The 140,040-nt window shown below is 36.5% G+C and overlaps 11 protein-coding genes across 15 annotated transcripts; 5 read left to right on the top strand and 6 right to left on the bottom strand.

Moving 5' to 3' along the window:
* Positions 1–12,881: 12,881 nt before the first annotated feature.
* Positions 12,882–18,024, top strand: synprb (synaptoporin b). The gene is made up of 5 exons (XM_058779370.1): positions 12,882–13,016; positions 14,535–14,653; positions 15,500–15,698; positions 15,825–16,016; positions 16,842–18,024. The coding sequence occupies exons 1-5, from the start codon at positions 12,993–12,995 to the stop codon at positions 17,157–17,159; spliced, it is 852 nt and encodes a 283-aa protein (XP_058635353.1). The 5' UTR covers positions 12,882–12,992; the 3' UTR covers positions 17,160–18,024.
* Positions 18,025–24,462: 6,438 nt separating this feature from the next.
* On the bottom strand, positions 24,463–26,391 carry LOC131542565 (green-sensitive opsin-4). 2 transcript variants are annotated; one of them, XM_058779377.1, is made up of 5 exons: positions 25,855–26,391; positions 25,544–25,712; positions 25,073–25,238; positions 24,740–24,979; positions 24,463–24,621 (listed from the first exon to the last, which is right to left on the bottom strand). In XM_058779377.1, the coding sequence occupies exons 1-5, from the start codon at positions 26,213–26,215 to the stop codon at positions 24,508–24,510; spliced, it is 1,050 nt and encodes a 349-aa protein (XP_058635360.1). In that variant the 5' UTR covers positions 26,216–26,391; the 3' UTR covers positions 24,463–24,507. The 2 variants fall into 2 exon arrangements, with proteins under 2 accessions (XP_058635360.1, XP_058635359.1); XM_058779376.1 differs by having other exon boundaries at positions 24,463–24,979.
* A 23,298-nt stretch (positions 26,392–49,689) lies between these two features.
* opn1mw3 (opsin 1 (cone pigments), medium-wave-sensitive, 3) lies at positions 49,690–51,832 on the bottom strand. Its single transcript, XM_058777767.1, has 5 exons — positions 50,869–51,832; positions 50,593–50,761; positions 50,254–50,419; positions 49,929–50,168; positions 49,690–49,803 (listed from the first exon to the last, which is right to left on the bottom strand). Exons 1-5 carry the CDS (start codon positions 51,227–51,229, stop codon positions 49,690–49,692), a joined length of 1,050 nt encoding a protein of 349 aa, XP_058633750.1. The 5' UTR covers positions 51,230–51,832.
* Positions 51,833–51,962: 130 nt separating this feature from the next.
* On the bottom strand, positions 51,963–64,497 carry LOC131541816 (green-sensitive opsin-1-like). Of its 2 annotated transcripts, XM_058777766.1 has the most exons (4): positions 64,332–64,497; positions 53,120–53,155; positions 52,877–53,030; positions 51,963–52,724 (listed from the first exon to the last, which is right to left on the bottom strand). In XM_058777766.1, the coding sequence occupies exons 1-4, from the start codon at positions 64,351–64,353 to the stop codon at positions 52,637–52,639; spliced, it is 300 nt and encodes a 99-aa protein (XP_058633749.1). In that variant the 5' UTR covers positions 64,354–64,497; the 3' UTR covers positions 51,963–52,636. The 2 variants fall into 2 exon arrangements, with proteins under 2 accessions (XP_058633749.1, XP_058633748.1); XM_058777765.1 differs by lacking the exon at positions 64,332–64,497 and having other exon boundaries at positions 53,120–53,726.
* A 4,928-nt stretch (positions 64,498–69,425) lies between these two features.
* Positions 69,426–77,570, bottom strand: slc6a22.2 (solute carrier family 6 member 22, tandem duplicate 2). Its single transcript, XM_058777758.1, has 15 exons — positions 77,364–77,570; positions 76,410–76,603; positions 74,547–74,681; positions 73,906–74,046; positions 73,745–73,826; positions 73,455–73,587; positions 73,158–73,292; positions 72,967–73,070; positions 72,737–72,861; positions 72,359–72,471; positions 72,128–72,265; positions 71,905–72,007; positions 71,569–71,669; positions 71,080–71,250; positions 69,426–70,901 (listed from the first exon to the last, which is right to left on the bottom strand). Exons 2-15 carry the CDS (start codon positions 76,597–76,599, stop codon positions 70,746–70,748), a joined length of 1,827 nt encoding a protein of 608 aa, XP_058633741.1. The 5' UTR covers positions 76,600–76,603; positions 77,364–77,570; the 3' UTR covers positions 69,426–70,745.
* Positions 77,571–80,250: 2,680 nt separating this feature from the next.
* On the top strand, positions 80,251–93,631 carry slc6a22.1 (solute carrier family 6 member 22, tandem duplicate 1). Its single transcript, XM_058777760.1, has 16 exons — positions 80,251–80,432; positions 80,566–80,663; positions 83,091–83,290; positions 83,454–83,588; positions 86,942–87,082; positions 87,175–87,262; positions 88,583–88,715; positions 88,903–89,037; positions 89,608–89,711; positions 89,910–90,034; positions 90,120–90,232; positions 90,457–90,594; positions 90,756–90,858; positions 91,310–91,410; positions 91,565–91,735; positions 91,823–93,631. Exons 2-16 carry the CDS (start codon positions 80,641–80,643, stop codon positions 91,877–91,879), a joined length of 1,767 nt encoding a protein of 588 aa, XP_058633743.1. The 5' UTR covers positions 80,251–80,432; positions 80,566–80,640; the 3' UTR covers positions 91,880–93,631.
* Positions 93,632–94,835: 1,204 nt separating this feature from the next.
* fkbp5 (FKBP prolyl isomerase 5) lies at positions 94,836–105,566 on the bottom strand. The gene is made up of 11 exons (XM_058777761.1): positions 105,350–105,566; positions 102,327–102,459; positions 101,559–101,703; positions 99,977–100,119; positions 99,559–99,673; positions 99,295–99,451; positions 98,970–99,060; positions 97,763–97,846; positions 97,246–97,431; positions 96,918–97,157; positions 94,836–95,988 (listed from the first exon to the last, which is right to left on the bottom strand). The coding sequence occupies exons 1-11, from the start codon at positions 105,391–105,393 to the stop codon at positions 95,893–95,895; spliced, it is 1,434 nt and encodes a 477-aa protein (XP_058633744.1). The 5' UTR covers positions 105,394–105,566; the 3' UTR covers positions 94,836–95,892.
* Positions 105,567–108,828: 3,262 nt separating this feature from the next.
* srsf3a (serine and arginine rich splicing factor 3a) lies at positions 108,829–115,838 on the top strand. 3 transcript variants are annotated; one of them, XM_058777762.1, is made up of 7 exons: positions 108,829–109,063; positions 112,350–112,395; positions 112,530–112,740; positions 113,332–113,466; positions 114,626–114,664; positions 114,845–114,931; positions 115,015–115,838. In XM_058777762.1, exons 1-7 carry the CDS (start codon positions 109,025–109,027, stop codon positions 115,040–115,042), a joined length of 585 nt encoding a protein of 194 aa, XP_058633745.1. In that variant the 5' UTR covers positions 108,829–109,024; the 3' UTR covers positions 115,043–115,838. The 3 variants fall into 3 exon arrangements, with proteins under 3 accessions (XP_058633745.1, XP_058633747.1, XP_058633746.1); XM_058777764.1 differs by lacking the exon at positions 108,829–109,063 and adding an exon at positions 111,334–111,893 and having other exon boundaries at positions 115,015–115,836; XM_058777763.1 differs by lacking the exon at positions 108,829–109,063 and adding an exon at positions 111,335–111,878 and having other exon boundaries at positions 115,015–115,835.
* A 528-nt stretch (positions 115,839–116,366) lies between these two features.
* Positions 116,367–124,336, top strand: LOC131543061 (uncharacterized). Its single transcript, XM_058780277.1, has 2 exons — positions 116,367–116,778; positions 117,777–124,336. Exon 2 carries the CDS (start codon positions 117,779–117,781, stop codon positions 124,334–124,336), a length of 6,558 nt encoding a protein of 2,185 aa, XP_058636260.1. The 5' UTR covers positions 116,367–116,778; positions 117,777–117,778.
* A 3-nt stretch (positions 124,337–124,339) lies between these two features.
* On the top strand, positions 124,340–130,781 carry rab44 (RAB44, member RAS oncogene family). Its single transcript, XM_058779581.1, has 9 exons — positions 124,340–128,141; positions 128,244–128,314; positions 128,396–128,505; positions 128,593–128,715; positions 129,380–129,461; positions 129,543–129,657; positions 129,755–129,853; positions 129,946–130,022; positions 130,123–130,781. The coding sequence occupies exons 1-9, from the start codon at positions 124,755–124,757 to the stop codon at positions 130,205–130,207; spliced, it is 4,149 nt and encodes a 1,382-aa protein (XP_058635564.1). The 5' UTR covers positions 124,340–124,754; the 3' UTR covers positions 130,208–130,781.
* On the bottom strand, positions 130,682–139,806 carry entpd8 (ectonucleoside triphosphate diphosphohydrolase 8). Its single transcript, XM_058779582.1, has 10 exons — positions 139,455–139,806; positions 139,041–139,175; positions 136,039–136,156; positions 135,553–135,703; positions 135,222–135,381; positions 134,096–134,326; positions 133,663–133,929; positions 132,717–132,827; positions 131,689–131,823; positions 130,682–131,333 (listed from the first exon to the last, which is right to left on the bottom strand). Exons 2-10 carry the CDS (start codon positions 139,164–139,166, stop codon positions 131,139–131,141), a joined length of 1,494 nt encoding a protein of 497 aa, XP_058635565.1. The 5' UTR covers positions 139,167–139,175; positions 139,455–139,806; the 3' UTR covers positions 130,682–131,138.
* Positions 139,807–140,040: the final 234 nt, after the last annotated feature.

Here is a 140,040-nt window from a genome sequence, read left to right as displayed (position 1 = left end):
ATTTATGTAGGCAAATTAGTAGGCTATCCCCAGTGTTGGGGAGTAACTAGTTACATGTAAGTAAATTATGTATGGTGAATTCAGGTAAAGTGGGCCACTTTTGTAAAACGTAGATATTTTTTATTTTATTTTATTTTTTACTTTTGTTAACTTTAAGGTCCAGCTACAATATTTCAATTTGAATACAGTTCATATAAAATGTTACTTGCAAGATATATATCAATAAACATTCTGAGGTCATGTACTTCAGACAAATTTATTTTTTGCTCTGGTACAGTGGGCCATCCCTTATTTATTAACAATTATTCTGCATTTTAATTAAAAACACATGACATATTAACACATATTATCAGACAAACATATTTGACAACATATTTACCAAATCCAAAAATATATAAACCATAGGTTATGAGTAAAATAAATCATGTGTAAATCCTCGTCTCAAATCATGTGTGAAATTCCAAACAATTGAAAGAACATGTTGTGTTGACACTAAATTTGATTACATCAGAATATTCAGAAATCCAAATATTGGTCAAATGAACTCCACAGTGTGTTAAAAATATGACTATAACATAAGCACCAACAAATAGTCCAAAAAATTAATAAGAGTAACATTTGAAATGGTAAACATATGTAAAAATATTTTTCTGTCTATGTTCTCTAAACACTTTAAATTAACTTTAATTGTGTCCATATTTTAAAGCGTTATATTCTCCATCTACATTTTGCTCCTCTCATCCTTTCTTCACTCCACAGACTTTCTTTCGATTTTCTCTTTCCTTTCTTCCATATCTGATTGAATTTCTAAAAAAGTAAATTATACACGTCATCTATAAAATAACCAGTGAATGTCAATTTATTTAATGAATTCGAGTATAATTACTGAAGGTTAAATTTCAGCCCACTTTACCTGGATCCCACTGGCCCACTTTATCTAACACATTCAGCCAAAGTGGGCCAGCAATATTTAAACACCTCACAAGAAAACTAACACATTTTTAAACATTTTATTCCCTGTTAACTGTGGAAACAAAACAGCAGGAACAGTCCCAATAATGTTTGTTTCAAAATAAATTAAATTACAAAATAAATGTAATTTTAATCAGTTGCACTTACTGAGAAAAAAAAAGTGAAATTAAATTACAGTTACTTATGAAAATGGTTACATCTGAATTTTTTTTTACACACTCACATACAGATTTAATTGTCTTCTTTCATAAATTGCAGTGACTGCTCTAAAATATGAAACACCAATGTTTCAGGAGTTTAGTGCACATAATAGTGTGTATATGCTCATGTAGCATATGCTCATTTGATAAGATTTTTTAAGATTAATTGTTTTTTTCCCCCAAGGCATTGTTAGATGCCAGTGTTTCCTGTCATAACTATGCAAAGATTTGATTTGACAAAAAAAGTATCATAGCTATTAAACTATTTCTTGTTGTGATTTTAAATCTGTAAGTGAAAAGAGGAGTTAAAGTCTGAGAATCCACCAGTATCCCTGAATTAAACCTGACTTTTTAAAGACTGGAATAGTAATTTCTTGCAAAACATACTCTAATGATCAGTTTTCAGACACAAAACATAAACAATTTATGAACTATTTAATTAGTATGCTGTCCCTACACACCATAAAATCAAAATCACACTGAAAGTATAAACATGGTATATGTACTAATTTGGTATTATTTTTTTTAAATCTTGTGGTTACTATTATTATTATTTTTTAATTCATTGGCTGTATTCTAGTCAAAATATGATCAATTGATGTGACTGAATCAATTTGAATATGTTACACCAGTGAAGGTGATTTTAAAGGTCAAAATGAATGAATGAATTAATTTATTTATTATTATTTATTAAGTAGCCGTGACATTCTCCAGTAGTTGTGCACTGTTGGCTAAATATAGATAGGCCTAAATCTTTTACTTTTTACACCTCAGAGAGACATACAGTCCTCACAAGCTTTGCCATTTAGCAGAAGCTTTTCTATCCAATGCAACTTCCCTTACTATGGCAACAGTCCCTCTGGAGCAACCTGGGGTTAAGTGTTTGACTCAAGGGCACATTGATGGTAGGGGGTTTTGTTTATAGTTTTTTTTTTTTTTTTTTTTTTCCCTACTTAGAGCAACATGTCTTAAGGTCGTTTTGGGGGCTTTTCTGAAGGAGCAGCAAGTCATAGAGCAACACAATCACAACATAAGGTGTTTCCAATTGTATCCACAAGGGACAAAATCAATAAACAGCAGACACAAAGAAAGAAAATCAGATCAATTATGGTGGCAGCTGATAAAAGGATTTATGATGAGCCCCACCCTTATGTGAGACCTGCTCTTTCTCAACTATGGCACGTTAAACAACATTCACGGTAAAAGATTTAGTATCTGTTGCCTTCAAAAACAAATACATATTTCAGTTAGTTTTTGACAGCACTGAATTTTTTACATTATTGGCTTACATTCTTGCCATCTTGTGACTCTGACAAATTTTATCATCACACACAGCCCGTAGCAAGAATTAATCCTTGACTATGTACAGTCATAGCCATATATCCAAAGGCTTATGTGAATTTTCCTGATGGATGGGGAAATGTACTCCAATCGTGTTGACTGCATTTTGATCATTTATTAGCATTATTCACCCACTATGAAATCAAAAGTAAAGCTATAGTGCAGATAGACAGTGTAACATGACAATTATACAGAGAGACTTCTGGACTGGACTTTGGACAGATATTTTAATAAAAGAAATAATATTGATCAGTGTTAATTTATATATGTGACCCTGGACCACAAAACCAGTCTTAAGTCGCAGGGGTATATTTGTAGCAATAGCCAAAAATACATTGTATGGGTCAAAATTATCGATTTTTCTTTTATGCCAAAAATCATTAGCATATTAAGTGAAGATCATGTTCCATGAAGTAACTTTGTAAATTTCTTACCATAAATGTATCAAAACTTAATTTTTGATTAGTAATATGCACTGCTAAGAACTTCATTTGGACAACTTTAAAGGTGATTTTCTCAGTGTTTCGATTTTTCCAGATTCCAGATATTCAAATAATTGTATCTCAGCCAAATATTGTCCTATCCTAACAAACCATACACCAATGGGAAGCTTATTTATTCAGCTTTCAGATGATGTATAAATCTCAATTTCAAAAAATTGACACTTAAGACTGGTTTTGTCGTCCAGGGTCACATATATGGGTGTGTGTAATTTACATTTTAGAACAAAGCATTCAATTTACCACAAACCTTGTTTTGCTCATATAATTCAAAAATTCCATTATAAAAACCCATAGGAAGAAGTCTTCCAGGTTTTAACATCACAGCTGCAGCACATTATTTTATAACATTATTGTATAATGATGTACAACAAAAAGGTTTCAAGCATGACAAAGTTATAATCATAAAAACATTGTTTTTGAAACTGCTCAATATTGACAGGAATAATCTCTTACTGTGTTCACCTATATGTTTTTCTTTCAATGGATTGCTAACAAATACACCGAAACAACACTCTGATCATTTAGTGAAAATATGATTTTGAAACCGTAACACATTCATTATATTCTTTATGTATAATAAATGTCATCATCACACACAGCCCTGTGGCAAGACTTAGTCCCTGGCTATGTGTAGTCATATATTGAACGGCTTTTTTTTTTTTCGAAGGGAATTTTCCTGATGGATGGGGAAATGTACTCCAATCGTGCTGACTGCATTTTGATCATTTATCAAGACTATTCACCCACTGTGAAATCAAAGTAAAGCAACAGATAGACAGCATTTGACAAAGACTTCTGGACTCCTCATTCTAAGAAAAAGGATAGTAAAAAAGAAAAAAAATATCCTTCATAAAAATTGGCAAACAGAAATACCCTTCAACTGTAACATGCACTTTGTTCTACGGGGCTTGCCAGAGAATTAGCAGTTAAGACTATAAATATAAAGTCCCAATGGTTCAGACTATCACACCAGATGTTCAGTAAAAGCGATGCTCTCCAAAAACACGTCTACATGTTCACACATTTGCTAAATATAGCTAAGTGTTTGGTTTATTTCAGAATAATCACACTCCTCGAATGTGTCGATGAACCTAACTGATATGAAAAGATGTCCTGCTGCAACAAAAGCAATTATACAATACACACAACAACCCACTTTTTTAATGTAAGGATATCCTAAACAAATACTCACTCACTCACTCACTGAGTGCTATACATTTAGTAATACTTAAAAAAATAAATAAAAAAAAACTGTTCTCAAACCAAATGACTGCATTGTGTCTGGTTCAGTCAGGAGACTGGATCATCAGATTATACAGGCCATGACAAGATTCTCTTTGGAGGTCTGCTTTCATGTACTGTAGCACAGATGTTCAGCGTTCCAGACCACAGGAACCACCCCTGGTGTTTCCAGAACAGTGCTGCTATGCTAGCACTTCCTGTTCAGGCTTTCTCCAGTGGATGTTGGCACAAATGGTTCTCCAGATCCCTCGTCACCCCCCACCCCCCCACCCCCCACCCTTGCTCCATCTGCAGCAGCACTCTCTCTGCATCTTAACCATCAATAATTGATTGAGTTTCTCTCTGCCCTGCTTTACTTCAGCTTCAATGTATGTTTCGCCATCTCTCTGTTGGAGGAACTTGTATGGCAGTGTTTTTGGCTTGGAGAACAAATACATTTCTGGTGATGTTTTAGATTCATTTGTTTTTACAGCATTTATATTATTCCTAAAGTTAGCTCATGCTACTCCATTATATTGTCTAATGCATTAAACATTTTGAAGACCACACCCTGTATATGTACAGTAATAGGCTATAAATAATATAAAGTCATAGAGCTTGCTTTGTGTGTTTTTTTTTATTATTCATTTGGTGTTTGTGTGGATGTGTTGCATGTTTTCAAATTAGATTTCAAAATCTGACAATATGTCAGTGATTTAATTCAAGATAGAGGCAGAAGCAGTTAATTTTATTCTCTCCATATCTTCTCCTGTGGAAAAAGACAAAATGGGTTATTAATAGAATGATTTGAGCTGGCCTTGACCCTGCCATTTTCACATCTTTGCTCTGTTCCTTTTTTCCTCAGTCTACTTTGACTTTAATACCTTAGCCATGACAGTTCCATAATTGCTGTATTTCAGGATTCTTACCAGCCCTCTTCTCTCTCTCTCTCTCTCTCTCTCTCTCTCTCTCTGTATATAAAATAATGCTGAACACTCAGAAATGTCAAGCCAAATCAAACCGAGGAGGCACATGACCCATCAGATAGATAGATAGATAGATAGATAGATAGATCAAGTGTAAAAATAAAACAATATATTTATAAAAACAGCAATATAATAAAATAAAAAGGAAAGTTGTTCCCTGAACTATTTAGTATTGACTACAATTAATAACATTTCTCGTTGTGTTCATCTATGTTTTCCTGTCAGTCAATTGCTACTGAAATATCACTCTAAATATGACTTAGAACTGTAACAAATATGAATGATTAATTACATTCTTTATGTATGCAGTCCTATATTTTAATAAGAGTCTGATATATATAGGCCACATTCCCTCTCTCTGCCTGTACAACCATAAACAACTTCTCAAAATGCATGCACATCTGTGTACTAGATTCAGACATGCTAGACACGTTCATTCTACAAACATCTCCTTATAAACATTGTTTCTTTGCTCTGTGTAAGGCAATTAGACTGATCTGAAATGAAACAACACTGAGGGGATGGAGTGTGGGGAGAGGTGCACTGTTCTGGTAATCAATCAATTGAACAAGCATCATTTGCATATTCATCAAGTCATCCCTCCACCCCAAAAGCACCTCCCTCAGATGATGGATTTTAAACAGTGAACATATGCACATGTATTGACAAATAGATTGTCAAGGGGGGTTCAGTTCAGTCTCTTAAACAAACCAGTTTTAACTCTTCCATGAAAACTGAAAGATACTGATGATATCATTTTGCATTTGGGGGTGTTTTTCATATTTTTGTCCAATAAAATGCTCTGTAAAAAAAAATTTATATCACTCATTACTGTAGAAAAAACTATTTTTCTTTGATATATCTTCCAGTTTCAATAGGAAATACATCAGCACAGGAAAGAAAACAGCACTCGTCAAGCCATTTCATGGTTTCTTTAACTCATAATGTCATGGAGTAAAGAAATTCTTAAAAAGCTCAGCCTTTCTTCTTGACCGTGTGACATTGTTAAACAATGTGTGTGTGTGTGTGTGTGTGTGTGCATTCAGGGTGTGAGATACAAGGCAGAATCATGGGAAAATGAATGGATGTGTGAATATCAGTGGGTCAATGGCAAAGGCAGAGTCTGAGTGTTTACAGATGTGGTTGAAAAGTTCTCTATACTATTAAAACACTTCTGTCTTTCTGTCTTTTTCTCCCTCAGTCTCTCTTTTCTTTCTATGTTCGTACAAAACTGATGAAACAGGACAATGATTTACAAGTATGATGAATGCACCTAATATTCACATGTACGTCTGTGCAGACTTTTAGATCTATATTCATCAGACCTACAGTATATCCAAGTCCTCAGGTCTTATTGGTCAGAATTAGACATACTCTAAGTGGAACAACTCACAACAGTCATACTTCAGTCATTTTTCAGATGCATATGGTTCATCAAAGATGACAAAGATGATTTGATGAGGCCAGCTTTACATGCATCCTCCCAGGCATCTGTCTTTCACCTCTCTGTACCCTTTTCTAGAAAAGAGCCAAGTTTGAGAGGACCATTATTTCTAAATATAGAGCTCTTTAATGCACTGGTCCTTGATCTGGTACAACACCAGGCAGAACAGCAGTGACACCAAAGGCTACGTATGCACTAAGTTTTCTCGTTCTAAAGTGAGTCTCATCTTAGCACTCACCTCTTTCCATCTCCATAATTACAGCAAAAGAAGAATGATGATTAGATCACATGATGAATGATCTGTGATTCTCAACCAGATGTTCTTATAAGGTTAACCCAAAAGTAGATATTAAAAAAAAAAAAAAAAATATATATATATATATATATATATATATATATATATATATATATATATATATATATATATATTGTCCATACAGTGAAAAGTAATAAGATAAAAATAAACACTGGACCCAGCAGACTTTCATTGTATAGAAATTATGACAGTATTTCCATTTTTGAATGAACTAGCAGGTTCCAGCGAGGAGTCCAGCTACTTGGATTTTGCCTTATTAAACCAAGTGGAAATAATGATGAAGAAAAGAGTAAAATAAAATGTTTAAGATTTAAGTTAGGCAATGGCCACATTAAAAACTTAACGGCGAGTAAAAATACAGTCAATTACAACAGAAATTCTCACAATCAGAAATTTTGTATGTGTGCGGAAAAAGTTCCCCATGAAGATTTCACTTATGTTCAAATCGGTTATTATGCGAATTCGCTGTGTTGAAGGTAACTTCAATAGACAGTTGCCTGTATTTTGCCCGCGAAATTTAGATAATGTGACGCTTGCCAGTCTTGTATTGCCAGTTACATTCACGTCCCGTTCCGTTAATTATTTCAAATTACAGAGCTGCACATGTAAACTGTGCATCATCCAGATCCAGCCTCTTACTTTAACTGGAGCATTCGAGTTCAAAAACTCAATACAAATGCATTCAAAGCAGCTGTTAACGAACCCGCGGACTTGGTTATAGCTGTCGCTGTGGTTACAGGTGATGCTGCAATCCTGAGAGTAAAAAGGATTGACATTGATTAGCCTATTGGACACGAGAGTAATGTATTAAGTTGTCAAACACGTTTATTTTTTCAAACTGCTTCAATTTAAAAAAAAAAAAAAAACTTTGTGAGTCTGTTTTTCACCCAGTATTTTTAGTTAAAGTAAGTTAAATTACCTTACATGCAGTGTGTAATACAGCTCTAAGTGAATGAAAACATCCTGCAAAGTTTTAAATCTGAAAGTGCACCATGTATAAAGTTAGTCTCTCAAAAGAAAGAGTCAGACTCTAAATCATTGACTGCGTTTACATGCGCACGAATATTGCGATTATTTCCAATAATCAGAGTAAGGACTTAATCGCATTTTGATGTTTACATGTCAAGAGCAAAGCTCTTACTCCCGTTTACATGCAATTTCCATTATTCTTATTATTCGCTAAGAATTGTGGTTAATTTTTTCACTGCCATTATTCACATACCCCACTGGACAGCACAAATGATGGACTCAGAAAGAGCAGTATTACTGGTCGCTGTTTTAATCTATTTACGTCTAATGCATAATGATTTTGTATCGCTGTATTCCACGCTTTTTCGGCGCCATGATAGAAATATGATGGAATTTGTTTGCCTATACGCTGCCGTCGCGTTCTGTTCATCCTTTCTGGATGAGGGTAAGGAACAGAGCAACCTGATCTCACAGAATTCCGTGTAATGTTCACGGACTTAATTAACCCCGAATCTGTGGTGGCATCACGGAATCGCCGAAAATTCCGTGATGGGCTCACAGAAGGCATCAGCCATGGTCCACGCACGGATTCACTGGTTTCCGTGCGTGGAGCACGGCTGATGCCTGTCACTGATTTACATTGGTATCACTTCTGTGAGCCAATCACGGAATTTTTTCTGCATATTGCCTGCCCACTTCTTGGTCTTTTCACGTTGGTCTGAATGAAAATGCAAATTCATTCTTTGCCACGAGGTGCCACTTTGGTAAAAAATAGCTGTTTCCCATGTAAGGCTGTACACAAAGCAGCACTGCACTCACAAATGCTGCTTTATTAGGATTTACAGGCAAGAAATTAAATGAAATGAAAATGAGAACAATCGGACCAATGACCGTGTTACGGGGCGAACAAGATGTGAGAAGTGCTGATCCATCTGCAAAGCTTTATTCAAAGGCGTGGTCATACAACAGGTGAGGTTCTGACAATGGCAAACAGGTATATTGAGGGCAAGACAAAAGAGGAATCCAAAAGGGCCTTGAGTCAGTCGACAGCGAACGATCGCCAGAGGGCTTGACAAGAGGGGTAATCCAAAAACACAAGCAATAGTCCAGGCGAGGTGCAAACACAGTCCAAAACGGCAAGGCAAAGAGTTAATCCAAGATACATGGACAAGAATCAAGTAACAGGCAATTACAAGACAAAACTAGACTAATGAAACTAGAACAGGCTCCGTAGAGTAGCAATCTATTTTAAGAGTAGCAGTTTGAGACGGATCTGAGTGGGTGTAATATAGTGTGTGTGTGATTGGTTACAGCTGTGTATAATCAGTGCAATGGATGATGGGGAATGCAGTCTAGAGTGACGTGTAACAGTCTGTGTGGTGTGAGTCAATATGATGGAGGGGCGACTTCTGGTGGCAATTGGACGGAAGTCCACGAACCGGATTCGTGACATAATGCGCAGATTAGGGACGGGTTTGGAAAAATGAATCGTTCAGCTAATCGTTTGGGAGTCTTTGAGCAAGTAAGGTAAAACTAAATGCATATTATAAGACAATGAAAGTGTTTTTTGACCTTGCATACATGTCAGCTTGTTGTTGGGTTCAAACCAAAATATGAACCTGTCATTACCACTGATCTGTATATAATGTTCTCTATTATAGAGCAGTGGTCATTACCCATAATAGGGGCACTTTAAATGAGTCATTCATTTCAATCATATTGATAATAATGTTAAATAACTATAAAAAAAAACAACAACTCAGTTTGGTTTGGTGTTGAAAGGGCTATACTGATGGTGCAAAGTCAAAATTTTTAAAAACACTGTTTAGATCACAGTTTAATTACACCGAAGCATGCATTTTGTTTGTCTGCTATTTAACAGCATGTAATCAGTCTTTTTCTTTCTTCTCCCTCTTGTACCTAGGCTAGACAGGAACAGGAGAGAAGAAAAAGCCAGAAAAAGAGTCATTAAATATGCAGTGAAGAGCAGCAGCACTTCAGGCGTAGTGAAAAACTCACTGCTGTCAGAGCTTCAGACCTGCCATCCACCGGGAAACACTAACTCCTTCCTTATTCCGAGAGACATAAACTGGGATATACGCAAGTATTTGAACACAGGGTGTTTAGATGAACATACATGGATGAGTAGGAAGCTATTATGGTTTTTCTGTCAATTATAAACACAATGCAATTTATCAGTCTTTACCCATTACTCAATCATGGAGTATCACCTCATAAAAGATTAATACAGCTGACATGCCTAAAGACACCAAGTGCTTTGATTCGCTGAACAGTGCAGCATTGTATACATGTGATAAAACAAACCTGCAAAATTACATGCAATTTTCTCCTTTCAGCAGCACAATAAAATCCTATTGTTGGCTGCATATAATGACACCTCTAATTAGGCACTCTGAAATTCTTTTTGTATTATCAATTTATTCATTTTTCTTCTCTGATATTCAGTACAAGCATAATTAATTACATTTAGCCCTACCACATTATCATTTCATAGGAATATTAAAGGTTAAGTCTCTGTCTGTGTTTTAGAATTGCTTGCTTGTAAGCTGTTTCTGCTGAATCTCTTTTACTGTAACTATGCAGACCATAATTTAGTTTTGTATCTCCCCAGTGTAGGTAAGGGGTTTTCTTGCCAAAGGTTGCCTGCATCATTGGCTCCATTCTGGGACATACTGTATATTTGTTGCCTACCTTAATGCAAAAATCCCACTGTATGTGAGCAAAGAGCTGATAGGAAGCCAGAATTAAATTAGCTTTGAGTGGATCCTGGCATTTGAGAGATCTAAAGCAATGAGCCAAAGAGAGACAGACATTGGGTGGGGGAAAAGAAGATGGAGAACAAGACAGCTGTGAAATAATGTCATAATTGGAGCCATTTACTACTATGTTTATGACACACGTTTTCATGTCAACATGTTTCATTAAAAATTAACATCGGGGAGTTAATCCTGTAGCCTTTAGCAGAGAAAGCTGACCACAGAAACAGGAAAAATGAGGAAGCCACAGTTCAGGACTTCACATTACTTATTCACTCTTAACAAATAATCATGAAAGTGAAATGTCTAGTTTTCGTGCCACTAGTGCCCGCATAATGACTGTTAACAGAACTCTGAAGAAAAACAGCAATTTTTATGTTTCTCTTTTCCTCTCTACATTGTGTATCATCAACTATTAAAAACAGCAAAAAGGAACCATAAGAAACCAAACTTAGAACTATTATTAGAACTTAGTGTCCCATCAGAATAATTTTGAAACTGATATTTCAATGTAAAAAAGCTTCCATACATTTGCTTCAAATCTTTGCTTTAAAGGCATTTCAAACACAACAGCCCTCCTAGTGGACAATTAAAGTAAGAGCACCTTATAATTCAAGAGGCACACACATTCACACAGTATGAAAAAGAAAGCACAGAGAAGTCACAGGAGTGATAGTCTAGTATTTAGTAAGCCCCTGATTGTAAGAATGTTTGACACTCTTATAAGAATCATGAGTAAAATATGTATACATTTAAAATAGCAACTATGAATTCTGAATGTTTGAATGAGTAGCTTCGAACAGCAGATGGCAGCATTGTATAACAACATAACAACTCAATGAGTATGCATTTGTAAGCACTTGACCAGCTTGCTTTCTTTCTTTCTTTCTTTCTTTCTTTCTTTCTTTCTTTCTTTCTTTCTTTCTACTGCAAATGTGTATTAATGTTTCATGATTTTTTAATTATCTCATGGCTCTGAAAATGCACATTTTACTGATCAAAGGAACTATTTGGCTCAGATCTTATGAAGCCACCAATACCAGCTTTGTTTGATACATTCAGGGCACTGTTTTTTATTCATGACTTGCATTTATAATAGGACATATAAAAGGACACAAGGTGGCTACAGGAAAGAAACATGAGACAAACAGTCCACATGTCAGTAATGACACCTATGTGTTGTGTTCATTATAATACTTTTATTGTGTCCTTAAAGCTGGCTGGGATGGAGTGGGATACAGATATTTCCTACTAAAATAAATAAAACAAAAATAATAATTTTTAATTAAATTTAAGTTAGTTTTGATTACAAATCTTGCCAGTGTGATTAAATAGCTTATTGCACTGTGACAAGTCTCCTGCTTGAATCATTCACATTCACAGACCAGATAATTAGTCATCAAGTTGTCAAAAATGTGCAGGTAAAAATTAATTTACCAACAGTCTAGATTCCACTTTAATCATTTGCAATAATAAATGAAAATAGAGGGCCTTTACTGTGGCAGATTTATTGTTTATAATCATAATTATTTACTCAATACATCTGTAAAGGATTACGTAATGTGAAGGTGATCTAGATTATTACATTCTTAATTGCATATCTTTCAGTCTGAGTGTATGTATGTGGATATTTACACATGTGCAACAGGTCTACATTTATATGATCTGCCAAGGTTCTATGTGTACTATTATGTGTGCCCCTTATTATGTGCATCTCTGTGTGTGTGTGTGTGTGTGTGTGTGTGTGTGTGTGTGTGTGTGTGTGCGTGTTTTTGTGACTTATGAGGTCACAAATTTGTATAATGACATGGGTATGACATAGATATTACAAGGAGAAGGTGATTTATGAGGACATTTTCAGTGTCCCCATAATTCAAAAGGCTTATGAATCATACAGAATGAGTTTTTTTGAGAAAGTAAAAATGCAGAAAGTTTCCTGTAAGGGGTAGGTTTAGGTGTATAGCTGGTGTAGGCAGGGCGATAGAAAATAACGGTTTGTACAGTAAAAACCATTACGCCTATGGAATGTCCCCATTTAGATAGCAAAGTCAACCTGTGTGTGTGTGTGTGTGTGTGTGTGTGTGTGTGTGTGTGTGTGTGTGTACATGTGTGACACACAGAGCAGACACACACAGTGCCAGTTTCCCCTGTAGAAGCATCTCCATGGTGTTCACTCACTCAGTATCTCTAGGTTTGGCTGGCAGAGGAGCTCAACACTCCTTCATAGACAGACTCACAGGCTGATGCTTAATCCGTTTCATCAATGTGTATGGTCATATTTGCTCCGGTAAGACCTCTCTTTTTCTAAAACCTTCAAGTATTAGGAATTGACCAAAATTTATTGGCACAATAATACCACTGCTTAAAGCTAAAATAAAATATTTATTGTATTTATTTGATTTTTTTTTTTTCATTTATTTGTATCTTTTTTTTTCTATTCAATATTAACCGACTAGAAATGTAATATGATTCGAAAGTGTGTCAGTAAGTATTAGCTCATAATTTGACAGTCGCAAGATAAAGTGTCTAATGAAAGTAAAGTTCGGACAGTATTTTGTGCAGTTTCTCATGGTCGCATTCTCAAAATAGTGTTTAAATGCATGCAAATATGTCTATCAGGAATCAGATTTAATTATTAGCTGCTCTTTGGGGTCGCAGCGTCGGCTCCCTGTTTGTAGTCTCTCTTGCTTGAATAATTCATCTGCTCTTGTTGAAATGTGCAAAAGATCGATGCCATCCAGCTCTTTGACAGACTTTAATGATAAATCTGAGCTGAGCTAAATGCAGCATGATTGCATGTTTGTATTTGCACATACTATATATGCATGCATATTTATGTAAATATGAGGTAATTAGTGTGTGTGTGTGTGTGTGTGTGTGTGTGTGTGTGTGTGTGTGTATATATGATTGTGTGTGTGTTTCTGGGTGTGCTGGCAACCCCTGGGTAACCTTTGCATAATTCACTGGGTCTCATCAGAAACTCATCAAAGAAGCTACCTATTTTGCTTCATCTGTTCTGTGTATGCATAGTTAATATGTTATACGGGATGTCTGTACATGTGATATTAATTAAATATTCACACATTTCCAAAGCAATTTTCATATAGTCTGAGTTAAGAAATAGCATAATACATTTTTAAAAACTCTCCATCCTTCTGTGTCTCTATGTCTTCCTTTGACACACACAGACCCACACACTCATAGCATAAGTATTCCAGACTGTATTTAATTAATATACACAGTGAAGGCATTAAATCTTAATTGAAATGGCCTGTTTCTTTTCACCTGCTGTATCATATTATCAGAAACAGAAAGAGAGGAAGGGACTGGGGGAGAGAATAGCGGGAGACTTGGACACATTTCTTATCAAACACCTGTGTCCACAGAGAATAAAGCCCTGGCACTTGTCCAGTAAACCTCCAGCCTTTTCATTCATTATGCCAAACGCAAAACTGAATGAGTGAAAAAATATTCAAATTGTGTCAGACAAACGTGTTAGTGCCTGGCATCCAGGTCTACAGTATCTGTAAGGGTTAGTGCACTTAAAAAGCATCTGTGTCTAATTTTGCATGATTAATTGTGCAGCAGTTGGATGAAAGGTCATTTAAATTGACCTTAAATCATAAAACAGGAGGATAATTAAAACAGAATGTTTTAATGTTCTGTGAGGTTAATTTGGCTTGACTTTGTGTGATGAAGTAAAGCTACAGATGGAGAGTCAAGAGAACTGATCTTTGTCCTCTCCACATATAGGCTTATATCTTCAGGGCTTTTCACTAATAATTTGCCTTTTTTTCTCCTACAGCTTTTTGCTGTTTTAGCATTTGCAACATGTGGGGGATATTCTGGCCAGATAACGGTTAAAGTAGAATGTCTGGACAAAACCCAAAGCAACATCAGCATCAGTTTCAACTACCCATTCCGGTAAGTGTTCTTAATTACCACAACACGTATCATACAGCATGTTGTACTGTAAATATGTATTATCAGTTTATGTAAAAAGACTTGACTTGATATTTTTGGCTTAGTTTAGTTTTAAAAATAAATTCAAAGAAATTGACAAAATTATAACCTACACAATTAAATTATTGTGTAATTGTGCAATCAGTCATTTCTTTCCTCATTAATTTTTTTAAATATAAATAAATCGTTTTAATAAAAGTGGTTTAATTTGTGTTATTTTAGTGTTTATATGCTATTATGTATTTATTAATATTTCGAAATAGTCTTTATTTTATGTTTTCATTTTAATTTTGGTTTAAGCTTTTGTTTATTTTATTAGTTTTGGTGTTTTTGACTTTCTATTTCTATTATTATTTTAGTTGTAGTTTTTAGTACTGCAACTTATTTAATTTCTAAGGCAACATTTCTAATTTTTGTTATGTTTTTCATCTAATAGGCTAATTATGTATATATATATTTTTTTTATTTCAGAAAAAAATAAATTTTTAATTAATAACAACACCAAAGCTGGTCATCTCATGAAGGCCGCCATTTTGAATTCATATGACCAGCCAAATATTATTCCCTTTATCTCAGTAACACCCAGTTATTGACTTCACTTGTAGAATAAATGAATCATAGCTAAGAACCAAATATGTAAAATGCCATCAGTAATTGTAATTAAAACGAGTGACTATTTTCAGAAGATATTTGACATATTAGTGGCATCCCACTGTCATAGTCTCGACTTTTAAAGATTACAAAAAGAAACTGTGCTCGAAACGAAAAGAAGATAAAGGAGCAAATTCCAATGTTTCCTCTTCCCAGACTCCAACAGGTACACTTCAGTGCTCCTCTATGTGAAGGAACCAGGAAAGAGACTCTCTTTCTTGAAGGGGATTTTGCTTCATCTGTACAGTTCTTCGTCACTGTGTCGGTCCTGGCTTTTCTCTATTCCCTTTTGGCCACAGTTGTTTACATCTTCTACCAGAACAAATACAGAGAGAAGAATAGAGGTCCAGTAGTTGTGAGTGCATTCTTTAAGAAAAGGAAAAGTCTGAGAGCACATACTGTGCTGAAAAGCTCAATATAACTCAACTGAATCATCAAGAACTCTTTCTGTTGATACTCTTCTTCTTTTCAATCCCCGTAGGATTTCTTGGTGACTTTAGCGTTCTCTAGCCTGTGGCTGGTAAGCTCAATTGCCTGGGCTAAAACTCTGTCTGGGGTGAAGACAGCCACTGATGTGCATCAAATCCTGCTGTTAATGTCTGCTTGCAGAGCCCAGGAGAACTTATGTGAGGTCTTGCAGGAGCCCATCTGGACGAATCTCAACATGTCTGTGGTGAGTAGATTATTTTTACACAGTATTGATATGGGGAAGAAAAAAATCACATCAATTCATTAGCAATTGACATTTAAAAATATGGGGTCAGTAACTCTTTTGCAAAGATGCACTAAATTTATCAAAAAAGACATTCATGATGTTACAAAATGTTTTTATTTCAAATAAATGCTGTTCTTATGAACTCTCTATTCATCAAAGTATCCTGAAAAAAGTATGGATTGCACAAAAATAAAAATATGAAAAAAAAAAATCATTGAGAATAATCAGAAATATTTTCATTTTCATCAGCATGTTAGAATGATTTCTGAAGCCTCATGTGACACTAAAGACTGCTGAAAACTCAGCTTAGCCGTCATAGGAATACATTACATTTTACAATATATTAAAATAGCAAACAGTTATTTTAAATTGTATTAACATTTCACAGAATTATTATTTTAACTGGATTTTTAAAGGAATCTATTTTTGTACAATACATGCAGCATTGGTGAACTTGAGAGACTGTTTTTACACAAACATGAAGCTTCTTTTGAACCCCAAACATTTGAACAATAGTGTACATTTTTATATGCATAATTATGCGGGCTTCACATAATTTGCCACCAACAAGAACTCCACAAAAGCTTAGCAACCACCCAACACCCTCCTATCAATAACATAGAAACCATCCACAACAGCCTAGCAATTGCTCTCATACTTTTTTATGTTTTTACAAATGTTTTAAACCTTCAGGCAAGACTTAGTCAAGCCAGTATGTCTTAACAAATTTCTTACCAATTTACAAATATTCCATAATTCAAATTCCTCCTTGTGTGCTTACAGGCCTTTGGTTTTTTGAACTTCTTCCTTTGGGCTGGTAATATTTGGTTTGCCTACAAAGAGACAGGTTTGCATAAGTCTTTTCAGCGCCATCCCTCCAGAACTCCCTCTGAGAAACGCGGCAGCTTCAGGCAGTACAGTCAAACCAGTTTTGATCAATCTGGAGCTGGTTTTGGCCAGAGGCTCTACAATGAAGGGAGTTTTGATTTATCAAGCGGAGGCTTCAGCCTACCCCAAACCAATCTAGGACAGCCGATGCTTTACCGACAGGTGGGGAGTCCCACATCCAGAGGCCCTCTCATATTTGTTAATGAGATGTGAGCGAGAGTATGAGTGTGGAGCAGAGAAAAAAAAGAGAAGTGAAACACTGTTGTTTAGACAGATAATTTGCCGTTGTGAATGTGATGTAGAAATTGTGACATTTTTGTAGATATCAGTCTGCATACTGTTATTTATTTGTTTACTGTATAATTAAGTGCCACTGAATTGAAAGCTCTACCTTGATATAGTATATTTACTTTTTTTGCATATTTATAAATATATATACACACAAATATATATAGACATATACACATATGCATATGAACAAATGCATTTACCATGTCAGATATGGCTCTGTGATATTTCTGGTGGCATTTAGCATAGTCCATATGCCTATATTCTAATAGTCTATGTTTTGTGTTAAAATATTTTCTTTTCAAAAAGTGCAGTGACAGTATACCATGGTAAACACATTGGATCGCAATACTATGGTACTTTGATATAGCCTATATATATTTAGAAGTGCCATTTATTTGTAGCTTTCCCAAGGTATTTTAAAGAATAACATGGTATCAAATAGTGTCAGACCAGATATGGTGTTCTTTTTGTTATGTTCTCTATGTTTTTTATGTTCTGCTATGAATAATGATTAATTACCTGTAGACACCTGAGAAAACCAAATGGCTTGAGTCAGAGAATGGCATGGAAACCCTGTGGACCGAGGATGATGTCCAGTCGGAGATCTTTTTAATGAATCATTTTGTCTAACCATACACAGTGTTCAGAGAAATGCATGCAAAAAGATGAGATAAAATCCAATGCAATAAAGTCAGTCTGTTGTTCCATTTTATTGTAGCATTCAAAATTGTATAAATGTTACTATGTTATACCGATTGCGACATAATATTAAGTAATAAAATAATGCTTATTCCTCTAAATGGTTTTGGTTTTTATGTATTTCATCATGACAAATGCTGCCATTACCAATTCAGATCGTTCTTGGAAAAACAATGAATGTTAAATGAACAATCTTAGTGGAAATTAAAACAAGAAACACAGAAACAGCCCCATTTGGGGACTTAAAATGAATTATCTTTTATTCTATCAGTGCTTGTGCAGTTTCTTTGTTTGTGGCGTCTTTTACAAAAGAGACAACCTCCATGGCTGAAGCTACTTGTTTTCCCCATTAAGCCTTTTAATGAAGGGGTGTAAGGGAGCAATTAGGATCTTTTGGCTTGTCAGAGTCCTATCAGAGCCATGTGGTTAACATCTCTATATCTGCAGAGTATATGCAGCACCGCAGTGAAGCTAACTGCTTGCAGCTGCCTAGGATCCAAATTGCAGCTTTTAGGTGATCATGAGATTTTAGCCACTGGCATGTTGCTTGTGCCAAATTAAAGGTTACCACTGAGAATCTCTACAGCTGTTCAATTACAGGCCTTGAACTAAAAGAGTGCAATGAGCATGATTTAAAGAGCTTGGTAGAACACAGAGAGACATAACAATGGAAAGGCAGTAATGCATATATAATTTTGATTAACAGGTGACAAACAAGATGTACATTGTAAATATTGCCTGTATTTTTTACAGTATGTAACAGAATTTTTAAATCTGTAAATACTGTGAATACTACATTACAGTGTAATGCTAGTTATAGGAATAGTTCATCCAAATAGTTAAAAATTTGATTTAGCATTACATCAGCTGCTCACCAATGGATCCTCTGCAGTGAATGGGTGCCGTCAGAATGAGAGTTCAAATAGCTGATAAAAACATCACAATAATACACAAGTAATCCACACAAATCCAAATGAACATTTGTGAAGCGATAAACTGCATGTTTGTTGCTTCTGAGAAAAATACCATAATTAATAGTAACTCTTCCTCCAATGAAAAAGTTCATCCTCTGTTGTACTCTACATAAAAATCCAACAACATTTGTTTAGAACTGTGTTTAGATTCTTGTCTAGAATCCGTGATTCGGATGAGACAACTTTTTCACTAGAGAAATTATTATGGATAGAGGACTCACATTTTAGCTTGAAGCAATGGTTTGAAGTTTAAGATGTCATTATGATCAACGTTTATTACGAAATATGCAGCTTTTCGCTTCACAAGTTGTTACTGTGATGTTTTTATCAGCTGTTTGGACTCTCATTCTGGCGGCACCCATTCACTGCAACTGATGTAATGCTACATTTTTCCAAATCTGTTTTGATGAAGAAACAAACACATCTACATCTTAGATGACCTAAGGGTGAGTATTTCTTTCTTTTTTACTTATTTATTTATTTATTTTTGTGAAGTATTCCTTTCAAGAGCACTTACAGTACATAGTCAGTTAATTACATAATGGCAGAATTAACATCTTACATGGTGACACCATGATGATGTCGCAGTGGCAATTATGTTTTACTCAAGGGGACGCAGTCTAAGCTAATCATAGACGCAGCCGAGCAAATAAAAAGAAGTCATGGTGTTTGATATTAGGAGGTACAAGTGTACGTGACAAGGAGGCTGGACTGACCCTCGCTGTTCCTCTACTGCAATCCAGTTTTTGTCATTCTGTTCATCCATCTGTCACTTCTGGCTCTTTGACAGGGTCATGATCATAGGCATACAGTACATGAGTTTAATTGCAGCCACCACCATCTATACCTAAAACCACAAATAAATGCTTGCCTGGATTTATAGAAGTAATTATTCCAGTAATTACCATAGTACACAGTGTAGAACTGTATGCAGTTAACTTTAAAGCAATATCTAAACATTACATAATTGTAGGAATATCTGTAAATAATTTTCTAAGAAGAAAAAGTGTTATCATATCAGGGAAGTGATATCATTTATTATTATTATTATTGTGACTGTCAGGATTAAGAGGCCAGGCTTTTTACAGCCTCAAACACAGGTCAGTATTGACTCATCTATATTTTATTTTATAGTCATATTTCATATTCAATTATGATATTTTCCCTTATAGCAGCCAGATCAAATACAAACTCACTACTCACATACTCACTTTGACCCAAAAACTACATATAAAATAAAAAACACATGTAAAACATGAAGAAACTATCAAATACATGCAAATGCTGTGCATAGCATAGCAGGATGCTGGCATAAATGTGCATCTTTCACAGAAGGGGATGAGATATGATAAAAGCTTTTTTCACTTTCCAGTTCCTGCTGCTCTGCTATCACCATGTTTCTTGTCCTTCACACAAATCCTCTTACAAGGTTCGTATGCATCCCATACCTTTTGCCTCTTTGTGTTTTGCTGTTTAAATGTTGCTGACAAGACTTAAATCTTAATGCTTCTCTAAACAGTGTCAAACGTGGAGTTTAAAACTGTTTATCTAAGTCTTCACATCACAAAAATTCTGTTATTATATACAGAGCTCATCTCCATGACTTTTTAAACCTGTATTTCTTACCTCTTTTCCAAGGGTCAGGTTAGGGTTTTAGACTTGACCTTAGACTGAAGGTTGTGTTCATAGAAAATGGTCTGGATGCATTTTGCCTGTGTGAAAAAATGGGAAAGAAGACAGCTACACTCTTAAAAATGAAGGTTCTTTATTGCCATCAATGGTTCCACAAAGAACCTTTACCATCCATGGAACCTTTTCAATCGACAAAAGGTTTTTACAGTGGAAAAAGGTTCTTCAGATTATTAAAAAAGTTCTTCACACTAAGAAAAAAAAAACAAATATTTTAAGAACTGATCACTGAAATGTTCTTTGGGGAACCAAAAATGGTTCTTCTATGGCATCGCTGTGAAAAACCCCTTTTGGAACCTTTATTTGTAAGAGTGTATATTAGGCACAATCAATTATATATATATATATATATATATATATATATATAGTAGGCTATTTATATACTATAATAAATTGTATAGAATCCACTGTCATTTCAACCTGCCACCTAGAGGTGTCGCCAAAGCAATGCTAGGAATGTGAATGTCTGAATGTTACAACTCTATCCTTTAAAAATTGGCATGCAGCTAATACAATCTGTGTCAGAAACAGAAAAGCGGTCTTGCCGCTCAGTCAGTCAACAGGGTAAAAAACAAAATCAACAAAGCAACTAACAGAAATAACATTACCTCTGTTGGTGTATAGGAAAACACATCTCACATGTAGCGTGAGACGTTTTACTGATAACATTAATGAACACCCCTCAAGTAGCCAATGTCACTTTTGTGGAATGATTTTGGGCCTTCGTTGGATTCACATTACACATTTCATATTACTATATTAGCTACTTGACAGGTAAGCTGTCAGTTTTGTGAACGCTACAGATGTAGCAAATGTTGCTTACTTGTAAATCTAAACTTTGGTAACGTCACCTTGAACTGGTTCCTTAAAAATGTATTTAGCTGCTAAATAGTCTAAGACTAAGTGACTTCATAAAACCTTTATGAAATTATCAAAATCGTTGCTGAAAAACGAATTGAACAAATTCAAACTTTAGGCATTACCAAACATTTAATAATTATTCTGCAGTGCCATTTATGAATGTATGTATCTCCTTCAACCACTATCTCTATCAGATGCTATTTTATACTTTTCAACCAACTGCCAAAATGTATGAACACGATTGTGGGATATTATACAGTAAAGGATCTAAAGCTGGTTTAAAATAGATATTTGAGTAGACATTATATTAAATTAAATTTGGACGTGCTGACCTTTTTGTTATTTCCCTATAAATAGCCTAACTGATCTATACATACAGTTTAGAAATTAACTTGACTGCTTTATCAGTAAATGACCATTCTTGGCAACGTTCAGCCTCAAATGTTCTACTACTACAATCACCCCATTCTGTTTTTGCTTCCAATAGTATATTTAAGAGCACGGTATTTAGTGTGATTCTTGTCAATCCCAACAGTGGGACATGTTTTCCATCTGCATCCCTGACCATTAACGCACGTAAAACCAGCAACATCACCATAATTACAGTCATTTTATTAATTTCAAGTAATTACTTTGTTTCCACCATACCACATCACCGGAGAATTGTTTTATATTAGCTGCAATGATTCCTGCGCATGAATATCCAGAGAAATGTAGCTGATATGTGATTTTGGGAATGGATAATATATACAGATCTGAAGCCCTGACAATTGAAGGCACTATGGGAGAAATAAGATTTTCAAATAAGATTTTTACTCCAAGCAAGTGTCCCCTCCAAGGCTGCTAATTGTTTATCTAGCTATTTAATTATGTACATAATATATACAGAATTTTTTATCTTGAACAGGACTGCATGTAAATGTACTCCATGCTTCTCAACATGAGGGAGAAACCAATTAGTTTAAACCCATAATTCCTTTAGCCAGAGCAGCCAGGGTACTGTTCAGAACCACAGTTGGGTGAGCACCTTGCAAATTGGCTTAAGCAGATCTTTGTCTTATCTTTATCTTGTTGAGTCGTGCACTGAGAAGTCAATGCTGTTCCTACTACCAGAGCCTGATCTCATAATCCTAGAGTTAGTTGATGAGTGACACTTACACGACACGACTGCAATGTGCAATGAGGACACCAAGGTGCCATGAGGACAAGTTATAAATAGAAACAGACAGTGAAAAGGAAAAAATGCATTAACATTATTAACACAAATATTTTGACAGTACTGTAAAACCAAGTATGGGATAGTACATGACGTAGACAAAATCCTGTTTTTTGCTTGTTGACAGTTGAGGATTTAATATCTCCAAGAGGATTCTTGCGGCATTCAGTCTGACAAATACGATTAGAATGCTACAATAAAGCAAAGAGTAAATGACTTCATGAAATGCTTACAAATGATACTTAGTGAGTCAAATGTTAGAAATAAACAAGCATCTAGTGCATACTGTACCTGTTTGTTGAGCAGCATGATATGGATGATATGGTTGAATAGGCAGCACTGGCCATGAACTGAAAGTGAAAATGATAGCCAGAACAAACATGCACTGTGAGAGTGAATTGTTGATATTGGAGACCATTTGTCATTTTAACAAAGGCAGCAGTTGGCTGAAGAGATTAAATAAAGGTATTGTAATCATTTTCACCTTTCTCATTTTAAAGCATTTATATAGTGTAAATGTAACCTTGCTGGCAGTTTGCTGCCCCGTCAAGCTGCTTTAAGCAACGCTTGCTGTTATACTCTCATAAATGTCACAGCCTTTCTCAGAATCAGGATTAGTGACGTACTGCCGTGATTACTGACATCATTTTCTGGTTAAGTAGGAGAACAGACACCACTGAAAATATAAGACAATTATTGTTTAAAATTCTCTGTGAAGACCAGAAAGAAAATGAGACATGCCAAATTAAAATACATTTCTAAATTAGAAATGTCCATTACGCGAGGTTTGATGAATTTAATATGAAAAATTCTTAGCATTATTAACCCACTTGAATGCTTGCTGTATATTTTCTCTAGTTTGAATGCTTGAAATATCTTTTCTGGATTTAACATTTTCTCCAATCATGTGAAGTCAAAATTGCAACCTGTATGAACATATTCTTATTAGTATACTAAACTGAACAAGCAAACAACTACTAGCCATTATTTATATATGTAGACTTGAAAAATATATTATTCATATACTACTTTTGTGGATATTGTGTCATTTATGACACGGATCTAAGGTGTTGGTGGTTCTTGTTTATATTTGAGAAAACAAATTCCTGGAATTAGCTGTTAATGTCTGCTCAATAGCATTGGGTGTTAGCATCATGGAGGTCACATCAGGATCTTTTGGCAGGATCAGAATGGTATGAGAAATTGGTGCTGATGTTCACCCTGTTTATTTAATTAAAATAGATCACCCTGCTTCAGTCCACAGTCTAGCACAATTCAGAATAGCTAAATTTACATGGTTTTCATAGGGGTTTCATACTGGATTTTAATGCGTACATTATAGACCAAATAGTATACTAGTACTATCTGATTAGTCTCTCTCAATTGAAAAAATATGGTGTGTACTATATTATTGCTTGTAGTGCAGTTAAATTATCACTTTCAATATCTTATATACAGTATATGGGAGCAAATAGAATATTCTGTCAGTTCATAAATAATGGAAACACAAACAGTATTTAATGCCAGTGTTTATTTCTATGTATTTCTTTTTCGTTATTTACAAAATAAATATGTACATTTTAGGCAAAAGATACAAATGCTAGCCTCCCGGCGCATAAAAATAAAACCACAATTTCAATGTTCACTGATCACCCAATAAATACTTTTAAAGTTTTCACTCATCAAATATAGGTGTCTTCTGCGTTCACCGAGTTCATTGTGATAGTGAACACAATCAAAAACTAATTCAGCTGTCTTTTTGTTTTCCTTTTTTCAGATGCCCAAATTGGTCAATGACTAAAAGAACATAATCTGTGAGAGGTCCAAAAGTCTATGCTGGAGATACAGAGGACACCTCCGTCTTGCTGGTGGACACAGTTGAGGACTCATCATCGCCAAGAGGATTCTTTCCACAGAAAAGAGTGGTCAGCATGCAGTTCCGGAACTGTAAAGAACAATGTTTTGTTTAGCATGTTTTTAATAGAGATAATACAGAGAGAAGGAGGAGTAGAAATGGAAAGGGATGTCTGGGATATGTAAGGCAAGCCTGATAAATGTTTAACCTGTTTGTTTAGCAGCACATAGATGACAGGGTTATATAAGGCTGAGCTTTTTGAGAAGAAGGCAGGAATAGCCATGAACTGGGCACTGAAAGCTGCTCCCTTATTAAAGAAGATCCAGGCAGCAACAGTGGCATAAGGGGTCCAAGCCACCAGGAAACCCAACACCATCAGGATGACCATTCTTGTCACTTCCCTCTCAGCTTTCTGGGTAGATGCTGAGTCCTGCTGTTGAGCTGCAGCCTAAGAGAGTAAAATAACCAAGGATGATATCATTTTAACATAGTATTCCAGTAACTGGGAATTTACAGGAATGTTTAAATTGACATTTCATACCGCCTTGACTGTGCACACAAGCCGTCCATAGGTGAAGAAGATTACGGTGACTGGCAATATAAAATGGCAGACGAACATGTAGATGACATATGATTCATTGTTGAAGTCAGGATTCAGGGTGTAGTAGTCTGGTCCACATGAGCACTGCATTCCCTCTGGGATATATCTGTTAAAGAAATACACCTGATGTTAGGACATTTCAGTGAGAGTAATCATAAAGTTTGCTCTCTTTTGTATTTAGGCATGTAAAATCAAGTACATTTAGTAAAAAACAAATTCAGTTAAAAAGCAGAAAAGTTCAGTGTGATAGTTTTCAGTGTGATATTTGCTGCTTTAAATGAAAAGTAAACCAATATTGTATTTCTACGTATTTGTAAACCTGACGTGTTGCTTTTACATAAAGACTTGAAAATACCTCATGTTCAACTGAAATGTTTGGATAGCAAATTAATAATGTCTTATTAGACCAACCTGGACCAGCCAACCAAAGGGGGAGCCGCACATGCCATGGCCATTACCCATGTAAATGCAATTCCTGCAAAAGCATGGCTGGAAGAGAATTTGAAACTACCCATTGGTTTGCAGACCACAATGTATCTTTCAATGGCCAGCACCACAAGTGACCAAAGGGCAACTTCACCTGTGTAGCAAATAAAATATAAAATGCATGAACACCTTACAAGGTAAGTTTTACCAAATTGCAGTCCACTATACTTTAACATTTACCTCAAGAATTCCTCACAGCAGTCAAAATAAAACAAAAAGATCACAATTTCCCTCACCTCCAAGTGTGGCCATGAAGCCCTCAATCGCACAGCCAGTTGGTCCAAGAGCAAAGTAGCCATTAATTGCTGTGTAGAAAGTGACCGTGAATCCAAAACAAATCATGATGGTTCCAGCCACAGCCAGGTTGACCAAAATAAAGTTGAGAGGTTGCCGAAGCTTTTTATGTTGAGCTGTAACCACCAATGTAAGGCCATTGATGGGTAGACCCAAGCACATGAGGAAGAATATGTAGATAGCAAGCACCTTAAACTGCCACGGTTCAGCTAGATAATACTGCGGATACTCGTAAGGACTCCTCACTAGCCCTGTCCTGTTGGACAAGGGGACGTAGAAGTTATTTCCCTCAGTGCCGTTCATCTTTGTCCACTAGCGATCCAGAAGGATAAAGGGTGAAATCTGCTGCTATGATACAGCTGAGTGGCTGCTCTTCACCTGCTCTTTACTTGCAATGATGCATCGGGAGTGTTTATATATCCCTCTGAGGTTCCTTATAAGGGATAAATCCAGGAGCGTAAGATAGGGAGGGTGTTACAATGTGGGATTTGAATGATAAGAGCAGACATAATCACTTTTGGGTTAATCACCTGGTAAAGCTGTGGATCTTCGGAAGTTCTTTTAAGTTTTTAGGATCATAAAATTAGGCCACAATATTGGGTGTCAGCACGAAGTGAGTATAAGCAAAGCTGTATTTTTTTCAAGGATAAAATGTAATTGAAATGTTATCGTTTTCTGATGTAGTCCAGTCATTGTCATATTAAAATAACACAAAAAGTCACCGCTGATGTGCATTTTATTTCGATATTAAACTTTTGCATCTGTCACAGCTGTGGATGTGTATGGGACTTGGTGGACAGAACCTACACCTGCATAGAATTCTATAATGTTTTAAATTTTCACTCTCACTATCATTTACAATAAAAAATAACCAGCATATAAAATTGTTTATGCAATTTAAAATTATTTGAAAGGGAATAGGTTAACGTTGATGAAAAATTAATTTATTGTCGGTCTGCTCCTTATAAGTTACGATATGACTTCAGAAGATAATTTTTTATTATACATTTTATTAGGCTACTTATTTATCTATTTTAATTGTTAAATAGTTTCTGTCTTTGTTAGATAGTAGGTGGATAGAATGAAACGAAGTAGTAGAGAGAAAGACAAAGAGAAAGTGCACCACAAGGCTTTGAACATTGCGTTGTGTCGGAGCGATGACCCTGAGGCTATCGGACACTCGTTATAAAAGGCTATGTCTACACTTTATGGATAGTTTGTGGATAAATTGCTGTTTATAAGGTTTTATCAGTAACGCATTTTATTATTGATCTTATACTTATTCTGTGTTTTGCACATTTTAAATTGAAAGTTTTCAAAGTTATAAAATAACATCTGGAAGTATCAGAATTATGTAGCATTTACCATAAACTCTTTGTCATCTCTGCACACTTCGGACATTTTCCCAACTTACTAATTTTTAAGTTCTCATTATGGAGCACGTAATCTTTGTCTGTTTTCATTTTATGAGAGATGCAAAACTGAAATAGCAGAGGGCAGTAGATGTAGCTATGAGTTAGCTTAGAAAGAAAAATGTATGAACGTCATTTTGGGGCTATGCTGTATGTAAAGTTGTGTGGTGTTGACAGGGTCTGTGCAGCTTGGATGTGTAGGGGGGAGACCTGGTATGGTTGTAACACTTTTAGTTTCAGTATTTGTAACTCACTAGATTTTTGAGCTGGAGTGCTCAAACCTTTTTACAAAGCACCCACATTTGTTCACTACAAAAGGCACCAATTCAAACCTCTGCAAGAATATCACAGCCCTTACAAGTTGATGTCAAATGCATGGAGTGCCTTTGTTACAATCTGTTACAAAGGTTGTAACACATACTGGGGTAAGTTGAAACAGTTAGACAAAAGAAGCAAAAACAGCAGCCATCTCATAAAGTTTGCTTCAAAAACAGGTTTATTGAAACAATCTAAAAGAATACAAACCTTCTATGAATGACCACATCTCCAGTCCACTTTCTGTTTGATGCAGGAGTGTGTGCGTATGTGTAAATTAGACTACTAGAACAAACCTCCTTAACAGTATTTATGTTTACTGAACACTCAACTCCAGTGTACCGAGGTAAAGAACATGTAGATCTAACAAAAACTGTGTAAATTTGTGTGTGAGATTGTGTCTATGTATGAATTTTCTCAATCAGATTCACAATGGTATCAAACCAATGTTTTTAACCCTAGAATGCAGCTTGGTGGTTCCAAAAACTGCATAGGGCACATTTTACCCACACTTCCATTGGCTTTGAGCTGCCAAAAAATTTCCATATAGACAACATGAAAGTTCTATGTAAGAGAATGCTAAATTGTGTTACAACTTACCCCACCCCTGTCCTCCAATGTTTAGTTGTATTAGCATAACGGTTTGAAATTAGCAGTTTAAAAATGCATCACATTTTGCCTGAGAATCTACAATTTATTCTAATGTAAGTTATATGATTTAATCTGTAATGGTTTAAGTACTAAGCAAAATATAGTTTTGGTAAAAAAAAAAAAATCAGATTCTTTCACCAAAATCAGTTTTTTGCATATATCTATTTACAGCCTTGACAACCATTCATATATGATCCGATATAGGTTATTCCCTAACGAAACTATTCTGGATCTGCACTGGCTGTGGCACATTGGTGCAAATACTTAATGTGTTCAGCACTTGACAGTCAAATCTTTCAGACCTTTATTTGTGAACCTGATAACCGATGCACTGATATAATCTGAAAGTGAAAATATCAAAATGCAAACTATATCCATAAAAACAGCAAAACATTTTATTTTTATTTTGGGGTGAATAGGAGCTGGACATAGGCTACAGGTAGGCATGTAGCCACTATACAATTTATATAGCGCTTTTCTAGGGCTCAAAGTGCTTTACAGGCAACAGTAAACATAGGATCAAAACAATAAGATCACCATGTATATCAAACATCACACAAATCCAGAGAAATCGGAGTCAAACGCACAGGTCCGACTGAGAACATGGAGCAGTCGTTTCGACCCAAAATCCAAACGAAATTAGCCGTAAAGATGATCGTAGTCTATTCCGTTGTAAAGTGAGGGCATCCTTGTCACCCCTGGTCTCCCATTCTACAAAGCCAAGACGAGCAGGACTATAAACGGCAAACGGAACCACAGGACGACGTAGACAACTACCACACTAATATGAAATCCGCCCGTCAAAGATGCAGCCGCACCGTCCAAAGCAACTGCGCTGCAAACACCGTCAGGCAAGCAGGTGTCCGGTGGCCAGAGGAAACACCGCGGCGGGCAGGCGGACAAAGCAGTCCGCGAACACAAACGACAGTCTGTTGAGGTCCAAGAATGTCATTTTTATGAGTGTGCAAAATCAAAGTAAAACAACGAGACAAAATACAAACATACAGCTCCGAGGTGGAAGCCAGACGCGCGCAGTATAATCACCGGAAGTTGTAATCACACCACACGTTGAGCTGTACAGTTTTGACTGACATCCAAAATAAAGCCTTTAAAGTTTTAGCCTATGTTCTGAAGTCTAACAGCAAATTGTCCAAAATTGTTAAAGTTGTTGTAACGTTGATGCATGAGAGATTATGAAAGAATATTGTGATGAATGGGTAAATTTATTTACTTAGCCTATTGGATTCCACAAGGTAATTCTAACAATAACATTATTAGACCACTTGGCAAGGTGCTGTTGACCTGTTACCTGTGTTTGCTCTGACTGAGAGAGAAGTGCTGGAGTTGCATCTGGGTCATTCCGTGTCAAATCAACCAAATTTCAGAAACTTCCCTGGCTCAAATTTTAGATTTTGCTAATATTTTTTTCTGAAGAAAAATAAGCATTTATAATGATGAAAGCCAAAATATTAAATGTCATGGATGAATATTTACTGAGTAATCCGCTTTTTTTGTAGAGGGGGTCAAAATGGCAATTTTCACCTGAGATTCACAGCCAATTTACAGGGGGTTAAAAATGACTTCAGAAAGATGTTACTTTTAGACAGAGATTGGTAAGTCTGTTAGTAAGATCTGTTGACTTTAGCAATCTTTGTTGCATTATGTGCCAATGGTGACTGTTCAAAAATGGGGAAAGAGCACTTTTCAAGTTTTTTCTCCAAAGTTAGGAGGCCTGTAACTCAAGAAGTATTAAAAATATCTTAATGCCTTTTTAGATTTTGGGTCTTAACAAACTTTTCTTTTGGCATCATCATTTTAAGGCCCTATATGCAGGGGCGGTTCTAGGATTTCATCTTTAGGGGGGCTTAGTCCTCAGAGAGTTCATTAGATACAACAATACAAATGACCTAAATAAACAGTATTTTACTGTGCTTATGAAAACTGTATTACTGTATGAAGTAACCTAGTAATTAGACACAATTACCTATTAAAGTTACAGAAGTTACTTGGTGAGTGATTCTCATGTTTTACTTTTGTTGTTTGATTAACATTATTAGCCTAATATAAGAAATGCATGGATCCCTTATACTGACACACATCCAATATTTTCTAAACTGTTTATGTTTAAGACGTAACAGACTGCGTTTACTTGGATACTCGTCAAGACAGCCATTTTGACATAATATTTTGTGTATTTGCTTATTTGCTCGAGAAGACGCAAAAGTGAATGACCTGATCTCATGAAAGTGCGTTTCAATGGCACGATTTTCTGTTTCTACTTGGTGTGCTATTTATACACAGAAACTGACTTTGGCGTGCATATGAAATGCAATGGTTAGGTTTAGGGGTGTGGGGAAGGTGCGTATCATAAGCACACCAAATAGAAACAGAAAATTGTGCCACTGAAACGCATTTTCATGAGACCATGCTGGCGTGCTGTCCGTGTAGTGCTTCTCAGTGCTTGCGCGCTTCATTCAAATGTGAGCGCGCACATTAACGATCCATCACAGCGCGTGAGTACCACACTGAGATCGATAAACGAGCAAGAATGATAAACTTTAAGGAAGCAGCACTGGCCTGATCGTTCAGATAGCTGATTATAGTTTTAGGGGGGCTGAGACGATAAATAGTGGGGCTGAAGCCCACCTAAAAAGGGTCTAGAACCGCCCCTGCCTATATGGCTTGGTTCCAGAGATATTGGGATCTCAATATGGCTCCTGGGGTAAATCACTGTACACATTCTCAGTGGTCAAAAACCAAATGTGGGTAAATTTTCAAAAATATAATTTTTTCTTTTAAAGAGGAATGTCTGAAGAACAAATTATGTTGAAACTAGAGATGCATCTCCTTTCCTTTTGTCAAAACAACTGCATTGAACATAACTGTCCGAGTGCCATAAATGTTCTTTTTCCCAAGTGTGACTATAAATCAAGAAGTATTAAAGGCCCTACATCATTCAGTCCCAAAGATAGGGGGTCTCAATGAGGCTTCATATTGTTGAATATTACCCATTTTCAGAGCTTGAAAACCAAATGTTGGTCACTTTGTATACAGCTGATACTTATTAGGTAACATGCTATTCATGTACAACCCGAATTCTAAAAATATTGGGACGTTTTTTAAATTTGAATAAAATGAAAACTAAAAGACTTTCAAATCACATGAGCCAATATTTTATTCACAATAGAACATCGATAACAAGTGTTTAAACTGAGAAATTTTAAAATTTTATGCACAAAATGAGCTCATTTCAAATTTGATGCCTGCTACAGGTCTCAAAATAGTTGGGACGGGGGCATGTTTACCATGGTGTTGCATCTCCTCGTCTTTTCAAAACAGTTTGAAGACATCTGGGCATCGAGGTTATGAGTTTCGGTGTTGGAATTTGGTCCCATTCTTGCCTGATATAGGTTTCCAGCTGCTGAGGAGTTCGTGGTCGTCCTTGACATTTTTTGTTTAATGATGTTCTCTATAGGTGAAAGATCTGGACTGCAGGCAGGCCAATTCAGCACTCTTCTACTACGAAGCCATGCGGTTGTAATAGCTGCAGTATGTGGTTTTTCATTGTCCTACTGAAATACACAAGGCCTTCCCTGAAATAGACGTCATCTAGTGGGGAGCATATGTTGCTCTAAATCCTTTATATACACACAAACACACACCTTTCAGCATTCATAGTGCCTTCCAAGCTGCCCATACAGTATGCACTTATGCACCCCCATACCATCAGAGATGCTGGCTTTTGAACTGAATGCTGATGACACGCTGGAAGGTCTCCCTCTTTAGCCCGGAGTACATGGCATCCGTGATTTCCAACAAGAAAGTCAAATTTGGACTCGTCTGACCATAGAACACTTTGAAACGGTCCATTTTAAATGAGCCTTGGCCCACAGGACACGACGGTGCTTCTGGACCATGTTCACATATGGCTTCCTTTTTGCATGATAGAGCTTTAGTTGGCATCTGCAGATGACACGGTGGATTGTGTTTACCGACAGTGGTTTCTGGGAGTATTCCTGGGTCCAATTAGCAATGTCAATGACAGAATCATGCCGATGAGTGATGCAGTGTCGTCTGAGGGCCCGAAGACCACAGGCGTCCAACAAAGGTCTTCGGCCTTGTCCTTTACGCACAGAGATTTCTCCAGTTTCTCTGAATCTTTTGATGATATTATACACTGTATATAATGAGATTTGCAAAGCCTTTGCAATTTGACGTTGAGGAACGTTGTTTTTAAAGTATTCCACAATCTTTTTACACACTCTTTCACAGATTGGAGAGCCTCTGCCCATCTTCACTTCTGAGAGACTCTGCCTCTCTAAGACATCCCTTTTATAGCTAATCATGTTACAGACCTGATGTCAATTAACTTAATTAGTAGCTAGATGTTCTCCCAGCTGAATCTTTTCAAAATCTCTTACTTTTTCAGTCCTTTGTTGCCCCCGTGCCAACTTTTTTGAGACCTGTAGCAAGCATCAAATTTGAAATGAGCTCATTTAGTGGATAAAAGTGTCAAATTTCTCTGTTTAAACATTTGTTATGTTCTCTATGTTCTATTGTGAATAAAATATTGGCTCGTGATTTGAAAGTCTTTTAGTTTTCATTTTATTCAAATTTAAAAAACGTCCCAACATTTCCGGAAATAACATATATGTTCCGTATATCTGTGTGTGTGTAATAAACAACATGCTAATCATGTTAGAAACATGATTAACAACATGCTAACTTCATGCTAATTATGCTAGTTACATGCTAATCATGCTAAAAACATGATTGGGAAAAATGCTAACTGCATGCTAATTATGCTAGCAACATGCTAATGTTCTAATTTATCTAAATTTTCAAACTTCAAGCTTTTACAGCTGCTTTAAACTTTCAGGCTAGACTTTCTCAAGCCAACCTAAAGTTTGTCTTGACAAACTTTTTTATCTAGTTGTACTTAAAGCAGAATATCTGAAGAATTCGTGGGATTATGAATGACTAGGATTAATTGTTAACTCTAGGTATAGTATGAACAGTGTGAAATGTAAAATATGATTACTTAGGATCCCATTTACCTGGGGTTTAGAATTACCCAGTGTTAATTATTCCAAGTGTGAGAGATCTTAAATGTTTGAGGTACTGTCAGTGATTCTGCCAAATATGCCCTTTAGCAGTACATACTACTTAATCTGATGAAGCTTCATATTATATAACAATAAAAAAGAAAAAGTTTAATCTTGGTTTATTGATGTGAATGCACTGTGGTAAAAGCAGCCACTTTTCCCTAGGAGGCATGGAATTGGTTTCAAACATGTTACAATACTGCATATCTGAACTCTTGGTAGCTTCAGAAGCTGTTAAAATGAACAAAGTCCCATCTTCAAGATATCCCTGAAACTGATACAAATGTAGAATCTTATGACTAGGCTACGGAAAGAAAGGTAATGTGCCTCAGCTTGTCCATTTCAGTGTATTTTAAGCACTCCGATATGGTATGTTTATAAATATTGTTTTGATAGAGGTAAACAATATACAATTCTAATTTCAACATTATTCTTCAGACATTGTTCTTTAAATTAAATAATATAGACTGTACAAAGTGACCAACATTTGGTTTTTGACCACTGAAAATGGGTAATATTCAACAATCTGGAGCCTCATTGAGACCCCCCTATCTTTGGGACTGAATGATGTAAGGTCTTGAAAAATAAGATTCCAAAAGAAAAGTTTGTTAAGAACTAGAATCTAAAATCATATTGCGATATCTTTAAGACTTCTTGAGTTATAGGCACACAAACTTTGGAAAAAGAATGTTTATGGCACTAGGACAGTTATGTTCAATACAGTTGTTTTGACCGAAGGAAACAAGATGCATTTCTAGTTTCAACATTATTTGTTCTTCAGACATTCCTCTTTAAAAAAAAAAAAAAAAAAAAGTAGTATCATATTTTTGCAAATTGACCCACATTTGGTTTTTGACCACTAAAACATGTACAATTTAACGATTTACTCCTGAAGCCATATTGGAATTCCAATATCTCTGGAACTGAACAATACAGGGCCTTAAAAATGAAGACGTCAAAAGAAAAGTTTGTCAAGACCCAAAATCTAAAAGGGCATTAAGATATCTTTTATTCGTTTTGAGTTACAGGCCTGCAAACTTTGGAGTTGAACAAGTTGAACAACTGAAGCCTGAACAAGAAGAGTGTTTGGTTCACATTTTGAATAGAGGTGATGTTGTGGCCCTACTCCCGACAGGTTTTGGGAAAACTGTTACCGATCGTCAGTGAGAAACTGGGGAGGTCAAAGTCCGGCAAGGCGATAATTGTGGATGCGTAGATTTACTTCACATAATCTGCAAAAGTCGTTCACAGCCATCTTCACTCCGGTATTTCGCTCGATGGTTTTGTTTTCGCCGCATACCTGTATTTACAGCGGAAGTTCGAGGCGGCTGAGCAGGCGCTTTACATACATCATAACCAAACGTTATGTGATTAGCTTATGGGTACACCAATGATTTTAAACTTCAGACAAGCGCCCGCCCACGAGAAAGTAAACGCTTGTCAATTATGCCCTTCCAGACTCTGTCTACGAAGCAAAGCGAAGTAGCGGAGTTTGGTATTACCAGGCTAACAAAGATTGCTAAAGTCAACAGATTTTACTAATAAACCTAGCAAGCTCTGTGTAAAAGTAACATCATGATGCTGCCATCTTTCTGAAGTCATTTTTACCCCCCTGTAATTTGGCTTCTACAGAAAAGTGGATTACTCAGTAAATATTCATCCATGACATTTAATATTTTGGCTTTCATCACTAAACATGTTTATCTTTCTTCAGAAATCAAAAATTTGAGCCGGGACCTCTGGTTGAGTTGACACGGAATGACCCATCTGTTTATCTCTGCTCCTGTGTCTGGCCAATAGTGCTTTGTCTGAGCATCATAAATGTCACATTAAGACCTATAGGCAGAGTCAGAATGATAAGAGAAATGCTAATGTTCAGCCTCTTATTAAAATAGATCATTGTTGAAGAAAAATTCATTTATATACATTTTTGAATGATTCTATATGCTTATGAAACATTATGTAGTGCATGCTTTACTTAGAACTGTTATGAAGTAAGAATGAGATATGGTTTGGGGCCTAAATATAGGGGGACCGAGCTTTAGAAGTATGATATAGTAGAGTGTTTTTTTTCTTTCTTACCATGTGTGGAAAAGCACAGCTGTTAAGAGTTTGTAACCTTGAGTAGGGAAGAGATATAAGGTGGAGGAGCACCCTCCCTCTTTATCGCACTCTGCATAAACCTGTGTGTCTGTAAGACTGTTGACCTTCTTTGCAAAGAATAAAACCTTTAAAAGGCAACTGAGAGTAAGTTTGTCTCATATGCTGGTGAGAGTTTTATTTAAAATTGCCACGACAATTTGGTGTCAGAAGTTGGGATTCCTTGGATGTACCTTTTGGACCCTGTGACCGGACGGTAACTGATCATCCTAGACTCAAAGAAGTCACAGCCCTATCCCGAATAGTTTGAGAGACGAGGGACCGACCGCTGGGGCCCGGAGGGGACAATAAACGAAGACAAATCAAAATCTTCTAAAGAATTTGGGTTTTGAAATTAGAATTGGAATTAAGATAAGGGGATAAAACCATATTGGTGGGTCTGACTCTGTGGTAGTGCGTGATTAAGAAGTCTCTGGGAGAAATTTAAACTATAGAGGCACAGTGCGATCAAGAGGTTTTGAAAAATAAATTGATATCACGCGCGGGACAGTCAAGAAGTTTCACAGTTAAGACGTTTTCTAGAAAGAAATTGAAACTGGGCAACGAGGCGTGATCGGGAAATTGAGCAAGAAATTGAGATCACGTGAGATTGGGAGATTTAGAAGCAAGAAATTGAGATCACGCGCAACGCAGTTAACATATTTCTAAGAGGGGAAATTGAAACTGTGTGGGTATTAATCGGAGTTGTTGGTGCGCTCTGTCTGTCCGGTTTTGGGATAAAGATCTGTTGGAGACATCCGACAGATTATTTAGGCGCCTAAAGGAAAATCCACACAGAAAGAAACAGCCAATATGGGGAAGTCCAAGAGCAAGCTCGCTAGATTCACCGGTTTTTTGTCAAATGAAAAAATGATATGGCCAGAAATGCATGCAAGATATGGGGAAATTAATTAAGTATCATGATTTTCAAGTATCTCTGATGTCTCTGTCTCTAAACATGCACCACCGCCCTATCATCACTATCCCGTGGCGGAGCTGCAAGCCCTGAAAATGGACCCTGATCTCGACTGCTCTCCACCAAAAAGACCAACAGCACCGTGGACAGAACCGGAATGGAGACAAGAAATAGAAAGAAAAAGACCCCAAAATAATTCCTGAAACCCCCCTGGAAGAAGCTGAAGAGGAAATAGCAAGCAGAGCACCCCCGACAAAGAAAAGAAAAACTAGACAAAAGGTGAAAGAAGAAAATGTGAGTATAACAGCACCGATGATCGAAGTTTCAGGACCTGATGGACCAATGATGGTTTTTAGACCATGGACTGTGACTGATATGAAAGAAGCAATAGCTCATTTGCTAAGCCCTGACGAAGCAGGTGACAAATTTTCTGTTGAACTGGTCACGTTCTGCCAGGAGTTCAGCCCCACCGTGCACGAACTGAGAAGGCTGATGGCAGTGAAACTGGGGGCTTCGAGCTGGCACAAAGTGAGTGGAAAGCTGCAAAAGGACGATTGTCGGAGAGAACACTGTGAATGGGAGCACAGATTCAACGCAGGCTACCGCAAAGCTGTGGAGGAGCTGGCTGGAGCTATAAAAGTAGCATTTCCAGCGCGTGTGGACACGGCAAAGATTGGCAACTGCTGCCAGAGCAGAGAAGAGTCTGTTCAAGACTATTATCATCGTCTTCATGAGATATTCAACAAACACAGCGGCTTAGAAGAGCCAGACGACCGAGGAAATCAAACACATGGGAATGTCATTTGCGGAGCTGGTTTCTAAATGGACTGAGACCTGAGATTGCGCAAGCAGTAAAAACCAGCTACATTGAATGGAAAAGTGGACGATTGTCTGCTGTTTTAGCACATGCTTTGCACGCAGGGGAACTGCAAACAGCGAAGAAGGAAAGGGTTAAAGCCAAGACTGACAGAGAATTACAGCTGGCACTAGTGCAAGCTGCATCGAGGAGGGGAGACTCTTCAGTGCAGCGAAATCAGCAGAGAGAAGGGGGAAGAGGAAAAAGACGAGGTAGAAAATACCAGAAAGGGGCTGAAGGAAATTCTGAGAAATGGGACTGCTGGATCTGCGAAACTGATGATCATGTGACCTACAAGTGCACCAAATGCAGACTGTGCAAGAAATATGGTCATTGGGCTGAGAAATGCCCAGAAAATCAGCGAGGTCAAGAAGCCGACTGAAGCGAGGACAGTGGAGAGCAGGGAGGAGGGGCCAAGGGCAAGCAGCCGAGAGCTACAGAACAGGGAAGTGAACATTTTTTAACCACACACATACACTGATGTACATACTGCTCTCTGCAATGAAGAAAAAGCTTGCGTTTCTTTGTGTAATTCTGATTTGAATGATGAAAATTCTGATAAATGTTTAATGATGTACAAAAGTGAAGCATTTAAGAAAATGCCTAAATACCCCATGCTGGTGGAGGGGGTAATGATTGAGTTTTTAGCCGATTCTGGGGCTTCAAGGTCATCTATACGACCATGTGACTTGCCATGTCAAGCATCATTAACAGACAAAACAAATGAGTCTATTTCTGCATCAGGGCATACAATTTTTTGAAAGATTCACAGTGCCTCTAAATTGTGAAACAGACGGGGGGCAGAGTGCTGAAATATGCATTCATTTATTCACCAAAATGCCCTGTGCCCATTTTGGGTCGAGATCTTAGCAAACTAAATTTGATGCTAGTTGCGGACTCCTCGGGTGTCAGAGTAACAGAAGAGGGGGAGCAATGGTGTTGTTTGCAAGCAGAGCCTCAGCGGGCATATGAACGGCACATCAAAAATCATGATTGGGCTGAATGTGTGAACAAGCAAAAATGTGCACGTCACATGTCGTAATGGAACGGGACAACCAGTATGAAAAAGACTGGTTTGAGGGAAAAAAGGAGAAACATGAGAAGATATTTTGGACAGAAAATATATGTGTTATATTAAAATATATATTTTCCTAATGCCAGAGTCTGTGCCTCACTTATCACTCTCCAAAGCCAAAGAGCAGACATGGGCTGAGATGGGGGGGTTTGTGAAAAACTAAGCGCTGGTGTGAAACACAGCAAGAGTCTAGGAGCATTCATGTCAGAGTGCAAGCATGAAATTGAGGTAGAGAGAGTTGTGGTACCCACTGACAAAAGCACAAAGGGAAATCACTGCATGGCAGACATTTGCACTTCAGAAATTCATCCAGCTTTAGCGGATGTGCCATCCGAGCTGTGGGCAAAGTATAAGTATGATGTGGGATTGATTAAGAGATGTGAACCGGTTGTAATCACCCCAAAATCTGATTACAGGCCGTGTCAACGTCAATATCCCCTGAAACCAGAGTCAATACTGGGAATAAAGCCAGTATTTGAGTCACTTTTGAAGAAGGGTGTGATAGCTGCATGCAATGATTCCCCAGTGCGTACCCCAATTTTTCCTGTGAAAAAGATAAGAGAAAAAGGTCAACCCACAGAGTGGCATTTTTTACAGGATTTACAGGCAGTAAATGCAGCTGTCAGACAAAGGGTTTCATCAGTTCCAAATCCATATATGATTTTGTCACAAATACCACAAGATGCAACATTCTTTTCAGTGGTAGATTTGGCTAATGCATTTTTTAGCGTGCCAGTGGATAAAGACAGTCAATTCTGGTTTGCATTTGAATTTGATGGCAAAGGCTATAAATTTATGAGAATGGGTCAGGAGTACTGCGACAGTCCAACACTGTACAACAAAGCACTTCAAAGGAGTCTGGAACCTTTGACCCTGACAGCTGGAACTGCTTTGCTACAATACGTGGATGGCATGTGTCTGTGTGCACGTGATGAAGCCACGTGTGTGGCTGACACTGTGACTCTCCTGAAGCATCTGGCTCAGGAGGGCCACAAGGTCAGCTAGTCGAAATCACAGTTTGTAAAACAACAAGTTACATTTTTGGGTCGTGTCATAACACCAAACAGTAAATCCCTGTCTGAAAAAAAAAAGAGTTCAAGGCATTAAAGATGTACCGAAACCAATCACAATGAAACAAATGCTGTAATTTTTGGGAATGTGTTCATATTGTCAAACATTTATTCGAAATTATGCAATTCTTGAGCAGCCTCTGAGAGCCCTAACAATAGGGAAGGGGTTGAAGTCATGTGACAAAATTGAATGGACAGGGGAGGCAGAGGAGGCATTTGTGAACATGAAAGTTCAGCTGTCTCTGGTGCCAACTTTGGGCCTACCAACTAAGTACCAACTAAGCCTTTTGTTCAGATGGTGGATGAGAAAAATGGGTTTATGACTTCTGTGTTGTTGCAGCATCATGGAGATAAATTGCAACCTGTGGCTTATTTTTCAAGCAAACTAGATCCAGTTGCAGCAGGCATGCCACACTGTCTGAGGGTGGTGGCTGCTGCTGAACAGGCTGTAATGGCGTCTAGAGAATTTGTAGGTTACTCTGACCTGACACTGATGGCTCCACACGCTGTGTCCATGATTCTGTAAGAACAAAAAACATTGTATTTATCAACGGCTCGTTGGTTACGATACCACACTATCTTGCTCGATATGCCGAATATCACTGTCAGACGATGCACAACCTTGAATGCTGCTACTCTCCTTCCGACGCAGCAGGATGGGGAAGAGCATCATTGTTGTTTAACCACACTAGGACAAGTGTGTTCACCGCGTCCAGATGTTTCTGACGTACCACTTGAAAATTGCGAAAATATCCTCTTTGTGGATGGCTCAGCTTTCAAAGATCCAGAAACAGGCCAGAATAAAGTTGGCTATGCTATAACAACTGAATTTGTGAAGTTGAAGTTGTGGCTTCTGGTAAATTGCCATCAAATTATTCAGCACAAGCAACGGAGCTTGTGGCCTTAACAGAGGTGTGTAAACTCATGACAGGCAAATGTGTTACAATTTATACTGATTCGCGTTATGCATTTGGCATTACGCATGACTTTGGAGGACTGTGGAAACACAGGAAATTTTTAAAGTCAGATGGGCGCCCAATACTAAATGCTCCTCTTGTGGCAGCTTTACTAGAGGCCATTTTTCTGCCAGACAAAATAGCCATCTGTAAGTGTGCATTTTTTTACAACTTTTGCTGAAAAATTTTATAAAAGATGTGTCATTTGCAACACCCACAATGTGGCAAAAGGGATAAAAATGTCTCAAGTATCCCAGCCGGCACCAACAGGCCCTTTTGAATATCTACAGATGGACTTTATCGAATTATCCCCATGTGAATGGAAGAAATATTGTTTGGTGCTGGTTGATATGTGGTCCAAATGGGTGGAGGTTTTCCCAACATCAAAACAGGACGCAGCAGCGGTAGTAAAGGCTCTGCTGACCGAGATAGTCCCGAGATGGGGAATTCCACGAAAAAATAGTTCAGACAATTGAACACATTTTGTCAATGAGACAATAAAACAAGTGGGTCAGTTTTTGGGAATTGACATGAGGACACATTGCAGTTACCACGCAGCCTCGGGTGGAGCCGTGGAACGCCAGAATGGTAAAAAACAAGTTGGCTAAATGTTGTGAGGAAACTGGACTCACATGGGTTAAAGTGCTCCCAATCGTTCTCATGTACACTGTAAAAAAATTGTTTTCATTTAACGTAAAAACCGGCAGCTGTGGTTGCCAGAATTCTACCGTAAAATATACAGTGGCAACGTTTTAGGCTTTACGGTTTTAACTTAAATTTACAGTTAAATAACAGTTTTTCACTGTATATATTAGGGGAACTTACTGTTAACCATTTAACAGGTTTTTACCGTAGCTTTTTCACAGTTTTTTACCGTTAAAATCACGGTCATTTTTTACAGTGTACATAAGGATGAGAAAGCGATCTAGGGTAAACCTGAACCCATTCGAAATTCTCTTTGGTAAACCACCATTTATGGGAACAGAGGGAGGTAAACAACAGCTGCCATCAACAGAGTTGTGTGAGCATAACATGTTGAGTTACTGCAAAGAAATGTCTTCTCTGTTGTCTAATGTCTGTGTGCATGTAAAATCTGCCCAGGGGAAAGTTGCTGAAACCCCCTTGCATGACATCAAACCTGGTGATTTCGTGGTGGTACAAGATCTGAGGAGGAAGAGCTGGAAAGCGAAAAGGTGGCTGGGACTGTTCCAGGTACTTCTGACTACCCACACGGCTGTGAAGGTAGCTGAGAGGGCAACGTGGGTTCATGCCAGCCACTGCAGAAAAGTTCCATCTGCACCTCAGGAGGAGGAGCGGAGGGAGTAAAGGCTGATGTGCGTCCGCAAGTTCACTTAGGTGCGTGCGCCAAATATGATGTCATCGTGTTGTTGGCAGAAGTTCGCTTTGAGTGCGCGCCACGTCGTTTCGCGTGGCGGTGTGCTAGAGCCCTGCATGGGCCTCAAATTTAGGCCCTAGCCCGGCCCTGGCCCGAGACGCTCAGGACCTAGCCCGGCCCGTGTCCGACAGCTTATCAGAATTACCGGCCCGAGTCCGACCTGAGCCCGTCTTTCCCCCCTTTTTTTAATTACTTTTGCTGGGGCTTTACGGCAAGCTTTATTGCGTGCATTTGAACGCAGAGCTCTTCAGCTGCGCTGACAGCACTCGCTACTGCGGGACACTAAACACCGTCGAGCCACTCTCAGTCGTGGCACGGTCTCCTGTTGTTTCCACTAGCGTGGCTATTTTTTTCATCATTAATTGATGGATATCTAAAATATAAAAATAAGGAGAAGCCTAAAACAGGCCCGAGGCCCGGTCTGAACTATGACGTGGAAATTGGCCCGAAGCCCGGCCCTAGGAATGTAAAAAAGTCGAAATGCAGGACATTTTTTTTAACTTTCCGCGCAGCTCCGCTTCCAAAGATACACGAGTTCAAAGCAACTCTAGTCGAACAGGACTCAAACTCCACCAGGTGCAACATTTAACGCTTTGAGGGAAATAAATGCAGAGTTTGTTTTTTTGCATAGTTTGTCCAAGGCTTTTTAATTGAAGTAGCCTACTTTTTATTTTATTGTATAAAAATAGAAAGAGAATTCATTTAGATACTATTTATACACTATTTGCTTAAAGCTGTCTTGTATTTGATGCGCTTTGTCGCGTTCGCCGTTGTACTATTCTTTGAAACGACAGGGGGCGACGAGGAATAATTTTCCTCTAAAACCATCGGGAATCACCGGTGAGAAGAAGTCATTTGCCGGTACAAGACTTCTCGTGTGATGAATGAGTTGATGAATTAATAATTTCTTTATGAACTGGTTAAAATAATCTTAAGATTTTGGGTTATTTCGCATATTTAAATAACATTACCTTGGACGTTCCCTGGTCTTTAGAGACAAAAAAAAAAATCCCATATATGTGACCCTGGACCACAAAAAGCACGGGTATGTTTGCAGCAATAGCCAACAATACATTGTCAGAATTATCCATTTTTTCTTTTATGCCAAAAATCATTAGGATATTACTGTAAGTAAAAATCATCCATGAAGATATTTAATAAATCTCCAACCGTAAATATATCAAAACTTAATTTTTGATTAGTAATAGCCTATATATTGCTAAGAACTTCATTTGGACAATTCTAAAGGCGATTTTCTCAATATTTAGTTTTTTTTGCTCCCTCAGATTCCAGATTTTCACATTTTCAAATTTGTATCTCGGCCTAAATTGTCCTATCATAACAAACCATACATCAACGGAAAGCTTATTTATTCACGTCCTCCCTGCGCTGTCGAGTCGGTCGTGAACTCTTTAACCGCGCTGTTTTGTCCCACTTTTGGATTGTTTGGCTTCCCATAGCGGAGGCTCGCGAAGCGGAGCCAGGCGAAAGTTTAAATCCCGCTGAAGAGATCTGAGACGAGTGTCAACAAGTGCCAGGATCCTGTATAAACACCGAGTGCCTTTACCAACATCATCACCCATATATGACCCTGGACCACAAAACCAGTCTTAAGTGTAAATTTTTCGAAATTGAGATTTATACATAATCTGAAAGCTGAATAAATAAGCTTTCCATTGATGTATGGCTTGTTCGGGTCAGACAACATTTGGCCGAGATACAACTAGGCTATTTGAAAATCTGGAATCTGAGGGTGCAAAAAAAATCTAAATATTAAGAAAATCGCCTTTAATGAAGTCCAAATGTCCAAATTAAGTTCTTAGCAATGCATATATTACTAATCAAAGTTTTGATATTTACGGTAAGAAATTTACAAAATATCTTTGTGGAACATGATCTTTACTTAATATCCTAATGATTTTTGGCATAAAAGAAAAATCGATAATTTTGACCCATACAATGTATTTTTGGCTATTGCTAAAAATATACCCCAGCGACTTAAGACTGGTTTTGTGGTCCAGGGTCACATAGGCTATGAGAATGGCCGTAAAAGAGCCTGAATGAGTAAATAGTCTATCGCTTGAATGATTAACAAATCTGTGGGGAGGATGGGGATACTGGTTGTTTAATACCAAACTGTGGCAGCATTATTACTGTTGCTATTGTGCTTACCTTGCATTTTTCAGTTCGTATGCAGCTCAGTACAGAGACTGGTGAAGTCTATCACATCAAATGAATTAAAAAGACAATACTGGGTATTTGAAACGTGGGGTGTTAGGTCAGTGTTTAGCCCATCCATGGCTATATTGTGTTGCTTGCTGAAATTATGGTCTGTCCCAACACAAAAAGCCTTAGCATGTTTTTTCTGACGACTTTCATGAATTTAAGAGAGTGATTATTTATACGAAAATCAGAGATGAAGAGTATAAATGTGATGTAATAGCTTAAATTTGCTTTATTTTTGAGTTTATTACATATAATCTTGGTAAAGTACTAAAGAGTTTTAGACTTAGAAATGAATTTTTGTTTTAATTAGTTATCAATGGATAATAAAAAGGGGGAATTGTTGAAGAAAAATTCATTTATAGATTTTTGTATGATTCTATATGCTTATGAAACATTATATAGTGCATGCTTTACTTAGAACTGTTATGAGGCAAGAATGAGATATGGTTTGGGGCCTAAATATAGGGGGACCAAGCTTTAGAAGCAGGCACGTGCACACATAGACATAAAAGGGGGCTTGAGCACCTGCTCTTTTTCGTCCTCGAGAGAAAGTGCCCTTTTTCTGGGGAGTTTTTTTTTTTTTTTTAATAAATGAATATGTGCGTGTCACAGGTCGGGGCGCATAAACGACCGGCCGTCACCCCTGACTTGCACACCACCGTGAGGAGCTGCACCACAGGACACAACAGGCGAGACAAAGGAAAGTATAAAAATCTCTTTATTCACTTTAAAACATTTCTTTAAAACGATTACTGTAGTGGCTTCAACGTTCTCTTCTTTCTGGAGGAAAGAAGTGCCCATGCTGCACAGCTTAAGCAGACTTCACCGAACTCTCACAGCTTTAGCAGGCCCTTCACTGGACTCAGACAGAGAGAAGGGTACATCTACCTCACAGCTTTAACTGGCTCTTCACTGGACTCACAGCTTTAGCAGGCTCTTCACTGGACTCAGACAGAGAGAAGGGTACATCTACCTCACAGCTTTAGCCGGCTCTTCACTGGACTGAGACAGAGAGAAGGGTACATCTACCTCACAGCTTTAGCAGGCTCTTCACTGGACTCAGACAGAGAGAAGGGTACATCTACCTCACAGCTTTAGCAGGCTCTTCACTGGACTCAGACAGAGAGAAGGTACATCTACCTCACAGCTTTAGCTGGTTCTTCACTGGACTCTCACAGTTTAAGCCGGCTCTTCACTGGACTCAGACAGAGAGAAGGGTACATCTACCTCACAGCTTTAGCCGGCTCTTCACTGGACTCTCACAGCTTTAGTAGGCTCTTCACTGGACTCAGACAGAGAGAAGGGTACATCTACCTCACAGCTTTAGCAGGCTCTTCACTGGACTCAGACAGAGAGAAGGGTACATCTACCTCACAGCTTTAGCAGGCTCTTCACTGGACTCAGACAGAGAGAAGGGTACATCTACCTCACAGCTTTAACTGGCTCTTCACTGGACTCACAGCTTTAGCTGGTTCTTCACTGGACTCTCACAGCTTTAGCCGGCTCTTCACTGGACTCAGACAGAGAGAAGGGTACATCTACCTCACAGCTTTAGCTGGCTCTTCACTGGACTCTCACAGCTTTAGTAGGCTCTTCACTGGACTCAGACAGAGAGAAGGGTACATCTACCTCACAGCTTTAGCTGGCTCTTCACTGGACTCTCACAGCTTTAGTAGGCTCTTCACTGGACTCAGACAGAGAGAAGGGTACATCTACCTCACAGCTTTAGCAGGCTCTTCACTGGACTCAGACAGAGAGAAGGGTACATCTACCTCACAGCTTTAGCAGGCTCTTCACTGGACTCAGACAGAGAGAAGGGTACATCTACCTCACAGCTTTAGCTGGTTCTTCACTGGACTCTCACAGTTTAAGCCGGCTCTTCACTGGACTCAGACAGAGAGAAGGGTACATCTACCTCACAGATTTAGCTGGCTCTTCACTGGACTCTCACAGCTTTAGTAGGCTCTTCACTGGACTCAGACAGAGAGAAGGGTACATCTACCTCACAGCTTTAGCCGGCTCTTCACTGGACTCAGACAGAGAGAAGGGTACATCTACCTCACAGCTTTAGCAGGCTCTTCACTGGACTCAGACAGAGAGAAGGGTACATCTACCTCACAGCTTTAGCTGGCTCTTCACTGAACTCTCACAGCTTTAGCCGGCTCTTCACTGGACTCAGACAGAGAGAAGGGTACATCTACCTCACAGCTTTAGCTGGCTCTTCACTGGACTCTCACAGCTTTAGCCGGCTCTTCACTGGACTCTCACAGCTTTAGCCGGCTCTTCACTGGACTCAGACAGAGAGAAGGGTACATCTACCTCACAACTTTAGCAGGCCCTTCACTGCTTTTAGCATTTTCTGCAACTGGATTCAAACAGAGAGAAAGGGGAGTATTTTCAACCGCATCAGCGGGCTTTCACAGCTTTTAGCGGCTTCGGTTACTGAATGTAAACAAAGAAAAAGAGGAGTGCGTTCGCTAGAACCACCACTGCCTTCCGCAATTCGATCCCACACTCGTGTTTCACTTCAACCCACACGTGAATATAAAGCACTGCAAATCTCACAACTCAGAGAAGGCGCAGGCATGGGGTCTCGTCCCCCACTCGCTGATGTGAAGCTAGATGGAAAGCAGCTGTGAAGCACAAGTCACTCAATGCAGTTATAAATCCTCCGCGAAAGTTCCAATCATCATACGATTCCATGCGATTCACAAGGACATCCATTGTTCCATAATCCGACTAGAGTTCGACACAGTCTATCTCACCCCAGATGCTGACCTCACTTCAGTTCCTCACTTTCTCCTTCGGCCCATCCTTCTCCTTGCCCGGATCCAAATCTCTCTCTTTTTCTCCCACCCGAATACTCAACCACCTCTGAACCCTCTCTCCCTGCACTCTCCTTGAACTCAATCGCAATGCCCTCTTATACTCTCCTACTGCAGCACGCGCCCCAATCACCACTCTAATCCTCTCGCTCCCGCACCTGATCGCAATTCCAGTCGTTAATTCCATCATTTGCCCATACACCCGGAACCGGCAGCCTCCTCGGTCCCCCACTGAAAGTGTCCCCTGTGGAAACTCGAGCTCCATTTCCAGCTCCTGCCTGTACGCGATTCGTCACCCGTGACATGTGCATGTGTGTTTCTGTTTGCGCACAGCTTTCCCTGTCAAACAAATAAAAAATCTAAATATCAGGTCGGGTCAGGAAATGAGATTGTCGCGTTCCGATGCCTTTCTTCCCTCCACGTCTCGGCGCAGCACAGCAGTGTAGCACACATTATTGATCGACACATGCACATCACAGACAGGCAGAACCGCAGACCGCAGAAGTGAAGCCCTCCCTCCCTCTCCAGTTGTGTTTGTCTTGGTGTGGAGGTGAGTGGTGATAAACAAAAGACTAAGCTACCTGTGCCTCGAATTTACAGCTAATTATCCAAAAGGCAAATATATTAATTTGTCTTGCTAACACCCATGACTCATGAGAGAGCTACCATGTAAATTAGCAGAAGTTTAGCTGAGGCAATAGAAAGTCTAGTAGGTTAGACCAGCGTGCATTCTTTCACTGCATGCTTAAGTTTATTAAAATGCATTTAGATTAAGAATGATCACAAAACTCAAGATATGGGGGCAGAAATGTATATACTTATACAATTTCATATAGTCAATCAGTAGCACGCGAAGGCTGACGTTTTGTTTTTCCACCAAAAAGCAACATGATTACAAATGTGATATTGATTTTATACAGCAGTTCAATAAACAAGAATTTAATATTAACACTTACGTTTTAAGCACAATATTAACTGTTTTTGCTCTATTTTGCTAACAAATATAATTTCAATTTGCCTCTGAGCAACAGCTGTTTTGTTCCTGAATGAATCAACCGTTTACTTTAAATGATTCGGTTCAGTCGCAATGACTCACTTTTTAACAGTGACTTGCTGTCACCTACTGGCAGTTTTAATTTCACATTTAAAGTAACTTTTTTTTAAATCTTTTTTTAAATCTTTTTTTTTTTTTTAATTCAAATATCAGTGTTCAACGTTTTATGTTTAAAATATCGAAACAGTATTAATGCATTTGTAACTGCAGGTTAAATGCATTCATGTCCTGCATTAAACAGTGTGTAAATGCATCTAAATGCCACTTCTAATGCAGCTTCTGTGTTTTCTCTGCAGTGCAAAGATTAATTTTGTCAATACTGATTTCATTTGCTTGGTAACAGCTTAAATGACTTATTCTAATTGACTGATTCAATTGAAGAATTTGACTGAAAATATGATGCACACTCATGCAGGGCTTTATAAAGGTAAAAATGCCCATAAAAGGTAAAAAATCTATTTAAACTTATTGGAAAAGATTCATTTCTATCACTGCTGTCAACTGATCACCACAGAATATGCAGAATATCAAAAACTTTAGGAGTCAGCTGTCCACAGTAGTCCTTAAGATATCAGCACAATAACACACTCAGCAAAATATTGTCTATCGTTATTGATAAAATCCCAGAAAATATTGATATATTTTTTGCCAATATCACACACCCCTAATATATTTAACATTTTGTTTAGAAAAAAAAATTAAATAAATATGAGAAGTGCCCTTTTTTCCACTTGAGCCCCTGCCCATCAAAATGTCTGTGCACGTCCCTGTTTAGAAGTGTGATATAGTAGAGTGTTTTTTTCCTTTCTTACCATGGGTGGAAAAGTACAGCTGTTAAGAGTTTGTAATTGCCATGACAATCACATTGCTACAAAATTGAATATTCTGGATTCAGTAGCCTACAAGTTATATGTTTAACCAACAGCATTTGTGGCATAAGACTGATTACCACAAAAATTATTTCTGCTTATTCAGTTATTCTGAAATAATGACATTAGGCATTGCATTAACCAAAACTTGTTTTAATGTCACAATAGCAAAATGTGCTTTTACTATTTCATACTTGGTCTACCATTCAAAACACAATATGATCAAGGAACTGTAGATTTGTACATTTTCTACAGTTTGTAAACTTTATTGAAACTAAAGATTTAATTAAAAAAAACAATTAGCCAATGAATGGTTATTGGGGCATTGGTACTTTAACTGGAATATGTAAAAGCTCAGTGTTACCAATATTGCAAACAGCAGTTGTCCTTGTTGCAAGTTTTACTGAGAGAGTTGTTACAAATTTAATGTAGGGTGGATTTGTTTGTATTCTATTACATGGATTGTGTCTTGAAATAAAAATAGAATGTGCACAACCTATGCTAATGCGTAACAAAGGTAAACTCTTATCAGTTTCAGTATTTTGTGTGTGTGTGAGAGAGAGTGTGAACAAACTGGAGATTAAATCATAAATAATGAAACCAAAGACACTGTTAATGCCATTATTTATTTCTATCCATATATTCTTTTTCATTATGTACAAAATATATACACATTTTAGACCAAAGATATAAATGCTAGCCTGCCAGTTCATAAAAAAAGTTCACTGATAACCCATTAAACCCAAAAAGCCTTTTGCTTATTTAACAAATATTTGTGAGTTCACCAGTTTAATAGTCATAGTGAACACAACATTATGAGATGCATCAACTAATTATTTTTTTCTTCTTTTTTTTAAGATGCCCAGATTGGTCAGTGACTAAAAGAACATAATCAGTGAGGAGTTTGAAAGTCTATGCTGGAGATACAGAGGACACCTCTGTCTTGCTGGTGGACACAGTTGAGGACTCATCATCGCCAAGAGGGTTCTTTCCACAGAAAAGAGTGGTCAGCATGCAGTTCCGGAACTGTGAAGAACAATGTTTCATTTAGTACATTTCTGAAGACTTGCCACTTTTTTAATAATTGGGGGGAGTAGAGGAAATGGAATGTGTAGGACTTTTCATTCGTGCAATTCTGATATGTGATTTACCTGCTTGTTTAGCAGCACATAAATGATAGGATTAAATATGGATGAGCTCTTTGAGAAAAAGGCAGGAACAGCCATGAACTGTGCACTGAAAGCAGCTCCCCTATTAAAGAAGATCCAGGCAGCAACAGTGGCATAAGGGGTCCAAGCCACCAGGAAACCCAACACCATCAGGATGACCATTTTTGTCACTTCCCTCTCAGCTTTCTGGGTAGATGCTGAGTCCTGCTGTTGAGCTGCAGCCTAAGAGAGTAAAATAACCAAGGCATTGTCATTTTAACATAGTATTCCAGTAACTGGAATTTATATTTAATTTGAAATTTCATACCGCCTTGACTGTGCAAACAAGCCGTCCATAGGTGAAGAAAATTATGGTGACTGGAAATATAAAATGGCAGACGAACATGTAGATGACATATGATTCATTGTTGTATTCAGGATTCAGGGTGTAGTAGTCTGGGCCACATGAGCACTGCATTCCCTCAGGGATGTATCTGTTAAAGAAATGCACCTGATGTTAGGAAATTTAGTTTGAGCTTCCCTCATTTAAAAACAACTATATTTAGAAAATTGTGTAATTTCTAAATTTTTTATTTTATTTCATTTATTTATTTATTCATTTAAAATCTAGCAAAATTACTAAGAATGAAAAAGCACTAAAACCGACCTTGACCACCCAACCAAAGGAGGAGCTGCACATGCCATGGCCATTATCCACGTAAATCCGATTCCTGCCAAAGCGTGGTTGGTTGAGAATTTAAAACTACCCATAGGCTTGCAGACCACAATGTATCTCTCAATGGCCAGCACCACAAGTGACCAAAGGGCAATTTGTCCTGTGAAGCAAATAAAATAGTGAGATCAGTTGCATCCAAATTATAGGACAGCTAAACATAAGTGATCAAACCAGTCCAAAAACATACAGTATTATAATTTCCCTCACCTCCAAGTGTGGCCATGAAGCCTTCAATTGCGCAGGCAGTTGGTCCAAGAGCAAAGTAGCCATTAATTGCTGTGTAGAAAGTGACTGTGAATCCAAAACAAACCATGATGGTTCCAGCCACAGCCAGGTTGACTAAAATGAAGTTGAGAGGTTGCCTTAGCTTTTTATGTTGAGCTGTAACCACCAATGTAAGGCCATTGATGGGAAATCCAAAACACATGAGGAAGAACATGTAGACTGCAAGCACCTTAAACTGCCACGGTTCAGCTAGATAATACTGCGGATACTCGAAAGGGCTCCTCACTAGCCCTGTCCTGTTGGACATGGGGATGTAGAAGTTGTTTCCCTCAGTGCCGTTCATCTTTGCCCACTACCGATCCAGACCAGGGAGAGGATGCAATCTGCTGCGGTGGACCTGCTATTTATTTGCAAAGGTGGTGTTATATATCTGTCTAAGGTTCCTTATAAGGGATAAATCCAGGAGCATAAGGTGGGAGGGTGTTGCAAAGTGGGATTTGAATGATAAGAACAAACATAATCAGTTTTGAGTTAATCAGGTGAAGCTTTGGATCTTGACTTTTGGATCTTTTGACATTTGAGATTCTTATATTAAGAAACTATATCACTTGTTGGTTCAGAATGAGTACACAGCACTGTATTTCAATAAAAAATGTGATTGTGGTCTGATGTACTGTTTTCAGTGCTAAATACTTGTTTCAGTGTGACAAGAACACTTAAGGGGGATTCCCTGGCAGATTAAGACTTGTAAACTGTTGTCCCATAACTTTGTTAATTGGTTGTGAAGGTTAGATTCTGGTCTAATAGTACTTGTTCAAATACTTATTCTGTGGCATCTTGTATTACAAAGTTTACAACAATGAGGTTGATGGAAGAGTAATTAGAAACTTAACTAGATTAATTACAATTAGAAATCACTCCAGTGAGATGTATGGGTCAGTGTGCCATCAGTGTGCAAAATGTAGTCTGGTCAAATTGCTTGTATGATATATATATATATATATATATATATATTTTCAATTGTAATGTTTATCAAAACGTTATAAGATGATTATATGAGAATTATATGAGAATAACTCAAAATCCAAAGCACAAACATTTCCAATGAAGAAAGACATTAAGGATGTAAGAATTATTAGAAGGGTAGATAGTCAAATAAGATAGCGAGGGTTTACAAACAATGATGAATGTAGTACTATATTTATGTGTATGTATTTATTCATCCATTTTATTTTATATTTATTTTATCATTTTTTCTATATTTATTAAATTACAGTTTTCCATGAATGCACATAACTTCAAGGTATAGCTTATCATAAGCATTGCAATTTTGTAGTCTCATAATTTAGGAAATGCATTTCTTATTACTTTATATAAAATCTAAAACCTAGAATTAAATGTCATGTTTAAAGGTTTAATTTATACGGAAAAGCTGACAAAGCAGCTAAAAACAATAATATTAATAGAATCAGGCATGATGTCGTTGACTTAAAAAAGTCATTACTATTATGTTTCTCACTGAACCCTTGGGTGGGTTTAAACAGTTCTGGTCATGTGATGATGTCTACAAAAGAGGCTTATGTTTAGATTTAGTGGTGAGCTATACCTTGTTTTGAAGCATAGGTGGAGAGACATGAGATAAACCATATGTTGAGCATTTGCAAAAACTAATCTACCCATGCTCTATTTATTTAAAGAGTACAGAGCCCAAATGTGATGTATACCTATAGTCTGCATTAACAAAAAATTATCAGGTCAGGTCTTCTTTAAAGTAAAATGTTCCAAGGCATGGAGAGAAGATTGATCCATGTGAACTTATGCTTGTTGAAGACAGTTGACTGAAAAGCATTAAAAGAATAGAGAAAACACAGTTGGCAAATAAGGACTCCTCAACTAGAAGCCAAAAACCATCAGAATTAAGAATTTAAATGAATATTTAAGCCTCTCTTTTCCTCTAATTCAAAGTGTGTAATTAGCATGAGCGACTTACCTGGACCAGCCTAAAAATGGAGGCACTGAACAGCTACAGGTCATGAACGGCGTGAAAATTATTCCTGCTATTGCATGGTTTGAAGAGAATTTGAAGCTCCATAATGGCTTACATATCACAATAAGCACAACCAAAGACCAAAGAGAAACCTGGCCTGTAGACAAAAATTAAAAAGAATCACAACATGGAATCCTAAACAACAAAACATTACAACAAAAATGTAATTATGCTGAAATCTTTTACCTCCAATTGTAGCAAAGAAGCCTTCATTGGCACAACCTGTGTGACCCAGAGCCATATAACCAGCAAGAGAGTAGTAGAATGTAACCACGATTCCAGAAAGAAATCCAGGTTTACCAAAATGAGATTTAGAGGTGTTGACCATCAGCATAAGCACACTGATTGGTAGCAAATTAGGAAAAAACATGTGACCCTGGACCGCAAAACCAGTCATAAAGGTCAATTTTTGAAATTTAGATTTATACATCATCTGAAAGCTGAATAAATAAGCTTTTGTTAGGATAGAACAATATTTGGCTGAGATACAAATTTGAAATTTGAAATCTGGAATCTGAGGGTTTCTCATATTGAGAAAATTGCTTTAAAATTGTCCAAATGAAGTTCTTAGCCATGCACATTACAAACCAAAAATTAAGTTTTGATATATTTACGCTAGTAAATTTACAAAATATCTTCATGGAACATGATCTTTACTTAATATCCTAATGATTTTTGTGGTCCAGGGTCACATATAAAAAGCAAGTGCCTTATGTTGCCATGCATCTGCTAGGTAATACTGCATATTCAGGTGCATCTCAATAAATTAGAATGTCGTGGGAAAGTTCATTTATTTCAGTAATTCAACTCAAATTGTGAAACTCATGTATTAAATAAATTCAATGCACACAGACTGAAGTAGTTTAAGTCTTTGGTTATTTTAATCGTGGTGATTTTGGCTCACATTTAACAAAAACCCACCAATTCACTATCTCAACAAATTAGAATATGGTGACATGCCAATCAGCTAATCAACTCAAAATACCTGCAAAGGTTTCCTGAGCCTTCAAAGTGGTCTCTCAGTTTGGTTCACTAGGCTACACAATCATGGGGAAGACTGCTGATCTGACAGTTGTCATTGACACCCTTCACAAGGAGGGTAAGCCACAAACATTCATTGCCAAAGAAGCTGGCTGTTCACAGAGTGCTGTATCCAAGCATGTTAACAGAAAGTTGAGTGGAAGGAAAAAGTGTGGAAGAAAAAGATGCACAACCAACCGAGAGAACCGCAGCCTTATGAGGATTGTCAAGCAAAATCGATTCAAGAATTTGGGTGAACTTCACAAGTTACGGACTGAGGCTGGGGTCAAGACATCAAGAGCCACCACACACAGACATGTCAAGGAATTTGGCTACAGTTGTCGTATTCCTCTTGTTAAGCCACTCCTGAACCACAGACAACGTCAGAGGCGTCTTACCTGGGCTGAGAAGAAAAACTGGACTGTTGCCCAGTGGTCCAAAGTCCTCTTTTCAGATGAGAGCAGGTTTTGTATTGCATTTGGAAACCAAGGTCCTAGAGTCTGGAGGAAGGGTGGAGAAGCTCATAGCCCAAGTTGCTTGAAGTCCAGTGTTAAGTTTCCACAGTCTGTGATGATTTGGGGTGCAATGTCCTCTGCTGGTGTTGGTCCATTGTGTTTTTTGAAAACCAAAGTCACTGCACCCGTTTACCAAGAAATTTTGGAGCACTTCATGCTTCCTTCTGCTGACCAGCTTTTTAAAGATGCTGATTTCATTTTCCAACAGGATTTGGCACCTGCCCACACTGCCAAAAGCACCAAAAGTTGGTTAAATGACCATGGTGTTGGTGTGCTTGACTGGCCAGCAAACTCAACAGACCTAAACCCCATAGAGAATCTATGAAAAATGCAGATGAGCTGAAGGCCACTGTCAAAGAAACCTGGGCTTCCTTACCACCTCAGCGGTGCCACAAACTGATCACCTCCATGCCACGCCGAACTGAGGCAGTAATTAAAGCAAAAAGAGCCCCTACCAAGTATTGAGTACATATACAGTAAATGAACATACTTCCCAGAAGGCCAACAATTCACTAAAAATGTTTTGTTTTTGTTTTTTATTGGTCTTATGAAGTTTTCTAATTTGTTGAGAATTGGTGGGTTTTTGTTAAATGTGAGCCAAAATCATCACAATTAAAAGAACCAAAGACTTAAACTACTTCAGTCTGTGTGCATTGAATTTATTTAATACACGAGTTTCACAATTTGAGTTGAATTGCTGAAATAAATGAACTTTTCCACGACATTCTAATTTATTGAGATGCATCTGTATTAATAATGGACTCGTCACTTGTCCTGTCCTGTTGGACTTAGAAATTGTAAAAGTTGTTTCCCTCAGTGCTGATCATCCTGTTGTGGAGGAGCCATGAGCAGCAGTGTAGCAAGTTTGCCAAGATGACACCTGCAAAAGTGGATATGCCCATGCAGGTACCTGTTTTTATACCTTCCCAAAAGGTCCTAGGGTCAAAGAGGACTTTGAAAAGATTTGGTGGACACCAGACTTCATAACCAACTGGAATGTGTTCATGCTGGAGGAACCAAAGACATTTCTGTTTTACTGGTGGACAGACTTGAGGACTGCAATGCATGAGAAGCAGAAAGAAACTGAGTCGACAGATGACCACAATTGTGCTGAGTTGACTAAATTGTAGTCGAGTGGCTGTCAATGTTTCTTATGTTGAGCTCTAACCAGCAATGTGAGTGCAACCAGCAATACTGAGACAGCTTTTTGTACAGTGAAAAATTTTTTGAACTGGAGTACTGGTCATGTAACAGTCGTGTGATCCTCTCAACCCAAAACAATGAGCTGGCAGCCCGCATTGTACATGCATTGTTTGTTTGTTTGTTTGTTTGACACAAAAAGTAGTGAATACACTCAATTCGTCAAGGATAACACAATAAAGTTTAAAATAAAACTTATTTTTCCATTGTGGTCCTTGATGTAAAGCACAAACTCCACTCCCGGCAACAGGTACACTGGCACTGCATTATAAATACAAAAATTACAATAAAATTCCACATTCACAAAAATTTACAATCACAAATAACCACGTACGTAATAAAAATTCATCAACAAAACAACCTACTTAAGAGCCAATTTTTAGCTTTTAAACTAAAACTAACCATAGTTGATATACCTTTAATATCCAGAGGTAATTTATTCCACAAAAGTGCCCAAGAATATCTAAAAGACCTATGACCATACATAGTTTTAAAATGACATAATGTATTATCCATAAGACTTTGCCTAGTTTTATAACAATGTTGCTCATTTACCCTAGAAAAAAGTGCATTCAAATATAAAGGAGCTCTATTATTGATAATCTTATGTACCATTTTATATATGAAGAGTTTATTTGCAAAAACAGATAACTCTGTTTTTAAATATTTTAAAAAATCATTTTTTTTGTTATCATGTTTTTATTGTTTTATTGTGTTAGTTAGCTAGTATTTATTAGTTATTCTTTACCTAATCAAAATAACCCGAATGCAGTTTGATTGAGATTAATTGGAATGCACAATGAAAATCATGTTTCTGCAAATGAACTCTTCATATATATAAAAAAATATATACAGTAAATATAATTTACTTGTTACTTTGTGGTTTAAAAAGTGTGAATGTTTATACTGTAGTGCATTTGTTCATTGTTCATGTATATTTATATTAAAGTATTTGGTAATTTTATAATTAAAGCCTTTTTAATGTTTTTAAATGGCTGTATTTGTGTTTCACTGCTGAATTACAGTTAGCAGTTTCTGGGCCACATTTGGCCCGGGGACCAAGCCGAGTCTCAGCCAGATCTGGCTTAAAGTGTCTGGGCCACACCTGGGCTACATAAAATAATAAAAGTCACTCTAGAGTATGTGGGCCAGATCTGGGCCACGTCAATAAATAAGAGTCATTTTACAGGGCGTGGGCCGCATCTGGGCCAGAGGAAATTGTTTGAGTTGGTTTTCAGTGTGTGGGCCAGTTTTGGGCAGGGGACCCAGCCAGAACTGGGCCAGAAGCTAAGCAAGGTTGTGGCCCAGAGGTGGGCCAGACAAATTTTGCTATCTGTGATGGAGTGTAGATTGATTTGGGGGAAAAAAAGTAATTTAAAGCAGTTTAACATAAGGCAGTAATACAACAAAACGTGGGAAAAAAAATTACTTTTGCAAAGCACTGTATATCTGTTTTTTCTGTAAATCTTTATTAGGCTATTTTATTCTTCAGCCTGCTTTGCTTTATTGAATTGCTTTATGAGTGTGTTTTACTAATCAGGCATCCATTAAAACAGGGATAATAGCAGGTTCGATGCATTCAGGGTATGTTTGAAAGTTTGTTTAGCCTGCCAGCTGCAGAGGCTAGCAAATGCTTTAAATCAGGTAATGGGTTTAGTGTCTTGTTAGGGATTCTGCTCACTAGGAATAAACAAAGATTAGCCAGCCTGTGTTAACCATGCAGTATGAATACAAACTCTATAGAACTCTAGAAAGGCTACTGGCCCATAGGCTGGCTGGGTGACCAGCCATGTAACAAGTTAGTCTGCTACACTAAACACATAATGTGCTTCATAAAAGCTACATCCATATTAAATTTCAAAATGCACCTTTTTCTTTACATTTTGGCCTTCCGCCCACACTGACGATATTTTGTCCAGCGAAAATTTAGATTTTTGACATCACTCTCCATATGTGGATAAATTTGAAGTCATTTGAAAAAGTTTCGCATTGTAGTGTAAACTGTGAAAACAATTGTCAACAATGTTCACTCAATCATGTGATCCATTCAATTCAAATAATGAACTGGCAATTGAGCTGGGACCCATACCATGATGGTAGCTGAACAAACTCAAGATTATTGGATTCGTTTTGAGACAAAACCAAACCAAACCAGCACTGATCATCTATGTGATCTGAGCCTGTCAGATGCTGCAATATTTTAAAACCTGTTTGATATTATTGCCATGTGATCTTGTATTGTGTGCTGTATGCAATGGCAGGGGGAACTAATCCAGCCAATGGCAGTGCACAGTAATCACTTGCATGACTTCTTGCATGAAATTTATGTGAGAAAATATTTTTTCGCTGTTGGTCAGGACTGCCTTTTGATCAAAAGTCTTGTAGTTTGTGCAGAGAGGACAAGAAACCCTTCAGGTAGTCTTAAACGTGTTGTACAGTTCTGTAGTGTGAGTTTGCCTTTAGTTTCTAAGGCGATGAACACCACTCAAATCCAAGCCACTTTCATGGTCCCTAAAACCCAGGGTTGGCACAACCTACCCTGAACCTTACCTGGCTAGCCAACTAAACCATCTGTATGGTATAGGCACCTGTTCTCTCAGTATCATATCAGTGAGTGTTTAAGTATCTTTGGAAGTAGCTTCCCCAACACTGGTTTCAAGCCAGGCGGTAATAAGCTTGAACTTCCTGGTTAAAACTCTGCTGGCAGTAGATTGAGTTGAATCAAAGTACTCAAGAGTGTACAGACCTTTCTGGCAGTGCAGCATCTATCTGACTGTCTTTAAGGTCTCTACCGAATACCACCCATCTTACATTTACATTTGATACATAAGTGCTATAACAAGTCTCAGTTAGCTTAACGTAGTACACGTAGCAAGGGTTTTTTAATTATATAATAAATAAATAAAAACAGATCGAATAGAAAAAGAATAGAGCAAGCTAGTGCTAGAGGCCTTTTTTGCTTTTGTTAATTGTATAATAAATAAAAACAAAATAAATAGAATACAAAAAGAAAAGAGGCTAGTGTTAGTTTTTTTGTTTGTTTGTTTTGTTTTTATTTTTAAGAAAACAAGCAGTTAGTTAATGCAAGTGCAAGTCTAAAAGTTTTTTTTTTTTTTTTAAGAATAGAATTAGAATAGAGAGTGCTAGAGTTAGAGGGTAAAATAAAGATAGAAGAGATGTGTTTTTAGCCAATTTTTGAAGATGGCTAAGGACTCCGATTGAGTTGGGCAGGTCATATTCCACCAGGAGGGAACATTTCATTTAAAAGTCTGTGAAAGTGATTTTGTGCCTCTTTGGGATGGCACAATAAAGCGATGTTCACTTGCAGAACGCAAGCTTCTAGAGGGCACATAAGTCTGAAGTAATGAATTTAGGTAAAGGGGTACTGAGCCAGTGGAGGTTTTGTAAAAATCAATGCCTTGAATTGGTAGCCAGTGAAAATAAATTGATAAACAGAGGTGTGATGTGCATTCTTTTCGGCTCATTAAAATTAATCTTGCTGCCGCGTTCTGGATTAATTGTTAAGGTTTGATAGAACAGGCTGGAAGACCTGCCAAGAGAGCACAGCAATAGGCCAGCCTGGACAGAACAAGAACTTGAACAAGGAGTTGTGAAGCATGTTCTGAAAGAAAGGGCCTGATCTTTGTGATATTGAATAAAGCAAATCTGCAGGACCGGGCAGTTTTAGAAATGTGGTCTGAGAAAGTCAGCTGATCATCAATAACAACTCCAAGGTTTCTGGCTGTTTTTGAAGGAGTTATGGTTGATGAGCCTAACTGGATGGTGAAATTGTGATGAAATTATGGGTTTGCTGGAACCACAAGCAGTTCTGTCTTGGCAAGGTTGAGTTGAAGGTGATGGTCCTTCAATATTTAGACATGCTGAGATGCGAGCAGCTATCGTCGGATCATCAGGATGGAATGAGAGTTGAGTGTCATCAGCATAGCAGTGTATCTTAAAGGGATAGTTCACCCAAAAAATTTGCTCACCCCCAAGCTATCCTAGACTTTCTTCTTTTAGACGAATACAATCGGAGTTATTTTTAAAAAATGCCCTGGTTCTTTTAAGCTTAATAAATGACAGTGAATGGTAGTCCAAATTTAAAAGCAAAAAAAAGCAAGTTTTTGCTCACGAAAAACTTGGTTCTCGCAAGATTATCATATTCTCACTGCGGCTTACGCTACACCCATATCCTATATGTTATCGGCTGGAATGCCACTCTCTCGTGAATGTGCATACAACAGCTAGTGAAAGCTAGAGATTACAGTTTATAAAGTTGTAAATATGGATATTTTTCATTTAAGAAGGCCTTTATTAACCCCCCAGAGAGTATTTTTAAGATGGATGGGCGCACTTTATTTAGTTTCAAAATCTCGACCACCATTCACTGCCATTATAAAGCTTGGAAAAGCCAGGACATTTTTTAATATAACTCTGATTGTATTTGTCTGAAAGAGGAGAATCATATACACCTAGGATGTATATTTTTTGCATTTTCAAAATGTTTTGCATACAGATATTGTCAAAATGATTCCTGTTCACACGGATCTGCGAAAACGACTAAAAATGCTGTATTTTTTCATGCCAGACCAGTAGGTGGCAATGTCATTTGCATTTTCAGACCCCCAAAATGCTGGTGTCATGTAAATGAAAGGCCAAAACACATTTAAAAAATTAAGCTTTTAGTTGAAAACGTTGTGTGAGTTGGTGCCGATAGCCTTGTAGGCAGTATGCCGACATATGGCGCAGTTACATTTTGGGTAGCTTTCCGATCCTGCCCCCCTCTCTCTCTCTCTCTCTCTCCACTCATATCCCTGTCATATCTCAACTGTCCTATCTCAAAAAATGCAAAAACACACACACCCCCTCAAAAAAAGAAAATGTTGTTGTGTAAACATCTGCTTATATTGTGAACGTCCCTCTAATGTTGCCAAAACAGCTCTGATTGGTGGAGGCATTGACTTCACAAGACCACTGAAGGTGTCCTGTGGTATCTGGCACCAAGACATTAGCAGCAGATCCTATAAGTCCTGCAAGCTGTGAGGTGAGATCTCTATTGATCAGATTGGTTGATCCAGCACATCCAATAGATGCTCAATTGGACTGAGATCTGGGGAATTTGGAAGTGAAGGCAACACCTTGAACTTTTTGTCATGCTCCTTATACCATTCCTTAAATTTTGTAGTATAGCAGGGTGCATTATTCTGCTGAAAGGGGCCACTGCCATCAGGGAACTCTATTGCCATGACGAGGTGTACATGGTCTTTTTAAGTAGTTGTTACATTTCAAAGTAGCAACCACATGAATGCCAAGGCATAAGATTTTCCAGCAGAACACTGGAACATGTTCCTGCTTTCAACACATGAAATTCAAGAACTGACTGTGAATTTGTTGCCTAATGTACAGTATCTCACCCCTTGACAATCACCATCGTAATAATATAATCAATGTTATTGACTTAACTTGTCAGTGATTTTAATATTGTGGCTGATCAGTGCATATCAAGCCATTGGTATAAATTGCACTAATCATGTAATCAGTTTGTGTTATTGCCTAGGACCCATGACCACTGCTAACACCATGCTCTACTATTTGACCTGCAGTAACACTTTCTTGAAACATAAAACCATAACTGTCTCTGAGGAAAGATTTAAGTTTTTTTATTTACATCTAAATTTATATACAAGATATATAGTGCCTTGCGAAAGTATTAATACCGCTTAATTTTTTTTTTCACGTTTTATGTTGCTGCCTTATGTAAAACTCTTTCTAGAGCTGGAGATGGAGAAGGGCTTTGATTTGAGTGGTGAGCAAGAACCTGATGGTCACTCTAGTTGAGCTCCATGATTGTCTATGCAGATGGGAGAAACCTACAGAAGAACAAACATCACTGCAACACTCCACTCATCTGTGCCTTATGGCAGTGTGGCCAAACTCAATCCTCTTCAGTGAAGACACATGAAAACACACTTAGAATTTGAAAAAAAGCACATAAAAGGACCCTCAGACTGTGAGAAACAATATTCTCTGGTCTGATGAACCTCAATTCCAAACATCATGTTTGAAGGAAACCAGCACTGCTCATCACCTGCAGAGTACCATCCCAAAAGTAAAGTGTGCTGGTAGCAGCCTCATGCTGTGGGGCTGTTTTTCAGTGACAGGGACTGAGGGACTTGTCAGAGTAGAAGAAAAGCTCAGTGCACCAAAATATAGAGATAGCCTTAATGAAAACCCAGTCCAGAGCATTCAGAACCTCAGACTGGGCAAAAGGTTCACCTTCCAACAGCACAATGACCCTCAGCACACAGCAAGAGTGGCTTATAGACAACTCTGTGAATGTCCTTGAGTGGCCCAGCCATAGCCTGGGATTGAACTCTACCAAATATTTCTGGAGAAACCTGAAAATATGCATCTGTCCCCATCCAACCTGACAGCTTGAGAGGTGAAGAGAAGAATGGCAGATAATTGCCAAATGCTGATGAGCAAAGCTTGTCGCATCAAACAAAAATAGACTTAAGTCTGTAAAGGTGCTTCAGCTAAATATTTAGTTAAGGGTATGAATACTTCTGCAATGTACTTATATCTTTTTTTTTTTTTTTTTTTATAAATTTACGAAGATGTGACAATTCAGTTTTTCCTTTATCATTATGGTGTATGGAGTATAGATTGATGTTGAAAAATGGTAATTTAAAGCAGTTTTACATAAGGCAGCAACATAACAAAACGTGATAAAAATGAAGAGGTATGGATTCTTTCGCAAGGCACTGTATTCTTTAAAAAAATAAGGCTACAGCTGTCTCCACGGGCCAGTAGTGTGCTAAATCCCTTACCTCAACACTTCTGGCCAAAGTGCAATCTGTGACAAGAATAATAGCTTGGATCTAATTATCTACTTTACGTTATTGAGAGTGAATTGTTTTAACACACTTACCTTCCTTCCCTAAATCATTGCCAAAATTACTCATAAGATATGCTTAGAAAATCAATCACAGATAAATAGAAAAGGTGTACTGAGGTGCTGTTGAGGGTTTGTGAGGCATTTTATCAGTGTTTGGCTAACACGGTGTGGAAGATTATTTTGAGGGAATGTGATTTGAAAGATGATCTTTACAACTCAAGATTTCCCATAATTATGAGGTCAGGTCAATGGGACAAGTGCCACCAAAGACTTTAACTTTCTGGTCTATTGTGGACTCCTAATGAATATATCATTATATTTCCATATTGGCCTTTTATTATTAAATAGATATTGGTGCAGATTATGTGTTATTTGTATTGATTGTACATGAATTGATCCCTCAGCTTGCCTAAGAATAAATACGTTTTTACACAAACTCTTAACTGGTTTATTCTGTGTATTGGGCTCATACAGCTATTCCTAGTTGCTTTAAAATATCAGAGATCAGCAGCAATGAAATTAGACTTTGTGTTGACTGCGCTAATATACTTAACCAATGACTTCTGGCTGAAGTACAACTCCCTAGCAGAGATAATAGATCTAATTATCCAATTCCAGTGAATTTTCTGAACCAGCCCCTTTGCTCTCTCTTTTTAACCAATCATCTATTGTTTGACCGATGAAATGGTATGCAGTGGCTTCTGGGTAAAATAGCAACTGGGAAGATGTAATTCTCCAGTTGGTGCTCAGTGTAAGTAAACAGTTTATTGTTTTCCCTGCTAGCCTCCTTGCTAGCCTCAATGCATCTTCTTTAATGCACATTTCTGCCAAAAACAAAAAAGCAAAACAGTAATTGGATTGCTTTTCTTATTTACTAATGTTACACTTTAATTTATTCAACCATATTATCACTTTGTTTGGCTAAATTTGAAGAAAAAAAAAATGAAACAGAACCTAAACATTACAATTTCTTTATTTCCAATTTCTAAGGAAAGAAATATAATGTCTAATTTAATGCAGATGTGTGGCCGTTCAGTAATTAATGATCATTATTTTGCAAATAATGTTAGTCAGTAGCAGTCTAGTCCATGTGGCAGTACTTCCTTTGGCCCCTTCGCTGGTCTAGCTCTTGGGATGTGTTAATTGTAATCCAGTTGTTGCAGCCCATTTCAAAGGGCTAATGACATGACAAATTACACTATAAATAGCATGGAGGTGGTGATTCACCTGCATCACATGCAATCTGCAAAGACATCTGTCATTTCTGTTTATGTTGTGTGACTTTATTGTACTCCCAGTACCTTGCTAAATTAAATAAGTTTCACATTACTTTAATATGGTTTCATTTAAAAGGATAGTTCACCCAAAAATGAAAATGCTGTCATTAATTACTCACCGTCATATCGTTATTATGGTTGAACCGCTGATGTCACAGGGACTATTTTATCTATGTGCTTACTACCTTTCTGGGCCTTGAATGTGATAGTTGCATTGCTATCTATGCAGGGTCAGAAAAATATTTTTATGTTTAATTTGTGTTCCAAAGATAAACAAAGGTCTTATGGTTTTGGAATGACATGAGGGTGAGTAATTAATGGCAGAATTTTAATGTTTGGGTGAACTATACCTTTAAGATTATACACCCATTTCATATATATTAAATTTACAAGTGGAAGTGAAGCTTATGACAAAATCTTGATAAGGATCTTATCCTACATTCTTGATCATTAGTATTGTAACTGTTGAGTTGTATTTGGAAAATCACCTGAAAAGTCCAGTCTATCCATCCGTCAATCCACCAGTCATTCTTCAAACCACTTGTCCTCTGTAGGGTCACAGCCTCACAGGGATGCTGGAGTCTATCCAAGCATCGTGGGCTGCAGGCGTGGGAAACACCCTAGACCAGGGGTGTCAAACTCAGTTCCTGGAGGGCCGCAGCCCTGCATAGTTTAGTTCCAACCCTGATCCAACACAGAAACCATGTAGTTTTCAAATAAGCCTGAAGGACTTGATTAGCTGGATCAGGTGTGTTTAATTAGGGTTGCATCTAAACTCTGCAGGGCTCAGGCCCTCCAGGAACTGAGTTTGACACCCCTGCCCTAGACAGATGGCCAGTGCATCACAGGGACCTGGAAAGTCCCTTTACTTTCAAATAATATCTTGTATGAATGCAAAGTGAATACTGATGAATGAATGGCACTGGTCAACTTAAGACATTATGGATAAACTTTGGTTTACTAGAAAAAAATCATATGATGTTTGTAAACGTTGTTTTGGCCAATTAAGATGTCAGCAATTTACTTAATTGTAAGAGTCATCTATTTTGGTGTGGATCACTGCTTCAAACGATACTTCTAACAAATTTAGGTGCACTGCTCCACATTTAAATAAGTGCTGGAACACCCTTTAACTGTTGTCTTATTTGCTGAGCCATCAGAGTTACATTGAATGAGGTGGATTCACCCCTAAAAGGATCAGCTGACTTTGACTCAGCATGTGACTCGATGTCTGCATATACATATTGAATATATACAAATTAACATGAACATTTTGTATAATACCAAACTTAACATACACTGCTGTTCAAAAGTTCAAATAAGATTTTTTATGTGTTCAAAAAGTTTTTTTTTTTTTTAACCATCTGTTATGCAAAACCAAGACAATATTTATTTTGAAATTGAAATGCATGCTTAAAAAGAAGCTGATCAGCCTGTGTGAAACTGTGTACAAGTTAGTGGGGTTATTAGGAGAATTTAATAGTGGAATAAAGTCACAGAGGAATTACAGAGGCTCTTCTTTGCCAAAACATCCACATCACTTTGCTTGGCAAAATTGACTTTCTAATTGGCTATTACTGAATTAAACAATTAGTAAAGATGGCTGTCATGCTGATAAATATTGACCCAAGGATGTTAAAATAATTCAAAACTAAAACTCTTTGCTAGTGTATGATTTGTTTTGAAAACCTTGGTAATGATCAGGTTTTGTACCTACAAGATTTATATTACACACTTTTAACATGTGAAATATTCACTGAATGTGCTTAAATGAGACGCTGCCCATGTAAATGCGCGAACCACCATAAGTACCACCTTTATTAAATTACTGTCAAATGTCAACTACAGTTTATGTTTTTAAATCATACCATGCAAAATATGTATACGTTCATTTGGGCCATCATAAACCTCCATTCAAATTTAAACTTAAGTTCTTGAAAAATATAATAACCTTTTCTACAAATTGAGAAATCCACAGTCTTGACTGCATTTGCATATATAAAACGTATATGACTTTTAAAGGTCACAATTAAAGAAAATGAGTTTCGCGCTTAAGCAGGACATAAGTGTGGACAAGCAGGAAAGCGCCTGTCCCATCTGTCAGATTAACATCTCTGAAGTGTGTCAACACCTTCAAGGAGGATTTCCAGCCACAAGTAGCTTGTGATTATCCCATTACAGGCACAAAAAGGCCCTGACAAGCTGTTAACACCATTGCTGTTTGCATCCTCTCCTAATGCCTCAATCCTGCCTGATTGGATTCACACCTTCTACGCAATAGCAAAGCCTTTCTCATGCTGAAGGACCAGAGCCAAACCAAAGCATGCACATGGCATCTGTTCCCCTGACTGAAGTAATGTCCTCCAGAAAGCACACCATCCACAATTTTTCATTTGAAGAATTCATATATTTTGTATGTTATTAAATTAAAATCTTCTTTTAATAATTAAGTTTGAACGAATGTGCTACCAATGTTACCAATGTTTCTAAAATAAAAACAGCTCCCCTGTAACCCAATAAGCTTGACCTAGATGTTGTCCTGGATGTTGTTAATCTACAATGTAATTAAGTGGTCTGAAACCACTAGTAGTTTGCAAACAGAATGATCTATTTTTTTTCTCTCTCTCTGTTGCATATTGCTCTGTTGAATATTGTGATCCATATTAAAAGGCAAACACCTTTTTTTATCGCATAAGTCACTGTTAGTAGATGTTGATTAAACATTCTTTATAAAACTTCTCAGTTTATGTTTGGATGCATTACAGTTATGGACAAATGTTGGCATCAGTGCTGACATGTAAGCCAAATCCAAAGCCAATTTTTTTTTTTTTTTCAAAACCTGGATGCCAGCCCAAACTTAATCGTGATTGCAATGATGTCTGGAGTGGTTCCACAGTTCATTCACACTTTCCCCCAAAATACCCCTCATATACCACACCAAATAAAACAGCACACATAGTGCTGAAAATAATTTCTGTATTATACAAAACTTGCACGCACTACCATTCAAAGATTTGGAATCAAAAAAAGCTTTTAGTGTTATGCTATCAGTTAGGCTGCATTTATATGATCAAATATACAGTAAAAACTGTAATATCGTTAAATATTATTACAATTTAAAATAACTGTTTTACATTTTAACATATTTTAAAATGTAATTTATTCTAGTGGTGGTCATTACTCCAGTCTTCAGTGTCACACGATCCTTCAGAAATCATTCTAATATTGTATTAGAATGTTGTTGCTGCTTAATATTTTTGTAAAAACCATGCTACAATTTTTTTTCCCAGAATTCTTAAAATAGTCTTACTCTTGCAAATAAAGATCATTTACAAATAAAAAAAGGTCTTACTGACCCTAAACTATTAGATGACATTGAATGACTCTGGTGCTTTGAAAGCTTTTTCATTTTCTTGTAAATGAGATTGGAAATGAGTTTAGCAAAACTGTTAGAAAAAGATAGTTAGGTGTAGGTGAGAAGAAAATCGGCGTGGGAGGTTAAAGGTGTGAAGAGAATGCAAAAAGTCACACGTCACTTAATAGGGATTAGCCTCTAAACAGTGTGTTTGGCATCTTAGCGCTCAAGGGCTTATCACAGATCCGACTCTGCAAGGAAGCCACCATCATGAACAGGAAGTTGTGCCAGGCACTAGACTCAAACCAGGTCAGCGTCCAGTCTATATGCAATTACCCTAATGGCCCAGTTGAATGTGCAGACCTTACATCATGTGCCTGTTTGATGATGTAACTGTAAACTGACACATATACACATTTATATTAAAGGGACAGTTCAGGCAAAAATGAAAATTCCTTCTTTCTTTTATTGTTTATTCACCATTGTTGTTGTTCCAAACCTGTATGACCTTCTTTTTTGTTCCACAGAAGGAGGAACGTCATACAGGTTTGGAATGACATAAAGGTCAGTATTTTGATGGCAAAATATTAATTTTTGCCTGAACTCTCCTTTTAACAGTCTTGCAAAGATACTAACATTTCTTAGAATTTATTTTGTAATAGTGCTACTGTACATAAACATACATACACTGAAAAAAATAAATAATTAATCTGTCTACAAACATTCCTATTTACCCATAATATTTACAGTGGCCTCATTAAGTATTTGGATATTTACATCACACATGCATCAGTATGTCATTTACTCTGATAAAATATCAAAGAAGGTGGGATTTGTTTTACAGAAAACGCAAAAAGGAGTTTAATAGGTTTGAAATGAAGTATACTATTCAAAATGTATTTTGGTAGATGCCACTTGGTTTGACATTTTGTTATCTACTGCAATGACATTCAGAAATTTTTAAGTATGGCTGATGTGTCCAATTGCTTTTTGGGTCATTGTGTCTATATTTTGCAGAAAACTATGAACTCATAAATACTAACACTTTTAAAATGTCATGTGTCAGATGAGGAAAGCTGGAAGCAATTTGTGGTGGATTGAGGAAAAGTCCTTTAATCTCAGATTGGTTTGGGGCCATCTAATCACCCTGTTTAGTCACCTTCACTTAGAAGCTGGACAAGCTTTTCCTGATCTCATTATGGGGCTGTGGTCACATTTACCCACTATGGCCCGCATATCTGCCCAAAAGGACATTGTTTCCCTGAACTGTTTCACGGCTGTTTAAATAGCCTTCCTATCACAATACTCTTGGGTCCCATAACTGTGTATTAAAATCCAACACTTTGATTTCTGCACACACACTACCGTTCAAAAATTTGGGGATTTTGACATTTGGCAGTTTTAAAATTGACATTCAACTAACTTACAATAACTTTGCAACTACATGTCAACTAACTTGCATGTTGACATGTACTTGCAAAAAGTTACATATAGTCAGAGGAATGTCTTTTGAGGGAACAATATATGACGTGTTAGCAGATATTAAGCAGACAGTCTACTAATACTCTAATAAAGTGTGTTATCTAATTTTTATTTTTTTGTTTTTTTATTTTATTTTTATACTCATGAAGACTATGCATCTATTTGATAAATAAACAGCAATACTGTGCTGCTTAATATTTTGTGCAAACCATGATACTTTTTTTTTATTTTATATCAAATATTTTATAACAATTTAAAAGTCTTTACTGTAATTTTTGATCAACTGGATACATACTTGCTGAATAAATGTATTTTTATTTATTAAATTAAATTAAATTAAAATCTTACTGACCCAAACCTTTGAATGGTAGTGTAGACATTCTGCAAATATTATACTGACAATTCTATTTATTGTTGCCTTGGGTTATGTGTATGCAACAAAATATCTAGAGGTAAATTATGCAATCCATTTAAAAATAATAAACCTCAACTTGACTAGAGAATTAACAACAAATAATAGTCTGAATATTGTTGTTTGTGGTGGTTATGGCCCTGGGTCTAAAAATTGTCCAGTAGATGGAGCTATCCAACAATCTCTGCATAGTAAGAGGATAGCACTTTACTTGCACGGAGACAGAAATACACTTTTTATGTCCAGCAGATGGTGCATTCATTCACATTTGGACAAGCTAAGACTGAAGGCCACCAAAAGAAAAAACAGTTCCATGCAGTCTGTGTTCTGGGAATGTGAATGTTCATGACTGTCCATTTGAAGTCTGATTCTGATTAACCTTTTCTGTTTGAGCTTATGAACATTAAACATAAACATTATGTTAAACGTTTATATAGGTTGATTGAGAAGTCAATGTCATTGCTGTAATGCCATTAGTTACCCAGAAGATGGCGATCTTGCATGTTAGTCTAGGAAAGTGTAGAGACGAAATCTTTCGTCATTAATTTGTCTAATTTATTCAATTAAATAAATTATGACATAAAACTAAAAATACAATTTAGTGTTATTTTTAGTTTAAAATACAAAAACAAAAAAAAACGTGAACACTGAAAAAAAACAATAGTTGTACTAAACTTTCATTTGTAATTTTCACATTTTATACACTTTTTTTTACATGTCAGACAAACACACTCCACTCTCAAGGGAAAAGCTGAAATCGTAACGGGTGGCCTTCAAGGCTCTTTTTGCGGTAACACTTCAATGCATTTATAAAAAGCAAACAAGCCTTGTCCTGTCAATTCATTTTAAACACACATATATACGAATTTATTCTCCATATGAACTTCATCGTGTAACTGTATGATCAATTAAAAAACTGTTGCTTTGATGAATATTTCAATACTTAACCATCACATGAGGGGGGGTTGCACCAATTTATTCTATAAACAGAAGAGTGAAGGAAATTCTAGTTGGGACGTAATAATTTTGTATTATTAGAAAATTATCTAAATTGAAAAAAATTGTAAATATACACACATTCACTCTAATTTGTATGGCTAATATGTTGAAAATGTCAAATGTTTCTTCTCTCATTACATTCTGTTAGGAATTACTCAGATCATGTAAATAATACCATATTTTCCATTCAAACTGGCTAAATTTGAGGGAAAAAATGAGTAGTTTGTTTCACTAGATTTACTTTCGTTTTTTCTATCATAAAACAGTTGTCAAATTAAATGTTTTGCTACTTTCATCTCACCTCACTCTCTTTCAACATTAAAACTGGCACTTCATGGCGGAATTTTTGCTCTATTTCTGTGAACAGTAAACCTCTCCTGCTTACAGTTAAGTTACCATTAAGTTACAAAAATACCTTTTAAATACCATTTAGTCATTCTAACAACAAACAGTGTGCTGCGTAATGGAGTGCAATTTCAAATTATGGGGGGGCAGGGACATTGTGGTCATTTCTAATTATTGGGGTAGATTCTCCCCCCTCACTCTCTATGGTGGTTCTGGCCCTGGTTCATTACAATGCCAGTCAAATAACAATAAGTTAACAAAATTTGTCACAGATCAGGAGGACAAAAACAAGGCTAAAATGGTGGACAATCAGACAATGTCTCTGTGAGGTAATGAGTTGGGTGTATGAACAGTTCGTAAAGTCAATAGGTCTGTAAATGTCTCAAACGTAACAGTGTTTAGCTTCTGTTTTCGGCGATTAGGATCTGGCAGGTCTTCAGCAGGAGTACACAAGGCTCTTACTCTCTGATATGAGAAATGATTAAAAAAATGATGCACAGGGTTAATTATTTTGAAAATCAGAAATAACATAATTATGTTTTAAGTAATTAAATGCATACATAAAGCATAAAATGTATATATAAAAGTATATCTGAAAGTACATTTGCGATATAAATTTCAGTGAAATTGTTTATGGGCGTACCTGTCGCATAGACCCTGGAGTGGTGCCAACCAAATAAATCATCCACAGAGGAACTAGTAGGGTGGAGGAAAGGGTGAAGAAGCCACCAATCGCATAACCCCACCAGGGGTACTCATACATATTGTTGAACTTCAGAGGGGTGTATTTAACCAAGGAGAAGATAAACGTTCCCTGAATAGACAGGAAAGAGAATGATGAGCAATGGGGAGCCATCAGTTAGTTTGGTATGCTTTGTCACACTGAGTCAGTGCACAAAGTCTCAGAATAGGAGAAGGTCTTTCTTGTGTTTTGAAGTGCTGTCAGTGTAAAGACAGACACAAATGACAGGTGTCAGACACAGACTCACAGGTGGCAGACAAACCTCTTCCTACCCCTATGTACTGCTCTGAGGGTAGTGTGTGGTTACAATATGAAGATAAAGAATGACACATTTGTTCTGGTTTTAAAAAGCCACAGAAATAGATCGCAAGGGATTTAAATGAAACTCACTGTGCATATAGCTGGTGTTAGATATTTCCAGCAGCACTTCATGAAGGGCCAGGGCCGATATCCAATCATATCCTCAATGCTATCATAGAGACGGTCTGCACCTGAAATAAAACTCAAAAGTTTTAAAACTCGAAATTACACTGTAAATCACTTCATCACATTGCTTTGTGCTCAACTCTCTTTTAAAGTGCTAAGAATTGAGTGCACTTTTGACTTACGTGCACTTCTATACAAATTTCAACAGGGGTCACTAGAGTTGCAAATGAAAACATGTACCACTTGTGTACATTTATCTGCACTTTGCTTGTTCTTTACAGAGTCAAATAAATGATTTACCATATACCCATCCAACACAGATGGACTGAAGGATAGCAAAAGTAAGAAGAGTCATTCCACTACAGGCGTAATAGTCAAAAAGCTGGAAGACATACAGGCCACCCTGAGAGTGAAACAGAAAAACAAAAAATTGCAGACAGAAGTTACAGTACTGCAGATGTGTGGGGGGGGGGGGGGGGGTTTCCCAATCAACCATCTTTGTGTTTTCATTTGTGACTCTCACCTCTGTTACCATTAGCAGACCAAGAAGGAAGCTGGCAGCACTTATGAAGAGGAGAAGAAATTTACGGCGATGTCCAATTTGGAAGAAGGAAGGATACATATCCGAGATAGCCGTTACCAGGGCTTCATGATACACAAACTGATACATCAATAGAAAAAGCTTTAGGGTATCCATACTATGATATAATGAATTAAATATAGAAAAATCCTCTGCATTGCTTCCTGTATTTACCTCACTATCCAGTCCCAGGAATATGATCATGATAAAGAAGAAGATTGCCCATAACTGAGGCAAGGGCATCATAGCTACAGCACGGGGGTAAGCAATGAACGCCAAACCAGGACCTGCCACAAACAAAAGCCATTAAACGAATCCCTCCCTGCCCAGTGTTACAACCTAATCACTACATGTAATGTGAATGGCAGTGTTTAAAAATACAAAACAAGTATATTTGTGTATGATTTCAGCAGTACAATTGTGTAAGCAAAGGCATTGCTTCATTTTGCAGTTTCCAGAGCTTTGACATAACATGATTTTTTTATGTTTCTGTATGCTTATTTTATGATATAACTTCCACTTGCTTTAAGAGACCTTACATATGATTTTTACCTGACTCTGCAACCATCGAAATATCCATTCCCTGTTCATCTGCCATGAAGCCCAGGACTGAAAATATAGCAAAACCAGCCACAAAGCTAGTTAAGCTGTTGAGCAAACACAAGTATACACAGTCTCTGAAAAACAAATGGTAAAAGACAACATGTTTTTTTAATGTTAGTGCAATCTGCAATGAATATACTACTGATGTGGGAAGTGTGATATTAGATATTCTAAAGTACCTGTAGCAGTTGTTCTCATATTTGTTGTAGCTTCCCAAAGCAGTCAGTACCCCTGTACAAACTCCATAAGAGTAAAATATCTGACTACCTGCATCCATCCACACCTAAAACATCAAATAATGTTTCAAAATCAACGTCACAAAATGCCAATATTTTCAGTGAATAAACGGCAAAAGAGAGCAGCTCAGTGCCTGTGGGTCTGTGAGACGTGTTGGATCAGGGTAGAGGTAGAATATGATGCCATTTTTTGCTCCAGGAAGAGTAAGTCCACGGACCAGCAGCACTACCAACATTAAATAGGGAAAAGTAGCAGTGAAATAGACCACCTGAAAATAAGAGGAAGACCGTTCAGCATGTTCCTGTGGCTCAATAGCATATAGATGACATGGAGTACAACACGCAACAAGCAAAACTGTTAACACATTCCACTTCCAGCTTAACATTCACTTTGTGATACGTATTGTTAAAAAGTTTAACAAATTTCTCACCTTGCCTGTGGACTTCACTCCCTTCCACACACAGAAGTAGCAGATGATCCAGGCCAGCAGGAGGCAGAGTGCCAAGTCCCATCTAACATTACCAATCTGTTCTATTCCCTCAGACAAGCCCAAAATTCTTCTCCTGTAGGCAAAAAATATGGAATCACATTCTGTTTTACAACCTTTATTGAGAATCATTTTAATTAGCTGGATGATTTTTGTCATCCTGTTTTGCCTTAATTGCGTAATTCTAATAAACATGTATCCAGTTTAATAGGCTGTTATTTTCAACAACTTACTCCCAGAACTCAATAACAGGAGACGTGCTTTTCTCTGGAGAATATTCAGTGATGTTGCTTTTGCTGAACTCTTTGCAGTTCTCTAAATAAAGGCGGCAATGGTTATTCAAACGACATATCCCAGTTTTATGATAATTCACACTGTGTTATATGTGAGATACCTGTGTTCCAGTAGTTGTTGCAGCTCGCCCATGGCAGCTCTGAACTGAAGGATGAAAAGAGGTAAAGGAAAGCCCAAGCCAGAATTATGATGTAATAGACTCCGGTATAGAGGACAACGATTTGGCTACCATAACCGAGACCTGTGAATATACATAAAAAGAAAAGAAAAGGTAGCAAAGTACTAAGGTAAAAAGCTGTAATATTGAAAAGTCACTGTATATGAGCTCAGGGCTCTCAAGTTCTATCTAACGTTTGGAGTGAGATTACATCTGTTTGGGGAGGAGCCACTCAAATAATTGCAGCAGCGGTCCCTCGGTCCCAATTCTCTCAATTTTTTGCTAGCAGTTAAATTTTACCTATTGTTCATAATTGTCCAACACAAACAGAAATTACAACAACTGGTAAATCTGATAAAAGACTAAACAAATTCATCCAAGTAAAATAAATTGTTTCATATATTTCAAAGATACAAATGTATCAAAAATAAAAAATATGAGCCAAATGAACAGCAATTAACGGGTAATTAAAGTTATCCCTTACTTCTCAGCGTGAGAAATACAAGGTGTGGCTTGTTATCGTGTGAACTGGTTGAAATGCGTGTGTCTCACGGTGAATCTGTGAGACTGAGATCATTGTTTACCTTCAAACAGTGGGCAGATCTTCCTCCAGCACGTAATTCCACCCTGACTGGTGAACTGACCGAGTGAGGTCTCCAAAAAGAAAAGTGGAATCCCACAGGTGAAGAGAAACAGCACATACGGCACAAAAAATGCCCCTATATGACAGAATGATTTATCAACACATAGCAAACGTGTACATATCAAAATACAATATACAATAAACAATATACGTATCAAAACTCCAGCAATACACACCAAAACACTGTGAAAATGTTATTTAGTCAGTATTAGCTCTCTCCATAAAGAAAATAAAAAACAGGGGGTTCACAAATTGTTGTTTGAATCCAAAGTAAGTTATATGACAAAACAACAGTGTGTTAAAAAAAATACCATATTATACCATATCAACCAAATCTAAAGCCATATCAACCAATTGTTTAAAAAAAAAAATTGACCCTAAACTTTCAGAGCAGTAGTGTACATTAATAAGACACTCTGCAACATATTTTAGGCCAGATTAAAATGCATCCCTTTAACATTGTGTTGTTATATGTGCGTGTGTTATATACACTATATTGCTAAAAGTATTGGGTCACCCCCTTCTAATGAACAGGTTTGACTACTTTAGTAATTTCCATGAGTACAAATCTTAATGTTTAAGCATATACAGTAATGATATTCTAGGGAATTGTGTGCTTCTAATTTTATAGCAACAGTTTGGACAGGACCCTTTTCTATTCTAACATGACAATGCCTCTGTGTATAAAGCAAGGTTCAGAAAGAAATGATTGATTTAGTCAGTGTGGAAGAACTTGACTGGTCTGCAGAAAGCCAAGTCCTAATCCAAGCTGAACACCTCTGGTGTGACTTTAAATGCAGATCTTGAGCCAAAAACTCTTGACCAAACACCAATGACTTGTACATACACTATATGGACAAACGTATTGGGACACCCCCTTCTTTAGAACAGAAAAAGGCACTTCCAAAACTGTGGCAGCAAAGATGGAAACATAATTCATGTATTTAAAAATTGTATTTCCAGCTCTGTTGCAACAGTTTTGGAAGTGTCTAAAATGACTGTACCCATATGTACAAGTCATTGGTGTTTGGTGATGAGTTTTTGGCTCAAGATCTGCATTTAAAGTCACACCAGAGGTGTTCAGCTTGGATTAGGACTTGGCTTTCTGCAGACCAGTCAAGTTCTTCCACACTGACTAAATCAATCATTTCTTTTTGAACCTTGCCTTATACACAGAGGCATTGTCATGTTAGAATAGAAAAGGGTAATGTCCAAACTGTTGCTTTAAAATTAGAAGCACACAATTCCCTAGAATATCAATATATGCTTAAACATTAAGATTTGTACTCATGGAAATTACTAAATTAGTCAAACCTGTTCATTAGAAGGGGGTGACCCAATACTTTTGGCAATATAATGTATATATATATATATATATCATGTCATGTTAGTGATTCTTTTTCTTAAAACAGCACACTTGTTTATGTATTCATACCACTGAGGTTCTTGTAAATCTTCACAGAAATGTGAGCTCACAGTTATATAACTTCGTCCATAGCCTCATTGGGCTGTTTTTTTCCCTAGAGAAACAGCATCAGATCAGTGTTTATGTGGATATTTTATGCCAAAAACACAGAATGTCTGGCACTGATCTTATGCCTCGTATCCCAAAATATTTAAATTATAACAAACCACCACAGAAAAGCCCTTCTAATATCTAAAAAGCAGTATATTTTATCTTCTGGGTATCTGAGACTTTGGAACTTTTTTAAGATACAATTTTATTTTATATTAAGAATATATGATAACTCAGGAACTTACTGTAAACACCATAAAACAAGATTAAATATAAATTTGCACTCACCCCCTCCATTCTTGTAGCACAAGTAAGGAAACCTCCACACATTTCCCAGGCCAATGATGTGCCCTGCCACCGCCAAGAGAAACTCCAACTTATTAGCCCACTGCTCCCTTGCCTGGGGTTTAGGTCTGGTCTGCACTAGGGCACCATTCATGAGGTTTAACTTCACACCTGGCCTTGAGCTATGTTCCATGATGCTAATAATGGGTTGATAAACATATGTCATGTAACATGTTTAAAGCATAATGAAGAATGGGGCCCATACAATGTGTTTGGGGTAGATGTGGGCCCCATGAGCTCATCTGTAGTAAATGATAACATCAGTTTCTGCCAACAGCTGCGCATGACTGCACGTGTTTTACCTCACAACAAACTAAAGATAGAGCAGGTGTTTTCTATTGGAATATGTGTCCACAATTGGATCTTTTATTATACATAAATGAAATGTTTTGTCTCAGCAGCCTTAAAATTGCACATACAACATTGTATGATACTGAAGTAAAAAAGAAATTTGCACTTCTTCACTTTTACTGCAGTTAATGAATTTAAGTCTGTTATTACTTTTATATTAGTATGCTGTTTTATCAAGGTTTTTTCTTTAATATATTATTCAGAAATACCGTGCTTCTACACCTGTCACCACAATGAGATATTAAAAACCTGTCATTCTTATCTTTAAAAAAACAACAAGTCACATTTATATATTAAAAAGCAAATCAGCTCAAAACTACAATTGACTTACAGCTAATGACAACTGATGCACATATGCTTAAAAAGGAATTGGATGAAAATTCATAAGCAAAGTTCTTACCTGTTGTGGACATGATTTTACTTTGAATGTACAGCTGAAACCATGCCTGCCTTTTTTTTTTTTTTTTGTAAAACTACAGTACATCTGCTGTTTCACTACAAGAAAGTGTTATGTAATAATGCGACAAAGGAGTAATCAAAATATACCTTTGATTTGTGAAGAATCCGTCTTGTTTATCTCTTTTATGTAGTGCCTGTATCTAGGTTAGCAGTTCAAAATAATGTCCTCAAAGAGAATGCCTGAGGAGTGGCCAAACCGGCTTCAAGCGCTCCTGAACAAGGACTGTTGGTCCTGAGCTGTTGGTCTAAAACCAGGTTTAGTATTCTCTGCTTTTCAAAAGTTGTAAGCAAGACTGTGCCATGATCAGAAAGTGTTTGTGTTTTGTGTGTCCCCCTGTTTTATACCATGTTTTTTCAGAGATAAAACAGAAATGTCTTATCAGTGGTGTAACTGACAACCAGTGGGTTTCTTTCTCTCACCCTACAACTCTCTCTCTCTCTCTCTCAGGCTATTTCTAGATCTTTCTCCATCTTTGAGCCTGTCTGACAATTTTGCAATAAGTTCAGCACAGTTCTCTCTAAAGTTGAATTACTAGTAACTGGACACCATGCCATTTGCATTGTCAAATGCATTCAGAAAAGAAAGAATGCTGAAATACCTGAATCAAATGTCCTGTTTGTGCTTCATTAAGCAATGTGTAATTGCTGCCCAGTCCATTTGCCGTTCTCTCATCATAATCCTACAGAGCTACTCATTTAAGTGAGTAGGCCTACTTGTAGAACTCAGCAAAATGAAACACATTAGGCCTACTTAAATCTAGGTGGAAAACAGATGCTGGAATACTGGTCACAATCAGTTCCATTTTGAACAATGTTTAAGGAGAGATTTAAGGAGAAATAGAATTGTTGTTGGCTTTTTTTCCCTTTCTCTCCTTTTTTTCCTCTTTTTTTTATTAGTATACAAGTATACAAAAATATACAACCCTAGTAACAACAAAATCACAAAACAAAAAGAAATAAAGAACAAAAACAGAAAACAGAAAAAAAGAAAAGAAAGAAAGAAAGAAAGAAAAAACATACAGGGCCAGGGGTAATATAAATTACATTATATAAAGTTTTACAACCAGGCAAAATGTCACAGAGCATACAATCAAGTGTAAATTATAGGAAAGAACCAATATTATGAGATGCACACGGTGTTATTTTTAAGGCTTTAACATTGATTTTAAGGCTTAAACATTGCTGGAGGTAGATATTGTATCCAAGTAATACTTCAGATCTTTACAAAATATAGGAAACAGGGGCTTTACAGACAAACATTTGCACTTGTGTATAAAAAAAATTAACTAGTAAAATAAATAGATTCATTAGAAAATATTATCCTTTAGATTCTTACCAACATGACAAAAACCAAACAAAACATCCTTGTACAACAAAGAGAGAAGCACGTATAAATAAACAGATTTTTTTTTCCAAAAAATAGTTACATGGGTACATTCCGAAAAAAGATGAGAGACAGAATCTACCATTCCACAAAAGGAAAAATCTGGCATTATTTCAGTATCACGCAGTACTTTGAAAACTGTCTTTTGGTTTGTGAAAACGCCATTTACAAGTTCAACAGTGTCCTCTTGTGGTCGACTATGAGAATTGCGTTTTCCCATCGAACGAAATACGCCAGTAAATTTGATTGACTCCTTAGCAAAATTAGCTCTCAATTTTCAAACATACACTGACTAACGTTGTCTCTTGTTTGCAGACGATCTCCTGCATAAAAATCAATACTTACTAATTAAAAAAATTACAAGATGCAAACGCAACCAACATGTTTCCAAAAACAAATTCCACATGGTGACCCTCGCTACTGTCAAACACCATAAAATGTACGCTTGTAGCTAACCACCGGCTTGATAGGAGCCTTGAAAACCTTGTGAAAAAAAAAAAAACTTGTGTATGCATATCTTTATCAGTATGAAGAAGACACACAAAAGTAAGGGAGAAAGGTTTAATCTCTGGAAGGACAGAACAATGGCGAGTTCAGAGAAAGTGAAAAATAATTGCTTATTTGCATGATTGTATTACAGATGTAGCCTATTGTTTATGTGTATGATTGATTATAGTAGGCATTTTTTTTCCCTACTACCTTTCCCAGTGCTGAACCAGGTTGAACTAGACACGACTGTGGACTTCTGTCGAAACAGGTTCCTGCAGCAAATGAAAAATGGAAAACCCGGAGTGGAGCTCCAGCCGTCTGATTCCAGAACGTTGGAGGAGAAATCAATCGCTCCGTTTCATTCACACACCGGGTTCCAGACCAGATGAAGGTCTGCGTTGCTTGGTGACCAAAAGTTTGAAGCTTTGTTTCTTTTGCAACTATTTTCGTTTGCGGAACAAATAATATACAAAAAATATATAACACATCGTGCTCGAATGATATTGCGTAATTATTGCTGGATGCCTATCTGCATTAATAAAAATGGTAACAGATTATAAAACAGAGTTGTTTATTCGTGTTAAGTGAGGGATAACCCTTATGATTTAATGTAAGTAACAGATATTTTTCAATTTGGAAATAAAAATGACAAGATGAACGTATTTAGAACAGGCCCGGCTCCAGGTACGAGTTGAAGGGTGGGCCAAGTGATATTCCAGGTGGGCAGGGGTTATGATTTTTTTTGGGGGGCAAATGTCACTGTTTGCCTTATAAACAGTGACATTTAAGACTTGCATTTAAATTCACCCCAATTTGCACAATTTGGGCCATTTGCACATTTTCACGTAAGTTCTGCTACTTCATGGAGTAAGGATAATTATGAAATTAATATTAGCCACAACAGAGGTGCAAATTTTGCAATACATAATTCAAATTTTAATTAGCAATTTTGTGATTGGCTGTTATGTGTGGGGCCAGGGTGGGCCAAGCTTCTGACTGGGTGGGCCAGGCCTGATTTAGAAACATATGCAGTCATTTACTGCGATACAAGCTGCTGTGCTGAGCTATAAGCCCCGCCTTAAGACACAAACACACACACACATGTGATTCTACACTCTCGGTTCTGTATGGACTCGTTTCCCTTTACTAGAGGAGGAGAGTGTGAGAGGGGTGGGCTTCAGCGACTGTATTATAACGACCGAATCACTCTGAATTAAGCGTAACTTCATGGCCAAGGTAAACGCGGTAGACTTCCTGAACTTTTGACCAGTCGCCTCCATCAGGTAACAGCTCTATAGCTTTTGTTATCGGTCTACATTGTTTCCACTGCTTTCTAATTTACTGAAGAGGTTCAATTGAGCGCTGAGATTAACTGCGTAGCTGAACCGTTTTCTATCTGGCTTTTGTTTTTAAAAGTATTTCACTTGGCACCCGGCGTCTCCTCAGCGTGGGTTGAAGAGCACAAGTGTTCGGCTGCTGAATGTAGGCCAAATGAACAAAAGCGCAATAACTGAGTGAGTTCCTCCTTCTCTGTATGCAGATCATCAGGGACAGTGTCTCTGCTCCGTTACGTTCGTGCTTCAAGGTTGCTTCGTGTGCTGCTTGTGGTTATAATTAAGCATATACAGACAGGTTATTTAACAAATGAATACGTATGATTTTGTTTTGTTTAACCTGCTTCATCCTAGATAACATGCCACCTGTCACAATAAAATGAAAATATTGTATCACAGGAATGTAATATTTGTATTCATGTAGGTTTTCTACTTTTTTTATTTTACTTAAATATTTGAGTTTTAATTTTTTTATTTGAATTGTCAAAATATATTTAAAAATAAAAGTATTTTTACAAATGTCATTTTGATATTTTTAAATTTGTCACATACAAGAAGACATTTTTTAAATGTTTTTCCATTTGACCTAAGACATGCCTTTTCTTTAAAAGGTAAATAATAATAAATGAATAAATGACCTTGAAACACAGTCCTGAGGGTCTGAAGGGGTCCTCTTTTGTCACATGCCAAAAAATCATGGCATGTGCTACTGACTTTGATTTGGCAGACATTTTTATTATTCTTTTTTCTTTTTTTTTCTATTAGTAATATTTTAAAACAAAATAGTTTCAGTTTTTTTTCCATAAAGAAATAGTAATAAAAAATAAATAAATAAATTGTGCCAAATACCAACAACTTTTTTTTTTTTTTTTTTTTACAATCTCCAGACAGTTACACCACCTAAAAATATCAAAACATATGCAAAAAAATACTTCATAGAAGGCTTTTTTGCTTGTTTGTTTGTTTAAATTGCAACTTTAATGTATTTTTGGAATTTATTTAGAGCAATACCTTACACATACAAGTTGCAATGATGTTGAACATGTATGCCAAACATGTTTATTACAGGCTGTCAAGACTTATATTATCTTTTTTCACCAAGAACATTTTATCCACATGACCATTTGGCAGTATAAAAAAAACAAAATTGATCATAACTTTAATTAAGATCACCAGTGTGACATTATTTTAGCTTAACAAATGATTCATTCAAAAATTAGCTAATAGTGAGAAATGTCTTGAAAATTTACATTCTTTTTTACTAAATTTATCATCTCCATGGACCCCCTGGAGTATCTTCACTGACCCCCAGGTGTCAATGGGATCATTAAGAAACTGTAACGGTCTGTTAAATTCACATATTATAAGGGTCATAGCACAAGAAATGAGGGCAGGAGAAGGGAATGTGTCTAAGCACCCTGCAGTGCCTCCTGTTTTGGGGACACAAGATTATTTCAGCTGTGAGGGGTTGTACAAACAGCATGTACCCATTGCCCTCTACATTTATAAAAAAACAAAAAACAAAACCTTGACTAGATTATTTTAACTCTACCAACAAATTCAATTTGAGAACAGATTTTAGATTGAATATGTACTCTGCGGTCTGTCTTATTAACAGTTTTTGTTTATAGACGCTCAAGGCTATATGTCTGGGCCAACATTTCATTTGTATTTAATAAGAATGGTATGGTCTTCAAAAGTAACTGATGAAGCTATTTTGACATAATATGCAAACAGTGACAAATGCATTTAAATATAGGTGTGAATTATAGTTTTGACTTTATAAGAAAATTTGAGTGTGTATTCTTCCAAAGATTATCCCCAACTTTTACGGAAAATCTAAATGGAAAATAATTTATTGTTTCAACAATAGAATCTGGTGTTTCAATAAATGTCTCGGTCGTACTTTATATTAGGTGGCCTTAATTACTATGTACTTACATCAAAAAATAAGTACAATGCACTTATTGTGTTCATATTGTATTGCAAAACACTTCTGCTGCTATTGAGGTGGGATGGGGTAAGGTTAGGGACAGGTTAATTGGTATGGGTAGGTTTAAGGGTGGGTTAAGGTGTAAGGGATGGGTGAACAGTGTAGTTATAAATGTAATTACAGAAATTAATTACAGATGTAATTACATAAAGGTATTATTAACAATATAAGTACAATGTAAGAACATGTATGTACACAATAAGTGCATTGTATCAAATTATTCATTTAAATGTAAGTACATAGTAGTTAAGGCCACTTAATATAAAGTGGGACCAATGTCTCTAGTCAAATCCATTGTGGCAAGTATGTTCTTATCTAGCACATTAAAAGGTGAATGCAAAAAAATGAAAACCAGCCACAAAGGTGTGGTCAATGTCTGTCACACTGCTTTGGAAAAGTGGAAACTTGTTCTAACTTTGAAGATCATTATTTGAAAGCCTCACTGCCGGTGTAAGAGTTGGAACAACCGGATGGTACTGAACAAAGACCCATTGCTGTTTTTGAACTTTACATATTTCAGTTACCGCTCTGTTCTAAACTTTGTTTGTGCTTCTCTGCCATCAATGTTTTGACAGATGTTTGCTTTTCTTATTTTTTCTTTTCTTTTTTTGCAGTGACATGGAAATGCAGCATGATCCAGATTTGCAGTTTAAACTGGCTTATCCAGATTCAGAAAGTATCAACACGGGCATTAAAACCCGAGTGAGAGGCCAGTGGTCCAGCAAAGTGGAGTTTATCTTAGCTGTTGCTGGCCAGATCATTGGTTTGGGAAATGTGTGGAGATTTCCATATCTGTGTTACAAGAATGGAGGAGGTTTGTACTATGGTTTTACTATATTACTGTGAGCTCTATTTAAAAATCCAATAGAACCAGTTCAATGTTTATTTATTTGTTTTTATTTTTTTGGCCTTGTGTTGTTTATACTAGTGTGGTGAACATAAACTGTCTAAGAACAGCTATGTTTTTCTGTTTTTAGGAGTGTTTTTCATTCCATATGTGGTCTTTCTGTTTGCCTGCGGCATTCCTCTTTTTCTTATGGAGACTGCTTTGGGTCAGTACACCAGCCAAGGGTCTGTTACCTGTTGGAGGAAGATCTGCCCACTATTTGAAGGTGAGTTTTCATTGTTCACTTTTAATGTCATTGTTAATGTACAGTACAATAGAGTAATTGATGTTGTATGTCGTCAACCACAGTGCTGTAAAATTAGACGTGTGTACTGTGTAGTAAACATGTTGTGTAGAGTAGTGGTTTAGTAGACACCCAGCACACATCGATAGTGAACAATATTGGTCTGAAATGTGAGAAGCTTCCTGTTTGTGTGCATACTTTAATTATTAAGGTAAATGTGTACTAACCACAATTTTATAAAGTTTATCATGTTTAAATAACTTATGAACATATTCCTTTTCTAATGGGTCAGCATCCTCTATTTATGCTTTCAAAATTTGTTTTGCTTTTGGTTTCTTGAAGTATCAGCTCATGACTCCATATTTACAGAAAATCTCAGGATGAAAAACACGCACTCATTACTTAATGTCTTGTTGAATTTCCCAGTTTTAAGTACTTTTCTAAAGCCATTACTTTTACTTTTTGTAAAATGTGTAAAATAAATATATAATCTAGTAATAAATTAATACTTGTAATAAACCTGTATGAAATTCCAAATTGAAGCACCCACTTTGTGAGAAATTTGGGTTTTTACTTTTACAAAATACAATAATAATCCACAAAAAATGTATTATCCAAAATGTATTATCCAAAACTTATCCAAAGTTAAGCTTCAAAAATAGAACAAAAACAAAAAAACTCTTCATTCGAATGAGGTTAAAAAGCTTTTTGCTCTCAGACTCCACGCCTGCCTTTCATTTCCCAATCTTATTCCCAAATGCCAAAATAAGTCATCTATAAATAATTAATTTGTTTAAAGGTGCCATAGAATGCATTGATACGGTATTTTAAATTGTTCTCTGATATCTATGTAGAAGGTATGTGACTTAGGTAAGGGCAAAAAATCTCCAGAAACAGTTTTACATGTCCATTTACAACCCGTGGATTTCTCCTTAGAATGAAACGGTCTGTTATTGGCTTATTTGGAAGGGTCATCCATAATAATGTTAAGCTCTACTCTGATTGGCTGTTTCACAGTGCGGCTCATTTCAGTAGCTTACAGGAAGGAAACACAGGGAAAATATATATATTTCAATACTTTCTCACACAGTTATATCTTTGGGTAATTATACTGTAAATAAAATGCACATCCCCAGCCTGGAACATAACATTTATTTCCATGATCTGTCATTTTCGCTGTTGTCCTCGCTTGTTTCTTCACAATACCTGCAGAACTTCTGATGATTCTGCTGACGGCTGACCTAGAAGATGGGCGGGTATATGCAAATGTTGGGGGCGTGAGTATTAGTGATCCCGACTGTTACATCACAGTCTGTGTTATGTTCTGATTCACCTATTTTTCAGTGGTCTTTTTTTATTCACGAGATTTACATAAGAAGGAGGAAACAATGGTGTTTGCGGCTCACGGTCAGGCCCGTAGCCAGCTATAAGGTCACCGAGGTCCGGACTTTTCCGTAAATTTCTCATGTTCAAAAACAAAATTTGTTCTCTGAATGACTAATTTGCTGTTAAACTCTTCATATGAATGTCTGCATGACATGTATAATTCAGTTTAGACAGTTTTCAAGAATGTTTAGCGTGCATGGTATGAAAATTATCGCTGTGAGACGCTGCTATGCAGTCTATGTGCCATGAACTAGTCTTCTTGAGAGAGTTGCGAGTGAGGGAGCGGGCACAGCGTGTTGCCAGATCCAGCTATTTTAAGCGTTTTTGGACTTGTCGTTTCCACTTAATTTGACACTTTAGAAAGTTGATAAAGTAGGTTACAGTTTAGGGTCAACGATATCATTATATTATTGTATTTGCAAAAGATTTGAAATAATTTTGGTCTATTTTTATTTATTTTTCGTTTTTTGTTTGTTGCAATAGCAATATTTGGCAACACTCACTTAAACTGACAGTAATCAAAAAAGCCCATGGACAGGTTATTGCTGACAGGATAGCGCATTCGGTCAGAAAGCTGTCAAAACAGTAGCATTTGACACTAGTAGCCTACACAGACCTGTAGAACAAGTAGGTTCCAGAATGAAATGAAATACGCAAACACTAGACATGTATAAGTCTTTGCTATGTCATTCAGTAGTCAAATTAGTTAATTTAAATTAGATGTTAAACTTATCATCTACATAGCAATGGTTATTAATAAAAACTGTAACAGTAATATGTATTGTTGCATGATTAATAAACAGCTGATAAAATTATCCACCCCTAACTATAGTAAAGTTTTAACAAATTTTGATGCAATAAATAGGGTATAATTTAAAAATGATCATCCCTCCAAAACAGCGAAAACATCTTTCACGCTTCTTTTAAAGCGTTTATAGTGTATATATTTAGTTGTATTTGTAGAGGTTATTGTAGCACAATTCTACCATTTTTTTTTACTTGCATGACAGTATGTAATATGGATCTGTCAGGGTTGGGGTGAAGGGATGAGGCGAGGACTCAGTGGTGCAGGAGAATGGGCTTTTATTGAATAATAAAAATAAACAAACCAAACCAAACTATCCCATAGGGGAAAAGCAAGGCAAGGCAAGGCAAACACAAGGACACATCCACAGGAATATAGATGACGAACTGGCACAGGACATCAAACACAAGGAGATTATAAAGGGAGCAAATTAGGAGGGTAACGAGGAAAACAGGTGGGGCAAATTAACCAATAATCAGGAAACAAGATGGGTGGGGTCAAGACAATTGACATGAGAGCACATGGCACACAAACTAAGACAAAAGCCATGTGCTCACACAAAACAAAAACACAAGCACATGGCCAGCAACACAAATCACCAGCCATGTGCTAAACAGGACACGAACACGCAGCTAATGAGAATACTCATAAGCCGCGCGTTCACACAAGACATGACATGAAAGCACGCAGCCAATGAAAAAACACAAGCTGCGTGCAACACAAAACACAACATACACGGACAAAAGAGCGCGCGGCCGAGCGAACTCGAGACCGCACGCTCACACAACGAGACAAAACATGGAGCGTGAGTGTCCGAACCCCGACACAAAACCGAAACTCAAGACATGAGTGCCGGGATCCGAACACCACGCTCCAACACGAAACAAGGCACGCAGACAAGAGAGCGCACAGCTCGAGCACACTCGAGCCGCGCACCCACATAAAACAGGACAAGACGGGAGTGTCAGGGCTCTGTCACAAAACCATGAATAACACTAGACCGAAGTGACAGAACCCTGACAGGATCTCTCCAACACATTTAAGATAAACATCAAACACAGGCTTTTTTAAAAGGCTGATCTGTTATTGACAGCAAAAGAAACATCCTAAAAGGGGTTAATTGTTTTGGCTTGCTTTTCTTTAGGTCTGGGTTATGGGAGTCAGGTGGTTGTCTTCTATTCCAGTGCCTACTACATCGTCATTTTGGCCTGGGCTTTCTTCTATCTCTTCTCTTCTTTTAGTGGTGAACTACCATGGGCTAGCTGCAGGAACTGGTGGAATTCAGGTATGTTATAAAACTAGTTAATGTGAAAAAGTCTTTTTTGTTTTTCAATAGATCATGCTTTTTAGAAACAACTATTCTCTTCATCCTTACAGAGAACTGTGTTGAGTTTGACCAAATTGGAGGAACAAGAAACCTGAGCGTGATGGAAAATGCATCATCGCCTGTTAAAGAGTTTTGGGAGTAAGTTTATAAAACCCCCAAATGTTAGTTAGTTAGTATTAGTCTGTTTGTTTGTTTAAAATAATTATTAATTAAATTAATAAAAGCGTAAACATTTAGTGCCTTTTAGGAATTCACTGTGAGTCCTGAAGGTTCTATATTGTATATAAAACTTTCCACTCATGCTCTGCTTTAATTATTAACTATGGTGAGCAATATGTGCTTCTTTAGGGGGCCATAGTAAAATCATATTTATAATAATTTAAAGTGCCAGTAGTGCAAGTATAATTAATTTCAAGTGATAGTTCACCCATAAATGAAAATTAATCCATCGTTTACTCACCGTCAAGCCATACTAGGAGTATATGGCTTTCTTCTTTCAGACAAATACAATCAATTAAATCAAATACAATTATATTAAAAAATGTCCTAGCTCTTCCAAGCTTTATAATGGAAGTGAATGGTGTTTGAGATTTTGAAACAAAATAAAGTACATTCTTCCATCAAAAAAAGTGCTCCACGTGGCTCCGGGGGTTTAATAAAGACCTTCTGAAGTGATGCGATTGTGTAAGAAAAATATCCATATGTAATGTAATCTCTAGCTTCCACTAACTGTCATACACGCATTCATGAAAGAGTGGTGTTCCAGCGGATGACGCAGGTGTAGCGTAAGCTCTGGTGAGAATATGATAGTCTCTTAAGAACCAAGTTTAGTTTACAGCAAAGGAAAACCAGTCTCCTCTTGGTTTATATCGAAATCCTCCAACATTTTTCTTTACAAATCCTCATTTTGTACTTTTAATTCATAACCAGTGTTTTGTTTTGCTTTCTCCTCTGCGCTTCCTCATTCGTCACTTTTCACCGGAGCTTACGCTATGCCTACATCCTATGTCATCCGTTGGAACGCCACTCTCTCGCAAACGTGAGTACGACAGTTAGCGAAAGCTAGAGATAACAGTTTCTAAGTTTTAAGTATGGATATTTTTCTTACACAAACGCATCAATTCACTTCAGAAGACCTTTATTCACCCCCCAGAGCTGTCTAGCACTTTTTATGATGGAAGGATGCACTTTTTGCTTCAAAATCTCAACCACTGCCATTATAAAGCTTGGGAGAGCCAGGATATTTTTTAATATAACTCTGATTGTATTCGTCTGAAAAAAGAAAGTCATATACACCTAGGATGGGTTGAGGATGAGTAAATCATGGGGTAATTTTCATTTTTGGGTGAACTATACCTTTAAATACCAAAAGTGTAATAATACTAAATGCAAGTGTAATTATTGTTGATACATGAATTTGCAAATAGTTATGAGAATTACAGAGAATGTATTTTGTAGGAGGCGAGTATTGAATATAACTGGAAGTGTGAATGAGCTGGGCAGTTTGAGATGGGAGCTGGCTCTGTGTCTCCTGCTGTCCTGGATCATTTGCTACTTCTGTGTGTGGAAAGGAGTGAAGTCCACAGGCAAGGTGAGAACTAACTGAAAAGGCACTTTTCAGGCTCAGTGGAGTTGTTACCTGGCTGCATGTTACCTTAGTTCTCACGAAGGCTGTTTGTCATTCGATTATTGACATAGTCCAGTTGATACTGTTTACATAGATTTAAATCAGGTACGCTGGATTTCAAAACAGGAGTGCCCTTGTCTTTATTTTTCAGGTTGTGTATTTCACTGCTACATTTCCATATGTTATGCTGCTGGTGCTTCTGATTCGAGGTGTTACGTTGCCTGGAGCCATCGATGGCATCAAATTCTACCTTTACCCAAACCCAGCACGACTTACAGACCCACAAGTAGGCAAATCTTATGCCTCATATGAGTGGTGATGGCAGTAGATGATTAAGCATTTTTCCACTTAAAGATATTTTCAACTGAAGAAATGAGTACTTTGGTCAGTACTTTTGTTTACAATGATGTACACTCACATGACCATCAGACCAGTCAAATCAGTGGCCTAGAAAAACTAGTTCCCCTTTCACGATGGCTCCAATATTGAGATCACACGACCAGTCTGATGTTACTCATTTAACTTGCTTATTTCGCAAGTTTATTATTGGACATCTTTAGTTGAGGAATAAATTAATAACAGATTTACTGGTGAACAATTTATTTCTTTTAGCTATCTGAAGATACATCCACATTTGTCAGTGACACAAAAATACTTGGAGCTTATAGTAAACACAAATTTGTAAAAACTGAAATAACTAATCACTAAATAACGAATCATCAGTGAAACCAAATCATTCAGAAACATAACTTGGATGTTTCTGAGTGTAACCAGACCAGACCCTTCATGTGTCATGTATTGCTAAATACTTAATGGATTGGTCAGTAGTTGTGAACTTGCCTTCTCTTGTCTTTAGGTATGGATGGATGCCGGAACACAAATATTTTACTCTTACGCTCTCTGCATTGGGTGCCTTACAGCTTTGGGAAGCTACAATAAATACAACAACAACTGCTACAAGTAAGCAAACCCATTGTCATGAGAAAACAATTCAGTTTACATTTCAATCCATATATGTGCGTTTAGAAGTATTTGTGGAGGCGATAGATGTTATTATCTGTATATATGCAGGATTAAATAACAGAAGTACATTATGCAGTCAAACGTTACATTCGCTGTGATGGGTTTTAACAGCATGCTTTGTCTTTCTGCTTGTAGAGATTGTATTTACCTGTGCCTCCTGAACAGCGGAACCAGTTTTGTAGCTGGCTTTGCTATCTTTTCAGTTTTGGGCTTCATGGCTTTCGAAGAGGGGGTCGATATCTCAATGGTAGCAGAGTCAGGTATCTTAAACAACAGTGTCTTCTTTATGTGATGTCCTTTATGTCATTTCCTACACATTAAGTCTCAATTTACTTGTTTTGCCAGGTCCTGGTTTGGCCTTCATTGCATATCCACGAGCTGTAGCTATGATGCCTCTGTCTCAGCTGTGGTCCATATGTTTCTTCCTCATGATTATTCTGCTGGGGCTTGACAGTGAGGTGAGAGCACATGATGTGTTTGACTGTGTGAAAACTGTGTACTGCCCAGATGAAGCCATTTAGCATAGCAGATATATTCATATACTATATCCTGTTAAAAATTACCCTTTGTTCATAACTTTTGTGCATGCAGTATACTTGTGGTAAAGGTGTTATGTAACTTTTTCAGGGCAGTACTACATTAAAAACAAAACTCTGTCATTACACCTCATTCTCTTTTTCAGTTTGTGGGTTTGGAATCTCTCATGACAGCCATAACAGATATGAACTCCGACTTCTTCCTCCAAGGACATCGTCGTAAACTCTTCCTCCTCCTCATTTGTGTGGGCTGCTTCCTCATTGGCCTCCTGATGGTAACCGAGGTGATTATTTTCGTAATTTGGTCATTTCTGTGGATTTATTTTGTTTTCAATCAATTTGAATGTTTGATAATTGTTTATATCTGTCTAAATTAGACCACTTAATAACTAATATAAAAATCTGATATTTGAGCAATGTGATCTTTTTTGCATTGATTCAATAGGGTGGCCTATATATCTTCCAATTATTTGATTACTATTGCTGCAGTGGAATGACCCTCCTTCTATTTGCCATTGCACAGTCAATATGTATTGGCTGGTTTTATGGTGAGTAATAATACCGAATCATCACTTAAGAACACAGTTTTTAAAACCTTGTAATACCTTGCACAACTTCTCCAATATTTGATCATCATTTGTTAACTTACTGCAGGTTTTTCAAAGATAGCACAACCTTTCTAATATGCTAAACTACAACTCTACCAGTAATTGGTGCATTAAGTGCCTTCTTCAAGGACACTAGTGGTGCTACAGTCACCTTTATGTAAAACCTATAGCTTTTGTGTTGTTAGCCACGATTTTCTAGCAAAGCCACCACCATACTTCAACATCGTGTTTATAGTAAAGTTTGGTCATGTGTCATAAACAGTAAGAACTGAGCATAAAACTGATAAACAGTCTTTTAATATGCCAGGTAATTTACTTGGTCACTTCATCCTTATTGTTTTGTGTATGATCTCCTCTAAGACCTCCGATTCCAATCTCTCTGATTTTTCAGGTGCTGATCGTCTGTATGAAAATATTGTAGACATGATCGGTTATCGTCCTTTGACACTAATGAAATACAGTTGGAAATATATCACTCCTATTGTGTGTATAGTAAGTGCATGATTTACTCTCATTCACTGGTCACATTAGGCAAAAAAAGCAGTGATATTCTAGTTCTCCACCAAAGTCATAATTTTATTTATGAACATCAGAGCTCTTTATTATGCATTCAGCATTAATTCAATACACGTCTTTGCTTGTTTAGGGCACATTTGTCTTCTCTTTGGTCAAATTCACTCCTCTAAAGTTTAACAACACATTTGAATACCCATGGTGGGGTTATGCTGTTGGCTGGTGGTTCACCCTCTCCTCTACATTGATGGTTCCCATGTGGATGATCTATGTCATCCTTATCACTCCTGGAACACTGAAACAGGTAATTCCATGTATGATTTAACAGAAAACAACACTAAGACATGTTAAAAGAACTGAACTTGCATCTATATGCTTTCACATTTTTTAGAGACTGCGTGTCCTTTGCACTCCAGCAAGCGATCTGCCTTTGACATCAGAAAGATGAAAAGAAACCCTGTGACCCCAACAGACAGTACAACATGTCCCATGACTGATAGAGAAACACTGGGGGAAAGAAACATCCTTGGGCTGTATTTTGAACAACTTTTGATATCAGTAATGCATTTGAAGATACACATTCTCATGAGATCTTAAGAAGGCACAAACTGTACTTTACTGTTTTATAAGCTATAGAATTTTACTATCTTAGATCCTCAAATGCAAGCGTCTAAATGTGGAATTAAACTGGAAATGAAAAATAAGCTCAAATTCCACGTTCAGTTGTATCTGAGGAAAACTCAGTTTGACGTCATGCTTAAGTGCGATAGCGTCAGCAACTTACTGTATCATAAACATTCACAAGATATCAGTTCTTCTGAAGATAGCAACCCCCCCCCCCCAAAAAAAACAGTTTATTATCATGAGGGAGTGGACCAGCCCCATTTTGGATGGACCAATGTTCATTACAGTTGGTATATGATTAGAAAATGTTGGATGATGTGTTAGAGAGACTAACTAGAGCAGCTCGCTATAACAGACTTTATGCCTTGTAAAAGAACTACAAGGCACGTTTGGTTCATTTCAATCACAATTTGTAACAGTCTTTTTATGGGTCAATCATGCAACACTGTTGCAAACATGCTGTTTTGTTCCCATAGTTAAGTGCTGGTGTTTTCAGAAAGTGTTACAGAATGTAAATTATGTTGGGGGTTATTATATTACAAATATTACAACATTTGTTATAGATTAAAGAGAAAGGTTCCATCAAGAAAATGGATCCATATTTTGTTACTTAAATCTGCTTAGATGTACAGTCTGTATTCTATATTCTACAATGTTTTTAGTCAAATGTGTAATTTAAGGGAATATCTGTAGGTCATTTAAGCTTATGTACATTTTTACAACTGATGCTCTAGACAGGCCAGTGGTTAATGTTCTAATAAATGCTCTGTTCAAATCAACAGTCAAATGACTGAAAATGATTGCTGGTTGAAATATGTTATTGACAGCAGCTTGTTTTTGCGTTAAAGATTGTTCTGAAGCATCTAAGCAAATATTAAACAACTAGGTGAAAGGTGAAAGCAGGTTGAATTTTGAATTGTTGGGTTAAAGTTGTTAGAGAAGAATAACGTTAGACACGATTGCTGTCAGACATCACAGACTGCCAGTACTGCTGTTTTACTGACGTGTGGTAATGTGATTTATTAATGTCAGTTATTAACATTGTAGTTGGCATAATGACAGTCAGTGAAAATCCTACATTTGTACTGCCACTTCATTTGCATGACCATAGGAGATTAAAGTTATATGCAAGTTAACGGGGAAAACTAAATCTATATCATGATAGTGGTGAATGGTAGAGTTTAAGTAAGTTTGAAAGTTTCTATCATTTTCAAGAATGAAAAGCCGGAGATGGTGCTCTTATAAACAGCTATATAACAACTGGGTTAAAGGTTTAAGGCCTCCATTTGCAAATAGACACTCTGGCCAAAAAAGGCCACCCAAGCACTGTTTGGCAGAGGATGAAAGAGCAGAATGTTTGCACTGCTAAACATTGTTTTCCGGGAAATATAGAGGGGAATGGATTTCTTGTGATTTGAATTTGTAAAGTGGGCCAAATACAATGTAGATTCATTTGTGAATTATGCCTGTACACATTTTGTTGCTCTTACATGCACACAGTTTGGTTTCTATAGCAGAATAGTATATGAGTAATAAAATGCCAATGTGATTAAATAAACAGAAAATTTCTACACTGTTTGATAAAGTGGTTATTTTGAAATAAGTCTTTACTTAAATCGTACAAAATATTTTGCAACTTTAAAGTATACGTATATAGTGACAATTCTTTTAACATTTAACTATTGCCCCTAGATTAACACATCACTTACAGTTTTTCCAGAGGCGTAAAAGGTCCCTCTAGCTGCCTCTATGACAAACTTCATTTACTATAAAGTTTCACACGCGCACACACATATACATATATATACTGTATATGTGACCTTGGACCACAAAACCAATCATAAGGGTCAATTTTTTTTAAATTGAGATTTATACATCATCTGAAAGCTGAATAAATAAGCTTTCCATTGATTTATGGTTTGTTATGATAGGACAATCTTTGGCCGAGATACAACTATTTGAAAATCTGGCGTCTGAGGGTGCAAAAAAAGTTCTTAGCAATGCATATTACTAATCAAAAATTAAGTTTTGATATATTTACAGTATGAAATTTACTAAATATCGTCATGGAACATGATCTTTACTTAATATCCTAATGATTTTTGGCATAAAAGAAAAATCAATCATTTTGACCCATACAGTGTATTTTTGGCTATTGCTACAAATATACCCCAGCGACTTAAGACTGGTTTTGTGGTCCAGGGTCACGTATATACATACATATATATATATATATATATATATATATATATATATAAAATACACACTAAAAAGGAGTATTATAAAATATTACAACTAAATTTTGTAATATTACAAATATTACAAATAACTGTTTTATGCTAATATTTCACAATATAATTCATTTCTGTGATGACTTTTCAGCAGCCATTACTCCAGTCTTCTGTGTCACATGATCCTTCAGAAATCATTCTAATATGCTGATTTGGTGCTCAAGAAACTTTATTATTATTAGCAATGTTGAGCTGCTTAATAGTTTTGTGAAAACCAAGATACTTCTTTTCATATAAAAATAAAGTTAAAGATAAAGTTTGAAAGAATAGCATTTACTGTATTTGAAATAAAAAAAATCTTTGTAACGTCACAAATGTCTTAACTGTTTTAATTGTCAATTTAATGGGTCCTTGTAAATAAAAGTATTATAAAAATATGTACAGTTGTGTACATATTTCTGAAAAGCATGTTCATATGTTCAACTTTAGAGTGTGTAAATGTCTTAACGTCAGACATTGAGTGCAAACAACTACAAAAACTCAGGACAGTTAAACGGTTTTCTTTGAATATTTATTGACAGGCCTGCTGTAATGCATCAAACTGTAAACAGAAAAAAGTTAACAAACCATTTATTATTAATATTATTAAAACTGTCTGAAACATGGGGAACATACTGAAAAACATGCAAACCACACTAGTTAGTATTTGATCAAATAAACAAGTGGGTTTTAAGAGAACAGTTCTTTGAAATATTCCTATCAAGTCAAAAGATTTGTCTAAAAAGTATTTGAGCTTTAAAACTGTAATGGAAACTCAGCTCAAAAATATAGCTATTGAACTTCAGTCAAGTATATCTACCGGGTTCTGGGGTCCAAACTAACCTGCAGATATTTTAAAATACAGTCCCAAATCGAGGACGCTCCCAGGATGCAGTAAAGAAGCATGCACAAGTCTCTCAAAAGTATCAAAAGTGTGTTTGTGAATGTGGGCCTGCCGCGACTCCTCAAAGAATACAGCTGGCAGAGACGCAAAATAGGTTTTTCCCAAAGGGAGGATTGCACTTTTAGGTCCAGCTACCCACTATGGTTTCTAAATATCAGACACACTTATACAAATATAGTACAAAAAACATCAAGTCCCAGTACACACCCCTCCACTGCAAACTTAAACTCCTAACCTGATAATGCACAAAGTCAATGCAATTACACTGAATACTGTACAGTACATGGTAAGGTACTAGGTTGTATTCAAGTCTATAATGCTTTTGCATTAATGCAGCGGATGAATGCCTTTCTGATAGCTGAGGCGTGCACCGTACAAGTTTACAGGTGGTCATAGAATTGTGCGCTTTGGTTTTTGTTGTTTGTTTTTGTCGTTGTAGGAATGTCATTAAGGTCTGCAGCTCCTCAACGTCTATAAACCATTATGCGAATCTTTCCCAGCATTTGTTTTCAGTCTGAGCGATAATGAGATCCGAGGTCAAGGTGTATAGAGGGCTCATCCATACCTCTACCCATTGCCTCTTTCATGACGCAATCGAAGATGAACCAGCCATCCCCACAGCCTGACCTCCTTGCTTGGGCCTCCTGAATAGCGTCTGGAGTTTTAGGAGCCGTCCTGACTGAGACAAGGTCTCTTAAGTCCCTGCTTATTCTGATCTGAAATTCCACTCTCTTCTTTTTTCCTTTTTAATCGGCCCACCTACAAACAAAATCAACATTTTAAAAACAGTATTTTCAGAGAGGTTAAAACAAACAAGATATCAATTATTAAAAGGAACTGTAGTTTGCCCACAAATTAATTTTTTTTTTTTTTTTTTTTATTGAAGAACACAAACTTTAGTTCTGTAATACATAATTGCTGGAATCACAAAAATAAATTGTAGTTAATTTAAAATATTCAACATTTTTCTTAGTATAAATAAAATATATATTGTTGATATACTCTTAAATAATACATATGTGGTAGTACCATAAAAAACACATCCATTTTATTAACATAATTATGTACACAAATTTTACTATGGGAATTTTGTTATACACTTACACATAATTATCACTGATGGATTATTTATTATCCATTATTATTGATTACCATTTCATATTGGAAGAGCTACAGCAAAAAGGGAAGATTCTTATTCAGTAACAACTTAAATTTCAGTTTGTTCCAAACAGTGCCTTCAGAAGACTTTGAATATAGCAAAACAAGTCATACTGACGTGATTTAATTTCCTTCAGTGATATTTTTATTTTTTATTTTTTTATCATTTTTGGACAAAATGGTCACCATTACTCTCATTGTGTGCAAAAGAGCAGTGTCATAACATGAGGCTTAATTTGCATTTTTGAAAAATTTAAAATTACTTCAATTAAACACCAAAAATTAAATTTGATTTTATTTGTTAAACCTGACTAATACTGTATGTCAAGATGTCAATAAGCTTTAGATTATGTCTGAGCCTCAGCTGTATTAGTGATTTTGAATGTGGTTAGATTTGTTGAGTACAACCAAGGGCATTGTTTCTTCAAGTGAGGAATTAAGCACTTCCTAATGCTGCATTCCTGAAACTGCAACGAGTGAATTTGTCAAGAATAAACTTTTCCATCTGGCCAGTGTGATAGTTGGCATACCTTAGCATCGTGTTCAGCAAACCTCTGGAACATGTTTGCATAGATCTTCTTGTCACGCTCATGGTGCTCACGAATCTTGCGCTGACAGACGGCAATCTGGCTGCGGGCAGCGCGGTTGAAGGAGTTGACTTGCAAAACTTGTTTGAAGTCCATTAAGGCCATGCTGAACTCATTGCGCAACAGACGTGCTTCACCTCGCCGATAAAGAGCCTTCTCATTTTCTGGGTCCAGCTCCATAACCTAGTAATGACAACCAGTAAGACGCAGTAAGAAAAATTGCTTTCAAAAAAAATAGATGATATTTTGATTCACTGCTATTTGAGTCTACCTTGTTGCAGTTCTCCACTGTTTGAGAGTACTCGCGCAATCGCAGAAAGCACAGGGCAAGATTCAGATGGGCCACTAATAGGAGGGCCTGGATGGCTTGTTGCTGCTCTTTTCCTGCACCACACTCCATCTCTAACCAGTTTACAATCCGCTGATACTGAATTACAGCATAGTTGTACCGTCCAGCCTGAATGCACAGTATAAAGAAGACTGTCAATTACCAGACCACTGCAAAAACAAGACTGTCAAAACATGAACGTAGCTTTTGAACTCAAATGAAAAACTACAAAATATCCAGTAGAATAAAATTTGTAACATTTTTAGAAAGAGTGTTTATTTGTAGTAAAAACAAGTCAGTCATTTTCCATATATGTTATTAATATTACTAATAACTAGTTATTCCTTTTATATATTCTCTATTACAAAAGCAAAAACAAAATGCAGGATGCTTGTCTACAATAAAATAAAAAGCAACTCAGAAGGCAAGCTCTGTACCAAAGACAAAAATGGAGGCGAACCTTGAAATACTGCGTCCCTTTTTGTTTGACTAAAACAGCATGTTCCAGTTTCTCTTTAAGGTCCATTTCCCAGGATTCTTTGGCCTGGGGAAACAATATGAGGAGTTGTTAGGCTTTCTAGATTTTCTGCTAATTCTCTCTATTACCATTAGAGGGCGCACTTTAACTATATTCTGGGATTTTCAACTCCCTTTTCAAAGACGTGTTTGTTTGAAAATATATTTTAAATTTCATATTAATGTAACAAAACTGTATATTTACATGAATTTATAAACAAATAAATAAATATCTATCTATCATATATACATATATATATATATATATATATAAACACACACACAGTGGGTTAAAAATGAGCACTTTAACAGTATTTGAAGATATATAATTGAAGTATTTTAAGTATTTCAAAGATATAATTGCTCAAAAACTATTTTTAACATGGATATTTTAATACTGCTTTTTAAATTTCATATTAATGAAATAAAACAATAATTTGGAGATAAATATATACACACACACACAGTGGGTTAAAAATTTGCACTTTAACAGTATTTAAAGATATATAATTGAAGTATTTTAAGTCTTTCAAAGATGTAATTGCTCAAAAACATAATTTTTAACATGGATATTTTAATCCTGCTTTTTAAATTTCATATTAATGAAATAAAGCAATAATTTGGAGATAAATATACACACACACACACACAGTGGGTTAAAAATTAGCACTTTAACAGTATTTAAAGATATAGAATTGAAGTATTTTAAGTCTTTCAAAGATGTAATTGCTCAAAAACATAATTTTTAGCATGGATATTTTAATCCTGCTTTTTAAATTTCATATTAATGAAATAAAACAATAATTTGGAGATACATACACACACACAGTAGGAACACACACATACACCACAGTGCTTAGATCACATCGAAACCCTGAAAATAGAATTTAAAAATAAGCAATTTGTCGGTTGCTAATAAAATAAGCAAATTTCACATTGACTGTGTGAGCTCTTTTGTACAAAAAGATGTTATATAACTTGTAATGGAAATGCAATATAAGTTGTAATGGAAAAATAATGGATGCTATATATAATGGTAATGGATTGTTTCAAGTATTATCAGTGGACTTCAATTTCTGAACCCCACTGTTTTCTGAACAACAGAAAGCTTTTGGACTAAATGCTTTGGGTTGAAAAATTAAATATCTCACCTTTTCAAAGTCTTTCAGTGATACTTCATACAGTAGTTCTGCATTTGATCCAATGTTATATTCTTTTTTACCCTCTTTGCCATAGCCGTATCTGAAAGCATAACATAGACTGTGTAAAATGGGGATAGTTATATATAAAAAGGAAAGAGTATGTCAGATTATCAGCGTTATGGTTGGTTACTGGCTTTGTTATATGCAGATACTGGACATGGAAATATTTTATATTAGTTTACACATGGCTGAATCTGGGTTTTTATATTACATTATATTAACCCTTACCAAACAATATATAGTAAATACAGTAACTATTAAAAGCCAATCTTACTTGGACTTTAGGTATAATAAACAGCATTCCCCCTTTTGGATTTTCTCCATGGCCCTGTCCACTCCCAAAGGAACACCCACGTCCTCTGATTCACCCACTACAAAGGTGACATCTCGAGAATCAAATAAGTGACCTCCACACCACCCCTCCAAGTGTACTGTGGAACAGAAACCAGACAACATTAATAGTGTATCCAAAAGGGGCAGTGATCATGTGAATGCATTTTCTATGAATAACAACCACATTCTGAACATCAAGACGTACCATGTACTGTGGCCCCTTCATTAGGATTGTTATAGCCTTCGCCTTTGACCTTTATTCTCCTCATGATCCCACCATCTTCTGTAAGCTCCTCCCCTCTGAAGCTCAGCAGCTCAATCTAATTTTGGGAAGCAGAACCATTTGTACTTTTAAAAATAACAAGCTTATACTAAAAGAGGCTTTTTGTGTTCTGGGTCTAGCATTTTATATATCAGAGAGAGACAAAAATAACAAGATCTCAGTGGATGATTTTTATTTACTTTTTTCTTTTTGTCAAATTAAAGTCACATTAAAACTAAATTTAAAAATAAAAGTCTTTTTTAAATGTCCACTGAAAGTTTGAAGAAACAACAATATGCATAAGATATTTTCACAATTCATCCATGAATGTGTAGGCTATTTAAGTGTTTGATGTTCCTACCTCAAACACAAGTGTGGCATTGGGAGGAACCTTTGGGGGGCTGCCAGCTGAACCGTATGCATATTCAGGCTTACAGAGCATCAAGCACACCTCTCCTTTCTGCATGGAACACACGCCAATGTCCCATGCCTTGATGACCTGACCTGTGTGAATCAACCAGACAGTACTCCATGAATTCAATGCTTCTGTCATTCTAAGAAAAAACCTTATAAGTAAATAAAAATTTATAAAATACTTGTTATATTGTTCATTTATAAGCAAATATATTACTTATTATAAATAAATAGTCGTATTAATAAAACTTCATAATCCACAGATACTCAAAAACATTTATATTTTAAATACTAAACAAAAAATAAATTGTGGCTCATTTTCATAGTTAATGATTTGTGTTAATACCCTTTAAGATTAAATACAAATTGTTTCTTTGAGAATGAAACAGCAGATAATAAGGGAGGCACCACATGTCTAAACAACACCAGCAATTACACCCCTTTATAAATGCAACCGCAAATGTCATTAAACAGGAATTTCAGCCTTGCACTTTAGAGAGAAAAGTACAATGAAATTGGCAGGTTGTATAATCATTCCATTTAACAGACACTTTTGATAGAGTAGCATCCTAAAAATCATAGACATGTCAGTATAATATAAACTTAAATATTTGCGTTCAAATAATAGTTCAAATAATAAAAAATATTGTTTAGATTTTCTGTTTTTATTCTTTTTAAATAAACTTCTGTCATCTATTACAAGACTTTAAAATTATATTTGATTTGCTCCTTTCTCAATTTACGTAATCCAAATAAACAACTAAAACTTTTGTTTGAAGTGAATTTAAAAAGCTTAATGTATTTGTGTCGGGACTACATAAATAATTTATTTTAAAGTTTATTTTTTTAATAATAACGAATTTTAGCAATAGTAGTAGTAATAGAGATAATAATAATAATAATAAATAAAGTTTATTATTAATTCAAAGTTTCCTTGCTAAAACTGCATAGGGATGCATGGGACTGGATGGGTAAATGTTAAAATGTTTTTGAGATGAAAAAATGTTTCATATCCTTTAACGTTGATATTTAGAAGAGTTTCTCTTATGTGGAGAGGAGCGGGGTTCTACTTAGAATGTGGACGGTTACATGAAGAGAATGATGCATGTTGCTTCACTGAAAAAGCACTTACTGCGCTATTGCTAGCTATGTGACTAATGTCTAATTTTATTAGGGTTCAGTTCAGTTTTCTACTAAACAAGTTATTTGAGTAGAGTTGGGAGTTTAATTTAAGGTTAAGCAAATCCATCAAAAAAACAATGCGTGGAACCACCGTCCACAAATATATCAAGCTGAGCCAAATAATTACACACTGCATAGAGGGCCATATTATGATTAATGAATGTGAAAAATATGTATATAATAGCATAGCACATAAAATTATCTTTCTGCTTAACCATGTCACACCGGATTTCTTTTAGCAAAGGCCCTCTTTCAACATAGAATTTGTTTCAATAACAACACTTTAAATTTGTAAAATGATCAAATTTAGTCTAAAAAAATAAATCAATAAATCAAAAATAAATTACCTTTTCCCACATTGAAAACAAAAGGCTCTTTGCGGTCTAGACTGGAGTCAAACTTCTTGCCATTTAGGAGTCTGCCTGTGTAGTGGACGTACACCCTGTCCCCAATCATCGGCTTTTCCCCTTCCACACCATGCTGTTTCACAATCTTTAGAGACGCAGGGGAGAAAAAGTTAACAATCCATCTTTACACAACCTCATAATTATTTTAAATTAACGAAAACAAAATCGATTCTGAAACAAAATCCACTGATTAAAGTCAAGTTTTCATTAACTCTCACAAGTCCACTTCAATAAAGCACTATGCTCCTTGAATCAACAGCACAAGCATACATGAACAAGTGGATGTAAAATGTATAAGCAAATTATGGAAGCTTTTGAAATTTATATGATAGTATCACTTTAGCAGATTCAAATTATAGTGGAAGTCTAAAGTCCCTTTTTTTCATTTAAACCTGCAAATAAACAATAAGCAAGTTTTTAAGTGACACAATGTTCTTTGGAACATTCTAATGACATCCTGCTTTTAAATTTTTTTATTAAACTTTATTTTAACATTTATTTATAAATTAAATTAAACTTTATTTTTTTTTTTAAATGTTTTTTTTGGTTTTTTTGAAAAAAATTATATTCAGTTGGAAAAGAGTATAAAAATAGAAGAACTTTCACTAGTGGTTGCAGATTTTTGGACCTACTGTATCATTCATGACTACAGGAAAAATGCAGAATTTGTAAACAGCTGTGATATAGAGTTACTAATGACTGGATTACCTTACATACTCCACGGTCACCATTTGGACTGACATCAGTGCCTTGGGAGGTGAAGACATCAGTTGGGCACTGGTTAGTGGAAAAGATATCCTCTAAAGATGACATCTCACCACTCATACATACCCGTGTTCCCCTAAAAAACAAAAATACAATATTTACCTTTAAATTTTAGCCAATTATAATAAGGCACTGCTATCTTTAGACAAATGCAAATGTTCACAGTCAAATTTCCACATATGCTCGGTGGGCATTTTCATAGAAAAATATTTTGTAATCCTTCTTTTGTGATGCTGGCTTCTTTTTTCATTAATTATAAAACCTTGGAAGTTATGAAAACTTTAGTTATGAAAAGGATGCACTCAAATAAGCATAAGAAACAAAAATGCAAGGGTGAACATATGCTCGCATCTTTGTGTGTTTGTGTCATTTTTCAAAAGATTGCCTTAATTGTTTTGTTTTTGTTTCTAGAAATTGTCAGTTGTTACCTGTCTATGTGTGTGTGTGTGTGTGTGTGTGTGTGTGTGTGTGTGTGTGTGTGTGTGTGTGTGTAGAAACAGATGCATGTAGAGTTTTGGGGTATTTTTATTTAAATGTACACCAAAGCTTGTGAACGTGTGCGGCAGAACACTATGTTCCTTTTATTCAGAATTCCTGGCACAAATTCAGATTCTAGAGAAGGATGTCTTGTGAGATTTATGTCAGTAAACCTAGTAAAAAGACAGGGGAACAAAACAGAACACAGAAGGGAACATTCAGTCCAGTCCACTTTACTTCAGGCGGTGAGATACTACAATCACTCAAGGCTCTCAATCAAAGACATTCATTTTTATCTACACACACGCTGAAGGTTACAGGAAGCAAATAAATTTTAAGGAAAGTTCAATGAATGCATAAGAACAGATAAAGCAGCACATACCTAAATAAAAACAACAACAACAAAAAAGGAAAAGTCTATGTCTGTTTTTTTCTGGAACTGCTGTGTGCCAAACTGATCAATGAATAACTAACATCGTTTAGCACTGAAAGTGTAATATATTCATTAATACAAATATTCACCTCTCTGCATATCATTTTAGGGCTTATGTCTTGGAATGGTAATATAGCAGAGTGAAAATTAACAGTCCAGGCTATCTGACTCGCCGAAGACACATCTACAAAAATAGTCTGCTACCATCCTGGTTGCAACATCACTGCTGTGGAAACATATCGTTCTTTGAACACGATTTATTCTGAAAACCCAAGATGAAGGAGGTGGATGTAAGTAAGTCAAAAAGAGTCACAGATACAACCGCAACACCAGGAAGCCTCATCACTGTGATGGACGCAGAATCAATAGCAAACAAATTTTATGTTAAACATAACATTTTTCCAGGTTAAATGTTAAAAATGTAACTAAATTCTGACCCTGGGCTAGGTAAATTAATCACCCAAAACCTTTTTAACAGCCGAAGCTTTCTCGGAATTAAATGTTATGAAGTTCCTCTAATAGATGTTCCTTAAAAATCATCCATAAGATGTAACAATGATGAATGCTTGCATAAAAAGCCTGATTTTGGCATGTACTTCACCACTTGTTGCATTTAATAACTTAAATTGTTCTTGATTTTCACTCATTTTATTCAAGGACCACTCATCTGTCTACATCTCCACTTGTCTGTCCCACTACCAACCAGTCTGTCTTTGTCTGTTTGTCTACCTGTGTTTGTCTCAATGCCTGGTTATCTATTTATGCTTTTCCAGCCAACTGTCCCCAAGTCTTTCTCTCCTGTGATCGACTCGTTTAAAGGTGGTGTGACTTTTCTAAGCCCTTATTGGAGCTCAGTCTCAGATGTCCGCAGTGTGGTGAGATTGCAACAGGCATTCCTGTAACAAAGATGAGCGTTCAGAGACAGTTGACTCATTCCATCCTTGAACATACCGTCCACAGTTAAACACAACATGTATTCACACAGATTCCGAGTTAATCACCTTGTCAGACACCCAGTCTCTTTCTGTATTAATGACATACAAGATGTCCTAAACATCCAAATTGAATGATCTAATGATGGTTTTGCAACACTTGAAAACATCTCTCACACAGAAATCAAGGGTGTGACCACGTAAACAGTGAAGGATACATGCATCTAACACCAATAATTAGAAAAGGGAAATATGTCAATGGTTGATTGTTAAATGATCACATTTGATCCTCCCAGAATATATGGTTACGCACTAAAAGGGATTTTTCTGAGCTTGTAAAAGACACAAGGATCCACTAGTAATTTACAATAAAATGTGAAATATTATCTAAACAGATTTTAGAAAAAAACATGCTTGAGAAAGCCAGTCAATGTAACCAACCTCTGAGCGGCATCTGGCCAGTGGTATAACAGTTAGTCGGGGTCATGAAATGACATAATTTACAAATCTAGAAAACCTAAATTCCCAGCACATCTCAAAATTAAAAAAGGCAAAGGCAGAAAACACATTTTCAGTCCACAAACATATTTATCATCTCTACATTATAAACACAGAGAACATCTGTCCTTAAAATGGATTAATGAGAAAGAGAGTCTGTGAAATGATAAGTAAAAGTGTGTAAACAATATAAAGGATTATAAAATGTAATATAAAAGGGCCATTTAAATGAATGTAAATTCAAGGAGTTCTCTAGCATCATAATTGAAAGGAGTACTTCACGTCCTCTCAGTTTCGTACAGTCTTCCATACATCTCAGACTCAACAACACGCTTTGAAACCCACATGCAAACAAGATTACAGCTAGTTTTTTTTTCCAACATTAGTATCTACTCTTTATTTTAATTAAAATATAAGGCCACGTGGTTCAGCAGAGAATAAGCAAGATAACTGTTAAATGACGAGTGTAAATTAAATTGAGCGCGCTATTTTACTTGAATCTGTAGGTAAAGCATAACAGCCTTTTCTCTTTACTATTGACCACATTTAGAAAGCTCATTTAAATGTAAAAGGTAGATTAAGTGATGGATAAAGAATAAAAAAACAAGCTTAAAATAAAAACTTACAATATTTCCCTTTTGTTGCTCGTTCCTCTCATGTATTTGACCATATATCCTTCCGTATGCAACTTCAGTTTGTCTTGCCGGCGAATACAACCTGTGCCTAGCGGCTTAAAGGGGAATGAGCCCGCCCTCTCAGCGCGAGAGTACTAGATGTTCTACCGGCAGTATTTTACACTTCTCCACACTAATAATCATCAACACGATACGCCTCTACGAGACATTTGGACGGGGGAAATGAAATGAGACTAAAGGAGGAGGAGTAAACGCGAGGGGAGGGAAGTGTAGTGTAAAAATTAAGGGCAGGCCTTGGAAACTGTCCACAAAGTAACACAATGTTCCGGCTGTACTGTAGCTCGCGCTGATGAGAACACAGTGTCCTAGTAGACACCCTGACCCGTAACCCGTTGTGTGCTGACTGAACAGCTCAAGTTTGGAACAGCATGTACAACCACACAGTCAGAGCACAGCTATACGCGGAAAAAATAACACGACTAAATTATGTTTCAAAACGTGGAAGTTTAAAATGATAGAAAGCATTGCATTCTTAAAAAGAAAGACAGAAAACATAAAGAAAAGAAATTCGGTTGCGGTAAAGTTGACAGCTGAAAGGTATTTTATTGGATGGTATTTTTTGGATTGCATAACCACCATAATAAAACAGGTGATGAAATGAAAATGAATTAATGCTCATCAGAATGATGTTCATTTATCATGCCTACAAAACATCATCAGGGTGTGACACTTGACGCATGACACTAAAATAATGCAAAAAGCCTAAACATTAATGAAATGACATAAATGTAATATAAATATAGCCTACGTATATACAGTATAACCCATTACAAAAATCATTAGAAACTTCATTATTTCAATAAAATATTGTAAAATGTAAAGTCTCCAGCAAGGAACGTTGTTACTGTAATTTTAACAAAATTTTACTGTAAATTTTACTGTTTTGTAGATGTAATGCAGATGTAATCACATACTAGTACTTTTTGCTTCCATACATTTTACATAGAATTTTACTGTAAAACTACATTTATTGTCTGTTAAATCCATTTTTTATTGTAAGGTAACTTATAGATAACGGGTTTTACTGTTTTTTGTTTAAGATGATACATTGTCTATTCCGTGTTAAGTTTGTAAAACTAGACATTTAAAGCTAAGCAGCATCTTCAATGCATTATGTTTTAAAGATTTAGTTTCTATACAGAATAATTCCATGTCAAGTGAATATGTTGAAATCAAATCCAGCCTTTCAAGTTAGCGTTCCAAATATTAAATAACAGCAGCATTGGCAGCATGTTACCTGCCTTAAAAGCGTCTATAGACTGGAACTGTTACAAAATGTTCCTGACTCACTAGAGCAACAAGAGGTGTCAGCAGGAACACAATAGGTGGCATGCATGATTGTCTGGATTTAAAGGGATTGATTTCCCTTTTCAAGCCTGTTTTTTTAGATAATAATTTCAGATGGATAGTTAATCCAGGAACATGATGAGCTCTGTTTAAGAGGTTAAAGTTATTAAAGATTCTGTGCAGATTCAGTATATCAAAATCACCCCGAGAAATGCTATTTAGTTAATTTATCTGATTGATTTGTCATTTTGATATACATTTTAGAATACACACATTTTCAAATGTGCCCAAAATGTAATTCATTGAAATTGTATTTCTTTAATATGATGTCAACATGCCTGCAGCTTTTCCAGGTTTATCCAGGCAGGACACTGAAGTACTCAAGCATGGAAGAGAGTAGAACAAAACGCTGCCTCAGTTTGGTATCTTAGCAGCAGGGATCTGTGACAGAGCTTACTTATAATGTGAAACTGCTCAGTGCGGATGGCACAAGCAAACAAGTGCGGGGCATTCAAGGATAAGGATTCAGAGCAATATGTCACTGCCAACAAGGTCCAAGTGGGGACATTCCATGTAAACTTGTTTGACCTTTCTCCTGTTCATGTTCTGTGATCATATTATGTATATATTATGATTTTCAATTCTGACGTGAAAATTTAATGTAGAAAAATAAACACACTTGTGGTTATGTTTTTAATTTACAGACATTTGTTGTAAAAGAAATGACATTTTTCCTTACTAAAGGCATAGTGATGATGACATTCAGAATATGATTAAGGTATTCTTCTGCCAAAGGGTGAACAAGCGGTTTCATATACATAAAAGGAACTTATTACTCTTTTAAATAATCATACTTTGTACATTTGTAAATCTAGACTTTTTTTGCAGTATGGGTCATAAAGAGTTCCTTGAATAAAATACATATCAGTTACTGGAATTGTTATCAGAGTGTTATAAAGTGCTTTAATAAATGTACCTCATTAATGTGCTAAAGTAATATTTTTGGTTAAGGTCTATATCTATCAAGAACATCTGTGGCTTGTGGTTTATTAACCACTGAAGTTTGACTCATCTCTCATCTCTCTGGTAAAAAAGCATTTACAAAGCAATTAATGAATAGTAATTTACCACCACGACCTGCCACTTGATTCCATCTTTGCAATAACCAGATTTTAATTTGTAGCGATATTAGATGCTTCCTAATTTGCATACTGTAAATCCTGTTTAGTATGTGAGATTTAAATTAGCTGCTAAATAATTAGCGTGTCAAATCATCAAAAAATGTAAATGGTAAGCTGTAATATCAGAGGCACAATTTAATGATGTGCTAGTATGTCAAAATATGTATACAGTTATATAATGCACTTATAAGCACTTTTCCATCATCTGCAGAGCACATAGTTTTAGAAATATTTCAAATATGTCAAGTAACAGGTCTTAGAATACAGGTTTCAATTCACTTCAATTAACATCTGGTGTGTTCTAGAGCCTTACATGCTTTAAGCTAACCGCTTTTTAGTTAGATCCTTTTAATTGAACAAAATTTTGTAATAGTATTTATACTTCAACATAAGTAATTTCTCTGTACTTTTCATACCCCTTCCCGAAAGGACCCACTGATTATTTCTTACAGCACAGTGATTCACCCACCATTAACAGATGTTTAGAGAGGATATGAATAATCTGTTTGGTGATGCAAAACACTCAAAGGGTCCAAAGAGTTTTGGCAAATATATAAATAAAAGCAAAATTCAATTCAGTTTGTTCACATTTTTTCCTATTTTGTCATTTAATCTACATCTAGATGACCATCCATATCATAAGTTTCTACATTCATTTTCATCTTCCCTTTTCATAATCATAAGAAGCATTTATGGGTCCACAGTCTATGCAATGGTATCCAAACATGAAACAACATATTTTCAGATAGGACATGAGGATTATTGTAGATGGAAACTATTGTAAGGAATAGCATGCAATAAAGAGTGATTATAGTAGTATCACCTTGTCGCCAAATAATGTAGATTTTTTTTTTTTTTTGGTTACTGTCAAGAAAAAAATCCTGCTCGTTTTTCCACTGGTTTCTCAGATCAATAGGTCCGCGCGTCAAGAACTAAATGTTCTAGTTCACAGTGGCACGTGCGGTAGAGGCTCTGTTGACTCATCGGCGCAACGGAGGTAAGAAGTGGTACTGAACTTGACAAACCTGGTCTTGCGCACACGCGTCGTCTCTTTTTAGCATGCAGCTTAAGTACATTTAATACAAACGTCTGGGAAGTGGAATTAACATGGCATGTGTCAGTGTCTTTATTCGCCTGAATGCACGGACCTGCTTTTTGGCATAGGACAAAGCGAGAGGTAATAACCTTCGATGTACCAGCATTGTAAAGAAGGAACCACATGTATTTATGTCTCTAATAACAGGAAATTGTTGCTAGAATTGCTAGAGCTAATAAATGCGATGTGTGTCATTAAGAGTGTGGGTAATAAAGAACTGCAAAAAAAAAAAAAAAGAAAAAGAAAAAAAAGATTTTCATATCCCAACGGAAGTAGTTTCAATTGGTAAAAGAATTAACATTTATTTTTCTTTGTATAACATTTTGATTCTATGTATATTAAATTATGCATCTTTTTGACGTTGTCATGACAACGTGTCTTGTCTTCTTAGTGTGATACAGCCTAAAAGAAGAGTTCAGGAGGTAAAAATCCTATTAATTTTCTCCATAAAATAACAGGTTTTTAATTAAACCACATACCATAAATTGGGAGATTAAGTGTTGATATATCTTTCTCTATAAGGCACAAATGTGATTTCATCTTTATTTGAAAAAAAATGTTTATTTGCCAAATTCCCAGTAAAGAACTGTATCAACCCTATATAGACTAATCCAGAAAAGCAATCCACAAATCAGAGAATTTGTTGCTATATTGAATTATAAATGTAATTAGTGGCAAAAGAGCTTAACAGTGACCACCCACTCCCATAAAGCATTGCAAACTCTCAAACTACTCAGACTGCATTCTATTAATAATAATAATAATGCAAAGCAGATGTTATTTGACATTTTAGATAACATTTATCATGATTAATGTCTAGAGCTTTAAAATAAAATACAGTTGTTTTGGGCTGTTTTTACCAGTTCAGTCTAGAAATGAGTCAACTGATAGCTGATATTGCTTCTGGTTCATTTGTCACACAGGAAATGGAAGGCCAAGTCCACGCATTGCATTGTAGGATACAGTTTTCTGCACAGTGTGCTCTGTTGTATTGCATATTTTGGTAAATTTAGTAAGTCATCTGTGTAGTCTATGAATGTAAAAGTGCTACTCTGCAAACTATACATAGAAATAGTATGATTACTACTAGTCAAAAGTTTGGAATAATTAAGATTTTTTAAATGTTTTTAAAATAAGTCTCTTATGCATACCAAAGCTGCATTTATTTGATCAAAAATGCAGTAAAACAGTATTATTGTGAAATATTATTACAATTTAAAATAACTGTTTTCTGTTTTAATATATATTTAAATCATCTGATTCTGAAGACTCAAGTGGCTGCTAAAAATTCAGTTTGACAGGTTGACACTTGCTGTTTTGCACTATATGCTAAACACATATAATGTGCAAATCAGATGAGATAAATCACAATTCAGTCAAAATTGTGAACGGTCTATCAATGTAAGTCAATGTGAGATTTTTGAAATGCAGTCTTAAATCTGGTCAAATGTTTTCACAAAGATTTATAAAAGCTAACCTGATTCATCGTCTACAATGCATGTTTGCATTTCAAACTAGACCAGAAGAATAACATTTAACAGATATTAGAATTTAAAGTTCTTATGCTTATATCCTGTCTTTTTTTGAGTGCCACTAAAATGTATATAACATAATCTAACTGTAAGATGTATGAACTGCAGTAATTGTATTAAAATATACTTTTCATTAAGTCCATAATGTAGTATCAGTTTCATTACATTGTGTGTGAGTCTAGTAACTGATCAACATTTTGATGAAGCCACACAAACCACAAAAAGTGTGCGTGTGCTTCAGAGCGTATGTATATCTTGTTTTTATGGAGAGTGAGAGGGCGGGTTCATGGGAGGCTAACCAGTCATCAGGAAGCAAAACAGAACAGAATGTGCAGTACTAATCTGGGCGGAAAAAAACATTCTGTGCCGTGTGTGGTAACACAAATTCACATTGTCTTGCATACAAATAGCCTAACATAAGAATGAGGAAAATACATATTGGTTTCTTGGAGGGATGCTCTTTTTGTTTAGATATTACATAAGAAAACAGCAATGAATACAAATGACAAAACCCCAGAAGAGTTAGAGTATGATACGGGTGATGAAGATGTAAACATACTGACCTGCCCAGTGAGACAAAAATAAAGCCAGTCAGCGTAATGCTCTTTATTTGAATACAAGGTAACTGTGTTACATAACACTCCCAGTGTTTGCTTAAAATCAAAAACGAGGCTGAACTATTGCCCCCAAGATTTAGCCTAAATGAGTTGAGGGTATGACACATATATATATATATATATATATATATATATATATATATATATATGTAATATATGCATATTACATCCCATATCACCAAGTAACATACAAAATAACAGTAATAATTTAATTTTGTATTTTTACTTTTGTAAAGGCCTAATTTGTATTTTATTCGATTTTTTTTTATCGCTTCCAAAAAAAAAAAAAAAAAATTGTACAAATACATTGTACATGTAAAATATTAGCTATAGATAAATATCAAAACAAGTAGCAGGCCTATACATAGCCTACACGTAAGTATTTAACGTATTAATAAAAATATATAATTAATTTGTTAATGTTAACAACTAATGAAAACATTGTTCAGTATTCTACGAAGTAGACCTGAGATAGAAGGGAAAGTTCATTCATTATAGAAGGAACGAAAAGGTAAGGTGTGTTGTGTATAGATACTAAGATGTGAATATATTTTTCACATCTTTCACGATATTTTTAAGCGTGAGAGCTTTGTTTTCGACGTCCGTGCTGTTGATGATAACCGGAAGTGCTTTACATTTAGATTTGCTCGCTAGGCCCTGCTGTTGCTTTTAGCGCGTTAGCATCGCGGTGTTTAGCTGCAGTGGCGCGTTTTCGATTTCGCTAACGCAAACACAGCAGGTTTACCGGTAAGAAAAATAAACGTACGTTATTTAATAACTCTATAATGTGCATGTAGAGTCGAATATGCTTATTTAAATCATTTTGATATGCCTCTTCTTGCGTTGTTGACTTGTGTAACGTTAGGCCTGTAAACGCTCAAGTTAGCTTGGTTCATGCATTTAGTGTGTAACATCTGCTCGTATTACTTTTAATTAGACTTTAAATGTTTAAACATTGGTGTACTATAAATAGTTTTACTGTCGTTTGTATTTTTCCTATAAAGCCGCTTTCAATGAGTTGTATAAATCCTTTGAGTAATCAAGTGTTGTATGCTAATGTTTTCATTGTTTCCAAAGTCAGTTTTCAGCCTCTTTAGTGACAGTTTTGATCGTTACGTATTGCAGCTTTTAAACGTAACTCAACTGACAAGTTAGGCTTCTAGCATCCAGTTTAATTACATATTCATAGTCTCTGTGCTTATGTTTAATTTCTTGCAGCTTTGTAGGTGTGCAGCTGAGTTTGGGATTGGTAAAATTATGGGGGGTGAGTCTTTATTCCATTCTTTTAACAACCATTCCAACTACGATCCATTTTAGTGTGTTAAAAGAGGTGGGATAGACATAGGAAATGCAGAGTGATGATAATACTTGAAACTTAACTGTTTTTTCCCCCTACAGACCCTTCCCTAAGCCGGGACTGCCCGCTGGATTGTAAGGTCTATGTTGGCAATTTGGGTAACAGTGGTAATAAAACGGAGTTGGAGAGAGCATTTGGCTATTATGGTCCCCTGAGGAGCGTATGGGTGGCAAGAAATCCTCCCGGCTTTGCTTTTGTGGAGTTTGAGGACCCCAGAGATGCAACCGATGCTGTGAGGGAGCTTGATGGAAGGTAAGAACAGCTATTTAAATTCAGTCCTCTGGAACAGCCATTGTCCTGCAGATTAGATTATCCTAATTAAGCAGAATTGCATCTTGTGTTTTTGATGCAAACTATCCAAAAATGCATGTAGTTGTAGCATGGTTATTATTGTAAACTAAACTTTTGATCCATTTTAGTGTCCTAATAATACAGAAGAATGATAATATTACTTGAAATAAAATGAAAAATGAATTTAAATAACAATGAAATATAAATAAACTTAAATTTATTTCAGCTAAGGCATCATTTCTCATGTTCATTTAGTTTAAATAATAAATAATTAAAAAACATTTAGACATTTTAATCAAAAACTAATAAATGGCAAAAACACAAATGTAGCAAATTAAAATGAAAACCAAAAAATATATAAACATGTAATTCAAAGTATTAAAAAGCTATAATAGTATAAATTAAATAAATAACACTGAGTTTTATATGCTATTTAAAACAATGTCATCAACAGCTGTTTGTTACTTTGTTTACGGTTGTTCTGTATGCTCTAGAAATGTGACATGCTCTTTCTGTAAACTATTCTTATAACCCCACGTTTGTCTGTTTCAGAACACTGTGTGGTTGTCGAGTGCGAGTTGAAATGTCCAGCGGTGAAAAACGGTCAAGGTATCGAGGACCACCCCCTTCTTGGAATCGCCGCCCACGTGATGATTATAGACGCCGCAGCCCACCCCCTAGACGCCGGTACGGTTTCTTTTTCTGCTCTCAAGCGAGTCTAGATGTCTTAAAAAGCCTTTCACCTCAAGCTTAGTTATGGGCAGAGTGATGAGCCTAGGTGTGGAGACTGACAGAACCAGCATCTTTTCATAAATTCGGCCAAGCTGCTCAAAACCTTCCCCATACTCTCCTTGCACTGATCAGTTTTCAGCCTTCGGATTGGTTAACCAACAATGAGTGCATTGAGTTTTTGCTCAGGGATATTCATTAACTTGAATTGTAGTTAAAGATTTCCAAAGAATCTTCTCTTTGTTTGGGTTTTATGTCATTTTTCTATTTATATTAATGAAGCTGACCACCCCACCCCCCCTTTCAGAGACATCACCAAGCCTCTACTCATCTACCTCTGAGTCAGTCAACTAGCCCTCTTTCAGCATCATGTGACCAGCGTACACCAATCAGCTCACATGATCCAAGCATGGCCACCAGCCCATTGGTTCCTGAGCATGCCTCTCTCAGGCTCCTTCACCTCCTCCAACGTTAACCTGATCGGCAAAACCAGCCACGCCACACTTACAACCAATCAACGGGTCTTATGCCCCTCCCCAAATGTCTACATGACAACATATCCTCAGCAGTCCTCATCTAACTGACATCTTCAGCCACCTACTGTATAGCTGTTTAACATCTAGCAACCATCTGGCAAAATCTCCCCGCAAATTACGCCCTCCTGACCAGCACTCAGCTTCACTGCATCATAACTAGCTTGTTGAAAACAAAATAGTAAGTTAATGCCTTTTCCTCCCGCTTAATGACATTGAATTTTGTTTATTTGGTGGTTTAGATATAACCTTTTTCGTGGTGTTAATAAGTATAAGACAGTATCCAAAGAGTGACGTTTTTGTTTTTTTCAAAACAATACATTTACATCCCTTCAGTAGTTTTCATACTGAAACTTTTTTGATCTATTCTCAAAGGTTTGGCAAATGAATCTGGAACAGGCACTTCTTACAGATAGTTGTTTTGAAAATTGTTTGACCCATATTGGGCTACATAAGACCTTCATTGAAGGCTAATTGGTATCTACTCCAAAACAATCACTATTTCGTGATGCTTCATGCGTCATGAATATTTTTTTGGCCATATTGACCCCTGACTTGTCAGTATTTCTTGCATCTGCATATAGGTCTCCTAGGAGGCGGAGCTTTAGTCGTAGTCGGAGCAGGTGAGTTGCTTAAATGTTTTTATAACCCTTCTGCAACTGTCAACTCCATAACCACATTTCCATTTTTTTTATTCATGACTGTTCTTATGATTATAAACTGTAACTTTGCCTCTCATCTTACAGCTCCTTAATAATGAGGTATCTATAACACATTCATGCATGTTTACTTGGCTTTTATAGGTCCCTTTCCAGAGAGAGGAGAAGAGAGAGGTCTTTGTCCCGCGATAGAAACTATAAACCTTCAAGATCTTTCTCAAGATCACGCAGGTAGGTTTACACTTGTGAGGAGTAGTGTAATGGCACAGTTGGAGTAATTAGTAATGCTCATGGAATTTGTCATTTCTTTTCAGTCGTTCACGTTCCAATGGTCGGAAGTGAGAAATGTTCAAGGCCAGCCTTGTCAGAGAAAGCATGTCTGTGCGCTCCTCCTCAACAGACTAGGATGATTGGAAACCGTGATTTTTTTTTTGTTTGTTTGTTTGTTTTTTGCCCCAAAGTCTTTTTAAAATGTATCTTCCCCATAGTGTTCTGAGTATCCTTTTTTTACTTAAGATATCTGTGCTTAATGGGTAGCAATGGTTTCATCCTGCCTAAATGCCTGAATGTAATTTTATGCTCTTTGGGCAGTAAATAATTTCTGATTGGAATAACTCAAGTCTGACTTAGATGGTCATTTGAAACCGATTTTGTATGCTTTTTTTTTTTTTTTTTTTTGTACTTCCATTTAAAAGAAGTTCCTTATGTATTCACTATATGACTTTTCTCTACATTTCACACTGATTAGTTGTTCAAATGTTACTTGCATTAAAACGTTTGGTAACCATTTTATTGTAAGATTCAATTCATTCTCATATGTATTGATATTAGGTATCATAAACTAGCAATTTTAATGTAGATTATGATCACTTTTTTTTCATGCACTAATGCTTTATTACTAGTTGAATAAACAATGTTTTGTTAACAAACATGAATTAGTAATGAACAATAGATTTATGAATTAACTAATCTGCAACGATCGTTCATAATGTGTTAACAAATGTTAAACCTTATTGTAAAGGCTTTTTTGAAGAAAGGCATTTCTAGGTAAAAATTAAATGCTGCTTACTATGAACCGATTTTGGTTAATTTGACTGTCATATAGCATTTTGTGTTTTAAATTATATTATGGGCTATTGGGTTGCATTAGTAAGCTTTAAAATGTGCACTAAAGGGCCCCCAGGTGAAAAACATACACTTCCATAATGTACTTAAAGTGCTCTATTTTTGCGCAGTAATTTTGTGCTTAATATACTAAAAATGATCTTTTAGTACTTCTTAAGATCATCTAAGTGTACTCAACTGTGCTATTTTGAGACACCATGAATATGAACTTTTGACATACTATCTTTGTATTTAAAAAATATATTTAGCTACCACTTGTACACTTGAGTGTACTAGTGAATGAAAGATGGGTTCAAGTGTACTACAAGTGGTAACTAAATACATTTTTTAAATACAAAGATAGTATGTTAAAAGCACATTTTAGTTCATATTCATGGTGTCTCAAAATAGTACAGTTGAGTACACTTAGATGATCTTAAGTTTATCTTAAGAAGTACTAAAAGATCATTTTTAGTATATTAAGTACAAAATTAGTGTGCGAAAATAGAGCACTTTAAGTACATTATGGAAGTGCACTTGTTTTTCACCTGGGCCAGCAGAGGGCTGTGTTGTTTGTTTTGGGAATGCTTGTGAAATGTTTGAGAAATGAGAAAGTATGACATTGTAAATTCAAAAAGCTTAAAAAAAAAAATAAACAAATTTTTACTCTTGGTTCAAACATGCACTTAGACTGTGCTATCAAAAAATTGGAAAGATAAAAATTTGTTTCTCTTTCACAAAGCAAGAACAATTAGCAGCTCTCTTCGTGAAATATATACTTCAAGTTCACACTTAACTCGCAATGCAATTTGTGTCAACAACACAGGAAGTTGAGGGTAGCAGCGAAAAGGAAGCTACATGAGCTCAGCCTCCTTCAAAAGAGAAACACAGGCATCTAAAACTGTTCAGCTTTGTGCTCTACTAAAACACCCAAGACTGCGAAGTGGAACGATCCCTGAAAGGGGCACCGGAAGGTAACATTAGTTTATCATGGTACTTTCCTAGTGTCATAAGTTGTAGGGGGCACATCTTACATTTACGCTCTGTCATTTTGCATTTGGAAATGCAAAGTTATACATGCAAACTATGTGGTTTCATCCTCAGATTATTCATATTAACATTGGATTACTTAGTCGTGTTGTTTAGATGTCTTGTTTTCACATTGTGTTCATCTGAGTAAAGACTTGGTCTCACATTCATTTTGTTAAGTTTTTTTCTGATGGTGTGATGACAGAACCTTATTCCATCCAACAACGTGTATTTACGCTTTTTTTTTTTTTTTAAGTTTGTAAATAATTGTAATAATCAGCACGTTAGGATGGATGGAAACATGCTGTCATTACTCATCTATACGGGAGATAAAGTAAAGTATAGTGGCATGATGACGAATGAAATGTTTGATGGCAAGTGTGATATTTTTGATAAACACATTTGTTATATATATATATATATATATATATATAAAAAAAGGGTAGTTGTGGCCTAATGGTTAGGGAGTCGGGCTTGTAACCTGAAGGTTGCTGGCTTGATTCTCGCACCGGCAGGAATTGAAGTTGGGGATTGTGAATGAACAGCACTCTCTCCACCTTCAATATCATGACTAAGGTGCCCTTGAGCAAGGCACCAAATCCCTAATTGCTCCCCAGGTGCTGGAGCACTAATTTCGAGTATGGGTCACCATACTTGACAATACGTCACTAACTTAACTTAAAAGTCTTGACCGTATATCTATCTAGTATATTAGTATCCTGTATAAAACAGCTTGCTAGGGTGATCTGATTTTCACTGTCATTATGTATCATCACAAGTGGAATCAATGATTTGAGAGCACATGCGTGACAGTTAGTATGACTCATATAAATGTCACATCACTAATGCTCTCTGATTTCCTTTTTAATCATGTTCCTAAGTGTCAAAGATGTTTAGAAATGACTTATCCCCATTATTTGTCTCATCATATGAACATGAACAGCCATGTCAGGCAGAAAATCCAAGAAGAACCAGAGGCTTGGTTCATCACGACGAGGTCCTAAAGGTCTTAACAGAAATATCGAGAAAGATGATGATGATGATGGGTCTCAGCAGTCTGAGGATGGGCGAGATGAATTTCACACCACCAGTTATTACCATGCAACCCAGTTTGATCATCCACCAAGTTCAAGTATTGAACAACAAACATCTGCCTTAGAATGTCCTCCACATGCAAGGGGTCACAAGGATTCACTCATGGAGACTGAAATGCCAGAAATGAAAAGAAAAATGGGTTCAACTCGCAAGAGTACTGGTAGGTTTAAAGGTGAGAGAAACCTTGATGACGTGAGGACCACTGAAGAGTTAGATGAAGAATATGTAACTCAACCAAGCACATCAACCACTGAGGAACATCATGCTTCTCTAACAGAAGAAGAACAATCAAGTTTTCCTTCTGATTTATCCCTTCAGACCAAAAGTTATGGTTTTGGAAAGGAGTCTGGAACAACTCTTGTGTTTGCAGTTTCAGAAAATAAAGAAAAAGATAGAATCCACCATCAGGAAATAACCCCTCATTCACATGAGGTAGTAAGTGATGTGCCTATAGACGAGGCAATGGGGCCATCTGTCAATTCTATTGCTGTCAAAGTAGCTGAACGTGAGGATTCAGTCATGCTTAATGAACCAAAAACACTCAGTCACCAAGAAACCCAAATAGCCAGTACCTCTGGACAAAAAAGACGGATGGGCTCAACCCGCAGACCTCTTGGGGGGAAAAACGGTGAAAATGTAGGCGTGCAAGAACATTCACGAAACATGACAGAGAATGAAAGTAAAGCAGAAGTCATGGGCGAAGCAAAGTTGAAAATGTCAGAAGAGATGGCGCAAACGTGGGATGATGTGGCAAGAGATGATCCATTGTCCCACACAGAATCAGCTTTGCTTTTAAGTCAGTCTCTGTTGGCTGATAGAGCTGAGCTGAAAGAGCCTGATGTTTCAGCTGGAACTGAAACTATGAACCAATCAGTTGGTTTTCCCCTGGTTGATTCAGAAAAGCCCCTACCTGAAACGTTTAGCCACCATGGGACTCCATTACTGAACGAGGCATTGGATTTTGAGTTTGGTTCACACACTGAAGATTTAGATGTTCTAAACAAAGTTTTGAAAGAAGCAGGAAGCCATTTAAGTGATAACAGCCAACATGTGTCTGATACAAGAAAAGATACAAACCCATCTTACGACTTTAGAGATATAAACACAGAAGCCAAGAAGGTGGTTCTAAAACAGAAAGAGGAACCACAATTAGAGGAACTTGCACTGCATGATCAAGAATCTTTATTAAGCCAACATGACATAGCTACTCTAGATAATAACTATGATTGTTCTATGGTTCAACATATAGTGGTAGGATGTACAAGTTTTGGTATGCCTGTGTCTAATATTAGCCATGCTGAGCCCACAACAACCAATTTACCACATGAGATGAGGGATGCTGTTGAAGAAAGGCAAGAGATTCATATAGAAATGAAACAAGAAAATAACTTTTGTAATGTTGCTTCAGTAACATGTGATACTCCGACTGATTTAGTGTCTATTATGGAAGAAGATGAAGATCCCCACATTTTAGCAACGAGAGAAAATGAGAATATGAGTAATGAAAGAGGATCTGAAACAGAATATGCATTTGAAATGACAGACCAGAGTGATGTAAGTGATCACAATGTAACACAAATAATAATGGATGTAAGAGATAATGAAAAAGATGGAGAAACAAGCACAGAAACCATTTGTATTTCACACCAGAAACCATGTGATGTTTCAACTGAAAATAAGGAGCTATATAAAGGACAAGAGCATTATTCATCCAATATATCTCTAACACACAGTCCAACACAAGATGATGCTGGGAAGATGCTAGAAAATGAGGAGGTTAGAAAAGACAAAAAAGAGACCGAGAATACTGCAGTTAATGATGTGACCTCAAAGTCAGAGGAAATGTTTAGTTCTGAAGACTCAGCAACAGATAGAGGATCTCACGCACACCAACAACTGTTTATGCAATCTCCTGATAAAGAAGGCTATGACTTGCATGAAAATGTGACTGAGAAAAGTGAAAAGGAAGAACTACTTTTCAGTGTAGAATCAGAGAATGCAGCTTTTGATAGAGGCAATGAGAGAAGTGAAGGAACAGACGGAGTTAAGGAGATGGATGCAGCACCAGTCCTGACATTAGACCTGCATTTAGAAATTGAAGCACGGAACAAAACATTTGACTCCACAAACAGTGAAGCAGATGGAACAGAAGAGAATATCAATGGTGCTAGTGTTTTAGTCAGAGAAAATAAAGTTATTGGAAATACAGTAGAGCATAATATGACTACTGAGTCTGATTTTCTTCAGAGTTCTCCTGGTGCACACATGGAAGCATTGAAAATATCTAAAAATGCTGAGAAAGAAGTTTCAGGAGAAACAAACACAATTCCTGAACAAAGTGACATCAGCATCATTCCTGCAGATTCTCACAGTGAAGAGACACACTCAAAATCAAGTCCAGTTATTCACAAGAGAAAAATGGGTTCAACTCGCAGACCTCTCAAAGGCAATACAGGACGAAGAAAAGATCATAATGAAAAAGAAATCTTCAATTTGGAGGATGAACCCAGTCCAGATGAATCCAGATATACTGCAGTGAGTATCTGTGACATTTCAGAATCACAAACCATCACAAAAATGTATGCAGAGTCCCAGGAAAATGCTGGAGATGTTAAAATAGTGCCAGCAGAGGGAGACACAGAATCACACTCAGAAAACAAAACAATTTACTCGCCAGCATTTGAAGGAGAAGTTGAATTTATTGGAGATACCTTGGGCAGTAATATGACTACTGAATCAGATTTTCATCAAACTTCTGATGCAAACATGGAAACGTTGAAAGTATCTGAAAATTCTGATAGTGACGTTTCAAGTGACCCAATCAGAAATTCACAATCAGAAATTCAACCAGAAAACAAAATGATTGAGTTAACATCTGAAGCAGAAAGAACAGAAGATACCATCTGTGAAGCTAGTGTTTCAGTCAGACAAGATGAGTTTACTGTAGATACAGTTACAGTGGACAGTAATATGACTATAGAGTCAGATTTACTTCAAAGTGACACTTTAAATGAGGCAAACCTGGAAGCACTGAAAGTATCTAAAAACACTGAGAGTGTTTCTGCTGTGACGGATTCTGACCTTCTTGTGCAAGATGATGTCACTGAAGGATCAAGACAGACAGACACGTTTCCTGAGCAAAGTGACATCGACGTCATTCCTGAATATTCTCGTGGAGAGGAGGCGCGCTCAAAATCAAGTCCAATTGTTCACAAGCGAAAAATGGGCTCAACACGAAGACCTCTCAAAGGGAAAAATGGACAAAGAAAAGAAATAGAACATCATGATGAAAATGAGACACTTGACAGTGACAGTGTGATCAATGCTGAGAAACAAACCTTTAGTTTAGAGAATGAACCCAGTCCAGATGAATCTACATTACAACGTTTAAAAGATGGAGCTAAAGAACAGGAGATGGAAATATGTGAAAAGAATGATGTTGGTCCTGTTGAAGGGTCTGAATCTGCTCTCCTGCAGTCATCATGTAGTTCAGATTTAGTGTCTGAGGAATCCACTGCAATAAGTATCTGTCACATCACAGAATCACAAACCCTCACGAATAGTAATGTAGAGTCCCAGGAAAATACTGGAGATGTTGAAAGAGTGGCAGCAGAGGAAGACAAAGACTTACAATTAGAAATTGACTCACAGAACAAAACATTTGACTCAACAACCAGAGAAGCAGAAGAAACAGAAAAGAACATCCAAGATGTTAGTGTGACGTTAATTAGAGAAGTAGACGTTACTGGAGATACAGTTACAGTGGAGAGTATTATGACTACTGAGTCTGATTTTCTTCAAACCTCTCCTGATGCACACATGGAAGCATTGAAAATATCTAAAAATGCTGAGAAAGAAGTTTCAGGAGAAACAAACACAATTCCTGAACAAAGTAATATCAGCATCATTCCTGCAGATTCTCACAGTGAAGAGACACACTCAAAATCAAGTCCAGTTATTCACAAGAGAAAAATGGGTTCAACTCGCAGACCTCTCAAAGGGAATACAGGACGAAGAAAAGATCATAATGAAAAAGAAATCTTCAATTTGGAGGATGAACCCAGTCCAGATGAATCCAGATATACTGCAGTGAGTATCTGTGACATTTCAGAATCACAAACCATCACAAAAATGTATGCAGGGTCCCAGGAAAATGCTGGAGATGTTAAAATAGTGCCAGCAGAGGGAGACACAGAATCACACTCAGAAAACAAAACAATTTACTTGCCAGCATTTGAAGGAGAAGTTGAAGTTATTGGAGATACCGTGGGCAGTAATATGACTACTGAATCAGATTTTCATCAAACTTCTGATGCAAACATGGAAACGTTGAAAGTATCTGAAAATTCTGATAGTGACGTTTCAAGTGACCCAATCAGAAATTCACAATCAGAAATTCAACCAGAAAACAAAATGATTGAGTTAACATCTGAAGCAGAAAGAACAGAAGATACCATCTGTGAAGCTAGTGTTTCAGTCAGACAAGATGAGTTTACTGTAGATACAGTTACAGTGGACAGTAATATGACTATAGAGTCAGATTTACTTCAAAGTGACACTTTAAATGAGGCAAACCTGGAAGCACTGAAAGTATCTAAAAACACTGAGAGTGTTTCTGCTGTGACGGATTCTGACCTTCTTGTGCAAGATGATGTCACTGAAGGATCAAGACAGACAGACACGTTTCCTGAGCAAAGTGACATCGACGTCATTCCTGAATATTCTCGTGGAGAGGAGGCGCGCTCAAAATCAAGTCCAATTGTTCACAAGCGAAAAATGGGCTCAACACGAAGACCTCTCAAAGGGAAAAATGGACAAAGAAAAGAAATAGAACATCATGATGAAAATGAGACACTTGACAGTGACAGTGTGATCAATGCTGAGAAACAAACCTTTAGTTTAGAGAATGAACCCAGTCCAGATGAATCTACATTACAACGTTTAAAAGATGGAGCTAAAGAACAGGAGATGGAAATATGTGAAAAGAATGATGTTGGTCCCGTTGAAGGGTCTGAATCTGCTCTCCTGCAGTCATCATGTAGTTCAGATTTAGTGTCTGAGGAATCCACTGCAATAAGTATCTGTCACATCACAGAATCACAAACCCTCACGAATAGTAATGTAGAGTCCCAGGAAAATACTGGAGATGCTGAAAGAGTGGCAGCAGAGGAAGACAAAGACTTACAATTAGAAATTGACTCACAGAACAAAACATTTGACTCAACAACCAGAGAAGCAGAAGAAACAGAAAAGAACATCCAAGATGTTAGTGTGACGTTAATTAGAGAAGTAGACGTTACTGGAGATACAGTTACAGTGGAGAGTATTATGACTACTGAGTCTGATTTTCTTCAAACCTCTCCTGATGCACACATGGAAGCATTGAAAATATCTAAAAACACTGAGAGTGTTTCTGCTGTGACGGATTCTGACCTTCTTGTGCAAGATGATGTCACTGAAGGATCAAGACAGACAGACACGTTTCCTGAGCAAAGTGACATCGACGTCATTCCTGAATATTCTCGTGGAGAGGAGGTGCGCTCAAAATCAAGTCCAATTGTTCACAAGCGAAAAATGGGCTCAACGCGTAGACCTCTGAGAGGGAAAAATGGACAAAGAAAAGAAATAGAACATCATGATGAAAATGAGACACTTGCCAGTGACAGTGTGATCAATGCCGAGAAACAAACCTTTAGTTTAGAGAATGAACCCAGTCCAGATGAATCTACATTACAACGTTTAAAAGATGGAGCTAAAGAACAGGAGAAGGAAATACATGAGAAGAATGATGCTGATCCTGTTGAAGGGTCTGAATCTGCTCTCCTGCAGTCATCATGTAGTTCAGATTTAGTGTCTGAGGAATCCACTGCAATAAGTATCTGTCACATCACAGAATCACAAACCCTCACGAATAGTAATGTAGAGTCCCAGGAAAATACTGGAGATGCTGAAAGAGTGGCAGCAGAGGAAGACAAAGACTTACAATTAGAAATTGACTCACAGAACAAAACATTTGACTCAACAACCAGAGAAGCAGAAGAAACAGAAAAGAACATCCAAGATGTTAGTGTGACGTTAATTACAGAAGTAGACGTTACTGGAGATACAGTTACAGTGGAGAGTATTATGACTACTGAGTCTGATTTTCTTCAAACCTCTCCTGATGCACACATGGAAGCATTGAAAATATCTAAAAATGCTGAGAAAGAAGTTTCAGGAGAAACAAACACAATTCCTGAACAAAGTGATATCAGCATCATTCCTGCAGATTCTCACAGTGAAGAGACACACTCAAAATCAAGTCCAGTTATTCACAAGAGAAAAATGGGTTCAACTCGCAGACCTCTCAAAGGAATACAGGACGAAGAAAAGATCATAATGAAAAGAAATCTTCAATTTGGAGGATGAACCCAGTCCAGATGAATCTACATTACAACGTTTAAAAGATGGAGCTAAAGAACAGGAGAAGGAAATACATGAGAAGAATGATGCTGATCCTGTTGAAGGGTCTGAATCTGCTCTCCTGCAGTCATCATGTAGTTCAGATTTAGTGTCTGAGGAATCCACTGCAATAAGTATCTGTCACATCACAGAATCACAAACCCTCACGAATAGTAATGTAGAGTCCCAGGAAAATACTGGAGATGCTGAAAGAGTGGCAGCAGAGGAAGACAAAGACTTACAATTAGAAATTGACTCACAGAACAAAACATTTGACTCAACAACCAGAGAAGCAGAAGAAACAGAAAAGAACATCCAAGATGTTAGTGTGACGTTAATTACAGAAGTAGACGTTACTGGAGATACAGTTACAGTGGAGAGTATTATGACTACTGAGTCTGATTTTCTTCAAACCTCTCCTGATGCACACATGGAAGCATTGAAAATATCTAAAAATGCTGAGAAAGAAGTTTCAGGAGAAACAAACACAATTCCTGAACAAAGTGATATCAGCATCATTCCTGCAGATTCTCACAGTGAAGAGACACACTCAAAATCAAGTCCAGTTATTCACAAGAGAAAAATGGGTTCAACTCGCAGACCTCTCAAAGGGAATACAGGACGAAGAAAAGATCATAATGAAAAAGAAATCTTCAATTTGGAGGATGAACCCAGTCCAGATGAATCCAGATATACTGCAGTGAGTATCTGTGACATTTCAGAATCACAAACCATCACAAAAATGTATGCAGGGTCCCAGGAAAATGCTGGAGATGTTGATATAGCACCAGCAGAGGGAGACACAGAATCACACTCAGAAAACAAAACAATTTACTCGCCAGCATTTGAAGGAGACACAACAGAAGAGAACATCTGTGCAGCTAGTGCTTTAGATAGAAAAGTTGAGTTTATTGGAGATGCAGTTATAGTGGAGAGTAATATGACTACTGAGTCAGATTTGATTCAAAGTTACACTTCCACTGATGCAAAACCGGAATCATTGATATCTGAAATAGCTGAGAATGAAATTTCAGGAAAAACAGACACAGTTTCCAAACAAAGTGTTCCCAACATCATTCCTGAAGATCTTACTGGAGACAAGGTACACTCAAAATGGAGTCTTAATGTTCATAAGCGAAAAATGGGCTCAACTCGTAGACCTCTCAGAGGGAACAAAGAACAAAGAAAAGTGAGAGTAGAATCCAAGGAAAATAATGGAGATAATGAAGGAGTGTCAGAAGAGGAAGACACAGAAACACACTCAGAAATTCAAAACCGGGATAACGTGGTCGATCACAGTGTGACACAAGAAATTATTAATATAAGAGATGTTGAAGATGAGGAGAGAAAGACCACGAAGACAGTGGACATGTCAGTGCAGGAGCTATGTGGTGATTTGGAACAAAGATCAGATGCATCTCAAACACAAACTGATCCATCACAGGATGATACTGGCTCACATTTATTAGAGTTCCAAGAAAGAACTGCAGATTTTGTGAGAGACAGTAATAGTCTTTCTGATGTGGTCGTGTCTGATGCCCTGCTTATAGAGGAAACCCAAATTCATGTGTCACCTAATGATGTTCCTCCAACAGAGGTGGTTGAAATGAATCCAGTCTCCAAAAAGTCTATGCAGAAGAGAAAAATGGGGTCAACTCGGAAGAGAGGGAAAAGGATGGTAAATGACGAGGAGGTTGAAGAGAAAGAGGGAGAAACTGAAAATACAACAATTGATGATGAGACCACAAAGTCAGAGGAGAAATTAACACTTGAAGAAGCCATTACAGGATCTCCTGTACATCAGCAACTGTTCAGTTCATCTGCTGATAAAGAAGGGCATGATATTGTTTCTAAATCAGATGTGCAGGCAGAAAACTCAGAACAAAACGATCCAAACTCTACCATAAATCCCGAACTACTGATAGAATCTGAATGTTCTTCAAATGTTGCTGCTGAAATGGTTTCAGACCTGCCATTGGGAGATGTTGACACATACTTAGATCCTAAACAAAGTGTCATTCCCAAAGAGTCTCATGGAGAAGATCAACCAAACTTTAATCCAGTTGTTCAAAAACGAAAAATGGGGTCAACACGTAAGACGCTCAGAGGGAACAAAGGGCAGGGAAGAATAGCAGAATTCAAAAAGATGGATGGAGATAGTGAAGGAATGACACAGGAACAGGATACAGAACCACATTTAAAAACTAGTGCAAGAAAAACTGAATTTGATGAAGAGGTTGAACAAAACTTCCCAGTTGAATTTTCTCATCCAATGGCTTCTTCAAACATGTTCCCTGAACCAGAAAATGGAGTGAAGGACGTTTCTCACATTATCCATGACCTATCTGAAGTGAGTAAGGAAAAGGGGATGGACAATACTGGAATTGACAGTAATAGTCTGAGTGAGGCAATTAATCTCAATGAGGGGACAAAGGACAATTTTTTCTTGACAGTTAGTCATGAAGATGCTCATCAGATCGTGTCAGAGCCTGAACAAACTGAAAACACACACAAGGTTATTCCCACACAAGAACTAAGAGCCACTCAGGATGATGTTGTTCACGAAAACAACTCTCGAAAAATACCTGCCACCCAAGAAAAGAGGCGAAAGATGGGCTCAACCCGGAGAAATCCTCGAGGAATGCTTGGGAAAAATATGGCCGATAATGAAGATGTACTTGGTGTGGCAGAGGATAGAGAGACTAAGAAAGCAGCGGATGATTTGGAAGAAGCATTAAGCATCAGTCAGTCCAAGGAAGTGTCTTCAGTCAGTACCACAGATCTTGAATCAGAAATGTTCATTGGTGCAACTGATTTCAAAGTTGAAAATTATCATCTTCACAGTTCTAGACCAACAGTGCCTGAAACACCTGAAAATACCCTTCAAATATGTGATAATCAGTTAGTAAATGCTGATGTTACCAAACATCCACAGTCAGAGACTGTTACCACTGAGATGAGAAGAAAGATGGGCTCAACTCGGAAGAATCTCAGAGAAGGAAAAATACAAGGAAAAAGAGATGGATATGAGGACATAGAAACTGAAGACACAAATCTGCAGATGTCTCAGGACTCTAAAATGAGCTTAGTAAGAGAAAATGTAGGACAACAAACAGCTCACGGTTACTCTAATCAGTCAGAGGGTTCACTTCTCAGTGAGATAGAGAGAGCATTAAATAAGACGTCTCAAAGTTCATCGAGTTGTGATTGGGAATTAATCGTAAAAGAGCCAAACCCAGGTGACTTAGCCAATGCTCCTGATGTCAATACGCCAGAAAACTCAGAAATCAAATCTCTCCAGCCAATGCCATCGGCTCACAGTGAACCCAACTCACCAGGAGGACGAAGAAGAAAAATGGGTTCAACTCGCAAAAATCCCAGACAGCAGCTCAAAGCAGAAAGGGAGGATGAAGACAAAGAGGATGGGGAGATAGATGAGAACTCAAAGGCAAATAAGCAAGAAAAGAAGGACCTTGAAAGAGCTGAGGTGTCTGTAGTGCATAATATTTCTGAAAACAGACTGAATAAAGAGTATCTCGATGTCTCTAGTGCACACATAAGTAGTGATCAGCTAGAAGAGAGCACTAACCCTGTTAGCCAAGAAAAGACGTCTCCATCAACTAAAAGGAAGTTTGGGTCCAGACGTGCTAATAAGGGCAAACAAGGGCTTGGTAGGTTGGCTGATTCTGATTTTGGGAATGAATTAGAAGATGGAGATCATAAACCAGACAGCTCTGAGGTCAAGGACAAGCTGCACAGTGATGGCTTAGCAGTATGTATCTCTTCTTTAGAAAATGTCCTCATATTTTGTACTTCAGCTTTTAATGGAAATTGTATTTAATTTAAATCACTAAAAGATGTCTTTTTTGTTAAGGTTTGTGAACCGTGCCTCACCTTACAACCAGAGAATCAACCAGCTTCTGAGCAGAGGAACATGGAAGCCAAGTATGACACAGAGCTATATAAGAGTTCTTTATGTCTTTGTTATAAGAAAATAATTAACTTTTTTTATTTTTCCATCTCCAGAAATGAAGAAGCTGCTCCAAAAGGCACTGATTCTGGTCTCGTTTCTTTGGACCAAATCATAAAACATGATACCACTGGAGCTAAGCAGACAGTAAATTTAAAGAACAGGAGTGAGTAAAGTGATAGAATATTGTCATGTAATTATACCTAAAAGTTTAATATCTAATACTCATCTAACCACAAGCTCTGTCATATAGTTTCAGATACTAAAGTAGTTCAGTTTAATGTTGTCATGGTGGGAAACAGCTGTGTGGGAAAGACTTCCTTCATAAGACGCTTCCATGAAGGCCAGTTCACTGAGGATTACCGCTCCACTATTGGTGAGTGTTGCGATGGAGGCAGTCTTGTATACTGAAGCAGCTATACACTATCATTCAAAAATTTGGGTCAGCAAGATTTTTGTATGTTTTTGAGAAAAGTCTCTTATGCTCTGGTCAAAAATACTGCACAGTATTAACAGTAATATTGTTAAATTTCAAATAATTGTTTTCTATTTTAGTGTGTTTTATTTAAAATGTCATTTTTCCTGTGATGGCAAAAAAACAAAACATTTATCATTATCAGTATTGAAATTATTATTATTTTTTCCAGGATTTTTGTAACTCTATTAATGTATTTACTATTACTTTTGACCAATTTAATGAATCTTTAAATATTCATTTAAAGATAAAAATTAAATGAAAATATAAAAATATTAATTTCTTAAATTTTATTTTTTTTTGTAATTATTGACCTCAAACTTGGAATAGTAGTGTAAAAAGTGTTAAGATACATATTTACTATATAGAAATTATTTTTAGGGAGAAAAAAATGCAGCAACAGACAGCCTAATTATAATGATCAGTTCCAAGTGTATAAATGTGTGCATTTATCAAAGAGAATAACTAATTTTTTAAAAAGCTATATTATTTATGTTAAATTTTATATTATATTCTTTGTTAAAAACGTGCGTATCATAGATTGTAAATACTCTTTTGCACCTAGGTGTTGACACCTGTGTACAGACTCTTGCGCTGCCTGACAGCACTGTTAAACTGCAAATATGGGACACAGCAGGTCAAGAGAGGTAAGACCTCAGAACAAAATAATACATGATGGAAAAAGATGTTTGTTGGTGTGTTATTTAAACCAAAAAATCCCTTATAAGGTTTCACAGCATCACCACACAAGTGTTCCACAAGGCTGATGGGCTTCTGCTCATGTATGAAATCACGTGTTCAAAGAGTTTTATTTCTGTACGAGATTGGATCTCTCAAGCTCGGGTAGCTTATGTTTTCATTTCTTCATTTTCCTTATATTTTAGTCAAAATATATGGAAACGTCCCCTTCCCTAAATTGTATTATGACAATGTTACACAGGAAAGGGCCCCTGATGATGTCATCATGATGTTGCTTGGAAACAAAAATGATTCTGTAAAGCGTGAAGTCCAGATTCAGGAAGGGGCGGATCTGGCCAGAGTAAGAGTTCATTGTGACCCCAAAAGTACTTTCTAATTGTTTTGCTTAAGTTTATTTCTACTTAAAGTTTGTTTGTATTTTCCCTTCATTAGGAGTATAACATACATTTCATGGAGTGCAGTGCTGCAACTGGGGCGAATGTGTCAGAATCCATGAGAAGTCTTGCAGAGTAAGACTCAAAACTAACCAAACCCATCACACCGGTTATTATTTGTTAAATACATGTGTTTTCTGTCCATGCATAAAGACTCATTTCTTGTTGCTACTAGGTTGTTAGTGCAGCGCAAGTCACAGAAGGAGAAACACACAACATTGAGAAGAGAACCAGCACAGAAGAAATCTGGTTGCTGTTGAAAACACACTCCCACACACACAACATGCACGACCATTCAAACTCTTGGGTTAGTAAGATTTTGTTTTGTAGAAATTAATACTATTATTCAGCAAGTATGCATTCAATTGATCAAAAGTGACAGTAAAGACTATAAAGATATTTAAAAAAAACAGTTAGAAAACAGTTATAAATAATGTTTTTTTTGTTTTGTTTTTTATCGAGGAATCCTGAAAAAAAATGGTTTAAACCGTTTTCATAAATTAAGCTTACAGGAATAAATAAAACTTTAAAAAATGTTTATTTTACATAAAAATGACTTTTTATGTGACGTTTTTTTTTAAATCTTACCAACCCTAAACTTTTGAAGGAAGTGTACAAACACTTTGTAAAAAGCAAAGGCAAAAAATAAGCTGCTTATATATTGTTGCTTAAGAAGAATGTCATTTCTGTATTTTATAAATATGTACAAAATACAATAATGGTTTCACACATAATAATATAATTATACATTTATTTAATGTCTGATAAGTGCTTTAAGTGCTGAGTGGAAGTGAAAAAGAATACAAACAAATAAAACAAACTATACTCTTACAATTCAAGAGTTTATGAATGAATGAAAAATCTCTGTAACTCAGTTTCATGAATTATTAGTTAGCACAGACTAAATCATTGAGGTAATAGTCAGCCTTCAAAACAAGACACTACTTAAATAACTCACAAAAAGCTACATTTTGCTAGACATGGTATAGAATGATAGAAAAACAAAGGATATCCCATCTCATTTTGTCATCGTAATGTCAAAATGCATAGATTATTTCCTTGTTTGTGAGGTCTCATCTCAAATCATATCTCAAACAGTAGTCAAAAGAGTTGCTTATTGATCTTCATATCCGGTGTCTGAAATATAAGCAATAAATATTCACGTATACACACATACTCATGAGACACAACTCAGTGGCTTAGATCACGGACAGACAGGATGACTATAATAAGCAGACTGAGGAAGAGGGCAGATACGATGAAGAAAACCTGAGCTGCCCATTGACTGTGCGGCACCCCTGTCACCGCTCTGGTACGTTCAGAGGGAATCATGTTGGTCAGGTTCAACATGTAGCCCAATGTCCAACCAACATCTGTGTCTGCCACCTGTAACCAACATACAATAAATATGAGTACATATTCCCACATCATACTGACGGAAAAGCCATATACGGTTTCCTCATACTGCTGGAGCAGAGGTCGTCTGATATATTGGTTTATATCAGGTTGAGCACATGATGTCAGTTTATGAGCTACTTCCACTGTGCTCTTGAGCAATACAAGTAACCTGGGGTTAAATTATAGTCTCTAACGATTTATGAATCACTAAGTATCTGTATTCAGTTTGTTAAATAGGCTAAGGATGGGATTGATCTGTATGCATGAAATGTATATATTCATATTACTGAACAGCTTCATTGCGGCAAAGAAAGGATTTAAAGGAGATGAAACTGTTCCTTACCTGTTTCTCAAAAGAGATTTGATCCCACGCATTACTGAACTTGTATCCTTTCAGGAGAACAGTCATAATGTAATGAGCAGAAGCACAATATTCTTTTAGGTATTTTGCCTTGATGGCTGGATTTTCAGCGGTAAGCTGCAGAAAGAAAAAATGCAGAAAAAAGTCATGAACATGGATTTAAGAATATACCAGCATTAGCAAATATACTACCTTATTTGTGACCCTGGATGACGAAACCAGTCTTAAGTGTCAATTTTTCGAAATTGAGATTTATACATGATCTGAAAGCTTGTTAGGATCGGACAATATTTGGCTGAGATACAACTATTTAAAAATCTGGAATCTAAGGGTGCAAAAAAATCTAAATATTGAGAAAATCGCCTTTAAAGTTGTCCAAATGAAGTTCTTAGCAATGCATATTACTAATCAAAAATTAAGTTTTGATATATTTAAGGTAAGAAATTTACAAAATATCTTCATGGAACATGATCTTTACTTAATATCCTAATGATTTTTGCCATAAAAGAAAAATCGATAATTTTGACCCATACAATGTATTTTTGGCTATTGTTACAAATATACCCCAGCGACTTAAGACTGGTTTTGTGGTCCAGGGTCACATCTTTCCTGCAAAAGTGGGCGTGGTCATTTGTAAATTTAATCTGTCTGGTTTCAGTGTTATTCGCTTCCAGCTATTTTTAGCTGTTCAAAACTTCTTGTTTTGCTGCTTGATATTGCAAACTGGTGTGTCTTACCATATTATTTTAATGTATAATCAATCTTAATTATGAACACACTGGTATGAAGTGCAAACAGTTTTACAGTTTAGTGCACGTTATTATTCTTGTCATTATTTCCCCATACAGCGGCTATTGAGCCGGAAGTCTCACCCATCTTACTTCTGTGTTGGAAAATAAGGTGGATACATGTAATCATATTGTGATTCACGTGATCACTTCTCATCTCACCAGGCTTTTTACTATAAAATGTAAGATTACAATGTATTGTAATAATAATTGTGGACTCACAGTGGTCCAGGTTTTGTTGCAATGAGTATCAATAGTGGAAAGAACCCGGGTCAGTGGTGCTTTTGGGACAAGTCCAAGGAAGTCAAAGGTGTAAAAGTATGCAGAAAAAGCCTAAGATGGGCATAACATATAGATGTTAGACTTATTATGAGGCATGGAAACATGAATTAAGGCAAAAAGGATAGTAGAGGATCATTTTGATGTGAACATAATTTAAAATAGTAACTTGAAGGCTACTTCGGTATACTTTGATTCAGTAACCACACTGATAGATTCAGCTGAGTAAAGGATTTGTCAGAGTGATGACTAATTTTTTTAGTTATTCATTAAAACAACCACCTAATGAGTCATAACCGACTCTTAAGAGTCATTTGTTGGAGAATTGAATAAACTGGTTACACTGAAACCCATGTTCTTTCTGTGTGCAGTCCACTAGTAGAAAGATATTTCTTGACATTATTTCATGATGCACAGTATTTTTATTACATCATTTAAAGGAAAGGTTTACCCAAAAATGACAATTTTGTCATTATTTACTCGCCCTCATGTCGTTCCAAACCTGTATAAGTTTATTTCTTATTCTGAACATAAAAGAAGACATTTTGGTTTGAAACGACATGAGGCTGAGTAATGATGACAAAATTTTCATTTTTGGGTGAACTATCCCTTTAAGATATCTAATTCACATTCACAACCTGAGAATAGTAATTTTTATGGTGTGGCAGGAAATTATGCAATGTATATTAAATTTTGTTGCAGTGTTTTTCCATGTGCACATTAGGCCATGTAAAATACATATTAAAAAAAAAAAGTTTTTTGTTTAACTGCATATCCCCCTCTCTATTTTCTTCTAACTGAAATCCAATGCAAACTATTTTCTTTCTAACTGAAATCTAATGCTACTAGTAATTAATAAAAATGATTTGACAAAGTAAGAAACACTCACAAAGAATTCGCCATTGACCGGAGGCTGATAGGCACCATTGAAGCCACATTCTGGTGAAAATGCACAGTCGGTGAGGTTAACAATGTTCTCCATTAGAGAAAGACAGAGGGATGAATTACCCGTTCCTGAGAAAAGGACTATAGCCGTGGGGTTAAAATTGTTTGGTTTGACCACACAAGGGGAGTTGTAGAGGTCACCCAAAGTAACATTGATGCTATATCCAACGTGGTAGCATGGGTGACTGATAACAGATGATGATCCAGCAGTCTAGATAAAACAAAGACACCATATCAGTCATTCGACTGTGTCCATATTTTTACTGGTAGACACTTTCTTTTCAAACCTACATACAGTAAATGCATTGTGCTGAAACTAGTATGGTAAAACCTACATAATCTATTGAATTATGTAAGTGAACCCTTTAAAAACCAACCTTGTGAAGGTAGACCTGAAGTTTCTTCAAAGCCTGGTCCTTGCCGTAGCACAAGTAGCTCTGTGTGTACAACTCATACTTATACCCGTAGAGCTGGAGATTTGAAGCTGAAGCTGGGTTTTTTACTGGGTCTTTTGGGGTGAATGAGATCTGCGTTGATGAGCCACCAAGATCTAGAGCTCCAAGGATCTTTCCTGCTTTAGGGTGGATCCATTGGCCCTCAAATGTGTGCTGCAAGGGAAAAAAAAAGTGTTGAGGTACAGGATTTTCAAACAAAAGAGAAGCGATTAAGCGCGATTAAGTATCATTTCTACTGTTGATTGATTGACCTAATCGAGTCAAGGCAAGAATGAATATAGCATTACAGCTTCCATTGTTCAATAGCCTTTGAAAGAATGACAAATAAAGATTTCTGAGATGATAAGGCAATAACTTTAGTTTAAAATTATTGATGACGCATGGATGATAGTTTTAAATATGTATGTATTTATTTAGTAATTAACTATTTTCCTATACACATGTATAAACATTTTAATAATTTTCAACTGTTTGTAAAAGTAGATACAAAAATTTAAACTAAATTTGTGTGTGTGTGTGTGTGTGTGTGTACCTGTGTGTGTACCTGTTTTTCTATTCAGGTGGGGACTTAAACCTGAATACACACAGACTCATGGGGACTCGTGTCACGGCGGGGACCTAAATTGAGGTCCCCACGGGTAAACAAGCTAATAAATCACACAGAATGAAATTTTTTGAAAATCTAAAAAAGCAGAAAGTTTCCTGTAAGGGGTAGGTTTAGGGCAATAGAATACACGGTCTGTACAGTAGAAAAAGCACACTGTGTGTGTGTGTGTGTGTCTTATAATCATGTTTTCAAAATTAGAAAAATATAAAACATAGTAAATATTAAATATATAGACAGAAATACTAGTAAATATATATTGAAATGAGAACTTACAAATTCATTATTCAAGCAATTTCATTGTCTGTTAGAATTATATTTGTTTTTTGAATAAATTAATAAATGTGTAAAAAAAAAAAAATTAACTGATCCTTACGTTTGAAAAACTCTGTATTAATAGTCAATTGATCCCAATTTCATCAATGTTGGAATGCCATTAGTCACCTTAATTAAACTTTCCAAGAGATAATTGATGGTGATCCAGCCATAAGCCCCCTCCTCCATTCCAGAGAGTATTCTGGCCCCTCGGAAATCAAATGGATAACTTTGGATTGTTTTGGTGACCTCTACGAGGATGTTGTCTGCTAGACTTTTGTTCTGTAAGCTGTGAAACCAATGATCATCTTAATACAGTTATTCATTTATGTTTTCTCAGTCAAAACACTACTTAGGAAGATAATTTAAAAATCAATGTAAAATATAGCCAACATAGGCAAATATAGCCAAATATTATTCCATTTACTGTATATGACACATCAGTCAGTTGTTGAATCACCTAAGAAGCCGCATGCCAGCAGTGGCACCAAGGTACACAGGTGTAGTTTTCCGCTGTCCTTCGGGTACTGCTGCCTTGGCAACATCCAAGCATTTCTTAAGACTTTCTCCAGCTGCCGGAGGGTTCTGGACATAGCTAGATATGCCATCACCTAAAAACAATAAAAGTGTTTTGACAGTTAAAACATGAGTTGTATAGCATTCTCATTTGACACAGTGGGCAGAGGTCTCAAAAAAATAGGTGAATGTGTTTATAGGCCACACAAATTTTTGTGATGGCCCTCTTAAAACCGTTTAGTTTCTTTTAATTTGTGCTGTATCCCTTGAAAAACCTAAAGTGAATGCAGTACTATTGACTAAATGCATTAAATTCAGCTTTGATACCGAAGACAGCATTTAATCACTGTAAAGTGTTATGAAGTTACAGAACAGAGAGCTGGTCAAGTTTCCAGTTTCCTGGTATTCTATAGTCTTTGACTGTACTCACCATCCACATCGCAGCTCTGTTTCTGAGAGACTATTCCAGTGTTGTTCTCTTTGTTCCCCAGCCACTGGTACAGGAAAAGGGCCGTGTGAGTAGAGCCGGCATCAAACACAATCCCATACTGAGGAAGTCAAACAAAGAGTTCCATAAATTTGGACGAAACTTGATTTAGTGGGTGAGAGAAACATACACATCCTGAGAGAAAAGGTTGATAGTAATTATGTTATTCCACAGGATTAATGAAAATAGTTTGTGTTGTGGAATTGTGTAGAATTTGTTTTGTTGTTTTTTACCATGCATTGTTTTGCGAGACATAGGCTACATAATAATGTGTGAAATACATAATGGGGTTATGCACAACAAACTATTCTGTAAAACAGGTTAGATCATTTCGGGTTCAAGTCTTTTGTATGTGTTTTGTTAAATATGGAGCTGTTTTACTAAAGATGCATTCAAAGGAGATACCAAAGATGATCATAACCGATGTCCATCACATATGTAGATTGATATCTAAAAGTTTTTTTTATTTTTCTTCTTCTAACATTTTGATATTAAAATTGAATAAAACGCAAACAATAAAAACAAACAGTTTCCCATAAAAGTCCATAGATATCGACATCACTTCACAATTCTGTTAACACTTTCTCGACAAGCGAATGAGATCTGTTTTCTGGTGTATTCAGGTGATGTTTGAAATACATCTCATTAGAGATTTTCTTCATATAGTTAAAATAACTTCATAAATAACTTCATATAGTGATTTTGGAAACACTTTACAATGAGGATCCATTTATTAAGTAAGGGATAATCAACGGCTAGCTGTACATTAAATGATTTGAATGCACGACGTGGAGGCGAAGTACCACCCGACGATATGTAAGAATTATATCTAATGCATTAACTAATGTTATGCCATGGTCTGTCTGAATACTCGATTCTGATTGGCTGGCAGGTGTTGATTAAATTTGTTTAACTGCACAGGTAGTTCCAGGTCAGTTTAATCACGTTCTATATTAATGCGCTTCCTATAAACATTGGTAACCATAGTAGCATACAGTTACAGTTGAATAGTAATACAGAGTGAGACAGTTACAGTAAACATTTCCGACTTACTTAGCTAGGCTAAACGGATGATTTTTGCGTGATATTTAATATGTGAATGCTGGCAAATGACCATGGCATAAGGGGGATAATCAACGGCTAGCTGTGCATTAAACGATTTGAAGAACCACCCTGGTTCTTCATCTCCACGTCGTGCATTCAAATTATTTAATGTACAGCTACACTGAAAAAAAAAAGTTGACCTAACTCAAAAAAATAAGGCAACCTATCGCAGTCAATTTGTTAAGTTAACTCAACTAGCAACTGACAACTTAAAAACTTTAGTTCATATAATGAGTAAATGTCAGTCTATTGAGTGTTAAAAGATCTGTCAGAGCAACCAAAGATTTTTTAGCATTTAGCAATGTTAATCTTTTTTAACAATCCTCTTTTCTTTAGATTTTTGTTTATTTTCAAAGCCTTCTACATAATATGGGCAGTAGTTGCCTCTTAAAACTAAAGGCAAACATTTATGCTGACAGACAAATGCATTAAATGAGATGCACATATACACTATTCTTCACTATTCATGGCACACAATTCTCAACCATGGTGAGGATCAACAAAATTTAAATCAGTAAAAATATAAACTCTGATCCACATGAGAGCTAAATGACAGTGACAACAGCAGCAGCATAAATTAAGCCATTAAAATTTAAAACTATGATAATATTTTAATAATAATTAACATAAAATGTTTTCAAGCTGCAATGCATGCTGAGAACTTGTGCAATTTTGTTCAATGTAAAATTGTTTGTTCAGATGACTTTGAAAGGTGATTTGTTGGGAGAACATATGCATATGTTGTGAACAAATAAAACAAAAAAAAAAACTTTTACTAGCAACATGTTTAGAGTATTTTTGTTCAGTTCACACAAAACATTAAACTGACTTCTCATACTAAACATTATTTGTTCAGGCTACTTTTTTACACTGGTTAGGAGAACTTTTCGAAAGTTGGATTTTTTACAGTGTAGCCGTTGATTATCCTAAAATCATAAAGAATACTTTTACAGAATTCAGAACTCTTTACAGTAAGGTCTGATTAGTTAACCTTAGTTAATTCTTCATTGAACAATATATTTGTTACAGTATTTATTATTGTTAAACATTAGTTAATAAAAATGCAAAGGTTTATTGTTAGTTCATGTTAACTCAGGTCAATTAACTAATATTAACAGATACAACTTTTTACGAATTTATTACTTTAGGTTCATGCTAATGTCATCAAATACTAATACATTAATAACAACTTGAAAATGATAACGTATAGTTAGTTGTAAAGTGTTACTGTTATTTTTGATGTTTGTTTTTAAACGTTTTCTATTTTAAATTATTAATCATATGAGTTAAATGTACGTCCTTAAAAAAATCTAAATTCTACTCATGAATATCTTACAAACAGACACATTGTGTGAAGTAAAAATGTTATCACTAGTGCATGTGTTGACACATAAGAGCTATGTGTTCACGGATTCAGGTTTAAATGTCATGAGCTGATCCTATTTCCCTTCTTTCCCCCTCTACTTTCCTGTCTCTTTATTGCCCTCTTCAAAAGTGCTCATGCATAAATTTTCATTTACCTTCATAGCTCAAACAGTGACCTTTGAAAAGTTTACCATAAAAAATAACTTATTTTAAATGTTTCAAAGGCAGCAAATTACAGATGTGACTAGTCTGTTCTAGCTACAACTGTCATCAGCTGCTACCAACATATTTTTTATTATATCAGCTAAAGCAAATATTGACATCTGCTTTGGATGATCAACTTTTAATAAGCAACAGGCAGTGCAATCAGACATGAAAAATATTCATGAGGAGTATTTATTTTACAGACAAATACACTCCTCACATTAAAATCTATATAAAAGCACATCGTAACTGTGAGTTGAACATCTTTGCACCTGTGTTGAGTATGGCTGATCCAAAGTCTGATGATTAGCAAGAGAAAGAACCAACGCGATGATGGTTGTACAAGCTATGGCTGCCATTGCAGCACCCAGCAATAAAGCTTTCATCTGAATTGCCATATCTGCAGTCTGTCCAGAAACAAAACAAATAAGCACTACAGGTACAAGGATGATCCACAAATATATGAAGTTAATTTTATGCATGCCAAAGTTAAGCGGTCACATAATCACATTAATTTGTCATAGCTTTGTGTACACTTCACATGCTCATTCAAGTCTACAAGTTGTACAAGTTCAAGAGGATCAATTATTAACCCGAGATGTTCAATTAATCTTTGTTGTTTTAAAGCTGTTTGGCAGCTAGAGACACATAAAAGTAACAGATCAGATAGAAAGCAAGTGTCTTACCTTCTTCCTTCTGCTTTACCTGTCCGGGTGAACAAACTTATTGAACACACTGTGGCAATACGTGTCCGTATATAGAAGACAGGTATGTTGATACTTCCACACCTTTACTCCAACCCGGACCTCTGGGAACTGAAGTTATACTCCCACTTCCCCAATATATCTTCAGCTCATTACACACATACATAACACATCCACTAACTTTTCCTCTTTCACACACAGTTACTAGGTAATACACCACACTCAGACACACACCCTGAGGTTTACAACCTTAACGCTTCATTGGACCAAATTTTCTCTCTTAATTTTTTTTTTTTTTTTTGTCACAAGTTGAATCATTTTCTGGAAGTTTTCTGAAAGAATTTCACAGGACGTCCTCTGTGGGAAATGATAAACAACCTTATCTGAATAAAACTGAAAGCATGCACTAACCTCATTCACCAATAACAACTGTTACTTAATAACTAATCTCTCTTTGACTCTATTGTGTTAAAGTCCTTGGTTTAACAGTGTAGATATAGAGCACTTACAAATTCACACAGACAGATTTGACTGAAAAGCACCATTTTATTACTTTTTTTTTTTTTTT

Source organism: Onychostoma macrolepis, chromosome 06 (assembly GCF_012432095.1).
Source record: "Onychostoma macrolepis isolate SWU-2019 chromosome 06, ASM1243209v1, whole genome shotgun sequence".
Taxonomy (NCBI): domain Eukaryota; kingdom Metazoa; phylum Chordata; class Actinopteri; order Cypriniformes; family Cyprinidae; genus Onychostoma; species Onychostoma macrolepis.
Note: the sequence above shows the minus strand (reverse complement) of the source record. Positions and strands in the feature narration are given on the sequence as shown.

What these genes read in the sequence shown, in the direction of transcription:
- entpd8 (XM_058779582.1), bottom strand. Translation starts at nt 139,166, where the DNA reads ATGGCAATTCAGATGAAAGCTTTATTGCTGGGTGCTGCAATGGCAGCC. An exon ending in ACAGAGCTGCGATGTGGATG is followed by an intron (nt 135,704 to 136,038) that starts GTGAGTACAGTC and finishes TATTGTTTTTAG; the next exon opens with GTGATGGCATATCTAGCTAT. An exon ending in GCTGGCATGCGGCTTCTTAG is followed by an intron (nt 135,382 to 135,552) that starts GTGATTCAACAA and finishes TTGGTTTCACAG; the next exon opens with CTTACAGAACAAAAGTCTAG.
- rab44 (XM_058779581.1), top strand. Translation starts at nt 124,755, where the DNA reads ATGACTACTGAGTCTGATTTTCTTCAAACCTCTCCTGATGCACACATG. An exon ending in AGTAAATTTAAAGAACAGGA is followed by an intron (nt 128,506 to 128,592) that starts GTGAGTAAAGTG and finishes TCTGTCATATAG; the next exon opens with TTTCAGATACTAAAGTAGTT. An exon ending in TCCATGAGAAGTCTTGCAGA is followed by an intron (nt 130,023 to 130,122) that starts GTAAGACTCAAA and finishes TGTTGCTACTAG; the next exon opens with GTTGTTAGTGCAGCGCAAGT.
- slc6a22.2 (XM_058777758.1), bottom strand. Translation starts at nt 76,599, where the DNA reads ATGGAACATAGCTCAAGGCCAGGTGTGAAGTTAAACCTCATGAATGGT. An exon ending in TATGAGAACAACTGCTACAG is followed by an intron (nt 72,862 to 72,966) that starts GTACTTTAGAAT and finishes TTTGTTTTTCAG; the next exon opens with AGACTGTGTATACTTGTGTT. An exon ending in CTCCAGGGTCTATGCGACAG is followed by an intron (nt 70,902 to 71,079) that starts GTACGCCCATAA and finishes TTCTCATATCAG; the next exon opens with AGAGTAAGAGCCTTGTGTAC.
- slc6a22.1 (XM_058777760.1), top strand. Translation starts at nt 80,641, where the DNA reads ATGAACAAAAGCGCAATAACTGA. An exon ending in TACAACAACAACTGCTACAA is followed by an intron (nt 89,712 to 89,909) that starts GTAAGCAAACCC and finishes TTCTGCTTGTAG; the next exon opens with AGATTGTATTTACCTGTGCC. An exon ending in TGCTGGGGCTTGACAGTGAG is followed by an intron (nt 90,233 to 90,456) that starts GTGAGAGCACAT and finishes TCTCTTTTTCAG; the next exon opens with TTTGTGGGTTTGGAATCTCT.
- LOC131543061 (XM_058780277.1), top strand. Translation starts at nt 117,779, where the DNA reads ATGTCAGGCAGAAAATCCAAGAAGAACCAGAGGCTTGGTTCATCACGA.
- LOC131541816 (XM_058777765.1), bottom strand. Translation starts at nt 53,462, where the DNA reads ATGAGAAACCCTCAGATTCCAGATTTCAAATTTCAAATTTGTATCTCA. An exon ending in CTTCTTTGCTACAATTGGAG is followed by an intron (nt 53,031 to 53,119) that starts GTAAAAGATTTC and finishes TTTTGTCTACAG; the next exon opens with GCCAGGTTTCTCTTTGGTCT. An exon ending in CCATTTTTAGGCTGGTCCAG is followed by an intron (nt 52,725 to 52,876) that starts GTAAGTCGCTCA and finishes AATGCTTTTCAG; the next exon opens with TCAACTGTCTTCAACAAGCA.
- fkbp5 (XM_058777761.1), bottom strand. Translation starts at nt 105,393, where the DNA reads ATGGTCAAATACATGAGAGGAACGAGCAACAAAAGGGAAATATT. An exon ending in TGTTTTCAATGTGGGAAAAG is followed by an intron (nt 100,120 to 101,558) that starts GTAATTTATTTT and finishes TGATTCACACAG; the next exon opens with GTCAGGTCATCAAGGCATGG. An exon ending in TGAAGGGGCCACAGTACATG is followed by an intron (nt 99,452 to 99,558) that starts GTACGTCTTGAT and finishes TCTGTTCCACAG; the next exon opens with TACACTTGGAGGGGTGGTGT.
- LOC131542565 (XM_058779376.1), bottom strand. Translation starts at nt 26,215, where the DNA reads ATGAACGGCACTGAGGGAAATAACTTCTACGTCCCCTTGTCCAACAGG. An exon ending in CCTTTGGTTGGCTGGTCCAG is followed by an intron (nt 25,239 to 25,543) that starts GTTGGTCTAATA and finishes TTTCTTTAACAG; the next exon opens with ATATATCCCAGAGGGAATGC. An exon ending in TTGTGTGCACAGTCAAGGCG is followed by an intron (nt 24,980 to 25,072) that starts GTATGAAATGTC and finishes TTACTCTCTTAG; the next exon opens with GCTGCAGCTCAACAGCAGGA.
- opn1mw3 (XM_058777767.1), bottom strand. Translation starts at nt 51,229, where the DNA reads ATGAACGGCACTGAGGGAAACAACTTCTACATCCCCATGTCCAACAGG. An exon ending in CTTCATGGCCACACTTGGAG is followed by an intron (nt 50,762 to 50,868) that starts GTGAGGGAAATT and finishes TTTGCTTCACAG; the next exon opens with GACAAATTGCCCTTTGGTCA. An exon ending in CCTTTGGTTGGGTGGTCAAG is followed by an intron (nt 50,420 to 50,592) that starts GTCGGTTTTAGT and finishes TTTCTTTAACAG; the next exon opens with ATACATCCCTGAGGGAATGC.
- srsf3a (XM_058777762.1), top strand. Translation starts at nt 109,025, where the DNA reads ATGCACGGACCTGCTTTTTGGCATAGGACAAAGCGAGAG. An exon ending in GGCATAGGACAAAGCGAGAG is followed by an intron (nt 109,064 to 112,349) that starts GTAATAACCTTC and finishes AATTTCTTGCAG; the next exon opens with CTTTGTAGGTGTGCAGCTGA. An exon ending in TCTTTCTCAAGATCACGCAG is followed by an intron (nt 114,932 to 115,014) that starts GTAGGTTTACAC and finishes ATTTCTTTTCAG; the next exon opens with TCGTTCACGTTCCAATGGTC.
- synprb (XM_058779370.1), top strand. Translation starts at nt 12,993, where the DNA reads ATGTGTATGGTCATATTTGCTCCG. An exon ending in GTATGGTCATATTTGCTCCG is followed by an intron (nt 13,017 to 14,534) that starts GTAAGACCTCTC and finishes TTTCTCCTACAG; the next exon opens with CTTTTTGCTGTTTTAGCATT. An exon ending in AGAATAGAGGTCCAGTAGTT is followed by an intron (nt 15,699 to 15,824) that starts GTGAGTGCATTC and finishes CAATCCCCGTAG; the next exon opens with GATTTCTTGGTGACTTTAGC.